This window comes from Staurois parvus, unplaced genomic scaffold (assembly GCF_062004578.1).
Source record: "Staurois parvus isolate SC_StPar_1 unplaced genomic scaffold, SC_StPar_1.0 ptg000017l, whole genome shotgun sequence".
In the NCBI taxonomy this organism is placed as follows: Eukaryota; Metazoa; Chordata; class Amphibia; order Anura; family Ranidae; genus Staurois; species Staurois parvus.
Genome location: NW_028317813.1, coordinates 5155156 through 5272008, shown reverse-complemented (window position 1 = coordinate 5272008; position 116853 = coordinate 5155156). Strand labels below are relative to the sequence as shown.

The 116853-nt window shown below is 40.3% G+C and overlaps 1 protein-coding gene across 2 annotated transcripts; it reads right to left on the bottom strand.

The window, feature by feature from the left end:
• Window positions 1-9361: 9361 nt before the first annotated feature.
• Window positions 9362-116542, bottom strand: ACVRL1 (activin A receptor like type 1). 2 transcript variants are annotated; one of them, XM_089679157.1, is made up of 10 exons: window positions 116307-116542; window positions 71208-71316; window positions 66578-66808; window positions 65012-65211; window positions 60702-60798; window positions 54734-54880; window positions 42306-42581; window positions 40213-40410; window positions 27023-27153; window positions 9362-21548 (listed from the first exon to the last, which is right to left on the bottom strand). In XM_089679157.1, exons 2-10 carry the CDS (start codon window positions 71260-71262, stop codon window positions 21414-21416), a joined length of 1470 nt encoding a protein of 489 aa, XP_089535283.1. In that variant the 5' UTR covers window positions 71263-71316; window positions 116307-116542; the 3' UTR covers window positions 9362-21413. The 2 variants fall into 2 exon arrangements, with proteins under 2 accessions (XP_089535283.1, XP_089535292.1); XM_089679166.1 differs by having other exon boundaries at window positions 71208-71313.
• Between the last annotated feature and the right edge of the window lie 311 nt (window positions 116543-116853).

Genomic DNA, 116853 nt, shown 5'->3' with positions numbered 1-116853 from the left:
CAAGGATACAGGGAGGGGAAGAGCCAGGCTGTGTTTGCACAACAGGGACCACCCACCTCTGGAGGGGTGACACCACATGTTCCTGCACCGGGTGACCCCAACCCTAGGGACGCCCCTGCTTTATTTTACTTTTCAATAGAGCAGGAAAGGGTTAAAACCCTGCCTTTTTTTTTCTTGCTGTGGGTATACCATTGGGGAAATTTCACTTCCTGTTCCAGACACACAACAGCAAGTTAGAGGAAATCTCCCAAAGTGGAGGAGATTCCTCTCCAATGATGGCCATGTAAAGACCTTATTAAAGGGGTTGTAAAGGCTCAGTGCTCGTTCACATATATGCGGATTGGATGGGGTTTGAACCGCATCCAAACAGCATGACATGCGAAAAAAACATTGCTTCCTATGGTACCTGTTCATATATGTCCAATGCATTTGCAGTGTGGTTTTGAAAAGAGTCATGTCCTATTTCTGAGCAGTGTGGTCCGGTTCAGGTGTGGATTACAGGCTATTGACTTCTATGGGAACTGTTTCTGAACCACATATGTGTGAACAGGATAATATCCGGAGCTAATCCTGTCCTGAACCTGATGTAAACCTGACATGAACCGCTAAACAACTACTGTATCAATGAGCTGTGAATCCTGAGCTTCAATCTGCACCGCACATGTGTGAATCAGCTCTCAGTGCCCATTCACATATATGCGGTTTGAACCACATCCAATCTGCATGACATGTGAAATACAATTGCTTCCCATGGTGCCTGTTCACATATGTCCAGTTCACTGGCGATGCAGATTCAGTGCAGTTTTAAAAAGAGTCATATCTGATTTCTGAGCAGTGGCTTCAGGTTCAGGTGCAGATTACAGGCTATTGACTTCTATGGGAACTGTTTCTAAACCATATATGTGTGAACAGGATAAAATCCTGAGCTAATCCTGTCCCAAACCTGATATAAACCTGGCGTGAACCTGTGAACAGCTACTGTATCAATTAGCTGTGAAATCCGCATTGCACCTGTTTGAATCAGCTCTCAAGGTTTCTTCTATGCATGAAGGTAAAAAACCATCTCTGTGCAGCAGCTCACCCAGCTAGTCATTCACAGCCTGTTAGCCAATGAGAAAAGAGGGGGGGGCTGAGCCACAGCTCCATGAGAATGGACACACGGAGCAGCGGGTGCCCCCATAGCAAGCTGCTTGCTGTGGGGGCACCCAACAGGAGGGAGGGGCCAGGAGAGCCTGTGGAGAACCCAAGAAGAGCAAGATCTGGGCTGCTCTGTGCAAAACCACTGCACATGGCAGGTAAGTATAGACATATTTGTTTTTTTTAGAAAAAAACATTTAAGCCTCTAGTATCACTTAACCACTTTTCCAACTGCGCTGTAGCCGAAAGATACCTACAGCTCATCTCTCCAGTTCTAGAAGGATGTACTCCCACATGCGCACATCCTGGGGCATGCATCGGGTGCACTGTGACCACTGTGTCCTTTGAACACAGCTAATCACAGATCTTGGTAAAGGGCCAATCACAGCAGCCCTTTACCATGCAATCACAGCTGTTCACATGTAAACAGGCTTGCCGGTTATTGGCATTTCTTTTCCTCACATGCTGTCTCTGTATAAGGAAAGGAGAGCCAATAACTGGCCAGTCTGATAGTACCTTATTTACACTGATAATCAGGGCAGTGATCATTGACAGTGCCCACCAGTTCACATCAGTGAAGAAGAAAAATGACTTATTTGCTAAATTTTATAACAGGAAGTAAGAAAACTTTTTTCCCCCAAAAAAGCTGAGTTTTTTTTATTTAGCAAAAAATAAAAACCCCAATGGTGATTAAATACCACCCAATGAAAGCTCTATTTTTGTAAACAACATGAAACAATCTTCATATGTGTACAGTGTTGCATGACCGCGCAATTGCTATTCAAAGAGCAACAGCTCTGAAAATTGGCCTGGAAAGGAAGGGGGTGAAAGTGCCCGGTATTTAAGTGATTAAGCAATTCTTCACAGAATTGGACAATAAGATGGAATCTATGAATTATTGAATAAAATCACATGCTACATCATTGATCTTGAACAATTATTTTGATCAACCTGGAAAATCTGATTGCAGACAAGTAGGATAATCAATATAACCTTTAAGTGTATGGTACAATCTTTCCAATCCGTCCAGCCCTAGTTTTCTCCCGGCCAGTATATTGATCAACAATAGGATTGACTATAAAATCGTTCCATGTATGGCCCCATTAACAAAGATTTGGTAACGTCTGAGAGCAATAGGAGGTATTTTTTATATTAAAAGAGAAGTGTAGTCAAAGCTTTTTTTGTTTTGGCTGTACTTATATGGATCACAGAAGTGCACTTTGTTCTGCCCTCCTGTGACTCGTTTTAAGCTGACAGTGGGCTTTTTGATGTCACAGAACCATTCCAAGTTCTCCTGACTATATGGCCTGGATCCCCCCAGATGCCTGGACCAGCAGCTGGCTCAGCCTGTGAGTGAGCCACCGAGAGCCTGAGCCACCCCCTCCATAGCCTGGCACTCCAGTGAGCGCTGGAAGGGCACAGCATAGAGCGCTGACTGACAGCCACCAGCTCTTTACAGCCTGAAGACTGAGAGCTAAGAGATCAGTGGTGCTTGATCCCTCAGTTCTCAGTCTAACCCTAGGTTCACACCTAAGCATTTTCTGCAGTGTTTTGAAAAAACGCAGTACAGACCATTTATCACGATTTCCTATGGGATATGTTCACACCTGTGCATTTTCACCCAGTGCGTTTTTTGGAAAGGGTCAGGAACTTTTTTTTTAATGCAAAAAGTTGCGTTTTTGGTTCTATGGACTTCAATGGAAATGCTGCAGAAAAGCATGTAGTGCATTTTTGATGCGTTTTGCATTTTAAATCTGCCTAACAACAAGAAAAAGAAAAAAAAAGAACCGCATCAAAAATGCGGCAAAAACACACCAAAAATTTAGGTGCAAAAATGCAATGCAAAACGCAATGCAGAAACTGCTCAAACGCAATCTGCATAGGTGTGAACCTAGCCTTAGAGCCAGCAGGGGACAGATGTGGCATCAGACCGAAGCTGCATCCACCTAGGTGAGCATAATTTATTTTTTTTTGCAGTTAAACCCATTCTTCTCTTTTAAGAATACATATTTGATTAGAATTTTAGTATTGCAAGATCTGTTGATTGCAAAGCAAACTTTTTTTTTTAATTGTAGTCTATTCCATTATGTTATGCATTTTAAAGGGATGGGGGTATAGAGCTTTCATTTGGTAGCTGATTTGAATACATATATTTTTTATCTTTTACTTATAGGAAGAAATATAGACTTTAAAAAATATTTTCCAGTGATCTGTAGTGTTATTGTTAAACAATGAGTACAACCCCCAAGTCTTCTGCATATGAGGAGAGCCTTTAGGAAATTGCAGTCTTTGTTATGCACTTTAGTTACTTTCATGTCCTTCTTCAGCCTCTAAAGTAGCAGCTCATCCCACTGTAATTTGCATTGCTTTAGAGAGCTTTGTCCACCCATGCATGTGAATTAGTGGATGTTTAATACACAAGCCTGTATAGCCTGTAAAACCATTCAGGTGAAGTCTGGTCAGCAGAAAAGGGTATTGTCCAGGTATTTCCAATTTTTGCCCATGAATTTCCACAATTGTCCATTTGTTGTCCATGTATTCTTTTGACTGCCCTATTTGTTGCTCATGTATTGTCACAGTTTGTTACTATAATGGCCAGTGAGTTACCCTCATTTTCCTAGAATATTCTGTGTTCTCTCCAGAAAGATTTCCACTTACGTTTGGTGAACACTGCCATTAAAACAGAAAGAAAGGATAAATCTCTCAAACAGAAACATGAACCTCAAGGAATTCTGGACAGATATTTTAGCATGTTGCCTAAAAAAAATATTCCCATCATAAGAGAATAGGAATTGCTGCAGAAAAACGTTCATTAGATTTCCTTGTTTTTAGATCACTCAGCATTTATGGACTGTAAGAATGAATTAATAACAAAGTTGAATATCTTCTCTGGAAAACGTGTGAATATTCACTTGATATATCCAATCACGTGAAAAGCAAATTCATGATAATTGTGAATACCCAATCATGAGCAGATTCTTTTCACCATTGTATAATTTAAGTGAATATTCACACAGTTTTCCAGATTCTTAATTTCTTCAGTAAATCAGCCACATAGTCTTAACTACCACATTGCTATCGTATTGCTTTTCTTTCCCATGACTTAAAGTGTTACTAAACCCAGGACCCTGCATTCATTATATCTGGTCTTCCGGTCTTCCACAGTACACAGAACATGGAAGTGCAATTATTTTAGTAAATATAAACTGCTAAATACCTTTTCTCATCAGCAGTTAGAGCAGTCTTGTGACTTCTATCAGTGTCCAGCCGAGCACTGGTTAAAGCTTGTAGGAGGAGTTTTCATTTTGCTCTAGGAGGATGCAGGAACCCTGTCCTCTGTCTGGACAGTGTGGATTGGCCCTGTGCTGATCACATGCACTCTCCCAAGAAAAAAAAAAAACTCTCTAGCAATGCACACCAAACTGAGCATGTGCAGAGTGACTCCACACAATATGTCTTATCAGGAGATAAGAGGGGGGCACTGGAAGAAGGGGAGGATCAGAGACAACAGGATCAAACAGCAATTTTACACAATGCAGAGGATTATCCTCTTAGGCTCCACAGTGAGTATAACCAGAATGATTTATGCAGACCAATTTTTCTGTTGTGGGTTAAGTAACTCTTTAATTTGCCATTGGACACCGTCCTGTTCCTTGTTGCCAGAGTGCAGGAACAAACCTATAATGGCATGCCCTGGAAAGTTACCTTTAGAAATTGCCAAGAAAAATATACATAGGAAGAGTGTTTTTCTGTCAAAAAGGTTTCCAACACTGAACTCAGAAACCAGTGTATCTACTTTATGAGTTATACTCCTAATCATGTTTCTCTTGGGTTTATGATGACACGTGTAATCATCATTAGACAGGCCTACTTTGTTCTACAAAGAATGTGATCCACATAGTGAGCAATAAAGACTGCATTCAGGGACTAGGATACCTGTTATCTGCTCCTAGGGGTAAACCTAAAGCTCAATTTTCACCTTACATTAGGTGGAATCATTTTTGGAACATCTAGCTTTTGTGAGGTATCTGCGCTTGTGGACACATCCTTAAACACAAACAACTGTATTGGCTGGCTGCTTGTAGCTATCCTTTGAGCCTGGGGGGATGATGCATTGCAGTCTCAACCAGCACCATATAATCATGGGAGACTGGTCTGTTGGTATGTTGAGTTGCACATAGACATGAGATGGTCACCTGGAAGTCCAGTCACCATTCTTTGGAGCAATCATAGCATAAACACACACATGCCTATTGGTCAAATGTACAGGGTCTATACTAAGGGGGCAACTTTGGTGCCTGACTTACCCTTGAAGAGCAGTAGTAATAGGCTTGGGAAATCCAACCCAGCCAATTTATTATTTCCCTTAGATCATCAGTCAGGGGGTGTCTGCAGAGTGCCCACAGACATAAAATAATTTTCCTAATCCAATCATAATAATCCACATTGCAACTTTACATTAGCTCTGTGTGTTTGTATTTGGTTATTGTCAAGCGTGTGAAGGTTCCATCATGCAGGGTGTATGGTCCTGAAGTATAATTAAATCAATTAATTCCATAATTAAAGGATAAGTTCACCTTTAAAAAAATAATAAATGCACATTTTTGCAAGTAAAAAAATGTATATTTATTTATTTATTCTTGGGACCCTGTAAAGCATTGCACTCATGATCAGCAGATCACAGATGCAATGTCAGGCTCCTGCAAACTGTTAGTACACTGACCTCTGATACCTCTGATACAGACAGCCAGTTACTGAAGTCCAGGAAGCTCAATGGAGTATGAGTGTGCTCACCAGTGCCCTCGCAGTTCATGGAGAACTACAAGCAGGGCCGTGAATAAGGGGTACCACAAGTCCTCCTGTATGGAGCCCAGGCCAGCAGGGGGGCCGAGGCAACTAGGTGAATGGGATGTGGCATTTGCTGGAACCGATCCCCTGTATGGTTCTCTCTGCAGCAGCTTAAAGCTGGCTTCTCCTTTCCCTCCCGCTGGCTTTCACCTGCTGTAGAGACAGCCATACAGGGGATCGATTCCAGCAATCCCCCCCCACCACACCCATCTTCCTTCCTGTGTACCATACATTTCCCCCTGCTTTCTAAGCCCCTCTGTGTGCCCCCCGACCACAGTTGTTTGCTTCCCTTCTCTCCTGCAAGCACACAATAGGATCCTTCAGGATGGAGAGTGGGGGAAGGTTCCTGTAAATATGTCACATTTGCCCGCCTTTTCCTTTCCTGAATGAACACAAAGAGTGAACAGTACCAATCACTCACTGTGTTCATTCATATCTAAAGCATTTTGGGGAGCAGGGCCCTGTCAGGTTGGCTGTATGGGGCCCTGTGGTTTCTAACCGCAGCCCTGACTACAGGCCATTAGCCACAATGGCTGACGTTACTTATAGGCATTCATTCACAGAACTCTGTAAATGAATGATGTGGCCATGTGGATGAAGCCCTGTACAACCGCGCTGTTTTCAAATTGTGACAGCCGGTGTGAATGAAGGGGGGATTGAACTTTTTGCTTACAATTTTGATAGTTATGTTGTATATCATCTGTATCTTCCCAATCTATTGGTTTTGACTTTATTTTCCACCTGCGTTGCGGGATTACTATGCAACTTAAGACTGCCCAACTGTATGGTTTTGGATATAAAATATTAATAAACACATTGAAACAGTAAAAAAGATAGATGCAAAGAAAACACCAAAGCACCATGCGGTTTTCATGAGGCCACATTTTAAACATAGGATCTTTTTCATGCAGGAGCAGCCCATTCAAACTGGATCATTGTGCACTTTCTGGGAACTCAGGTTCCAACTTCTCCCTGGCTGTGTAAACCATGTGTCTGTATAAGGAGACCATGTACTGTGACAGAAAGAATGGGCATGGGTAGTAAAACACAGTTGCTTTCAATTTGGTACAGTTATTTTTTTTATTCTTATTTTTTTATTATTCTTCCTGATATAACTGTATGTGTGTAGTGGTTGCTATCGATCTGTGATCTCTGTGTTTATAACTACTGAACTCTGAACACACAGTTCAGAGGACAGTATTTTGTAATGCAGAGCTCAGAGTTAAATAGGTTGTAGGGAACACTTCTCTGCCTTACAAACTTCTGAACTCTGCGTTACAACCTACTGAACTCTGCGTTACAAACTACTGAACTCTGCCTTACAAACTTCTGAACTATTTATTACAAACTACTGAACTCTGCATTACAAACTTCTGAACTATATATTACAAACTACTGAACTCTGCATTACAAACTTCTGAACTATATATTACAAAATACTGAACTCTGCGTTACAACCTACTGAATTCTGCATTACAAACTACTGAACTCTGCATTACAAACTTCTGAACTATATATTACAAACTACTGAACTCTGCATTACAAACTACTGAACTCTGCATTACAAACTTCTGAACTATATATTACAAACTACTGAACTCTGCATTACAAACTTCTGAACTATATATTACAAACTACTGAACTCTGCATTACAAACTTCTGAACTATATACTACAAACTACTGAACTCTGCATTACAAACTACTGAACTCTGCATTACAAACTTCTGAACTATATATTACAAACTACTGAACTCTGCATTACAAACTTCTGAACTATATATTACAAACTACTGAACTCTGCACTATAAACTACTGAACTCTGCATTACAAACTACTGAACTCTGCATTACAAACTTCTGAACTATATACTACAAACTACTGAACTCTGCATTACAAACTACTGAACTCTGCCTTACAAGCTTCTGAACTATATATTACAAACTACTGAACTCTGCCTTACAAGCTTCTGAACTATATATTACAAACTACTGAACTCTGCACTACAAACTACTGAACTCTGCACTACAAACTACTGAACTCTGCATTACAAACTTCTGAACTATATATTACAAACTACTGAACTCTGCATTACAAACTTCTGAACTATATATTACAAACTACTGAACTCTGCATTACAAACTACTGAACTCTGCGTTACAAACTACTAAACTCTGCATTACAAACTACTGAACTCTGCCTAAAAAACAACCGAAGTCTGCGCTACAAACTACTGAACTCTGCCTCACAAATTACTGAATTATACATTACAAACTACTGAGCTCTGTGTTACAAACTACTGAACTTTGCATAACAAACTACTGAACTCTGCATTACAAACTACTGAACTCTGCATTACAAACTACTGAACTCTGCCTCACAAATTACTGAATTATACATTACAAACTACTGAGCTCTGTGTTACAAACTACTGAACTCTGCATAACAAACTACTGAACTTTGCATAACAAACTACTGAACTCTGCATTACAAACTACTGAAATCTGCATTACAAACTACTGAACTTTTCTGTGTCTAAAAAGTGGCTATATTTGTCTAAAAAGTGGATGTTGTTTTTTCTTTTCTCCACACCAGAAACATTTTTATGTATCTGTATCACTAATGAAAAATATATTGTACAACATTGTTAGTAAAGTTGGCCATAGGCAGTTCGAATCTCAGCTGGTTCCACAGGGACCGGACAAAATTCAAACTATGTATGGGCAAGTTGAATTGTACACAAGCTGAAAGATCGATCATCTTGGGTGCAACCAGCCTGTCAGGTTTTGCATGCAATTATTGCTTATTATAGCCGCTAGCGTGTTCTCCCGGTGGGGATGGCTCCCCAACCCAAACCCCCCTCACTGGGACAACACAAGGATGCCGCAGGAGGGATTCATGGGGGAATCAAGCAATTTCTTTCCTGCAACCACAGAAAATTGCTCTATCTATATCCTGTCTTAGTCTTGGTTCACACTACTGCTACTTGAAAGATGCAGTGTACTTGAGTACTACTTTGAAGCAACTCTGCAGTAACTTTCAGGGAATGCCTGGGTAATCTTCCTGTAATGTCAGATCCAAATCACATCAATATAAATGAGGATCTGACTTGAAGGAGGTGACTTCTATTAAAGTATATGGACACAAGTTGGATAAAAGTTGCCTTGAAGTAGTACAGGAACCTTTTCTAAAGTCAGAGTGACTTCAGTAGTGCTAATTAAGACATATATCATTGACTAACATAGAATGTCATGCGACTTAGGGTCCCACAAGTAGGATTCCAAGTCAAGGCAGTGTGAACCAAGCCTTAGACATTCTTAAAATGTATTATTCATGCGCAAATTGATATTTTTGTACAAGAACAGAAACAGGAATATGTTTTGTTTATATCATTTTAATCAACGATTGACAAACCCAGCACTTTAACATCAGAAAACCACATTTGTAGAAACATTGTTGCAAGCCTGTTAACAAAGATATATAATAAATAATTTAAACAGTTTTATCACATTGTATACATTGGCTATTTGCTTATTTACACACTAAAACTAGAAATATACAATCTAGTAAAAAGTGCAGATGTCAACTCTGCTAAAGTTGTTCTTTATAGATTCATATGGGCTCAGGTGAAAGTGAATGTGAAGAATGCTGGTGCAGTTTTCGGGAGAACTCAGAACTCACAGTATACTGAGCAAATGATGAAACATTCACAAAGGAAATTTTTTTATACACAGACCACTATGTGTATGAGGCCTAATTAGAGTGGCGTGTGCCATTATTAGGAAGGGAACATGACTGATCAGGGAATTTCTCTATAGCACTTCATAAGTGAATGTAACTTTATATCAGGTGTGGTGGTCATTTTGTACCTAAAAGTCACCTAAAGTTTTAAATCCAAAAGCAAACATTTTTATATTACAGCTTACCAATTCTTAGATGTGATATCTGCATTAATTTTCTTTTTTTAGGCTTTCTTTCTTCTATTTTCATCTAGTGATCCAGCCAGTCAGTCTGTTGTTTTTCAAAAGAACAAGCTCTCCAGCAGAATGTATCAGTTACCAAGATGAGACAAGCCATTTAACACTAGCAGGGGTGCTTACAATAATCAGCTTTCACTGATTTATGTAAAACCTTTATTCTAAAAGAAAAAAAAACTATTTGCTGTAACTGCCTATAAAGTATTAGCTGGAGTTTGGCTTCAGTTTGTTAGTGGATTTAAATCTTCTAGTCAATCTAATACTCTTCTCCCTCTAGGCTGGCAATGCTGATGTCCAAAGGTGCCCCATGTACTCATTTATCCAGAGTGGGGGCACTCTAATACAGGAGGTGTGTTGCTCGTCAGATCACCAGGTGAAAACAGAGGGGAAACAAGCCTAAGAAAAGAAAACTTATTTTTCGTATTTGGTTTAATACCACTTTAATAATATTAGATGAGGCTCAGTTTCCAAAAGTACAGTATTGTATAGTGTTAGATTTTATTTGAGTACACAACACAATGGTGCTTTTTTCTAAGGCTGCATTCACACTTGTGCGACTTCAAAATCATGGGATTTTCATTGCGACTTTACAGTGTGACTTGATGCAACTTTGATGAGACTTTGGCTGTGATTGTTTGTGTGCTACAAAGTTGCACACAAGTCGCATGTATATCATTCAGGTGAGACTTTCATGTAACTTTAGAGGGTTTATATTGAAGTCTATGGCCCACAAGTCACATGAAAGTCAGACCAAAAAAAGTGCAGGAACTACTTTCAAGTTGTTGCGACTTGAAGTCACACAAATATGAACGGTATTCATTGGGATACATGGGGTGCGATTTGACATGCGACTTTGGACCAAAAAGTCACATGACAAATCGCACATGTGTGAATGGGCTCTCATAATGAATGTACACTAGTACAGGATACAAAAATAACATTCATCGTGGTTTCTGAATAAATTAGCAAATTACATTTAAACAACAAAAAAAAAAGCAATAAAGAAATAGTAAATTGACAATATCGGGAATAAAATATATTGCAGTTGATTTACTAAAACTGGAGAGTGCAAAAGCTGGTGCAGCTGGCATGGAAACCAATTGCCTGGCCATACATGGGTTGATTTTCAAACGATTTTTCGTTCAAAATCGGAATCAAGAATAATCAGCCGATTTTCGCTCTGTTATAGTAGGGCAATGGCACCGGCTGATTTTCGTGGTTCCTCCCCATTTCATTTATTGGGCATGCTGGACAATTCATGAAAAAAGACTGATTTTTTTTAAATCATTGATAGCACCATCGGATTACAGAACGAACAACGTTTTCAATTTTCGAACGAAAAATCATTCAGAATTCAATCCATGTATGGCCTGCTTAAGTGAACAAGCTGAAGTTAGAAGCTGATTGGCTACTATGCACAGCTGTACCAATTTTTGCACTTTCCAGTTTTAGTACATCAACCCCACAGTATAAATTATGTGCTAGGAGGCTGGTATTTAAAAATGTGTTTAGTGACATTCTTGACACATTTTTTTGATGAATATTTGTATATTTCACTTTCCGATTTGCAGAAATAATGAACTGTTCAGGTTATCCGAAAATAATAATGTACATTTATACCTGTGTATTGTAACTAAATATTATCCTTTTTTGTGAAAAAAGAAACAATTGTAGTTTGATCATAGAAATGTTCCAGCATGCTCATTAGGAAAGAACATATCCAGTATTTGATACAATTGCTGATAGCAGGGTTTGATTGGTCCCATTGCTAGGGAAAATATATTTACAAGCTTTTTGTCATCTGCACCTGTAATCATGGAAATGCAATATTATAGCTGACAAAATACTGGCTTTCAGTTTGTTTGCATGTAACGATCCAGTTGGGTTGTTAAAGGATCAGAGGTTTTTCAATAAAACTTGACTGTGTATTTGGTTCCCAGAAATACTTAGATGTAAAGAAATGTTTTAAAAACTTTTATATAACATGCTTACAAAAATAAAAAAAATGCTTATAATAAATTACAATGTATAAATCTATTATATAAATTAGTAAGACACTGTATTTAATGTAGCTCATAGCTCCATAACAGTCATGCCACGAAAGTGTTTGTTTCCGATCTGTAGTAAGCGACATGCCAGATGTTAAAGTGAATGAAAATCAAAACAAAGTGACTAAAAATTAAGTACTTCAAAGACAACTTCTATGACAGCTAAATGTTAATGTAAAATTGATTTATCTATCCATTTTATTCTCCATAGCCTGGAGCACGTTCACTTATCTGTCTGCATTTCAGTTACCAAAATCAAATTTGGGATACTACTAAATTGATATGGATTGCACCTTCAATACTAATGTGTGCCCCAACTCTACTTTAAAATGTGAGTGACCTTGTACAACATACTATTTGTAGAACAGAAACCTGCCTACATGTACTAAGATGTAAAATAATCAGCTGTAAATAGCATTCATATATATGTAAATAAATGCCTATAATTGTAATAAAACAGAGATACTTATCAAATGGTTAGCACTTCCACCTGGCAGTACTAGGGTCCTTGTTTCGAATCCCAGCCACGGCACCTCCTGCCTGGAGTTTGCATGTTCTCCCTGTGCCTGCATGGGTTTCCTCCGGGTACTCCGGTTTCCTCCCACACTCCAAAGACATGCTGGTAGGTGAATTGGATCCTGTCTAAATTGGCCCGAGTATGTGTATGTATAAATGTAAGCTAGGGACCTTAGATTGTACACCCCTTGAGGGTTAGGAACTGATGTTAATGTATAATATATATGTAAAGCGCAGCGTAAATTGATGGCGCTATATAAGTACCTGAAATAAATAAAATAAATTTGTATATGATGCACAAGTAATTGTTCTGTTATCTTAGGCCACAAAGTCAATGGGATTGTATGACTGTAAGTCCACTGTGTATTGGAAATACTGCTGCTGCGCCTTACTATTCTTGTATTTTGCAGAATTGAAGACATTACACAAAACTGAGCGTTCCCAAGCATGAGATATTTACTTTTGATGGTCCCCGTACTGCAGTGCTCAGCACGTTGCAGAACTACTGTTGTGGGAGGATATATTTACACTAGTGTGTGCAATCTAATGTCCATTTTGGAAAACTGAGCACCATAGCTTGCTAAGACCTTTCTTGTAGTGCAAGTGGCATTCAGAGTAGTGCAACAATCATGAGTGTGACACATATTTGAGTTATGTCTGGAAAACACTGCCCTAATTTACATTTAAAAGATGATGAGTTCTATGTGCATCTTTTAAAGTTCCAATAGACCTCCAGATACAGTACTGATCAGTCTAGGGGGGCTTAGCGATTGCTTGATTTGAGAATATTTGTAACTTACAATTTTTGTTTGCCTTGAAACTGGACCTGTGTAGGGGATCTGTCCAATCTTCTGATTCATTTTTCCCTAGATATTAACGCCTTCCCACCAGCTGCAAGCATGTAAGCGGCCTCTCGACGGGTGGGCCTTAATGCAGAGAGGCTGTGTATATGCGAACCCAAACAAAAACTGAACTTTTACGAGAGCAAGCACTGTACGCGCTCCCGGAATAGTTACACTGTTCAACAAATTTTTATTTTTTGCCAGTTTTGGAAACAAAAGGATCCATTTCTTAATGAATTTCACATTCTGAGTTCAAATATAACAATGAAATTTGTCAATTGGCTCTAGTTTTTCTGTAAACGGAAAGTTTTCTACTATAGGCGTAATGACTACATAATGCACAATAATTATATAGATAGATGTCTTTCCACAAATATAAAGCAAGTGATATTGACTACATAACAAAGCCTAAATGGCATAATATATTGCATAGGATTACCAAGAAAAATTATAGCCATAAGCTAAGTTGAATCATTTTAATACTTAGGATTCTCACTAGTTTTGTCTTCAGTTTGTGTCGGTTTTGCTTCTCTTGGCTTTTCTCTTGTATTCGAGGAAAGGGCTATCTCTTACAACTGCACGTGACTACACGCTTCAGGTTCTTCCTCACTTGACTCAACCACGAAGGATTCTGGTGCTTTAGGAATTGGTAGCCCCTCTCCATGAGGAACTGGACGTATTGCCGATGGAATATTTGGATAGTGCACAGATAACTTTTTCTTCTTATTTAGCCCTTTTACAATTGGAGGCACCATACAAAAGTAACAATTACTAACATGATCTGTTGGCTCTCTCCAAATCATTGGCACAGCGAAAGGCATAGATGCCTTTTTTCCATTCAACCATTGCTCCAGTGCCGTCCCACAAGAATTGCAGCATATATGTGGTGCCCAGCTCTTGTCCTGGTCTCCTATCTTGCAGCCAAAATACAAGTTGTAGGCTTTCTTAATCATTCCTGTTATCCTCCTTTTTTGTGAGATAAAAGTTATTTCACCGCAGATATAGCAGAAATTATCTGCTTTATTCACACAAGTTCGAGGCATTACTGAGTAGCCTATATAAGCATAAAACGAAATGTAAAGACGCTGTCCAACTCCAATCAGCTACAGATACTGCAGCTTTTATGCAGTGAAGTGATGCAATTAAAGGCTAATATTGCATCATCTCAGTATACATGCAATTTTCTATTGGTCACCAGTATCAATTGCGCAATATGCAGCTGAAGTTGCATCATAATTTTGAATGGCTTACGTCATTAGATGGGTGAATATATCATGGAAACTAGAGCCAATCAACATTTTTTAGGGTCATTTTCGTTTTCAGCACCCCAAAATTATGTAAGATTAGCTAATTTTATGCCCAAAACTTTTTACCTGTTGAACAGTGTTATCGGCGGCTAACGGAAAGCTCCCGATTGCTATGTGCAATCAGGAACTTTCTGATCATGTGACTGCTGTGAGCCTATCACAGTGGTCACATGTTCACAAACCCCACGCCACCGCCCAGCATCTAAAACCCCTTAAAGGACCAGGAGGCACCGGTAAAGAAGCAATTATAAGCAGCAGAAGAAATACATATATGGGCCAGTAATGCTATTAAGCAAACACAGGAAGTGTGCTAAAAAGCTAAAGCTGAATAAACCTCTTTGGTCAGGTTTGAACAACATTTGGTGCAGCTCTGCATAGAAACCAATCAGCTTCCAGGTTTTTTTTTCCAAGCTTAATTGAACAAGCTGAGGTTAGAAGTTGATTGGTTACCATGCACAGCTGTACCAGATTTTGCACTCTCCAGTGTTAGTAAGTCAACCCCAATGAGCATCCATACTTACTTATTTTCAGGCTGCTATGGTCCAGTCATGTGGCGCAGCTCCCCTGTGTCAGTCAGTGGCAGCTGCAGGGGAGAGGATGGAGTGCCAACAATAGATGAGCTATGATACACCTATAAGTGATGTTGCCACTCCAGGCATTGCTAGCTATTGTCAAGTATTCTCTTCTCTCCTTTGCAGCCAGCGCTGTCTAACACAGGGGTGACCAGACTGGAGTGGCCTGAAAATGGGTACTCATGCAGAGGGGACATTTTTAAGATTAGGTTTATCCTGGAATTCTACTATGGTTCTGATTCAGATAAGCCTTTCTTTCTGTATACATCTCAAGGTAAATGTTCAGTGCTGGCTAAAATGTACCTTATATGCATATTAATTAAAAGATCACTTATGCAGATGACTATTCAGCTGTTGAAAAACTCCAATCCAATTGGATTGCTAGATTTGCAACTCTAAATTACTGTCTACTGCTAGTCATAAAGCATAACTTATTGATTAGATATATGTGCACTGCAGGAACAGTACCTTATATGCATCCAAATTCCCAAAACGCTTAAGGTAGGAAAGTAGTTAGGAACAAATGGGTCCAGGAGGCGAAATCATTGATAACCCCAATTATCTTTTATCAATCTTAAATCTGACTGTATACTAGGCCTTTTCTTTTCAAATAATACATTATACTCTGCATAAAGTTGATTACCGTCCAATGTCAAATGAATGAATGGGTCCTGTCAAGTTCTAGACAAATAGACAAATTGCCCAAACATTTTAAGTGGCTCTTAAATAGGTTACAATGTCCCTGCTTTTGACAAATGTAGATAGCAGGGTAAAATAGCAAAGGGTGTTTATTTTCACTCAGGACACTCCTAAGCAGTTACTTGTCATCATCTGTGTCAGTGAACAACTCTTTTCAATAGCTGTATAAGCAGCACTAGTAGGTGTATATCTTTGAATAATTTATCTTCAGATATAGCCTTACTGAATATTGCAGAGAGTGATAGGCAAAGTGCAGTAGCACAGACAAACTCATTTGTTTATATGGGTTACTGCCTTTACATTTTATCATTGTCATTTGCACTGCTTTATTGAATAAGACCTATGATATAGACCAGGGTTTCTCAACCAGGGTTCCTCCAGAGGTTGCTTGGGGTTTCATGAGTAATGATCAATTTCTTCCTCTCAGATAAATTCCCACTGACACCATTGATCTTTTTAGCTAACTGTAGGGGGACAATTCCTCCCAATGACCACAAGTGTTGACCATCACACTAATGTATCATAAGTTATAGATATAGTAATTTTTAGCAGGGTTTTCCCTGAGACCGTAAAGGTGTTTCAATGATTCCTTTGCGCTGAAAAGGTTGAGAAATGGTGATATAGACAATGCTCATTTGTGAACAATCCTTCATATATTATATTGATGTATAAATAATGATGATTCATCAAATAAAAGTGCATGTTCAGGTAATACATGTGGTATCACCGGATGATGTTGAACAAAAACAGGAATTTTAATATTTTAAAGTGATTAAACAGACAAATAAAAAAAAATAATTTGTCAAATGGAAGTGGATGAACAAATTCAATTTCTACAGATTGATTTTTCTGATGATGCTCATCTATGAAAGATAATTTCTATGAAAATACATAGACAAAAATTAGACTCAAAATTGCACATTTCTTCATACAGCTATCTCATGCTTATAGGTAGCTTAAGACTGCATGTCTTCTGGGCAGGCAAACAGATTTAAAATATAGGGATCAATTCACTAAATCTTAACAATTGCTATTTGCCATAACAACTCTTGTTTTCTGCGGTGACAACCAAAGAGAGATGAAGATTTAGATTTATTTTAATTGTGAAACATAATGGTTTCAGCCAGTGAGGAATGCATGTTTGTAGCTATACTTTACTTTATACAGATCTTCACTGTTTCAATTAGGCATTCAATCTAAGATCCATTATTGGGTTATGCTGAAACAGTGCAATAGACCTATTCAAAACACAGAAGGCATTGTTCCATAACATAACCTACTTGCTTTGATCTTTCATTACAGATGTTGCATGAAAATGACTTTCAGATTGACATGTTTCCATAAAAAAAGAACTCTGCACAGTCTCCTGTTCCCCTGGCCAGCTGTGTTTCTTATAAAACCATGGCTAGCAGAAGTAGGAAATTATGCTTTTCTCAAGACGGTTGATTAGACTGTTAACAAAAGTATAATTTTCGAACTGACACTCATCTAGTTTTCTGGAAGGGGATTAAGTGAGTGTTTTTTGCTTAATTATAAATAAAAAATCTGTAATAATTATGCAATATGTAATTACACAACAATGTAACTGTAATATTTTGTAAATCTAGGTCACGCCTTGTACTTGCAAACCAACAGTTTGGTAGCATGTACATCCTTTGGAATTTATCTAGACCAGTGGTCTCCAAACTGTGGCCAGGAGGGGGGCAGATGCAGCCCCTTCCTTGCTTTTGTCTGGCCTTTGGAGCACTATTTCATCTACTGACACCAGCAATAGGGCTTAATTCCCCCAACTGACACCAATTAACTGCACAATTCCTCCCAATGACACCAATAATGGGGCATGATTCCCCAATGACAAAACGATGGGACACAGTTCCTCTCAATGACATCAACAATTGGGCCCAATAACATCAATGATGGGGCACAATTTCTCCCAATGACACCAATAATGGGGCACGATTCCTCATATTAGCACCAAAAATGGGGCATTATTTGTTCCCACGAATACGGGGACATTTTCTACTCCCAATGTAAACAATCCGGCCCCCCTAAAGTCTGAAGGACAATAAACTGACCCTTCGTATATAAAGTTTGGAGACCCCTAATCTAGACCAACTGTGATCAAGATTCAAGTAAGATACACAGGGGTTGATTTATAAAAGGTAAATAGGCTGTTCACTTTGCAAAGGAATGTTTTCCTTAATTTAGTGAATGTGGTGAAAATGCACTTTGCAAAGAATACCATATCACATGTAAGAAAAAAAAAAGTATTTTTACTTCCACATGCATGGGTGGTGGAAATCAGTAGAGCTTCCCCTCATTCACTAAGCTAAGGGAAAAATTACTTGCAAAGTGAACAGTCTATTTGTCTTTAGTAAATCAACATCATACCAACTGACGGCAGATATTGACATTTAATTTACTTATAAGAATACATGTGGTTAAAATATAAATGTTTCCTGGCTTTCAATATGGTACCAGAGCATAAAGGAATACATAACATATAGCTCTGCTGATTCTTAGCACTTGGCATACTGGAGAAATGAGCCACTGGTAGAAGAGAAATAATCCCCTTGATTTGCCCTTAGATATATTACGTGAACAAAAAAAAAGCTTTTCTTGCTTTATTAGGTTTACCTAATATAATTCTGCTTAGCCAAAGGAAAAAGTTACTACCACTTCAAGCATCTCATGTTTGAAACAACCAGCTATGGATACTATGGCCGCCAAAGGGGCCTGTCTCCCCTTCAACAACATCCTGTAATAAATAATGGAGGCTGCATATCTCTGAACTGTACGCTGAACAAACTTCAAGTGGTTGTAAAGGAAAAAACATTTTTTTAAAGAAATAACAAACATGAATATATTCATCTGCACTGTGCAATAGAATTGCACAGAGCAACCCCGAACTGCCTCTTCTCGGGTCCCCCAGCTGGCAGTCCTGGTTCCTCCTCTCTAGCTATTGCCCCCAATAGGAACTCACTTCCCATGGGGACCCTCGTGTGGGCACGCTCCTAAGCCCACAATGGGACTCTGCCCCACCCCCTGCTCCCTTGTCACTGACCTTGATTGACAGCAGTGGGAGCCAATGGCTCCCGCTGCCTCAGCAAAGCCTGTGAGACCAGGAAGTGAGAGTAGGGAAGAGCTGCAGACATGCACAGTGCAGAATGAGGGCTCAGGTAAGTATAAGGGGGGTGAGGGGGCCAATACTGATGCCTAAACATTTTTTACCTTTGTGCAAGCAATGCATTAAGGTAAATAAATGTTTAGGCTTTAAAACCAATTGTTCTGAGTCACTAATACATCCTTTCGATCTTCCTCCAAAGCCTCTCTGCAGGCTTAGATACCTCTATGACTATGCCCCGAGAATGCTTGAAACACATCAGGGGAGGAGTTGAGTCTGACAGAACATTTAAGTGACTTGGAGCACGAAAATCTGTTTAAAGCGGAGTTACACTCACGCTGTCAAACAGATTTTTAGCTGTAAAAACGTGGTAAAACATGGTAAATCGTGGCAAACCAGCATTTTTGGACTTTTTTTGACCGAAAAAGAAATTTTTTTTCGTCAAAAAAACCCTCAAAAAATGCAAACTTGAAAAAACGTGGCTAAACGCTAATAGAAAAACACTAAAAGACTCCTGAAAAACTTGTGTTTTTAAGGTGACTTTACACAGCTAACGTTACCAGCGTTATTAAAACGCCCCGTGTGCAATGTGAAATACATAAAAATAAATACAACCTGTATGTTGGAAATTATATACTCTTATCATTATTTATGTCTAGTACTTATAAGGTACATTCAATATATTTATACACCACGTGAATAAAGTGCCAGCTCAAGTGAAATGTAGTCCAAGAACCTGTTACATCTTAAAGCGGAGTTCCGCTCACTCTGTAAAAAAAATAAGTCAGCAGCTACAAAAACTGAAGCTGCTGAATTTTAAAAAACACACAGTTACCTATCCCTCGGTCCCACAGTGTGTCCCCTGCAGTTTGTTTTACCAGCCGTCTTCTCTTCCTGGGCGCCGGCATCTTCAATTTGGGCACCCGGTTGTGACAGCTTGCGGCTTCACAACCGGGTGCCCACTGCGTATGCGCAAGTAGCGCTGCGCTTCCTGAATGGTCCTGTAGTCTTCTGGGACCTGTCACATGTCCCAAAAGACTACGGGGAGGGAGGACACCTTCCACTTCCGATCGCCTAGGCAATCAGAGCTGAAGTGGGAGCAGGTACCTGTCAAACTCCCCCCCCCCACCACCAAAGGTGCCAATCCTTAATGGGGAGCGGGGGACCAGTCTTTAAAGAGGAACTTCCCTTTTGGGTGGAGATCCACTTTAACTTGGGCCTCGCCAGTGTGTGACCTACAATCCTTATTTGCTAACATATTTCTAGGTGTCTACAAAATTAGCTGGCATATGTCTTTTCTGGATAATGTTGTGACGATGGGGCCAGTTAATTTAAACTAGAGCAAATGAGCACAAAATATGTGTTTTTGACCACAGTGAACCATAAAGATTCCTACTTTTTTTTTTTTTTTTTTTTTAATAAAAGAAGACATGAGCCCTGATTGGATGCCACTTGTAACACCTGCACTTGTGTGCTTTCATTCATTTTCTTAATTTAATCAATCAATCCCAATGCTTACACTGACATGTATATACTCAATAAAGATGTGCAAAAAGTAAATGATATGCAAAGTGGAGGCAACCAAAATAATTTTTGAGTTGATTTGTCTCCACTGAACTAAGATCTGAGTGGTTGCATTCAGCAACATCTTTGTTGCTCTTTGTACTGACTTATGTCACATAAAACAGCCTTTCTGGTACAGAGGCATAACCAGTAAAAAACTTTATGAAAAATATTTACAAGCAAAGTATATCAAATGCAGTCTCTGACAGGCACGATATTCCTTCATATTTCTTTATAAAAAGCTTACATTTAACTATAAAACAAAAGGCATTGTCTGAATTAATTATACTGCTTACACCAACATTTACAGCTGCAGTACTGAATAAATAGCCTTTTATGGTTACGAGCTTTACTAGATATGTCTGGTAAATGTGAGGTAAATCTGATATTTTATATGAATTTTATCTTTGTACAACTCTCAGACACAGGTGCACATTAAACGCTCATGTACAATGGCAGAATTATGCAATATAAAGTTTAATTCCATTTGCACCTTTCTGACTTTTACTGCTATTATCATTTTTTTTTGTATAGTTATATAGTTTACAACCATTTTTCTAGCTGTTTTGGCAGTAAAGCTCAAGAGGTTTAATGTTAGGGCATATGTGCAGTGAGTAATAATGCTTTTTCTGACAAACGTAATGTATCTTTGCCAGTACTAGCACTGATGAAAAGCTGGTATACCTGTAATGCAAAAAACATTTTAGCTGGTTTCTTCATTTCTATTGTGGATTCTGGATTGTGGTTTCAGTCTTGTGTTTAAGATGTGCATACAAATGACTTTAACATTCCTGTTTTCTTTGTTCCAATGAATTTTTCAGGTTGTTTAATGTTTTCTTGATCCTCAGAGCTGTAAGTCTCGCTGATGGACTATGATACCAGCATTCCCTCGTGATCTTTGTAAGCGCTGATAACACCTAGTAGGAACAATTATATTAAAAAAAATTAATATTTTTTTGTTTTGAATCATGTAAGGAAGGTTTTTTTTTTTTTTTTGCTGTCTGTGTACCATAGGGAAATTTCCCTTCACTTGCTTACCAAGACCGGAAGTGAAAAGAAATCTCCCAATAAGTGGCAAACTCCCCTCTTAGACAAATGTGCCATGAACTGCTGAGCCTTTTGGAAGATATCTCCTTATGTCTTGTTGTGGAGACATCTCTAAAATGTTGGATTTACCCTCACTTTCAGTCTGTCCAACAGGGACAAAGACAGCAACATAAACTTGACACACCGTTGAACCCTCTGTTGGTCAACTTACTTGATATAAGGGACTTTAAGTGCAACCCCAATCCTACAGAAAGCTGACAATATGAAACAAGAGATGGTCAGAAGCTGCAAACATACTAAAGGAGTTGCTGGAACCTGGGCACATGATTCAGAAGTCAGACATAGCCTGGAAACACATTACATGTGCATTAGACTTCTACAGATCTTAACTATTGCAGGCACCTAGTCAATACTTTCACATTTTTACTTCTTAGGCCTGTTTCACATGGCGCTTCAGTTTGTATAAGAGCTTCGTACAGCAAGCGTTTTCAAAGTATTTGCAGAGCTTTTAGCAACCCTTGTTGAAGCTTTTAAAGTGCCCTTCAACTCCAGTTTGTAAATGTTGAACACAGATCCTAATGTGAGCGCGGATTGCCACTTAAAGCTTGTTTAAAGTGACAGTCAGCACCTCCACTAAGATCTGTAACATTTCCAAACAGGAGCTGAAGGATGCTTTATAGGCTTTGAGAAAGTTGCTCAAAGCTTGCCAAACACTTTGCAAAACCAAGCTGACGCCAGTATGAAACATACCTTTTTTTCACCCCTCTTAAAATTTACTTGTGCAAAAAAAAATTTTATTAAATTAAATTAAACATAAAAGCAGAAAAGAGGTGGGTAACACAGAAAAAGTAAGAATAATGAAAAATAAATAATGTGTTCTCTGGTAGATCTCTATTTTGGCAATTCAGCTAGCTGCATTGGGGCCCAAGGATATTAATATGTTTCTAGTACTTAGGAATATAAAATATGCTCAATAAAATTCATCAAAGTACCATGGCCGTATCTTGTACACTTAGGTCTTCTTCTCTCGCTGAAACCACCCTGCCCTGCAAAATCACCAGTCCTGGCTGCCATTTTTAAACAACGGATCCTGCACAGTGTCTCAGGAACCACTGTAGTACATTTGGCAAATACTGTTTTTAGGCTACTATTAAAAACACTATAACTTTATCGTTGTTACAATGTATTTAGAAAAGTGTAGGTCAAAAGGGTGCAATTGTGTTTATTCATTTTTAGATTTACTAAAACTGGTACATTCAGGATCTGGTTCAGCTGTGCATGATAACCAATCAGCTTCTGACTTCAGCTTGTTCACTTAAGCTTTGGCAATAAGACCTGGAAGCTGATTGGTTTCTGTTCAGAGCTGCACCAGATTTTGCACTATCCAGCTTTAGTAAATAACCCCCATAGTGTTGCTAAACTAAAAAAAAATGGACACCCTTCCTAATAATTACTATAATATGTCTGTCTGCCTTGTTTAACTTTAAATTCTTTATTTATAAATAAATTACTTCTGCAGCCTGGCAGTCACCAATAGTGTGGTGGCAACAATCTGCGGGCTCATAGAGCCTCTGCACTGTTGCCACCATACTGCGCATGTTCCCATTCTTCTATGTAAGTAATCTGTGTCTACGCACTGCTTACTATGAATGAAATCCCCTAACTGGCTATGTTGCTATGGTTGGGGGCAGGGCTAAGCCGAAGTCTGCCACATGTACTGTGATGTCACCTCAACTTTTTCAGGCCTTCCTCGCAAGCTGTCCAAAGTGGATCAGAGCTGTCAATCGATGATCTGATCTGCTCGAAGATGTTAGTGGGTAGATCAGATGCTTGAAAGACAGCTTCACTCTGCTTTGTACGGCCTGTGGGAGAGCCTGAAAAAGCAGAGGTAATGTCACAGGACACATAACCAGCTCTGGCTTAGCCATGTCCCAGCCCAGGTTGTGGGGGGAAAAAGAAAAAAAGTCATTTGACTCCCTTATTATACACAGGCTAAAAAGGTATTTATTACTAGGTTCCTAATGCATGTAAATCAGTGTCTGCTAGTGTCCCCTATCATTTACCATAGATGTGGTTGTACTATGAAGGTTTAGAACCACTTTAATGCTCAGCTCATGTATAATGCCAGAAATTATTTTTGTAGCCTCTAATCCTAAATGTTTTTAAAAAGCCTTTTTTTGCTTTATGCCAGAAACATAATTTTAGTGTCGTTTTAAATGGTGATTGATTTGGCGGCATGATACCTTTACCGTAGTGGCACACAAATGCAAAGCTTAATGACTCCTTTTAATAATTTATTTATAGCTACATTTTGGGATTTGAACTGATCAGGTCTCCCACCTGTTGCTTTTTAAGGTACATAGTAGTATGGGGTCCTGAACAGGGGTAGGGGCCCTGAACTAAAAACAGTTCAGGGGCCCAAAATACACTTGATGGCCCACTGCCAGTTTGCGCTAGTACATGTACAGTATAGCAGGTCTCCAGTGGTTACCACTTTAAGTCCATCTATCTAGTTAAGCAAAGTTCTCACAGCCTACTAAAAATGGTAAGAAATTGTTGTGTGGATGGATGCAGAGGCTGATCTACAAATTACAGTACAGAGTGTATACACTGATGGAAAGTCTCTGCACCACCTAGTGCACATATCAGGAACAGCAGTTCTTTTATATTTATCATGAAGAATTTGGACATAATCCCTGTCTAGCTTGTAAAGTAGGATGTGTTATACCTAATTCCATTCTACCTCCAGATAGCAGCAGACTCTGCCAGTAACAGTACAATCCATTTGTTTAATCACATACTGTAAGTGACATGGAAGACACATTAAACAAATGACAGAAATACCATAGCATTGTCTGAATGTCAGATCCTATTCATAGCTGAGCGTTTTGTAACATAAAACTCGAAGCTCCAAAATGTTCAACATCCCAAAGGCATGTATTTCAGTTGTGGCTGTTCACATATGACCACTCAGGCGCCTGTATCTCAATGCATTATACTCCAAAAGCTACAAGCTGTTTTTGCAGCAGATTTGGCAGTTTATGGCTCCATAGACTACGATGGGAATGAATTAAATGCGCAAATGGAGCATTTTCAATTTTTTTTCAGGCATTGTTCAACAAGTACAAATTGGTCTCCTCCACCTAGTGCTTATCATTGACTAAAGAAATCACCTGAAGTTTGAATACACATGTAAAACGCTTAAAACGCAGTACTAAAACAATCATATACATGTGCAAACAACTTCCAAAAATGTTCAAATATAAATCTGTTACAATGCTTTTTTTTTGCCAGGAGATCCTGTCAGTTATGACACCTCGTGTTGCAGGCTGACAATGCTAAGCCATTGCCTTTCAATTAGCAGCAGCATTGTCAGCCTGCCATTAATGCTCCTTCATTTGTGCATTGGGCTGCCAATCAATTCAACTGAAGGTGAGTATTACATGCTTACAACACTGCTTACTAATTAGGAGGCAGCGGGTTTGCATTGTCCTGCAACAGGAGGTGCCATTACTAAAAGGATCTCCCGGTAAAAAAAACAAACATTGTAACAGATTCACAAAACAATCATTGTATTAAGAAAACAGTATACAGTGAGGCATGACCCAAGCATACTGAAAAATACATTTTGGTTTTGCATACACTTTTACATATATACACATACTTATACACAATAGAATGGCATAAAGGAGATATTTTGGGTGCATAAAAAAAACTATTTTCATGTCAGCTCTAAGACCGAGAGTTTAGCAGTAACATGACCACGGATCACTCAATTCTTGGTCTGCTCAGAGCAATGACTGTCCTTCATAGCTCTCCACTCTGCTCCTCCTGCATTCATTGGATCACTGAGCAGAAGAGGGGGTGGGAGCAGCTAGCTTCAGACAGCCAGAGTCAGCTGTCAGTCAAGCAGCTGGGTGGATCCTGACAATATGATCAGGATCCTTCCAGAGCCTGAAACGGCTCTGTAACAAGCTGATAGCAGACAATAGTCCGCTATAAGCTGACTCTGGGTAACAGGAGTGCAAAAGTAAGTGCACCTCTGTGACTCACAAGTGCAGTATGGTCATACTTCTCTTTTAAAGAGACCCAGTCATCAACCTAAGTAAACTACAAGTAAAAGCACAGAAAAAAAAATTAAATGCTTACTTGCAGTGTTTTTCCATTTAAAAGATATATTTTATATTCACTTGCAATGAGCCTTTGAACTTTCTAGAACATTTGACTACTCTAGTAAAAGTCAGTTTCCTAGCTCAGCCCCCTCCTTACTTGCCCTGTCTTCTTCTGGGAGTATGCAGTTATTCTCTATTCTCTAGTTGGACAAGATAGAGATCATGACATCACCTTTCCATCACTCCACCATGTCCAAGCAGAAAATACCTAGTGTTCTTTATATGTAATCTGTTTTTTTAAGTTTGAACATTTTTCACACGAAAAAGAAAAAATACAATAAATGGCAAATATACACATGCCATCATCATCAGAGCAAAAGAGATAGAAAGATAATATTGGTAAATATAGTAGAAAAAAATAAAACATCCCAAAGGAGTAAAGAGAGTACACAGAGCAATCTCAGACACCTGCCTTGTGTTCTTTAAAAAAAAAAGAGGCATTTAGTGAATGGCGGTAGTGCTAAGTGAGCTGTAGTCACTTTACAAAAGGGAAGCTGCTCAGCACAGGACCTGTTAGACTATGGCGATCACTGCTGTGGCAGCAACTACTACATTGATTGTCACATTCCACAGCAGTACCTCAGGCATTAGACAAGCATACTTAAATTGGTCCAAACTGGGCCAATGTAACTATGAAATAAAGATCTTACCTAGCCTTCAGCTTTAAATTAAAACATACAAAATGAGCTGTGTAATACAGCATCTTATCGTCTTCATCAAAAGCAATCAGGCATCATCAGACCCCCAAATGAAGCATATTACACGATTGCTAAAGAAGATCTGTGTCCTAATGCAGAATAAAACTGTTTAGGCCTCGTTCACACCATATGTGCAGAAAAACGGATGGAAACTGACGTGCAGATTTCACTTGCAGAGGCATCAGTTTCCATCAGTTTTAATGCACGCTGCAATGAGTTTTATACCCATTGCAGATTCCTGCGCAGATACTAGTGTTGTGGTGTGAAGAGGACACATAGAGAACAATTCATTCAGTTGTGCAGAAACACTGATGGCTCTGCACCATGGTGTGAAAGGGCCTTCAACATGGTGCAAATCTATTGTTAGTGGAACACTAGCATCCACCCAATACTAAACTTTCACTTTGGACCCATCCTTACCAATCCAACATTTATGGGAACCACTTTATTATATACTTTATAACTTCTACTTACTTTATCTAAACACCATGTGTTAGGAATATTTGGTCTCTGTTGATCAACACAGACAACTTTCTTCATGTCCTCAAAACTAGGATCATGTGGAACAACATCATAGAAGGGAGGCCTGTAGTCTTCTACCATACCTAGAGAAAGAAAAAAAAAATGTCAGCATTTTTCTGTGTGCATTGACAGGAAAGATGAAGAACTAGTTGACATTACTTTTTACAACATATACATAAGTAGATATATCATATTCAAACTTCAGAAAGTACAATTAAAATGCTTAGTGTGAATTTCACAATATCATTAGGTTATTCAATTTTTTTTTCCAAAAGGTTATTCAATTTTTACTGTTCTGAGTTTTATTAAAGTTTTTTCAGTAAAACAATAGAGGCGTGACAAATGGAGCATATGGTAGAAAGTTGACATGAGCAGTGTAACAAGATAAAGACATGGGAAAACCCAAGGGGAGTTGCTTGAGAGGTCTGAAAAATAGTGCATAAATTAGAGATATTTTCATATAAAGAAAATGTTGTCCTAAATCTGCATTTTATGAAGGGAGAAAGGGGGAATTCAAGATGGTGACGGATTGGGTTGGAGAGATTTGTGATCTGGTGGGGGGTTTTCTTTTGCTCTTAGAGCCTCCTTATGAGCAATCAGGTAGTGGCTCATCTAGGTATAAAAAGGATTTATGTTCCCCCTAGAGTCAGGGTTCAGTCATAAGCAGGTTGCATTGATTTTGATAGCGGAACAGTAGCCAGGAATACCATATAATATGGAATTCATCATCTTGACCAAGTAGAAATTTGGTCAGCTTATGCAGTTTTTAATACAGAAACAAAACAAATGGTAAAACAAAATATTACTCTTGCTATAGCTACTTTCCAGATCTATAAAAACATGCACACTGTTTAGTCTTCCTTTACCCCCTAGCCTCATCCCATACTTACAATTTGCTCTGCTCTAGATTATAGTAAATACAAACTCCCAAATTAGAAGTCATATGCCATGTGTGCCTGTGGCACATTGCCAATCACCTGCTAAGTTTATAAATGTCTATCTGGCACAAGTTAAAACGAAAGTGACCCTTGCAGACATTCATAATTTAGACAGGCTAGTCCTGCAGTCTGTTAACACAACTGACGAGGAATGCAGGACTGTAATGTTATATATGTGTTTAAAGACACCCGTCTATAATATGGAAGTCAATGAAGAACACTGACAAGCTCAGAAAATGGTCTTCTTATCATGATTCCTGTATTCAGGAGGCATGTCATCTACATCTATATAATATAAATCACTGGTACACAGGCTACAAATTTTGCACAATATATATTTGACATAATAGTGGTGTATCTTTAAAAGTAGGACTTCAAAATACAAACGTATGGGAGCGACTACTGTTGATTTTCTTATAAAGGGTATCTGCCAGAACACTTTCATCTCAGTTTAGAAATTTCTTTGTCTGTCCCATGAGAAGATGAGAAGAGAGCAGCACTTACAGAATTACTGAAAGCCTCTAGATCTCATGAATTCGTTTTTTTATCCCATGAGTTGATATTTTTATCTCCACCTGCTGCTCTTAATATGAAAAGGTTAATGAGAATCTCTCTAGGGTGGAAAAATAGAGGCACGCCTAGTAACACAGCAAAGGGGCACCACATTCTGTGATACATTCATGCTGCTTTTAATAGACACCCAACAGAACCTCTCAATTATTGTTAGACAGATATTACCCTAAAATAACAATAATATTTGCCAATCTTTGTAAATTTACAACATGTTTTTATGGTAAGGCAGGCCATACATTATGCAATTTTTTTTTGCTTGATTCCTCCAGTCAGTGTTGATGTGCGAATCCCTCCAACTGCTTCTAACAGTGGAAGGTTTCCCAGCTGTCAGAATACAATGATCACTGCTGGAGGCTACAGCTGTTGGCAATGATCGAACGAAAAAAAAACTTCATTACACCCAGTCTATCCATAGATACACCGAAATTCAATACATCTCTGGCTGGCTCAAATGTTACACAATAAGTGTACTTTTACACAAAGTACACTTATGCTTTTTGACCCCCCCCCCCACATTGTTCTTGCTAGTTAGGTATGCACACAGGTAGGGCGAGAATATGTATATGAATGTGAGTTAGGGACCTTAGATTGTACGCCCCTTGAGGGTTAGGGACTGATGTGAATGTACAATATATATGTAAATCGCTGTGTAAATTGTCGGCGATATATAAGTACCGGTACCTGAAATAAATACCGGTGCACCTTGATAGTGATGTGCGGCTTACATTTATTTGCTAAATTTATAAGGCATCATGCACGCAGGGTGTTTGAATTTCTCCACTGAACACCTTTTACTCCTGGCAGGAAAAAGAAGCCTAAAGCTGCATATTGTGCATGTGTTTAGGTACATCAAGCATTTGAGCATTTATGGATTCCATTGGCCAGAATATTCATTTATAATTTTTTTCCTTTTGGCTGAAAAATCCAAATACTTGCCAAATTTGGAGTTTTTCTATTGACTTACTAAAGGTACTGTAAATAAGCTGTTCATTTTGCAAGAGAATTTCCTCTTAGCTTAGTAAATGACATGGAGCTCCACTGACATCCATTATCCAATCATGTGCAAGCAAATATACCAGTTTTATGTTATATTACATAGAATAAGTATTCTTTGCAAAGTGATGTTTTACCAAATCCACTAAACTATGGGAAAATTGACTTGCAAAGGGAACAACGTATTTGCCTTTAGTAAATCAACCCAACAGTGCCTGGTATTTTCTTACTCGCCCTTCCACAAACTACTTTGTTCGCTGCCTGATATTGTGCTGTCAAATTAAGCCCCTGACAATCTACTGAGCTGAAGATGCAAATAAAAGATGACTTGGAGTAGGTACTGATCAAATAGGCTCACTCTGTAATCTTGTTCAGATAATCTAACAGGAATGTAATTAGTGTTAAAAGGCATATCAATGTACATTAAAGTTTTAAAGACCCCATCCTATGCATGGTATATATATTATATATATATATATACTGTTTATACAGATTGATGAAAAAATAACAAAGCTCCATATATTACCTTAGCTGTCCTTAGTTGAACTGCTGAATATATTGCTTGATATACAGTAAGATAATAGATGGAGAACACAAATTTGTACAGTATTTAACGGGCAATTATGGAAAAATTTTAAAATGCTTCAAACTAAATGAATCTAACTTAATAATGAAATAATGACTTATATGTATATTTATTACAAATACTCAATCTTTTTTTTTTTTTAAGTTTCAGTCTTTTGACAAGGCAAATTAAAATGAGGATCAGGCACATGGGCTTTTTGACTGGCCTTTTGTGCCCTTTTGTACCCCTTTGCTGCTCATGGTCAGACAATAAAGTTTTCAACAAGCAGGCTGACTTTCTACCAGGGCCTTATATTTAGTGGAAATGCGGTGGAACACAGCACCTCCAGCACTGAATTTAAGTAGACAAGTGATGCTGGGGGGTCTATTGATGCTAGCTGCTGAGGGATCTAGACTGCTGGAGGTGATCTATTTTTTCGGGGGGTTTCTATTGTTGCTGGGGAGGTCTATTGTTGCTGGTGGGGGATCTACTTTTGCTGGGGGTGGGTCCTATGTTGCTGGGGATCAATCATCACTGGGAGGGATCTATTGTTATAGGAGGGCTCTATTGTTTCTGGCTGCTGATGCTGGCTGTTGGGAGTCTGTTGTTGCTGGTGTGGATCTGTTGACGCTGGGAGGTCAATTGTTGCTGGGGGGAGGGGGGACTGTTGTTGCTGGGGAGGTCTATTGTTGCTGGCTGTTGGGGGATCTATTATTGCTCGTGGGAATCTATGTTGATGAAGGGGGGGTCTATTGTTGCTAGCTACAGGGGATCTGTTTTATTGCCTTTCTTGTCATTATTAACAAATTATACAAAATGATACTTGGTTCTGTATTCTCTAAAAGGGATGGTACTGGGAGTTATGGGGTGGAACCAAGGAATGGTGCTTTGAGGTAGGCTGGGGCAGAGACAAGGGGTGACTCAGAAGGGTTCCAATACCTATTCTCTGAGAAAAAAGTCATGCTTTCTACTATATTGTAGTTAACAAGGGGCAAAGTAATACCCAATACAGAGGTAAGAGCTGCAGTTTTTTATAGTATATGTAACAACAACAAAATACAATAACATTTTTTAATTAACTACCCTTTTCCTAAAAAAAACTGTTTGGTGAGACAGTCATCATAAGATAGGTGTGTTGTAGATTTTGTAAATTTTGTACAGGTGACTGTAGCTGTTTCAGGGCACTTGTAACAACACAGTACAGTTTTTTGGGGTGGGTTTTTTGCACTTAAAGTTAATTTTATTAAAAGATTTTTAGATATCTACTCCCTTTTATCCAGGGGCGGACTGACCATTTGGAAACTCGGGCACTGCCCGAGGGCCCGGGGTCAGTAGGGGGCCTCATGAGATGCCCCTGGTACCTTTTTCATAGGCTTTTTTGAATTTGGGCAAGGACACAGGGGCCCCATGATCCCCTTTTGCCTGGGGGCCCCATGAGTTGTCAGTCCGCCCCTGCTTTTATCTATTTCAAGTGGAATTACTGCTTGGATCAGAAGTAGGGGGTAGATCTTCTGAAAGCTTGGAAAAAAAGTAAACTGCAACTGGAAGGTCCACTTTCTTTACAGCTCCCCAACCTCTAAATACAAATAGGTTAAATAAATAAATAAATAAAGTTTAACCAAAAACAGAAAAAAAAGGTTTACCTCGGCCCATCAGCACGCCTCCAGGAAGACTTGGGTATTATTAATAAGCAAAATACCCTCTACGCAATGAGCAACAAAAAACAATAAAAGCGCATGTTTATAGGTTGCAGCCTGCACTGATCCTACACCTACACCTACACCTATAATTTATATTTTAATAGTGCTGTGCAGCCACACAAAATACTTGAAACAAGTTTTAGGCTTGGTTAACACCTATGCAGTTTGCATTTGATCCGTTTCTGAAGTGCTTCTTGCGTTTTTTGTACATGTGTTTTTGATGAGTTTGTGCTGCATTTTTGATGTGTTTTGGTTTTTTAATTTTCTTGTTGCTATGCAGATTAAAACACATAAAAAACACAGCAAAAACGCACTACATGCTTTTCTGCAGCATTTCCATTGAAGTCTATAGAACCCAAAATGCAACATTTTGCATTTAAAAAAGTCCCTGACCCTTTCCAAAAGACACATTGGGTGAAAACGAGAAAATGTGAACGTGTCCCATAGGAAATCATGTTAAATGGACTGTAGTGCGTTTCTGCAAAACACTGCAGAAAATGCTTAGGTATGAACCTAGGGTTTGTGAGTGGATTATTATCACATTGATGTGAGTGATATTGTGTATATTTTCCAGCACACTGGTTATTTTTCTTTTTACTTTTACACAAATTGTTTTTGGGGTGTATACCTATTTTATGTGGCTGCAAGGCACTATTTGAATATAAAATATAGATCTAGGTCAGTGTTTCTCAACTAAGGCTCCTCCAGAGGTTGCTAGGAGTTCCTTGAGCATTGAGCAATATCCGCCTCTCAGATAGGTTCCTGCTGACACCATTGATATTTTTAGCTATCTATAAGGGGGTAATTCTTCTCAATGACCACAAGTGTAAGGAACATTCTTCCCACTGACCATCACACAAATGTATCAAGAGCTGTAGATACAGTAATTTTTAGCAAGGGTTCCCTGAGACCAAAATGTAATTTCAAGGGTTCTTCTGTGTTGAAAAGGCTTAGAAAGACTGATCTAGTTACTTGAAATACCACGAGAATGCACTCTTGCAATAAGTTAGAGAGCATTCTCACAGTATTTCAAGTTTCCAGTTTCCCAAGAGGCAGTGGTGAAGCATGGTGACGTCATCTACACTGCCTGGAAGTCTCAGAATGTAGGTATATTTATTATTTATATTTATTTATTTATTTTATTGGTAAAACCTTATTTTTATATGGCTTTTTTAAGCCATTTGTATTTAAGGATTTGTGGTGTTGTAAGTGTTATGGATACTACATATTTGATGAAACATCTGCTTTAAAAGAGTGCAATACGTGAAGTATATTTTGTAGAATCTCTTTAGGCATCTGTAACCATGGCACGCTATAGCACATTTTATCAGAATCTCTGTTTTTATGTGTGCTTTTGTTTCCACCTTTATTACGCTATCCCATGTAGACAATTTTTATTCTGCTGAAAAATATTTACTGCCAATCAAATTTCTTCACTGATGGTTGGCAACCAATGCAGACAAAATAACATGTTCACCCAGTAACCACAAATGTTATTGATTGTCTGTAATCTTGATGATTGTAATGCATTTCCTCTACAGAAGCATTTTTGCTGTGGTGAGTGTGTGTTTTTCGAAATACTTGGCTCAGGTCTTTTCCTTCTGCTATTAACGCCCACTGCACATTGTAGATTTGTTATTGCTGGAGGAATTCTGTGGGTGAAAGTCAGACTCCATATCAACGCTTTGACTGCACAGCAAACTTGAAATGAAGTCAATGTCAAAACTAAACCCCTGGAAGGTGCTATTTTCCACTTCACCAAATGCATTCAGTGCTGCGGTGGCACTCTTTTGTGGTGGAAATGGTCCTGTAATTCAGATTTATGGCAAGAGGCTGCAGAAAGCATGGCTGCATTCCAAGTTTCCCTCTGATGCTGCTAGTTTTCTAATCAGTGTTGAATAAACAGAGTGCTGATTGAATGTAATGGCTGCTTTAATCATGGACCTGGGTGCTGACACCAGATTACAGTGTTTATAATTTACAGCTAATCCTTTGTGGAAAACAAAACCAGTTGAAATCAAAGGGCTGATTAGCAGGCCTGCAGTGTCCGTTTTGTTCCAGCGCAAGTGGCAAGTTCTGCCCTGTCAGATTATTTACCTAAGCAATTAATCGTCATGTGCAATGAGAACTTATTCACTCCCATGGATGTGTAAAACAGATATACAGGTCTGTGCAAGCTGTCACATATCTCAAACAATGGATTAGTGGCACAGATGAGAACGGTTTACAAGATGTCGCAGCTTTGCTGTTAATACCCTATTAACACATTACTATTAGAGATGAGCGAACTTATTCAGGAATCTGGATTAATGCGAATGTTGCTGATTTGCACAATCCAAACTGATCTGATGGTCAAATACAGCTAGCCATTTCTGATATTCTAAAGGAAATAGACTGTACACTCTGCAAGTGCAATTGCACTCAATTTCCTTATTTATTTATTTCAGGTACTTATATAGCGCCGTCAATTTACACAGAGCTTTACATATATATATATATTGTACATTCACATCATAGTAAAGGTAATGTGTTGAAGCTTCACTTTGTAAAGAATACACAATCAGGTGTAAGTAAAAAAACAAAACCCAAACAAACATTTTTGCTTGCACATGATGGATGATGGAAATCAGAAGAGCTTTACCACATTTACTAAGCTCTGGGAAAAATGAATGCAAAGTGCCCATTTGACTTTAGTAAATCAACCTCTTTTTTTTGGTTTATTTGGTCTTTGTAATTCAGTGCAGCTAAAACTTAAAGCTGAACTGCATGCAAAAAAAAAAAGACATTTAAAGTGTAAATAAATAGCAATTAAAAATATAATATGCTAGATTGTAAGCTCCAAGGAGCAGGGCCCGCCTTTCCCTCTTGTATTGAACTGTTTTGTTGCTGTATTGTCTCCTGTTATATTATAAAGCGCTGAGCAAACTGTTGGTGCTATATAAATCCTGAATAATAATAATACAATGGCATACAATTGCTACACAAGCCATATTGTAATTGAATGTTATTAAATAGAATTTTTCAATCTGCAGCCACTGTAGTTTTCTGTAAAATTGAATACACTATAGCAACCTGGAGGCGTTCCGTACATGGTTGGTATACAGAGCACCCCCAGAAATGTCATTTCCTGCTTGTGTGATTGGCTCAGTGAATTCTCAGAAGTCTACACCAACATACAAGTGAGATTTTAGGCATCCACTGCAGCAAAAATTTCATTCTTAAAGAGATACTTCCAAAGGGTTAATCAGGGATTGTGTGGATTCCCTCATCCACACAATTTGTTTGAATGAAGGAATGCTCCCTACTGTGCTATTGTATTCTGGCAGCAGGGACTCCTCTGCTGCCAGAATACACTGATCAGTGCTGCAGCTAATGAAATGTATGTGCTAAATAAATGAAAAAAATGGCCAACATCCCCATTTAAGAGAGGCTGATCATTAGATCAACTTCTCTTGAGGGAGAACGGCCATAGATAGATTGAAATTTGGGCATAGATAGATTGAAAAAGATTGATAAAGACAAAAATTTTCAATCCACCCATGGCCAACTTAATGGATCAAAGTTACAGTTTTCTCTATGAGCCAAGCTTTTTTTCCCTGCTTGTTATCTTTTTAGACACTGGTCCCCTCATTGCCCCCATGAGTTCTCTGAAGCTTATGAGAGAGAACCTGGCCACTTGAAGTGTCACCTTCACCAATAGGAGGTTTCCAACTCAAACAGGAACAGGCGCGCACATGCCAGCCAATGCTGCACAATAAACCAAAGAATATATATGTGGCGGAACTGTTCCACCTGGGCTTCCTCGTGCGGAGCAGTGCGTCTCAGCCAATGGTCCCCTTGTCCTGCAAGTTTTCCAGTGCTCTGTTAAGGCAGGTATTAAAGCTCAAAACCAATCCTTCCCCCAAACCACGAGTCGGAACTTAAACACAGTTCAGTATATACAGCACATCCTGGCAGTAATCCCCGCCCCTTCAGTCCCACCAGACAGCCTGGCACCGGGTTTTCCCCACCCACAACAAAACCCTACAACCCAACAATACAGTATGAACTCTATTAGAAGTGAAAGACTACAAGGTCACATTTCCCTAAACAAACAGTGTAGAATTTCTGTGAAGCATAAACAGCTTTACAAAGGGGATAAAACCAGCGGTCTGATCCCACACAACTTCCAAAGTTGTTGGGTAAGCTCGGCCGTGAACTGCGTGCCTTGGTCGGTCAGGATCTCCCGAGAAAATCCTACCCGAGTAAAGATCTGCAGCAGGGCTTGAGCAACTGTTTCTGCCTGCACATCTCTCAGCGCTACGGCCTCCGGGTACCGGTGGCGTAGTCGACAATGGTCAAGATATAATTCTTGCCTGTGGGACTAGGCCATTTCAGGGGTCCCACTAGGTCCACGACGATATGACTGAAAGGTTCCCCGACTATGGGTAGGGGCCTTAGAGTGGCCCTGGGCCTGTCTCCCTGCTTCTCTACCTTCTGGCAGACCTCAAAAGACCGACAGTAGTCCCGAACGTCCCCGATACTCTCGGCCAGAAGAAACTCTGGGTTAAGTGATGCAGGGTCCGTCGCTTGCCCAAATGCCCAGCAAGGGGAATATCATGCGCAATCTGGAGGAGATCTTGTCGATACTTCCTTGGTACTACCATCTGCCGGAGAGGTATTTGGGCGGCACCCACCCCTGCTCCCCTGTGGACCCTGTACAACTTGCCCTGGTCCCACTCATACCTCACATCTCCCAATCCCCCAGGATCACTTCCAGCCCTCCGTCTATAGGGGTCTAAGGTCCGGTCACTGGCTGTTTCTTTAGCGAATTCAGCGGGGGAATCCCAGGTCAGGGCAGGGACAAGCTCAGCAGGGGGGGTATTTGACTCTTACTGGAACCTCGGCAGGTGGAGCGGCAGCATGCTCTCTAGCTTGGTGGCGAGTGGTGACTGGATGAGTTTCAGCAGGGGTCTCGGTGCCAAAAGTTGAGACCAGGACTCCCAGATCATTTCCAAGGAGAACCTCAGCTGGCAAGTTCTGCATTACTCTAATTTCAACATCCCTGGCCCCGGCCCCCCAGTGCAGATGAACCCTTGCGGTAGGAATCCGGTAGACATGGCCTCCCGCTACCCGTACGGCCACAGACCGCCTGGTCTTGGCCCAGTCTGGTACCAGTTGGGGTTGGACTAGGGTGAGTGTGGCCCCAATGTCCCGTAATCCTTGGTCCCGATGGCAGTTAACATGAACAGCCTGTTGGTGTTGTCAGCGATTGTCCAGGGTGGCAGCCTGGAGAGGGTTAGCCTCATGAAAGACCCCGATGTCCTCATCCTCAGTGGTAAAATTCCTCCATGAAGAGGCAGTGTCACTCGGGTGGTCATGTAGGGAATAGGCAGAGGCTCGGCCATAGGGAGTGGTGGGTCGGTTGGCTGCTCTGGGGCCTTGGTGGATTCCGGGGGCAATAAATGCGGATGTGCCCTGTTTGGTTGCAGCCATAACAGCGTGGGCCAAACCGCTTTGGGTCAGAAGGTGTGGGTAGTCTGAGGCATTCTCGGGTGACCGGAGTGGGCACCACTGGTTGTGGACAAGTGCAGGGGGAATGGTGGGCTCGGTTAGCTTCCTGTTATCCAGGTACTCATCTGCCCAGCGACTAGCATCGGCTAAAGTTAGGGGGTGTTTGTCCCGGACCCAATGTCTAACATCCCCTGGAAGTCCATTGTAAAACTGCCCCAGTAAAAGCAGTTGTAACAGTTCCTCTAGCTTGGTGATCTGACACCCTTGGACCCAGCTGCGGGCAGCGTTTTGTAACTGATGTCCCCATTCAGTGAAGGTGTCCTGGGGTTTCTTCTTGAGTGACCGGAACTTTAAGTGGTACGCCTCTGGGGTGAGAGCATAGCGGGCCAGCAAGTGTTCCTTAACAAAATCATAATCCAAGCAGTAGCTGTCGAGTACAGTCCTGAATGTGTATGCAGCCCGACCGGTTAGCTTGCTGCTCAAAATGGGGATCAAAACCAATCCTTCCCCCAAACCACGAGTCGGAACTTCGTGTAGGGTGAAAATGACTCCTTCTTTATTAAACACAGTTCAGTATATACAGCATATCCTGGCAGTAATCCCCGCCCCCTTCAGTCCCACCAGACAGCCGGGCACCGGATTTTCCCCACCCACAACAAAGCCCTACAACCCAACAATACAGTATGAACTCTATTAGAAGTGAAAGACTACAAGATCACATTTCCCTAAACAAACAGTGTAGAATGTCTGTGAAGCATAAACAGCTTTACAAAGGGGATAAAACCAGAACAGAAAGGGCAAAATGTTATCACAAAGGGACGGTTCATCAACATATATATATACACACAGTCAGGTCAACAAGTGGGAGGCACATATGCAAACTGTTGTAATTCCTACACCGTTCACCTGATTTGTTTGTTTAATTTCAAATCCATTGTAGTGGTGTATAGAGCCAAAAATGTTAGAATTGTGTCGATGCCCCAATATTTATGGACCTGACTGTATATATATATATATATATATATATATATATATATATATATATATATGTATATATATATACATACACACATACACAGTGAAGGAAATAGGTATTTGATCCCCTGCTGATTTTGAATGTTTGCCCACTCACAAAGAAATGATCAGTCTAAATATTGAATGATAGGTATATGGTAACACAGAGACAGAGTAGCAACAAAAATTCAAAAGAAATGCATGTCTAACAAATGATGCACTGATTTGCATGTTCATGAGGGAAATAAGTATTTGATCCCCTTCACAAAACATGACTTAGTACTTGGTGGCAAATCCCTTGTTACCAATCACAGAGGTCCTACGTTTCCTATAGTTGGCCACCAGGTTTGCACACATCTCAGGAAGGATTTCAGCCCACTCCTCTTGGCAGATCCTCTCCAAGCCAAGTTTGGCAACTCAAACTTTCAGCTCCCTCCACAGATTTTCAATCGGATTAAGGTCTGGAGACTAGCTAGGCCACTCCAGGACCTTAATGTGCTTCTTCTTGAGCCACTCCTTTGTTGCCTTGGCCGTGTGTTTTGGGTTATTGTCATGCTGGAACACCCATCTACGACCCATTTTCAAACACCTGGCTGAGGGAAGAGGTTCTCACCCAGAATTTGACAGTACACTGCCCCATCTGTCATCCCTTTGATGCGGTGCAGGTGTCCTGTCCCCTTAGCAGAAAAACACTCCCATAGCAGAATGTTTCCACCACCAGTTGGGATGGTGTTCTTGGGGTCATAGGCAGCATTACTCCTCCTGCAAACACGGCGAGTTCAGTTGATGCCAAAGAGCTCGATTTTGGACTCATCTGACCACAACACTTTCAACCAGTCCTCCTCTGCATCATTCAGATGTTCAGTGGTAAACTCCAGACGGGCCTGGACATGTGTTTTCTTGAGCACAGGGACCTTGCAGGCACTGCAGGATTTCAATCCTTGTCGGCGTAGTGTGTTACCAATTGTTTTCTTGGTGACTGTGGTCCCATCATTGACAAGATCCTCACGTGTAGTTCTGGGATGATTCCTTACTGTTCTCATGATTATTGACACTCCCTCCGCGAGGTGATATCTTGCATGGTGCACAAGACCTAGGGAGACTGACACTTGTTTTGTGTTTCTTCCATTTGTGAATGATTGCACCAACTGTTGTCATCTTCTCACCAAGCTGCTTGGCGATAGTTTGGTAGCCCAGTCCAGCCTTGTGTAGGTCTACAATCTTGTCCCTGACATCCTTGGACAGCTCTTTGGTCTTTGCCATGGTGGAGAGTTTGAAATCTGATTGTTTGTTTGCTCTTGTGGACAGGTGTCTTTTATACAGGTAACAAAATGAGATTAGCAGCACTCCCTTTAAGAGACTGCTTCTAATCTCAGCTTGTTACCTGTATGAAAGACACCTGGTAGCCAGAAATCCTGCTTAATGATAGCTTTACACATAGAGACTGCCATGCCTATATAAGCCCCAAAACAATAGGAAACCTTGTATGCTTTGTCAAAACTCAGTTACAAGTTCTACAGATGAAGTTTCTAATTTCTTCCATATTGGTGAATGAACTAAAGCCCTGCACACATTAGCAAAATATCAGCCAAAATCAACCGATACAGTAGATACTGGCAGACATTCAGCCTGTGCTTACAGGTCCGTGTTTGACAGAAGCTGATCTCACAACCGGCTTCTGTCAAACAAACATGCTGGAAAACCAGTAGCCCATCGGCATCCGATCAGTGCTCTCAGCCAATGGCGGTGTGTTCTTGCATAGGGGCAGTCCCCCTGTCAGCATACAATAGCTCAGTGGGAGATTGCTGTGCTAACATCTCATCATTAGTACACAAACGTACCATGTGTACCAGTCTTAATACTCACCATTTATAATGGTCCTCCTGCAAATTTCCCACACAACCAATCCATAGGCCCACACATCTGTCTGTTTATAAGATTCAAATGAGTCTGTTCGAATGGTCTCATCGAGGACCTCTGGAGCCATGTAACGTTTGGTACCAACTCTAGGGTTATTACCAATGTCAAGATAATCACTATTCTGAGAGTGTATCACTGCAAGACCTGTAAATAAAAAGTAATTTTTTTTAACTTGTATTTTGTAATTTAATAGAGTAAAGAGAAAATGTACAAATATTTACATGCTTAAAATATTGAACTATTTTACAAAAGAATAAAGAAACAAAGATAACAAGTAACATGTACATACCAAATCATAATAATAACCACTTAAGCTCCAGAAGATTTTACCCCCTTTATGACCAGGCCATTTTTTTCTATTCGGCAATAGGCTACTTTAACTGGCAATTGTGCAATCATGCAACACTGTACTCAAATAAAATTTATATAATTTTTTCAAACAAATATAGCTTTCTTTGGGTGTTATTTGATCACCACTGGGTTTTTTTAAATCTTTTATTATATAAATGAAAAAAGAAGCAGGTGCAGCGCTCACAACAGGAAAGCCATTCTGTGTCAAAACTGGAGTCCATCAGCGGGTGCTCTGGCTCGGAACGGTCCTCCCCATTGTACAGAATAGAAAGAAAGAGAAAAGCCAACAACTCCTGAATCCATATAAACTGTTTTATTTTTTACACTGTAAAAAAAGCAAGTGTGTTTCAGCAGATACTCTTGATCACTCCACTGCAGCAGTGCTGTGGTCAAGGCTATCTGCTGAAATGCATTTGATTTTCATGTAAGAAATAAAGCAGTTTTATATAGATTCAGGATTTACCAGCTCTTCTCTTCTTTTCTTTTCATAGACGAAAATAGACCAAATATTTTGAAAATGTATTCTGCTACATGTCTTTGGTACAAAAAAATCCCAATAAGTGTATATTCACTGGTTTTCCTGAAAGTTATAGCATCTACAAACGATGGTATATATACCGTCTTTTTTGTTTATACTAGTAATGGCGGCAATCAGCAGTTTATAGTGGGACTGTGATAGTGCAGGGGGCAATATGACACTAATTGACGCTAGGAGGGAACTGACTAAATGACATTGACATCTCCAGTGACACTAATACAGTGATCAGTGCTAATAATATACACTGTACTAATGACATTGGCTGGAAATGGGGTTAACATTTAGGGGCATTCAAAGGGTTAACTGTGTGCCTAACAATGTGTACTTTGCTTACAGTGTGCTGTTCTCACTAAGCAATGTGCTGGTCTTTACTCCCTGCTTTGCAGGGAGAAAAAAAATGGCACATCAGTGCTGTCCGTAGAAAGCCCTAAATCATTGGCCCGGACCCACTGATCGGTATGTGCTGGAGCGAATGGTAGCACAGCCAGGCTGGTGTGCGCTCCCCCTACCCGGATGAGCTGAATCATGTACGTGTAGGTGATTCAGCACAGTGGGGCCATTCTGCCGCAGTATATCTGCAGTGGTCACCAACTGGTTAAAGATGACTGCATATAATACAGAAATACAACATCAGTACACATATTAACATAATTTTGAACGCTGTTTTCAATCTTTTTAAATATACAGCATTCATTATTAAATACTTGATTTGCCCATTTAGGCACTTCCTCCTATGAAATGACAATACTTCCCTAAATGTGCTTCCATGTTGCCACCCTGTATTTCACATCCCTGGTGGAGAATACAGGTAGCTGTATTGACATGTATCGCACAGGCACTATCCTCCATTGTCTCTTCTAATTTTCAATTGTAGTTTATTTAAGTTTGAAAATAACAGTACAAAATTGGCGCATTGTCTCTTCTAGGAAGCTCATCCACAGCAATGCTATGCAGTCTATGATGGAGGAAGAGCTTCTAGATAGGAAGTGGCTGAAAGGATGGAGGAAATCAGCAGTACTGAGATGCAAAAAAACTAACAAAAATGCACACATACACTACCATATATATAAACTAAAACTGGAGAGATAATAGATTCCTTTAATTTTAATAATCTGTAAAATGACCTTTTGCTACCTGTGCAGATACTCACCCAAGTCTGCAATGCAGCATTGTTTGTTGGCTTTCACCAAGATATTTCTGCTCTTCAGATCTCTGTGTGCAATAGCGGGTTTTCCTTGAGTGCCAAATATTTCCACATGAAGGTGCACCAGCCCACAAATGATTGACACTGCAAGTTGTAAACAACCTTCAGGGTCAACAGTGTTCCTCTGAAGGTAGTCATATAGTGATCCATTGTCATGGTAATGAGTGATCAGCCAAAGTTGGGTGCTGGAGTTTCGAGATGTCATGTCTGATGCAATGAATCCTGAAAGTGAAAAACGATATGTTTTATAAAGTCATGAAAATAAAGTCTGTTTCCAAAAAAAGCATATATCATGTCCTTACTGAAAAGTTTGCTCAGACATGCACAAGCTACTTTTATGTATTATTATTATACAGGATTTATATAGCAGCAACAGTTTGCTCATCACTTTACAATATAATAGAAAACAAAGCCCTATAAATATTATTTATACATACGGCAGTTCATAAGCAATCAAGTACTCTGCACAATAGCACTAAAGTGTTTATTAAAATGAGCTTTTCATTTCAGTCTGCAGTCAGTTTTTTTTCTTTCTACTGTAGAAAGGGTATTGCTATCTTGAAACTGTGGCAACTGCATCAATAATGGGGGATCTCTGTACTCTTTGTCATTTTCCAGTGGATGTAATGGGCTCACTGGTTTTTGCAGCAGTATTTCTTGTTTTACAACTCTGAGACTGAACACTTATAAAAGGCAGTTTTTCCAGCTTCCAGCAAGCACAATAGACGTTTTTGAAGCTGCTCTTAGAGGCATCTGGCGTTTTGTTTTTCTCACTCTAAACACCCCTGCTTGTTAGTAAATGTGTTAATGTACACATAGGCATTTGGAGGAGTTTAGAGTGAAAAAAAAAAAAAAGAAACCACTTCCAGCATGTCCAGGAGCAGCAGCATTGTGAAAGAAAAAACATTTGATGCATATAAACGCGGGTTAATGTGTCTAAATGTGTGTTAACGCTAGGCACCTTTGGCTTTTGAGCGTTAATTCATTTTACTACCCAGAATAAAATATTATTCTGGCCAACAAAATGAATGAATAACCGAGCGCTTGATGCGCCTAAACGCACTACACTGGTTTGCATGCACCAAGCGTTTTTTCTGGAAATACACTGCTGCCAGAAGGAAAGGCGAGATAGCAAAAATGTCCAGTGTGCATGAGGCCTTAGAACTCAGACAAATGGAACCTAATAGCCTGACCTGCCTGTCTTTGCAGAACAAAGAATCTGCAATTACATTTGCCAAAATCCCTACTATAGGCTCAATGAACAGAGCAGGATAAAGATCCTTATTTGCAAAAGCAATTTTCAGATGAATCCACCAAGATTTGAAAAGAACTAAAAATAAGCATCCTTATCCTTGTGTTGGATCTTTGTGAATTGAGCCTATCTGTATTGTTTATTAATATTTGAACGGATTGTCTATACAAATACAAAAACATTGTCAAGATTTTTTTTTTTTTGAATGGCTGAACTGGATGGACTTTTGTCTTTTCTCAGCCAGACTAACTATGTAACTACGTGAGTTAATAATGATAAGAAACATGTTTGATTCAGTCAAATCAATATTTAATGCGATTCTAAAGGTTCATTTTTTATTTTTTGGAAAATAACAAACATGTTTCTACTTACCTGCTGTGTACAGTGGTTTTGCACAGAGCAGCCTGGCCCCTCCCTCCTGTCAGGGGCCCCCACAGCAAGCAGCTTGCTATAGGGGCACCCACTGTTTCGTGTGTCCATGCACACACATAGCTACAGCTTAACCACACCCGTCACTCTCTTCATTGGCTGACTGGCTATGATCAACAGCAGTGGAAGCCAATGACTCCCACTTACTGTCTTAGCCAATGAGGAGGAAGAGACCCAGGACAGCCGAGGCTGTTGTTGACATGGATGGATCGTGATGAGGCTCAGGTAAGTATTGAGGGGGCTGGGGGCACTACTGCACATTGAAGATTTTTTTACCTTCATCCATAGAATGCATGAAGTTAAAAAACCTTGAGTCTTTACAACCACTTAAAAATGTTTCCACAGCTCTTAACACCTGTCTAGGCTCATACCCCCAAACCTGACAGTGAAAATACTTTCATGTGAGAGCTATATAGAGGTCGGTACAGGATGACAAAGAGAGTATTTAACAGATCAGTGAGAAGGGCAGGAAGGGCGGTTGCCCTGGGCGCGGTTGGGGATTTGGAGAGCTGTGCTAAAAGGGGTGATTTAGAGGGGGGTTTGTACTAGGAGGGTGGATGTGTGTTAGGAAGAGGGATTGGGGGGGTGGGAATTTGTGCTTCTAGAGACGACTGGGGGTATTTGTTCTAGGAGGGGAAATTGGGGGAGGATTAGTGCTAGGAAAGGGGATTTGTGCCGGGAGGGGGGGATTTGGGGAGAGTAAAGGATTTATGCTTAGAGGGGAATTTTGAGGGGTAGAGTATTTGTGCTAGAGGGGAGATTTAAGGAGGGAGCAAATCTGAGCTGGAAGGGATTTGTACAGGAAGAGGGTAAATGTTTTGTTTAGGGAGAATATTGACTTGCAAAGGGAATTGTTGCTTAGTGTGTAAGTGTGAAGATTAATGCTTGAATTTGTTTGGGGGGCGTGGTGGGGCAAGGGAGGGGATTTTTTCTGACACACAATGCTCATACATTTGGGGGGGCACCATTTGGCATCTTTGCCCTCGGTGCTAGATGACCTTGTCCCGGCACTGGCTCCATGTAATATGTATATGGCATGATTGAGCATCTCTGTTTTCTGCTGATTCATCTGTCACATGTCTATTTTATATAGCAAAAGTTATGCCACAACTAAACATTACCTTATATTTTAAGCAGATATGACTTAAAATAAATAGTTTGAAGTGGTATTATATGTTGCTCCTATTTGGGAAGGCACCATGGGCAGAAGATATCAATATATATAAAAAAAATCTTCATAATCTATAACCACTTTGGGAACACAGTATTTTTTTACTGTCAATGGTGCATCAAATTCATCACTAATAATTCTTTTTTTATTCTATAAGATCTGAATAGGTTTTTTTCAAGACATTTAGAGATTTCAAGCCATAGGAAAATCATATAAATATCTTTTTTACATTCATTTGCATATTTATTGAAAATATAAAATCTTGATTTCCTTACAACTAACTTTTCAAAATTAGTACACACAATATTTTTCAATATTAATTCAACAATTTTTCTATTTTTCAAAAATGTTAAAGATACATAACAAATGTATCATATTACATCCTTACAATACCTTAATTGGTATACAGTAGGTATATTATTGAATCTGCTATATTACAGAAAGCAAAAAAGTAAATAATGCCATCCTATGATACATGTTTTCATCTGGCAATTGAAGATGCTGTAACTTGGGGTTAGTAGTAGACATCAATATATTAAATTGTTACTAAACCCACAACAGTTAAATCAGTCTGTATATGCAATAAAGCATGCTTGTTATACTCACTGTGGAACCTAAGGGGTTATTTGTCTGCATTGTGTAAAAAGAATGTTTCATTCTGTCTTCAGTGATCCTTCCCTTCTTCTACTGTTCCCTATCCATCTGCTGATAGAACAGAGCCTTGGGGGCAAGCTGTACATGTGCAGTTTGGTGTGTATTGCTAGAGAGTTTTTATTCTTGGGAGAGTGCATGTGATCAGCACAGGGCCAATAAGCACTTTCCAGACAGAGGGTCAGGAATTATGCAGCCTCATAGGACAATCAAGGGAGAATGAAAACTGCTCCTACAAGATTAACCTGCTCTGCTCTCTGGACACTGATATAAGTCACAAGACTGCTCTAACTTCTATTGAGAAAAGGTAGTTAACAGTTTATATTTACCAAAATAATTGCATTTCCAGGTAGTATGTACTGTGGGAGACCAGATTTAGTGAATGCAGGGTCCTGGGTTTAGTAACACTTTAATATAACGTGACCAGGGGTCATTGATGCCAAGATGCTCAGACCAAGTTTAGCACTCAGCATGAGTCAGATAGTTTAACAATAACTTCATGACTAATTTGCATGCCTAAATAATTTTTGTACATATTTTTAAGGATGTATACGTTTTTATTTGCCACACTGTTATTTGAAAAAAAACCCTATTTTTATTATAGGCTTACAAATGTATACTTTGCAGCCCATAAAAAAAATATATTTTAAATTAATGTATTTTTTTTTTTCATAATGCCACTGTATCTCACAATAGAACAATTAAATAGGAAGCAAATTTGCCTCGATTCAGATAGCAAACGGTTTTCAAATGTTCCTCAAAGTTTAAAGCTCAGGAACTTTGCTGCAAACTCTATTTGAAGTCTTTGAGAGGTAAATTGTGTTATTTAATTTTTGGCAATTTATAGGGCTATTGTCAATAATGCCAAAATAAAATAAATATTTAAAAATACAAAACTGTCAGCTCTCCCCAAAAGCTCCAAACCTTACATACATACATAGTTGCTGTGAGCCCACCCTTCAGGGGCTTGAATATCCATTTCTTCAAATTGTTGGTTCTTGTGACTCAGATGACTAGTGGCAAAGGCATTATTCGTTTTTTTCTGGGGGATTTAAATTGTTGGCCTATGTGCCTCAGCTGACCAGCAGCAAATGGATTTTAGTTTTTTTCTTATTTGTTGTGGTGAAACTATACAGTTTTTGGTCAAAGAATGCTGGCATTCACCGCAAACCCATGGTTCCTCATCCCTACTTTCAAATAGATGGCACCACAGATTAGCACTGCAGCCAGAAGGTGGCAGTGTTTATCTGTAAGCTGAAGGCTTTTATTTGTATTTATGGAACCTTCAGCCTGCACGTGATCATATGTCAGCGCTAACCTCGTGACCACATGATCAGGAACCATTCTGATTGGTTCTCAAACATTAGTGAGAAGAGCTGGAATTGAGAGCAAACAGTCCTGCAATGTGGCAGCTGATGTTTTTCAAAGGGAAGAGTGTATATTAAAGTGGTTGTTAAGGTTCCGATTTTATTTTTAACCACTTGAGCTTCGGAAGATTTAACCCCCTTCATTACTGCACCATTATTTGCTATACCACACTGCAGTACTTTACCTGGTAAGTGTACGATCAGGCAACGCTGTACCCAAACAAAATGTATATTTTTTTTTCACACAAATAGAGATTTCTTTTGGTAGTATTTGATCACCACTGGATTTTAAATGTTTTGCAATATAAACATAAAAAATAAAAATTTGGGAAAAAAAATTATTTTTACTTTCTATTATAAAACTTATCCAATAAAATTTTTAAAACATCTAATTTCTTCATAAATTTTGTCAAAATGTATTCTGCTACATGTCTTTGATATAAAAAAAAATACCAATAAGTGTATATTGATTGGTTTGTGGGAAAATTATAGCACCTACAAACTATGGTATATATACTGTAAATTTTCTTTTTCTTTTCGTTTTTTTTTATACTGCTAATGGCAGTGATCAGAAACTTATAATAGGACTGCGATACTGTGGTGGGCAATCTGACACTAACTGACACTGGGGAGAACTGACTAACTGCCACTGACATCACCAGTGACATTAATACAGTGATCAGTGATATAATACACTGTCAAGTGTTAGTGTGGGTTTTCTGTACAGACAAACCAAGATATGTTTACACTGTGTAATGTTTCTAAGTGCATAAAAAATAAGCAACTAAATTTAAACAGTCTCTAAGATATTAGCCTATACAGTATTAAAAAATAACCCAATGTTCTTTATTCCAGTTTTTTATATTTTGTTAACAAAAACTTTTTAAATTAAGAAAAACCTTAGCCAAAACCTAAAAGCTAATGTATGGATGATTCATACTGTTGTAGCAGGCCTTTTAATTTTCACTTTATTATGAGGAATCATGGTTGTCTTAAATAAAGGTCCTTTAAGATGTGACCTAATAGTCACATCTTAAAAAAATTACTGTAAACCATTTTATAAAAATAATGTAATAATAAGATGGTTTTAAAAATAAGGTAATTGATGAAAAAAAGTATGGGAAGCATTGCATTTATTAACTTGTGGAACCTCTTGTTACTGGGTACAAGTTAAGTCAATAATTTTCTGTAGCTAATAATCAGCCCTTTGCAACAGTTATGAGGTATTGTAGCCCATTTCTAAAAAAACACACTTTTTCAATATACACTCACTGGCCAGTTTATTAGATACACCTGTTCAATTGCTTGGTAACACAAATTGCTAATTCGCCAATCACATGGCAGTAATTCAATGCATTTAGGCATCTAGATGTGGTGAAGATGACTTGCTGAAGTTCAAACCGAGCATCAGAATGGGGAAGAAAAGGGATTTAAGTGGCATGGTTGTTGGTGCCAGACAGGCTTGTCTGAGTATTTAAAAACTGCTCATCTACTGGGATTTTAATGTACAACTATCTCTAGGGTTTACAAAGAATTATTATTATTACCGTATTTGCCGGCGTATAAGACGACTGGGCGTATAAGACGACCCCCTACTTTTCCTGCTAAAATGTAGTGTTTGGGCTATACTCGCCGTATAAGACTACCCCTCTTCCAATGCACACCAGTGGGAGCAATAGTGCCCCAGCATCGGTGTCAGTGGGAGGAATAGTGCCCAATCATTGGTGTCAGTGGGAGGAATAGTGCCCCATCATTGGTATTAGTGGCAGGAATAGTGCCCCATCATTAGTATCAGTGGGGGGATTAGGTGCCCCATCATTGGTATCAGTGGGAGGAATAGTGCCCCATCATTGGTATCAGTGGGAGGAATAGTGCCCCATCATTAGTATCACTGGGGGGAATAGTGCCCCATCATTGGTGTCAGTGGGAGGAATAGTGCCCCATCATTGGTATCAGTGGCAGGAATAGTGCCCCATCATTAGTATCAGTGGGGGGAATAGTGCCCCATCATTGGTGTCAGTGGGAGGAACAGTGTCCCATCATTGGTGTCAGTGGGGGGAATAGTGCCCCATCATTGGTGTCAGTGGGAGGAATGGTGTCCCATCATTGGTGTCAGTGGGGGGTGGAATAGTGCCCCATCATTGGTGTCAGTGGGGGGTGGAATAGTGCCCCATCATTGGTGTCAGTGGGGGGGGGGAATAGTGCCCCATTGTTGGTGTCAGTGGGGGGAGGAATAGTCCCCCATCATTGGTGTCAGTGGGAGGAATAGTGCTCCATCATTGGTATCAGTGGGGAGGAATAGTGCCCCATCATTGGTGTCAGTGGGGAGGAATAGTGCCCCATCATTGGTGTCAGTGGGGAGGAATAGTGCCCCATCATTGGTGTCAGTGGGAGGAATAGTGCCCCATCATTGGTATCAGTGATGGAGCACTATTCCTCCCACTGACACCAATGACACTTGCTGACCCTGTTCTAGTATGGTGCTGCTGCAGCCAGCATATGTGGTTGCAGCAGCATCTCTACGCGGCACACTTACCTGCTGCTCCTGCACTCGATTTTCATGGGGCTGCTCGGCTCCGCCCCCTCGCCGGTGATTGGCCGCCTGTGTGCCTTTCCTGAGCTACAGTTCTGGCGGCCAATCACCGGTGAGGAGGCGGAGCCGAGCAGCCGCACGAACATCCAGTGGCCGAACTGAAGGAGCAGCCGCGCTTCCTGGACCGGATCGTCGTGGGACCGGAGCCAGGTAAGAGACAGCAGCCCCTGCCCACCCCTGTACTTAGTGTCCCTTCCGTTGGAAGGGGGGGGGGCGGCGGCGGCACCGCGCCGCCCCCCTAAAAAGTGTCAGTATGCCGTATTCTGGCGTATAAGACGACCCCCGACTTTTGAGAAGATTTTCAAGAGTCAAAAAGTCGTCTTATACGCCGGCAAATACGGTATATAGGATTTAAATAGTGCCAACAGTTTGCTCAGCACTTTACAATATGACGGGAGACAATACAGCAACAATACAGTTCAATACAAGAGGGTTAGGAGTGCCTTGCTCCTTGGAGCTTACAATCTAAGAGGGCGGGGCGAGTGGTACAAAAGGTAATAACTGTGGGGGATGGACTGGAAGGAGGAATAGAAGATTCCATTATTAGCATGGGCAGGATAGGCTTCTCTGAAGAGATAGGTTTTCAGAGATCGCCTAAAAGTGAGCAGAGTAGGCGATAGTATGATAAATTGGGTTAGAGAGTTCCAGAGGATGGGGGAAGCTCTTGAGAAGTCCTGGAGACAAGCATGGGAGGAGGAGACAAGGGAGCTAGAGAGCAGGAGGTCGTGCGAGGAGCGGAGAGTCCATTTTGGGTGATATTTGGAGACAAGATTGGTGATCTAATTTGGGGCAGAATTAAAAATGGCTTTATATGTTATTGGTAATGTTTTGAATTTTATCCATTGGGCAATGGGAAGCCAGTGGAGGGATTGGTAGAAAGGGGTGGCAGATATGGAACGGTTAGTAAGGTGGATGAGTCTGGCAGCAGCATTCAGGATAGACTAAAGTGGGGATAGCCTGCGATGAGGTAGGCCAATGAGGAGGGAGTTACAACAGTCAAGGTAAGAGATAACAAGGGAGTGAATAAGTTGCTTAGTGGTTTCAGAGGTTAAGAATGGGCGTATCTTGGAGATGTTGTGGAGGTGAAGTCTACAAGATTTGGACAGTGATTGGATTTGGGGCTACAATGGTCCAAAAAAAGAGAAAATATCCAGTGAGCAGCAGTTGTGTGGATGCAAATGCCTTGTTGATTTCAGAAGAGAATGGGCAGACTGGTTGCTGCAACATTCAGATGGTAGGGTCAGAATTTGGTGTAAACAACATGAAAGCAAAAATTATCCTGCCTTGTATCAACGGTTCAGGCTGGTGGTGGTGTAATGGTGTGAGCAGGGGCAAACTGACTATTTGGAAACTCGGGCACTGCCCGAGGGCCCGGGTCAGTAGGGGGCCCCATGAGATACCCCTGGTACCTTTTTCATAGGCTTTTTTGAGTTTGGGCAAGGACTCAGGGGCCCCATGATCCCTTATTGCCCGGGGGCCCCATGAGTTGTCAGTCTGCCCCTGGGTGTGAGGGAGATTTTCTTGGCACTAGCAAGGTGTACCTAATAAAGTGGCTGGTGAGTGTATATTTGGACTGTTTTGCTGCAATGTTCTGCTTCCGATAATGCTACAATATTTGAAAAGAGTTGATGTAAAAATTCATGCACCATACCTGGATCCATGATCATTCTAATACACAGAATTTCTTCTGTTTCAGAAGCTTTGTTATTGAATTAGACTAGAGCTATGGATCATTAAACCTATATGCTAATTGGAGATTTAACCACTTTAATTTCAGTGTGCTGCAAATAAGCTTACTCCCAACAATTGGTTAAAAATCCAATAGCAAAGCTATTGAATCACCCGTGTAGAAAATCCTGTGGATGATAGTCATGTTGTATTTTTAATTTTTTTTGCTTTACATCACACACAGATGGCCCTGATAGTCTGTTTTAGATTATCCTATGTGAGGCATTGGCTGTAAGGATTGGGGTATGTGCAGGGGCGGACTGATAACTCATGGTGCCCCCGGGCAATAGGGGATCATGGGGCCCCTGTGTCCTTGCCCAAACTCAAAAAAGCCTATGAAAAAGGTACCAGGGGCATCTCATGGGGCCCCCTACTGACCCTGGGCCCTCGGGCAGTGCCCGAGTTTCCAAATGGTCAGTCCGCCCCTGGGTATGTGTCGCTTAGGTTTCATACACAGGATAAGGGGCTCAAGGGTTTGTGTCTCTGACTTTATTAAAGTTCTCAGATTTTAAAGTGGAATTAAGCTCTGCTGACAGTCAGAATTTTCATGACAGAAGAGATTCTATTGGTTTCTTCTGTCATAAATCCCTCTCCCTGCCTGTCAGCAATAAAGTTCTCTGCTGCATGAGCAGCTTAGAGTACATTTATCCTGCCTATCTTTGCCGTGATGAAGTAACTCCTGTACACATGCATGGGAATGACATAATCGCGGCCCAGCCATTCAAGCAGGGAAATGGAGCGCAGCCAGAAGGAAGACCAGGAGAAGACGGAAGTGCTAACAACGCAGCACTGGAGAGCTCCGTTTGACAGGTAAGTCTGTCATAATGTGCTAGTATGCTGTGCACACTAGCACATTATGGCATAAACCTCCTGGGGGCCCATTTAAAAAAAAAAAAAAAGCTATAGCGAAGTTTAATTCTGAAGTTCTGGTGTGGGTCTGAGGCCTGGAGGCCTTGTAGAGGTAAAGCTTTAATTCACCGACCAGATAGACACATTATCATCGTTATTTGAGAAAAAAAGATTCTTTCCATGGTTAAATCCCAGGAGCATAACTTTTGTTTATACTTTTCTTATGGTAGACTCGCAAACACAGATGTGATAAAGCAAAAGAGATGCATGTCAATTCTTGGCAGACAATCAAGGATTCCTTGCTACATATCTTTGGATTTTACATAGTGCCTTGGGAAATTTTTAATAAGAAACTCACTCCTAGGGGAAATAACGACATTGCTTAAATTGCATCATTTGAACGTATTATCCTGCCTATGGATGGATTTAAAAATCCTTATGGAACCTTCTCCAGTGTTATGAACCTCCATTACTCTTCTGCAGATCTTTGGAACTACTAAGGTATGTGTACCCCTAGGAATGGCCCTGACAAGCTGAAGGGGTGCTTCTACTCTTTAGAGTGACTTCATAATACTTCAAATATCTTTAGAGATTTAAAAAATATTACATTATGGTAAAATAATATTAACAAATCTTAGTTTGAAAAGCCTTACAGAATTTTTACCGAACAGGTAGCATTAGGGGTTCTAGAAATAAAGGGGTACAATCTGACTTAAACCAAGTTGTAGTTGGTAAACATTGGCTTTAATATAGGGTATATACACTTACTGACCACTTTATTAGGTACACCTGTTCAACTGCTTGGTAACACAAATTGCTAATCAGCCAATCAAATGGCAGCAACTCAATGCATTTAGGCATGTAGACATGGTGAAGACGACTTGCTGAAATTCAAACCGAGCATTAGAATGGGGAAGAAAGGGGATTTAAGTGACTTTGAACATGGCATGGCTGTTGGTGCAAGACGGGCTGGTCTGAGTATTTAAAAAACTGCTCATCTACTGGGATTTTCTTGCACAACCATCAGTAGCATTTACAGAGAATAGTCCAAAAAAAAGAAAATACTCAGTGAGCGGCAGTTGTGTGGATGAAAATGCCTTGTTGATGTCAGAGATCAGAGGAGAATGGGCAGACTGGTTGCTGCAACATTCAGATGGTAGAGTTAGACTTTGACATAAACAACATGAAAGTATGGATCTATCCTGCATTGTATCAATAGATCAGGCTGGTGGTGTAATGGTGTGAGGGAGATTTTGTTGGCACTAGCAAGTTGTACCTAATAAAGTGGTCGGTGAGTATACCTGAGAAACACTGATCAGACCATATTGCACCTTAACATAGTTCTGTTGTGAAAAAAGTAAAATTAAAATTGTGTAACATCTTACTTCTTTAAACAGCAGGTCAAGCCACATTTGAATTGACCAAAACACTCAACTCATTCAGTGGATTACCAATTGCTATTTTTCATATGTCATTCTTCCAAAGGTTATTAGTTTTTTTTCATCAATTAACCTGATTTATTTGAAAATATTTGTTCAGTTAAAAATACAACAAAATTGAGTGTTTGTGATAAATGTTTTATTGTATTAAGGCTTAGATTATAATTTTATATAGTTTTATTTAAAAGATTTAGTTAAAGTGTTCCTAAACCCACAACAGTTAAATCAGGCTGTATATGCAGTAAAGCATGCTTGTTATACTCACTGTGGAACCTAAGAGGTTAATCCTCTGCATTGTCTAAAAAGGCAGTTTGATCCTTTCTTCTCTGTTACTCCCCTTTTTTAAGCAACCACCTCTTATCTCCTGATAAGACAGATTAAACCATTGGCATGTTGCACATGCTCAGTTTGGTGTGTATTGCTAGAGAGGGTTCTTTTTTTCCTTGGGAGAGTGCATGTGATCAGCACAAGGCCAATCAGCACTATCCAGACAGAGGACAGGAGTTCTGCATCCTTCTAGAGCAGAAAGAAAACTCCTCCTACAAGCTTTAGCTAGAGCTTGGCTGAACACTGAATCCACAAGACTGCTCTAACTTCTGATGAGAAAAGGTATTTAGCAGTTTGTATTTACTAAAATAATTGCATTTCCATGTTCTGTGTACTGTGGGAGACCAGATAGAGTGAATGCAGGTTCCGGGGTTTAGTAATACTTTTATAAAAGAGTAGAGAACGTTTACTTAGGTAATAATTTTTTACTGCTTTAGTAAATCCTCTCATCTCATTCAAATACCTAGAAAATTCCTTAGGATTTACAAATATTTTCTTGAAAATGATGTGTGATTAGTGGGTGGAAAGCAGCAAATGAGTAAAAAAATAAAATACAACTGTACATTACCCAAGATATTTTCATGACGTAGTAAGACTGTGTTGTAAATTTCTGTTTCTCTGAACCATGACTGTTCATCTCGAGAAGAGAATATCTTTACGGCCACGTTTTCCCCCTGCCATGTGCCTCTCCATACTTCCCCATATCGCCCCTTACCTGAGAAATTGAATAATTAAACATTCTGTTACATTTGCTGATATTGTGCATCAAGATACATTTGTTTTCAAATGTTGCCAAGATATCAAATATAATGGCTAACCGACATTCACCTGAAATATTGTAATACATAAAAAAAGAGAAAATACAGTTATACAGAACTCTTCCCTTGTTACCACATATTCAACTAGCTTCTAACATTTGATGTCTGATAACTTGATCATACTAAAAAGATGATTACTTGTAGAAAAATGTATTTAAAAAAAATAAAGAGCTTATATTCATTGCAAGTAGTACAAGAATCATACCATATATGGGGCCATCAAGAAAAGATAAAAACTATTGAATAATATATTTACAGATTCTTAACACACCTGTTCACTTCTTGCGGTTTTGTGAGTGTTCTGTTTGCTGAGATATCCAGTCAATTTGTTTTTAATTTCTAGGTAGGATGAGTAAAAATTAAAATATCTGCCATGTTTATTGCCATCTGTTTTCCTGTCACATTATTTGACAGTGGTGCCAAGAACTGCACAGTTTTAGATCTGGGTCCCTCTCTATAAAGCTCACCACATATGTTACAATCTGATTGTGCAATCTTCTATAGATCAGCCAACAACTATGTAGTGCAAGGGCCTGCATGATTGGATACACATTGATCGCATTGATACTCTGGTTTTGGTAAATCTAAAGTTGATTGTACAAGGATTGTGTGGACAACTTGTAAGGCGTATGATGATCCTAAGGGCTCAGCGTGTGAAACAATAATGTAAACCAGTGTTTCTCAACCTTTCTTCAGTCAAGGCACCCTTTAAATTTATGGACAGTCTTGAGGCACCCTATTCTAAAATGTGAAAAACTATTCTAATAGTTTTATATAACGCAGCAATATCCACACACATAGGGCACCCAACATTAGAGGTGATTCATTCTTTCAAAAAAACAAAACTTTTGCACACTGGTACTGACTAGTATTCCAGTGTTTCTCTTCTCCCTCAGTTTTTCTTCATCACTGAGCTAATGTGACCCCAACATTGATGGAGAGGGGCAGGGAAGGGTCAAACTAAGATGCTGTGCAGGCAGCTGGCAGCTAGAAGGTGGTAATGGTGCACAATGAAAATCTCTGGCTTTGTGTAACTAAAAGGCAGGCTTCTTCCACCCACTGGCTTGTATACAAGTTTTGGGCAATTTTTAGACATTTTGTTAAGGCACCCCTGAAGAACCCTCAAGGGGGGTGCCTGGGCACCCTAGTTGAGAAGGCTGATGTAAACATTCACTGCTATAGTATTTTAGGATTAACATTTAAAGTAAATGTTAGGATTGGGTAATGCTTGTTTCACATGGACTTCAGCTGGTATAAGAGCAGTGTGAACAACAAACTTTGACAAAACATTTGCAGAACTCTCAGCAAGCTTTGTTGAAGCTTTTAAAGTACCATTCAACTCCAGCTTGTAGTTGTTGAACACAGATCCTAATGTGAGTGTAGTTTGCCAATTTAACAAGCTGCTAGCACACTTTAGCAGTCTTTCAAAAAGTGCTGAAGCCTGCTAGCAGCTTGCTTAGAGTCGCAATCAACACTTCAATTAAAATATGTGTAAATATTGACAAACTGGAGCTGATTGGCACTTTAAAAGCTTTAATTAAGTATGCTGAAAGCTCTGAAAATGCTTTGCAAAAGCTTGCTGTTCACACTTCTTTTCTACAAGCAGAAGCCTGTAATAAATAGGCCTTAAGGTTAAGCTGAAGTTTCACATGGGCTTCAGGAAAAGGTGTTAGATGATATGTTTTCTACTTTTAGGAACACTCACAGAATCCCTCCCCTTGTTTCTATCATTGTGTTAAAGCAGTACACACAGGAGTACATTGAGTTTGTATACATCAGCTTGTGACAAAAACATAGTTTCTTGCACCATTTACCAAGTGTTGCCTGCCATTAATGCTTGGCAAATGCTCCAATGGCATTGTACTGGAACACCATACAAATGCCCATGTGTACTTGTAAAGCTTTGGAGAAAGCAAACACAAAATATAAAAGCATGCCCTAATGCTGCCAGCCTGAGTCCTCACTGGCATGTGTTTTAATCGATTGCCTTCATGGGCCTCAACACACAAGCATCATGTCCACCCAGCATTCATCATTTTAAATCTCATCAGTTTACCATTGATCTCTCTTCTGACTGAATTTATGGAGGCTGTGTGAAGGAGTTGTTGGACAGAACTGTTGCTGCAATGTCAGTGAGAATGCATGATGTGTTTCAAGGTATTCTGTTCAATTAAAAAAACACTCTGCCTCGCAGTTTAGAGCTAAAAGACTTCCAGTTTGTGTATTATGGCATGCTGCTAATGCCTCTTTATTCATGACCCTAGACTGACGTCTTCTTAGACATTATACAAATCTTCCTATTCAATTTTCTTTGGATTTACCTTCAACTATGTAGCACAAGGGCCTGCCTGACTGCATACAAATTGAAAGTGTTTAGGTTTGACCTCATATTATATAACTTTGGTAAATCTAAAAGAAAATTGAACAGGAAAATTGTATAATGTGCAGCCAGCCTTAGGTAAGACATTTTATGTTAATGTGTATTGTAGCCTATAGCTGTCACTGACCTATCAGAACAGTATAAAAAAAGCGGAAAAGTAAATAGTCGCTATGGTCAAAATACATTTCCCTATACATCAGATTTCCCAGGGAATAGTAATATTTTTGGCATGCGCTGCTGTCTTCTTCTTTCATCATCTCTTATCATGGATACATTCATACAAGACTTATCTAGGTCTGCAGAATATATCTGTCATCCTTAATCCAGTTTTCTCCCAGCTCTCATCAAAATAATATACAGTATATCCTTTCAGTAAATCCTATCTGCTGTACAGAATATATGCAGACAGAGAATCACTTGATTCTACCCTAGGTGACAGGGTGACCCTGATAATAATTATACAAATTATACGCAAAATCAAACCGCTCTTGTTAATGGTTATCTTACTTTTCAAACTGGGAAGATTAAAAAAGAGTTAACTACACTAAGGGATCATTCACATCAAAATGTATGCGGTAATGTGCACTGCATTGTTGTGTGCTAAAATGCATTTTACACATATCATGTAACATTTTTGAGAGACTGTTTTTGAAGGTGTCTTTAACCACTAGCCTACAGGGCACTTATACCCCCTTCCTGCCCAGGCCAATTTCCAGCTTTCAGCGCTGTTGCACTTTGAATGACAATTGCGCGGCCATGCAACATTGTACCCATATGAAATTTTTATCATTTTTTGTTACAAATAGAGCTTTATTTTGGTGGTATTTAAGCACCTCTGAGTTTTTTATTTTTTCTTAAACAAACCAAAAACCACTGAAAATTTTGGAAAAAAAAGTTTTTTCTTAGATTTTGTTATAAAATTTTGTAAATAAGTGATTTTTCTCCTTCACTGATGTGCGCTAATGAGCCTGCACTGATAGGCTGAACTGAACTGATAGGCTGAACAGTGGCACTGACTGGCACTGTTAGGTGGCACTGACTGGCACTGTTAGGTGGCACTGATAGGCGGCACTGACTGGCACTGTTAGGTGGCACTGACTGGCACTGTTAGGTGGCACTGATAGGCGGCACTGACTGGCACTGATAGGTGGCACTGATGCACACTGATAGGCGGCACTGACTGGCACTGATAGGCGGCACTGACTAGCACTGATAGGTGGCACTGATTGGCAGCACTGATAGGTGGCACTGACTGGCATTGATAGGTGGCACTGACTGGCACTGATGGGTGACACTGAAAGGCAGCTCAGATGGGCACTGATATGTGGCACTGATGGGCACTGAAATGTACCACTGATGGGCACTGGCAGGTAGCATGGATGATCACTGACAGCTGGCTCTGATGGACACTGACAGGTGGCACAGCTGGGGCTACACAGATTATCAGGGCACACTGATCTTCAGTGCCCTGATTATCTGTGTACATGTCCCCTCTGAGGAATGCCGATTACCGTCTCTCCTCTCCTCACGAGCTGTCAGCGTGACAGCTTGTGAGGAGAGAAACGCCGATAACCGGCATTTCCCTGTTTACATGTGATCAGCTGTGATTGGACACAGCTGATCACATGACTGAGCTAACATCTTTGGCTCTTTCCGTTGACTGGTGATCCGCTGTGTCCGAGGGACACAGCGCGCTGCCGATCGCCGCGCTACGCGCTCCCGGAGCCGCGCACGCGCTATTAGAGTGGGAGGACGTCCTATGACGTCCTCCCAGAACGAGAGAACCGCCTTGCATCTGTCATTTTACTATATGGCAGGCAGGAGGCGGTTAATGGCAAATGCAGACCAATGCACCCAAAACACAGCATGTAAGACTTTTTGCAACGCATTGATGGAAACACACACTAACAACTTGGTCAAGTTTACACAATTTTTCTGTGTTGGCAAAATGCCGGAGAATGTATTACAACTGCTTTGGTTTGAATTAACACTGAGGTCACTCCTAATTTATCCATGATCTTCAAATACAGCTACTTACTACACTAGTTATTGTAGAATGAGCTGTCCAAATGCACTTGTATTTCCTGAAGACACCACATCGCCCATTACAACTGTCATGCAACTGTTCATCTCACTGAAAAGAGTATTATTATCAGAGACTCTGTGTAACATGGGTGCTTTAGTTCTTTCATTCAGACCTATTTTTTTCTTATTCTCATACAATCTAACCATTAAATATTAATATTTACCTGGCATGCAATAAAATGAATAGTAAACACAATATAAATTAAAAAAATACATCTGTGTAGCCAAATGTAGGTTGGGATAGTACAGATTCTTAAAAGGTGGTCTACATAAATCTCAATGCTCAATACCCTAATCATTTTTGGTGTGTCATTTTTATATATATAATTTACTGAAGTTTGGTAATGCTAAATGGAAACTAATATTGTGGATTTTTGGTGTTTAAAAGGCTTTCTTGATGAGATGAGTTTATATTACCTTACCATCTTACCAAACGTTCAGTGTCTACTACTCCTCTCTGCCAGTCCCTACACTGGCTTCCACTCACCCAACAAATTAAATTCAAAATACTAAAAACTTACAAAGCCATCCACAACTTGGCCCCCAGCTACATCACTAACCTCGTCCCAAATTACCAATCAAATCATTCTCTTTATTCCTCCCAAGACCTCCTGCTCTCTAGCTCCCTTATCACCTCATCCCATGCTCACCTCCAGGAGTTTTCCCACGTCTCTCCCATCCTATAGAATTCCCTACCCCATACTGTCTGACTGTCTCCTACTCTGACTACTTTTAGACGATCCCTGAAAACCCATCTCTTCAGAGAAAACTATCCTGTATCCAACTAATAACTGTACTTTTTTCTCCATCAACTCATCTCACATAGTTATTACCCTTTTAGACTGTAATCTCTGATTCCTCCTGTATTGAATTGTATTTGTAATTGTCTGCCTTCCTGTTGTAAAGAGCTGCGCAAACTGTTGGTGCAATATAAATCCTGTATAATCATAATAATTAATATAATTCATATTTTTAATTATTAATAATAATAATACTGATAATAATTATATATTATTTATATATGGCCCATTGTTTCAAGGTGATTTAATGATTTAGATACATTATTTTGGTTTATGGGAATGCTGCAATATCAATACAATATAGGTGCTGAGAAGGATCTTTCTGTTTATTAGCAGCAACTTTTATTATAATTTTATCATGTTACTGTATATAGATTGTCAGAGCAGAATATTTTTGATTAGCAGTATCTGATGCTTTCCACTTTAATTTTTTTGCAAGTTTATTTTTCTTACCTACACATTCCACGAGTGTCACCTGTCGAGCCACAGTTCTCTGTACAAGGAATGGAAGACCAGAGCCACTACCAGTAGTGCAGTCATCTAGGAGATCCTGACAAAATTGCATATCCATTAATTAGTATTAAATAAATACGTTGAAAAAGAAATACAGCATACTTCATTAATTTACAGTCTCCTGAATGTTGTGCATGTAAATCTACTCTTTCTTCAACACCTACTGTATACCCCAACAATCTGGCATGCTGTATTCAGTTCCTATTACTTCCCACTCTCTTTACCTCACCAAAAATAGCCAGAGAGACTACCAAAAACATTGGGGAAAATTTACTAAAACTGGAGTACTAAGAATCCGATGCAGCTGTGCACGATAGCCAATCAGCTTCTAAATTCAGCTTGTTCAATTACGCCTTCTTAATAAAACCTGGAAGCTGACTGGTTTCTATGCAGAGCTGCACCAGATTTTGCATGCTCCAGTTTTAGTAAATAACCCCCATTGTGTCCAATAGGGAGCTACAAAGAGCAAGAAGAGGCAGACTGCAACTTGATCATAAGAGAGTATATTCAATTGTAAACAGGCCCTCATTTATATCCATAGTTGCTACAACTGTGGAAAAATGTATCCTCAATTTTCACAGCAAAAGCACTGAAGCCATAAAAGTCAGTTCCCTCAGCTTCCCCTGCTGTCCCCTTCCAGAGCACCTGCTGTGTGGTTATGTAGAGGATTAGACAGGGGCGGACTGACAACTCATGGGGCCCCTGGGCAATAGGGGATCATGGGGCCCGTGTGTCCTTGCCCAAACTCAAAAAAGCCTATGAAAAAAGGTACCAGGGGCATCTCATGGGGCCCCCTACTGACCCCAGGCCTTCGGGCAGTGCCCGAGTTTCCAAATGGTCAGTCCGCCCCTGGATTAGTATACTGGAAGGCCACCAAGTCCCTGCTGGGAGCCGGCCTCGATGAAAGTGTAAATATTACAGAAAGTATAACTATACAGTACTTAGGGCTAGTTCACACCACAATTCCCATTTTCAGTGTTTCCACATCATATTTACACATGGATTTAATATGTTTGTAAGGCATTTGTAATGCATTCCAGTGCGGTTTTTATTCTCTTTAAAAAACTTTCATTTTAAAGGAGTATGCTAACATGTATTTTGTATGTATTTTTGTATGTATTTTGTATGTATTTCAGAGTGCTAAGGATGTCTGCCTTTGCAAGCACAATCATGGTGCTATATTATAATAGTGAAGTTTGGCACTAATTTCCTCAGTGTTAGTAGACTGACAAAAGTGATATGTTGATTCTATAAACCCAACTCCATGCAAAAAACAATGTGTAAATTATTGACATGAAAAAAAATTAAATAAATCAACTGAAAAATAGTGTAAAAAATAAATAAAAGATGTTAAATAAAGAAGTGTAGCTGCCCCTTTAGGAATACAAAAGTGCTCTTTCATGTAAAAAAATCATTAGAAAGTATAGGGCTCATACTCAAACATAAATAATGTCTTTGTGAATAAATTCCTATAAATATGCTAAGAAATCTCCATAAATAAAATTAAAAGGATGGTCAAATGGGCCTGGTATCCCAGAATCTCCAGTTCACTGCTCACAACTATCTTCTATGCATAGAGGTCTTCATAATACCAAACAGCTTTCTCTCGATGCAGAAACATAAAAAGTAATCACTCATAGTATAGTATTTATTAAAAAACAAAATGCCAGGTTTAAAGGTAAGAAAGGCACTTACTGTACATCCTAAGGTGCCCAATATGTGGGCAGCAATACACTCAGCGGGTGTGAACTGCCACTCCACTTCCTGGAACTCAGCATGTGTTCCAATAAATGGAACCGGAAGGGATGACACTATTAGATCCGATAGGATGGAATTACCAACTGCCTCTACATGTTTTGCCGATTGGCGTCTTCGGGAAGCTCTGGCATTTTGCTATGAGCGATTACTTTTTATGATCCATATTTCTTCATCGAAAGAAAGCTGTTTGGTACTAGGAAGACTTCAAATGCATGGGAGATAGTTGTGAGCAGTAAGCTGGATTAAAGATTCTGGGATACCAGGTGTCACGGATCCCCCACACGCACACGCCTACAGCGACTAGCTAACTGAGGCGCGCATGTGCGGCCGTGACTGGGGGTATGCGGGAATAAAGGAGACTTTATATATAAAACCATATATAAGATCAGCCGTGATATCCTTCCACAGCCCGCACTACCTCTGGCCACCACTGGAGGGAGACTCCACTCCAATCCAGCTGGTCGACCCCACACTGGCAGATGCAAATCTTATATACAATCTGGTGCACTGACTAGGGTTGAGGACCTGCTTAGTAATTACACACCCTTCTAGGATCCCTCCAGCTACCCTACAGCTTGAACCCCGGTGTTAATCACTCTTCCACTGTCCAAACACCCCCCCACACCAGAAACAACACAAAAGGTAGCCTGCCACCACCCAACAGTTTATCCGCAGAACAGTCTGCTGGGACACCCCACACACACAGATCTCCATCTGGCCGATCTGTTACCTTTTACATTCTGCACGCAATCTGCCCACACACAGAGCAATTGCATACAGATTGGCAATGAGCTTGACCGAGCGTTTAAAGGCACTAACATACAATACAATCTAATCTGATCCAATCTAATCTCTCCGAAGATATGAGCACATGCTTAAATACACAGAAGTCACTAATTAATTTTAAGATTTAATTTCCCGAAAGTGGGCAGTGCATAAAATATGTACAAAATATAAAAAGTTACAGAAATACAAAAAATACAAGAAGACACACAAATGACTATTCACTATAAAATAAAAGGGAATAAAAGACAGAATAAAACTTTACCAGAATTTACCCTGCGACTGGAGCAAGGCAGAAAAGTCAGCAATCCGTTGGTCGATCAACCAGCTCCATATGAATCGCAAATGTCCCAATGCCCGGGTACCCCATTTATGGGGATATGGACATAGGTGGGACATTAGTCTTTGGCCAATTGACCATGAGGGGGTGTTCCTGTACCTGCCCACAGGATGTTCTGGGTGCTGACCTGCCCAAGGTCAATCGGACTAAGAGAGGCTTGAAACACCAAGTCGGGGATTAGATTTCCGACACCAGCGCATCGGTCCGATCGCGACAGTACAAAACACCATTCGACTGTCGCAATCCAGCGCCACCTAGCCATTTCCTGCATTTTCCTGGCCTTCTTGGTTTTTATGTGCCGATGTAGCCTACAGAGTGCCCAAACAGAAGCGAGTATGTTCATCTCTCTGCAACTAATATTTTAGCTTTTATGAGAGATTAAACATACCCCTTTGATGTATGTAGACACTTTTAGCTCCCCAGGCAGATCAAGCCCCCCTGCTGTCATGAAGCCAAAATGTTTCCAGCCACTTCCTTTAAACCGGTTTCACCAGAAGGTGACAAAACCTTATTTAGCACTGTAGGCGTCACATCCAGGAAGCCCGGCTTTTCGGGTGCTAATTGATGAGCCTCTGTGTCTGAGTACATTTCCCCCAATGACAAGAACTGAATATTTATTTAATGACAAAGACTCAAACTACATCTAAGCTACTCAAATCTGTACATTTATGTCATCTGTACGTTACATCATGTCACATGTACGTAACACCAGGCGCATTTGATCTTCCTTTTAATTAAGGTGGTCATGATCTGTGGTGAGTGCATTTGATTGGCACAAGTGGTGAAGCACTATTTAAGAAGATTTCTTGGCACAGAAAAAGCTAATTTTTCTACTGTTTGGTGTGGTACTTTGTCACATTAATATTTATAGGAATTTATTCACAAAGAAATTATTTATGGTTGAGTGTGAGTGCCATACTTTCTAATAATCATGGTGCTAGCAGTTGCTTTTTTTGTGTACCAGTAAACGTACCAGAATGCACGTAGCTGTACGTTTTTGAATGCACTGGAACTGAAAGTGGTGCGAACAAGGGTGATCGGAACACTGAATTTATTTGTATGCATTCAGGATGGGTTTTAAAGAATGTACCTGAAAGATTCTGGCACGAACAAGTCCTTTAAGTGAAATACACGTCTTGAAACTTAACTTATATTTACACTGCAATTTTGAAAACAAAATTTTGCCTGGAGTTCTTTAAATAGCCAAATGTTGCATTCAATATGGCTAACACAGCTAAATCTGTATGTTTTTATGTAACAGCTTAGTTTTTTTCTTAATGTTATAGTACTGCCATACAAATTATTGAAACCATGCTCTGATAAAATAGTTCTACACAAAATTATCTTTACCATTGGTCAGATGACTCACCCCTAAAGTGCTGTCACCAACAGTTGATGCATTTGCAATGTCAGCATTTCCAAAGTCGATGAGTCTGGCCAAAGGTTTTTTCCTGCTTTTTCTCCTCAGTTTCCAAAATAAGAACGTGAATAGTATGGCAAGGATCAGAAAAAGGACTACTGGGAGGACAGTTACAAGGACAAGACCTACTGGTTCTTCTACTTTCTCTTCTAGGTAAAAGGAAAAAAAATACCATTAGGTGTGAACTGAGACTAAGTTCAAGTTGCATAGTTGAACCTTTATTCAAATTAACATGCCATTCTCTCCTTGAACTAGAATAGGTTGATGTTCTTTACATTCATGTGAAGGACTAAAGCTGGCCATACATGCAGGGACCAGCCAAATTTCAGTCCATGTATGGGCTAGATAAATGTACACATGACAATCTATCAATTGACCAGCCTGTTGGGTTTTTTCAAAACGGTTAGCTCTATCAGCTAAAGCAGGCAGCACTGTTCATTCTGCCAGCTGGAAGACTCATCACCAGCACAATACAATAGCTCAGTGGAAGTGATTCCCCCATCCACATAGAATGCGTGGATGGGGAAATCAGTTAATTTTTTTTTTGTTCAACCTGTTGTATGAAATCATGTATAGCCAGCATAAGGAGAGCTTTAAACAGATATTTCCCACCCATAACCTAGATTACACATCTGCCTGTTTTCATAAAAAGTGTCACACTCCAGAAACAATCAAGACTTTTTTCAAAACTTTTTCTCTTCAGTTTGCCTGAAGGAGCAGAAGCCCATCTATTTCAGAATTTATCCAACACTATCTTGAGAAGAGGAGATTAAGGGAGGATATGATCAACATTTATAAATACATAAGTGGTCCATATAGTGAACTTTGTGTAGATTCATTCACTTTAAGGTCATCACAGAGGACAATGCGTTATGTCTTGTAACTATGTAACCATGTCATGCTTTGCAGACACTGACATGGAATCCTGTGGCCTACACGACTACCCTAGACTTTGCAATAATTGCAGGCTATGCTCAGATATGTTGCTTCACTTTTGATACTACCTCTTATATAACCTATGCCCATGCCATTAAAAATACTTAATAATAATACTGCTATATTGGCATGGACATGTGCTGTTATGCCAGATTTTACTTACAGGGGTGACACCAATGGGATTCAACAACAGTGGCATACTTCTACTAAAAGTAACCAACCTCTATGAATAGAAAGCAATAATATACATAATTTAATTAAGGAACCCAAAGCCAAACACACGTATATCCGAAAACAAATGATTGTTCAACATGAAAGTGAATGAAGACTGCATAGTTACCAAGTATCAACATTTCAGTCCCCATTCACTTCTGAAACTCACTCAGGCAGACCCAAAACCCTGACACTGCCCCTCAGATAGTAAGCATTGCATGCCCCATAGCTTCCAGCATTTTCAGGATCATGGTGAACTGTTCCTGACTGTCTAGCTTAGGTCAATTACACAGAGTGCACATTATCAAAATGTGGAAATGTTAAACCCAACACCAGTGTGGTAAGTGATAAAAGGTGTTACTTTACTTATAGTGTAGATGGTGATATCAGCATTACAGAAATCTGAGTAACAGCATCTTGCTTCTGACACTCTAGTCCTGCTGTTGCACTGTTCTGTTATGTCGATATTAAAACAGCCACGGACCCTGAAGACTTCATTATTTTCACGCAGTTGCTCTGTCACAAAACATGTCTTCCCAGTACAGGTATCTCCTGAGCAGTGTTCTCCATGACAAGTACAGTTGTAGTAAGTGATATCTGTAAGAAGATAAACAGTTTTTAAGTGCATTAGAGATAAAGATGCCAAACCATTTTATAAACTCTGATTTCTTCACCATATGCAACATTAAAGTTTTTTTTATGTATAACTGTTCTAGTAGATCATCACATAATTAATAAGAGCATTAAAATGATACAAATTATGTTATATTTCTCATTCATTATAGCTGGCTCCACCATTCTTAACATTTTGCAGTCCTAGAATAACATTTTCTCTAATCCACCTCTTGCATATCAAATGGAAATGGCTCGCTCCGACCTGTGCTCCTGACATTGTCCATTCACACACAGCCCTGCCCCTGCTCTCTCCATATTGTCTCACTGGCTATGAGTGATAACTGCATGAGACAATGGCTACCACTGCTGTGTGAGCCAATGAGGAGTAAAAGAGTCAGGAGAGCTGTGGCTCTCATGCACAATACTGAATCTAGATGGGGCTCACGTAAGTATAAGGAGGGGCTGAGGGGGGAGCTACACCCATAAGATTTTTTATCCTAATGCAAAGAATACATTAAGGTAGAAAATCCTTCCAATATTGCATTTATTCCATTCTACACTATCTTTGTTATTGTGAAGAGGAAAGGAAGATATTAATGTGTGTGAACCACTTCAGTATATGGGGCAAGCTGCAAGATTAAAGTTGAATTTCAGGCAAACAGGTAAATATACAAATGAAATACATACTATATACAGGAGTTCTTTTACCTGCCAAAGGATTTGTATTTCTGTTGATCCAGTTCTGAGATTTACACAGTGCTACCACAAATCACAAACCTACCTGGACGGTGAGGTCATGAGAAACAACTTCTGCTGTTAAAGTAGACCTCCACCCAAAAGGGGAAGTTCCTGTCAGGGCAGGAGCTGAGGAACAGACAGGCAGGCCTAAACAATGTAACGCACTGGCTGACGACAACCACCACCCACAGACCGAAGTCCCTCAGGGCGCGGAGTCTAAGTCTCAGGCTGCCCTTCACCAGGGCCCCTGATGCTGGGGATGGACTTGATGCAGCCAGGAACCAGGTCGCGGCCCCCGAGACACCTCAGTTGCGGTAATGGCCGCCGCCAATAGCGTGTAGCTGGTGGAAAAGACAATAGAGTAGTCAGGCAGGCCAGGTCAACAACAACGGGACAAAACGGTACAGGACAGCAGACGAGAATCACAGGTCACGAGCCGGGTTCAGCAACAGAGGGTCAGATCAAAGGAGAACGCAAAGAATAGTCGAGTCACAAGCCGAGTCAGATTCCAGGAGAGTCACGAGAGTCAGAACAGAGTAATAGCGACACAAAGACACAAGACACAAGTGCAAAGAGCATGTGCGGACCACAGGCTTATATGTCATCAGCCACACCCCTCTGGGGGATGGACCTCAGAGACCTGAAGGCATAAAGGATTCCCACCATGCTCAGCAGAAATCCAAGATGGATGCTAGCACATGGAGTAACATAACCTCTGGGAAAAGGTAGGACCTTGACAGTTCCACTGTAAGGAATGGGCCCTTATCCCTGTTAACAATTGGCACCTTTGGGGAGCGGGGGGGGGAGAGCAGGTACCCGAAATTGACAGGTACCTGCTCCCACTTCCGCTGCGATCGCCTAGGTGATTGGAGGCGGAAGCTGTCTCCCTCCCCATAGTCTTCTGGGACACATGACAGGTCCCAGAAGACTACGGGACTGTCACGGTATAGGGGCCCTGCCAATTATTAATTTGGCTTAATCCTCTTATTAATTCCTTGTACCAAACGTCCCCAGCCTCAATTACTGTATGTCCTCCGTGTCCTCCTGCCAAATGGCCCAAATTCAATTACTGTAGTTTCCTCCTCCCTGCCAGCTTGCTACATGTCCCCAAATTGCATTAACCAATTTCCCCCACCAGGTCCTTTTGATGTCCCCAGAGGCCCAGTGTCATCCTGGCCCCCCTCGCTGTGTCCCCTGTCTCCAAACCTGTTTTTCTCCCTGTTGCCAATTGACCCCCCTCCACCTCTCATCCTGCCGTGCAGGACGAGAGGTGCGGCTTTCACCACCCCTGCCACTATCTTCTCCTCCTCCAGCATGGCCAGAGAGGAGAAGGTAGCGACGTTCACTCCTCTCCGCGGAGAGATGCGAACCTCCCGCAGGGATGTTCCGGGCTGCGGCGTCACACTGACGCCACCCCAGCCCTGTCATCTGCAGCGCGGGCACGGGAAGTACCCGCGCTTGCGGATGTCCCTGGACAAAGGTCGCGCTCACGAGAAGCGTGGCCCGTGTCCAGGGGGTGTCCTGCATCAGCTTAGGAAGCTGATGCCGGGTGCTCCGGTCATCTTCTCCACTGCACAGTCACCAAGGGAGCCCAGCTGCAGCGGGACCCTCATGGCTAGACTCCGCTCAGACCCCAGCTAAGAAGGGGGACTGCACCCAAGCCTGCCAGTTGCCTGAGACCCTAGTCCAGGGAATTGCCTGCCAGTTGCCTGAGACCCCAGTCCAGGGGGAATTGCCTGCCAGTTGCCTGAGACCCCAATCCAACAGGAGAGACCACCCGCCTATTCCAGACCCCAACAGGTACCTGTGTCTTACTTTCTATCCCTGGGAGACCAGGCACCCTCTCGGATCCGTGGGCATATGCATTTCCCTGTTTTACTTTAACTGTTCCCGTGTTGACCCCCCTACTCCCCTTGTTGGATTACAATCTGCTACAGAGACTTTTTCTTTGCCCCCCGTACTGGACTACAAGTGTTTTAGCCCCTCCTGGCTGTTCCCCTACCGGCGAGTTTTACCCTCCCTGTGAACCCCCTATTAAGTGACTGTCATCTTTTTGTCTCAATAAAGCTTTGTGCGTTTGCCATCTACTCTGTGTGTTCTGTCCTGCCTACCCTCCGTCACAGGGACCATTCACAAAGCACAGCACTACTTGCGCATGCGCAGTGAGCACCTGGCTGTGAATCTACAAGCTGTCACAGCCGGGTGCCCACACTAAAGATGCCGGCTCCGAGATCATAAAGCGGCTGGTGAAACAGACTTCTGTGGGGGGGGGGGGGACACACAGCGGGATCGAGAGACAGGTGTTGGTTATTTAAATGTCAGCAGCTACAGTTTTTGTAGCTGTTGACTTAAATTTTTTTCCCTTTTCTCTGGAACTCTGCTTTAAGTAACGCTTACAGGCCTTGTCTCACCCCCAGCTTGTGACTGCCTCCCATCCCTTCCCCTGTCTGCACCCACACTCCAACCCATGGCCCTGCAGTGAGATCATGCAAGCAGACTTGTGGAAAGGGCTGTGTGGGCAGCACACAGGCTGGATGCTTGCTACCTGTGCATTATTGCTGTGCTTGTGAACTCCTAGGTGAGTTGTGTGGGTGCCAGTGGCAGATTTACAGCCTGCAGCTGACTGAGTTAGCTCAGGTGCTGACTGCTTGCTAACCAATGCTCTGCATGAGGCTCGTGGCTTTGACATCAGGTCAATGATGTCCCAGAGATCCTGTACACAGCTGTGTTGTGGGGAATCCCCTGCCCATAGCTGATTGGCCCAGCACAGATAGCTGCCTCCCAGGTTCAACTTGAACATGGTTTTGTACGAAACCTGGAGACAAACCCAGTCTTATCCCTATTCAGCAACAAAAAAAAGACAAAAGTGACTGGTGCCCAACCTTTTTTTCTCCCCACCATACAGCATGAACCAGACCCTGAAATGTAAAAGTTAACCTGACATACTATTTAGGGGGTCATTCTACATCACCTCAAGAGCAGGAGTGCTATATAAATACTGAGCTGCATTCATTCCATTTTTCACCCTGACAAGTCCTGGCAGTACATGATCAGGTGTCTCTCGACCTGTCATTCCCAGGAAGACCTCTGCCCATCTATGCTTAGCTTTAATTAAAATGTCAAGTTGAGGGTGAGCAAAAGGGGGAAGCAAATACCTTGATATTCTGCTGCATTTAGCATATGGACAACTCATTGCAATGGCTGAACATTAGAAGCAAACAAAATTTTACTGAGCAGTTATGAAAAACCGGATCCTCAGAAAGTAAGTATTTTTATGAACAAACCATAAGCTGAACTCTGGATAAATCAAATAATGTTAAAATATAATATGTTTGTGTATTCTTACGTCAATGTTGGCATGCTTTGTGTATTTCTTCCAGATCTGTGGAGTATTCTAGCCTAAAACTTTGCCCCTGTACAGGAGCTTCCTGTATTAAGACCAGTCAGTGCTGCTCTCTCTCCTTGTGCAGGGTGACTGGTCTTGTCTCTGCCGATCATATTGTTTTTTGCAGGCAGTCTGTAATGGACGGACCTTTTGAGTCCCTCCACAGCTCTGCATATGCGCAGGATATGTATAGCACAGCAGGGATGTCATTACTACTTTTATAAGGTAATAAATGAAATTCAGCATTAATTTGCTTACCTGTTGCAGATGTGACAATTGAGAGTGAAAATATCCAAAGGCTTTTTTGCAGCATTTTCTCTTCAAAATGTTTCAACCAGTTCAGCAGTTGTCATGAGCCTTTTTTCTGCTGGAGGAAAAAACATCAGTTTTAAACATCTTTTGAAATTATTGTTCTGTTTGGGGCAGGATACACCTAAGCTGTGCTTTCTTCCTTTAATTAGTCCCTTACCCTTCCCATGTTCTTTGGTCTGTTAGGTGTCCTGTTAGGTAGATCACTGCTAAGGCTCCATGCACACTGGGCATTATAATAAAGCTGGTAATGTTAGCTGTGTAAAATCACGTCAAAAACAGTGTTTTTGTGTTAGCGTTTAGCAGCATTTTGCCACTTTTATTGTGTTTTTTTTGCATTTTTTTGTGTTTTTTATAGGGTTTTTTTACCAAAAAAAAAGTTTTTGGGTTAAAAAAAGTCCAAAAACGCTGGTTTGTCACGATTTACCAGGTTTTTCAGCGTTAGAGTATTTTTACAGCTCAAAAAAACTCCTCTAGAAACCCACAAGTCCTGAGGTTTTTTCCAGCCAAAAAACGCCCCTGCCAAAAAACGCTGATTACAGTCTATGTGTGCATGGACACATAGGATAACATGCTGGGGAGTTTACTGGCTGTAGAAAAAAATGTAAAAAGTGAAAAACAGCAGCTGTAAAAATGTCCAGTGTGCATGAGAACTTAATAGCAGAAAATCTCTTTGATCATATAATCTCTCCATTGGAAACAATACATCATTGTTTCTAGTTTGGGAGTGTAAATAGCTTTTGTAGTTCTGGCAAATTTGTAATGATTAAAAAATATATTATTAGCTGAAATTTACTTTAAAGTGTGGCCTTATTAGGTCAATGATGTCACAAACATCCCCACCCGATTATGTACATCAGCTATGGGTCAGGGAATTCCATGCCCCCAGCTCACTGACCTAGGTATGGCAGCTGACTTCAAGGTTCAGACCAGATCCTGAACCCATTCAGAACAAACGCTAGCTCATCCTTGTAAAAAATAGGAAGTGCAGCGCTGATAAATAGTCATAAAATATATGAATACTGATTCATCCAATGTAGGAAATAAATTATAAATAACAAATTCATAAGATTGATGAAAAGTTCATATAACGTAAATAAATGATCCTCTTTGCAGCAAACAGGCTTGTGACTGGAATCAACAGTAAAATTGCGCACTCACCAGAAGCGCATAGGTAATGCACATAATAAATATAACCACCAAGGATCTTTTAGGTAGGCGGGATGTGTCAGGTATATGGTGAGCTTCCTTCTGTGGATCTGTCATCAAGTCTTGGGATATTAAGGAAATCTGCTAGGTCCAGAGGTCTTCTTTAGGATGGATGGGTGCTCAGCCTGGGTACAGGGCTCCCTTCCTCTGGGTATTCAATTCGATGGGGGTCATCTGAAAGCTTAATAGCTCCACAAAGGAGTCATAAAACAGGTGCCCATAGTGTAGTATTTCAAAATGGTTTTTATTATTAAAAGGGGACCTCTGGACCTAGCAGATTTCCTTAATATCCCAAGACTTGATGACCGATCCACAGAAGGAAGCTCACCATATACCTGACACATTCCGCCTACCTAAAAGATCTATATATACCTAGAAGGTTATATTTATTATGCACATTACCTATGCGCTTCCGGTGAGTGCGCAATTTTACTGTTGATTCCAGTCACAAGCCTGTTTGAAATCTGCTGCAAAGAGGATCATTTATTTACGTTATATGAACTTTTCATCAATCTTATGAATTTGTTATTTATATTTTTTTTCCTACATTAGATGAATCCGTATTCATATATTTTATGACTATTTATCAGCCCTGCACTTCCTATTTTTTACAGTCGTTTGAAGGTTTAGTTTGGTTACCATTTAGTGTTAAAGCTGCTATTTTAGAGCGCTCACTTTGCTGTATTTTATACAAAGCTCATCCTTGTTCATGGCTTAACATTTTTTGACTTTGAGGGGTTTAATAATAGATTTGTGAGCTGGATTAAGGAAAATTGAGTTATCAAGGACATTTTTATTTTTGTTATTTGTTTTATGTTTTTAATCACTTGTCTACAGGACACTTACACCCCCTTCCTGCCCAGGCCAATTTTCAGCTTTCAGTGCTGTCGCACTTTGAATGACAATTGCGCGGTCATGCAACACTGTACCCATATGAAATGTTTATAATTTTTTTGGGACAGATAGAGCTTTCTTTTGGGGGTATTTAATCACCAGTGGGTTTTTTATTTTTTGCTAAACGAACCAAAAACTACTGAAATTTTTGAAAAAAAAAAGTTTTTTCTTAGTTTTTGTTATAAAATTGTGTAAATAAGTGATTTTTCTCCTTCACTGATGTGCGCTAATGAGGCTGCAGTGATGGGCACTGATAGGTGGCACTTATGGGCACTGATGAGGAGGCACTAGTAGGTGGCACTGATGGGCATTGACAGGCATCACTGATGGGCACTGAAAGGCAGCACTCATATGGCACTGATAGGCGGCACTGACTGGCACTGTTAGGTGGTACCGACTGGCACTGATAGGCAGCACTGATGTGCACTGATAGGCGGCACTGACTGGCACTGATAGGTGGCACTGATTGACAGCACTGATAGGTGGCACTGAAAGATGACACTGAAAGGCAGCTCAGATGGGCACCGATATGTGGCATTGATGTGCACTGGTAGGCACTGATATGTGGCATTGATGAGGCACTGATGGGCACTGGCAGGTAGCATTGATGAGCACTGACAACTGGCATTGATGGACACTGACAGGTGGCACTGCTGGGGCTACACTGATCATCAGCGCACACTGATCATCAGTGCCCTGATGATCAGTATACATATCCCCTCTGAGGAATGCCAGTTACCGGCTCTCCTTTCCTCACGAGCTGTCAGCGTGACAGCTCGAGAGGAGAGAAATGCTGATAACCGGCATTTCCCTATTTACATGCAATCAGCTGTGATTGGAAATAGCTGATCACATGACTGAGCCGACATCTTCGGCTCTTTCCGTTGATCAGTGATCCACTGTGTCTGAGGGACACAGCGCACCACCAATCGCCGTGCTGCGTGCTCCTAGAGCCGCGCACACGTGGTTAGAGTGGGAGGACGTCATAGGACGTCCTCCCAGAATGAGAGAACCACCTTGCGCCTGTCATTTCCTTATATGGCGGGCGGCGGTTAAATTGTAACATTTTATATATTTTTTTGTTTCATTATCCACTGCATATACAATCTTTTGTTTATAAGCAAACATTTTTCTGTATGACAAAGGGTTCCCAGAGCACTATGGGTTATCTAAAAACACAGCACAGCAGCTTGCTTTGGAGCTCTGCTGGTCAGATGAAAATTCAGACACAAGTAAAGGATGTATTACTGTTATGATTACTCACTCAAGTATTGTAAGCAAATGGGGTTCTTAAAGCACATAAGAATTCTGAAATGTATTAATGCTAATTATGTGAAAAACAGTAGCGTTCTATCTTCTGGCTGGATAAAAGACTATGGGGTTGATTTACTAAAGGCACAAAGATTGTGCACTTTGCAAGTGCAATTGCACTCACTTAGTGAATGTGGTGAAGCTTCACTTTGTAAAGAATACCCAATCAGGTGCAAGGAAAATAAAAAAAACAGCATTTTTGCTTGCACATGATTGGATGATGGAAATCAGGAGAGCTTCGCTACATTCAGCTCTGGAGAAAATGAGTGCAACTGCCCTTGCAAAGTGCACTGTCTTTTTGCCTTTAGTAAATCAACCCCTAATATTAAAGTGTATCTAAACCTAAAAATAAAAATGTAATATTGCAGTTTACCAGTCGTTAGAAGTGGTGGTTGCATCAGTTTTCTTTTTTTAAGGTTAAGAATATGTTCAACAAGTTCAGAAAATACCTCATGGTCTTGCCAGAAATGCACTGTGCTTGTCATTTCTTTTTAGCTGAAAATAAACCGAAAACATCTGTATCTTTTGTTTAAACTGCTAGTCCCATCAATCCACTATGTAATGGAGATGAGCAAGGGCAGACATGTTTGAGGCCCAGCCTGTGGGACAACCATGGCTCCTCCATAGATACAATGGAGAAATGAGAGTTGGCACAGGAACAGGAAGTGTTTCATTCCAGGATTGCTTGCCATACTTTTACTATTTTCTATAATGATAATAATAAAGAAGTGAAACAATATAAATTATAATGTAAAAAAAGAGAAACAAACATTAAAAATTGTAATGTTCCTCCACATTGGCGGTCAGTGGATTAGTGCTTGCTCCCTTTGTTAGTCAAAAGTTGCCAGTTGCATTGATGGTCAGTATATTGCCCTCTACAATGGTGGTCAGTGGAGAAGGGCCTCTTAGATTGGTGGCCAGTGTGGGAAGGACCCTCTTACATTGGTGCACAGTCAGAATGATCCCCTTAAACTGGTAATCAGTGGGAGTAGGATCCCTCTTACACTGGTAGTTAATGGGAGAAGTGCCCCATTACACCTTTGGCATTGGAGGTCTGTGGGAAGAATGCGCCTTACAGTATTGGTGATTGGAAAGACTTTTTTACAGTATTGATCATTGGAAAGACTTTTTTACAGTATTGGTCATTGGAAAGACTCTTTTACAGTATTGGTCATTGGGAAGAATGCCCCTTACAGACAGCTAAAAAGGTCATTGGTGTGAGTGTGTACTTATTTGAGAGATAAAAACTGGTCATCGTTCAAGGAACCCCTGGCAACCACTCAAAGAACCCTAATTGAGATAGGTTGTACTAAGGCAGTGTTTCTCAACTCCAGTCCTCATGGACCCCCAACAGGTCATGTTTTCAGGATTTCCCTCAGATGAAACAGCTGTGGTAATTACTAAGGCAGTGAAACTGATCAAATCACCTGTGCAAAATAATGGAAATCCTGAAAACATGACCTGTTGGGGGTCCATGAGGACTGGTGTTGAGAAACACTGTACTAAGGGGAGTATTTATAGATGTTTTCAATAAAGATTCACACACTTTTCCAGTTGAATCTAATTAGAAAAATGTGCTAATCTTGAGTAAGAGCTGTGTGAAAACATTCATAAACAGACTTCTAAAAATCTGTACTAAAAAGCTGGTGACCTTTAACAACATTCCTGTAATTGAGTGCAATTACTGGAAGTGTATTAACAATTTTGTTTGTACTATTTCTAAAATGAACCTAAATGTTTTGTATTATTTTGTGTAGGGAGCGCCACCATTCATGGCCTTGGCTGTCAATCATCGGGTCCCAGCCGGTGATTCCCCACTGACACCCCGCGATCTCAAAAGTATTACCAACGGGGGAGAGACCTGTATGTAAACAATACAGATATCTAACCCTTTAATTGCCCCACATGTTAACCCCTTCCTGCCCAGTGCCAGTAGTACTTTTTATTAGCACTGATCACTGAATTGGTGTCACTGGGAATGTCAGTGACACGAAGTCAGTTCCCACTAGTGTCAGAATGCCCACTGCAGTCCCGCTCTAAGTCACTGATCACCGCCATTACTAGTAAAAAAAATGTTTAAAAAAATCCCAGTATATGTACCTGATAGAAAATAGCAGGATAGGTTACTCAGGAGGAGAGTGTAGTGTAGCTCCAGGGCACATGGGACCATGGGCACAGGCTTCAGGAGCTGTTGTCACCAGACAAGCACCATGTTCCAACCACCTCTCTATGCAGAGAGGTGGCAGGCGGAGCACAGATGAGATCACTCCACAGCCGGAACTAGAGGAACAGGTTTGGAAAATGTGGCCACCTGCTCCTTCCACCCCCGACTCCAGCCTGCTTCTATTTAAAAATAATCCCAACTGCTTCCAGACTCTGCTGGATAAGTGGCTGCTGGTGCTGCATCAAGCTGTCAAGGGGTTCTTTCCTACACTTGCCAAGCCAACACTAACCTGCTTGAAAAGGACTGATTTTTACTGACATAACATTTCTCTAACAGATTTACTGACAGCTATTAAAAAGAACCACTGATTTTTACAAAATGGACAGTAAATTTACTGACAGTTGGCAGCCCAGCTGTATTCTGACTTTTTTTTTGTAAACTTGACACTTTAGATGGCATGCCCATGTGCAAGTCACCCAGATCCTATTCAAACTATAGGTATGCCCTTCAGTTTAGCTCACTGAAGGATTATCACATGTATGTCCACTGAAGTTGAGCAAAACATACTGTAGCATTTACTTTGTGTAAGTAATTAAGTGACTAATTGCTGCATTCTAGGAGGCACAGGCAATCCTATCAACTTTTTCAGAATTTGCTAAAGCCACTGGATTTATATAGATACATACGTTTAATTGCATCCTTAATGAAAAAAAAATTTACTTTTTTCTTTAGGAGGATGTCAAAAAAGCTACAGTTTTATATCTGTACCTTCTGTTTTGATTTCTATTAAAACAAAAAAAAAGAATTGCTATAGATCAGGGGTGTCAAACTCAATATTATCGAGGGCCACATCAGCATTATGGTTGCCCTCAAAGGGTCAGTTGTATCTGTAAGACTAGATGTCCAGAGCCCCTGTCCTCCTAACATCAGATGTCAAGATCCCCCCACTTTCTTAAGTAACCACTTGCCCTCCAGAGGATTTACCCCCTTTCCTGACCAGAACATTTTTGGCGATACGGCTTTGCATTACCTTAACTGACAATTGCGCTTTCATGCAACACATGTACAACTAGAGCTTTCTTTTGGTGATATTTGATCACCTCTGTGCTATAAAGAAAAAAGGCTGACAATTTTGAAAAGAAAACAATATTTTTGACTTTTTGCTATAAATATATCTAGTAAAGAAATGTAACAAATCAAATTTCATCATAAATTTAGGCCAAAATGTATTCTGCTACATGTTTTTGCTAAAAAAAAAAAACCAATACGTGTAAATTAATTGGTTTATGTTAAGGTTATAACCTGTACAAATGGCGGTATATATACTGGAATTTTAATTTTTTTTATACTAGTAATGGGGGGCGATCAGCAACTTATAGTGGGACTGCAGCAGCCATTCTGACACTAGGGGAGAACTGACTAACTGTCACTGACATCCCATTGACACTAATACAGTAATAGAAAGCACTGACACTTTCCCAATGACACTGGACAGGAAGTGGTTAACATCTGTTGCTATTAACGGGTTAACTGTGTGCTGTTCTGCTGTGTGTGTTTTACTAGGTGTCGGTGGGGAATCTCCAGCTGCGAACCGATCATCGACATCTGTAGCTGCCAATGGTGGTGTGGGTAGGGCGGCATTTGCGCGCACATCCCCTACCTGGATGTGCGAAATCACGTATATATACACGTGATTTTGCGCAGCCCTGCCGCTCTGTAGCAGTAGTTCTGGGCGGTCAGAAAGCAGGTAAAGAGTCTCTCACCCTCTCTTACATCACAGTGCACCCCCTTTACATTGTGCTGCTGCAGAGTATGAGCTGACAGTGAAGCACAATTGCAGGGTTTGGAGGAGGACCAGAGGAGGGCTGAAGTCAGGGGAGGTGGAGATGAGGGGTTGCTGTGGCTGCACAGAGAGGCACAGGATCTGTAGGAGGAGTGCTGCTTCTGACTGATGAGACGGACGAGGGGCTTCAGAGTCTAGCCTATCTGCGGCTGAATGGCAAACTGCAGGATTTGGCAAAGGAATTATGTCCTCCTCTCTGCTGCCGACTGCTGACATAAAGTGGGGTCGTAGATGAGGGGGCGCTGCAGCTGCAGGAGAGGTGTGAGGGCCACATCAAATGGCCTGGAGGGCAGGATTCGGCCCGAGGGCCTTGTATTTGACACATGTGCTATAGACCTAACCCCGCTCAAATTGGACTCGGACTCCTACAGAAAACACAAAGCAGCTGAGCACATTGAGCTTTCTCATTTTAACTAGAAAATACTTATCTGTAAAGAAGTGTATTCAAGGATTCATTTGAACAGGTTCATGCTACATCGTGTAGTTTATGTTGTGCAACTAACAGCAGCAATGCCCCCAGAACACTGGAGCTACTTTTCTATTGCATGAACAGACATAAGCCATCTTATGACCACTAGGGATGAGCTCAGGCATGGTTGGATCCTAGTCTGAACTTGCATGATTTATACAGCCAGAAATCTGTCACTGCACACTGTCAATCATAAGTGGCCCGGGCATTCCCCACCCCATGGACGCACATATACAAGGGGCACTTAACGTCCAGCTTTTGTCGAACAGCATGTTGTAAAATGGCATACGATCAGCACTCGCAGGGGTGTGTTCTGGCAGGGACTGGGGGGACAATAGCTCGGTGGGGAGATCGCTGTACTAACTTCAGATAATTAGTACAGCAAGCTCCTCATTTTTTTTTTCGTTCACCCTCTGGGTTGAATGAAAAAAAAATAAACTACTTGTGTGTACCAGGCTTTAGATTTGCCCATCCCTACTGAGCAGTGGTCACATTACACAGTACAGTCTGATTACCTCCTGGCCCTTAGCCTGTGATTGGATAATTAAGCAACAGCAGAAGAATTATGTGGTCTTCTCTCTTATCTTTTTTTCTGCCTGCACATTCTCTCAGTATTCTACAGTACATTGAATAAGAAAAAGCTCATCTACTTGTTCTATGTAAAATACATGTAATCATTTGGTTGGAGTCTATTATTCCATGTGCCCAGAGTTCAGTTTTGAGCCATCCAAACATGGAAAATAGTTTTAATGGAATTGTCAGAAGATCTCCAAAGTACAGGTTGTGCTTCAATAAATGTGTAATTTAATCGTTTTTTTTTTAATGAAGGAAACACAGATTTTAGAGAAGTGGCTCTTTGTTTCCAGCCAGTCGGAGAGTACAGGAGCAGGACAGGAAGGAAAGCAGGAAGCACTTTCAGTTGTCTGCCTATGCAATATAATTATTGTATTCAGGATCAGGATATTCTTTCCCTTTAGGGGATTTTACAAATTCTCCTATGCCTTTTTTAAGGGTCATTATTTTAGTTAACAAACAGAGCACTGATAAGAATCGAGCTAAAGGGCGCTGTCTCAAATAGGTTTTTATCAGCATAACAAAGTTGTTACATATCACTATCAAAATGATTGTAGTGATCCACGGCATCCAGTATTATGGACTTTCAGGTAGACCTGAAGTGAAGATCTATGGGCCAGATTTTAACAGTAGTGTGCTTGCTTTGTGCCCTTGTTCTATCTTCATAGAAGCCTAAGCCCAGTGTAATGACCATAAAGCAAACCTGTAACACATCAATCACGATCAGCAGTTCCAAAACACTGCACAAATTAGTTTTACTTTTTAAATTGAATTTGTAAACCATGACATGTCTAAGGACATTTTTGAACCACTTGAAGGCCAAGCCTTTTCTGACACTTTTTGTTTACATGTAAAGATCAGTATTTTTTGCTGGAAAATTACTTAGAACCCCCAAACGTTATATATTTTTTTAAAGCTGAGCCCCTAGAGAATAAAATGGCGAATGTTGCAATTTTTGTGTCACGTGGTATTTGCGCAGCAGTTTTTCAAACACAATTTTTTGGGAAAAAATAAACTTTTTTGAATTTTAATGCACAAAAACACAATGTAATACCCAATTGTTTGATAAAATTTAAAATATGATGTTTCGCCAAGTAGTTATCAAACATGTCACCCTTTAAAATTGCACAGGCCTGCACATACTGCAACAACATACATTAGCTGTGTCAACATCTACCAGCAATCCAGATTTCCTGCAATATACAGTCAGGTCCATAAATATTGGGACATCGACACAATTCTAAAATGTTTGGCTCTATATACCACCACAATGGATTTGAAATGAAACAAACAAGATGTGCTTTAACTGCAGACTGTCAGCTTTAATTTGAGGGTATTTACATCCAAATCAGGTGAACGGTGTAGGAATTACAACAGTTTGCATATGTGCCTCCCACTTATTAAGGGACCAAAAGTAATGGGACAATTGGCTTCTCAGCCGTTCCATGGCCAGATGTGTGTTATTTCCTCATTATCCCAATTACAATGAGCAGATAAAAGGTCCAAAGTTCATTTCAAGTGTGCTATTTGCATTTGTAATCTGTTGCTGTCAACTCTCAAGATGAGATCCAAAGAGCTGTCACTATCAGTGAAGCAAGCCATCATTAGGCTGAAAAAACAAAACAAACCCATCAGAGAGATAGCAAAAACATTAGGCGTGGCCAAAACAACTGTTTGGAACATTCTTAAAAAGAAGGAACGCACCGGTGAGCTCAGCAACACCAAAAGACCCGGAAGACCACGGAAAACAACTGTGGTGGATGACCGAAGAATTCTTTCCCTGGTGAAGAAAACACCCTTCACAACAGTTGGCCAGATCAAGAACACTCTCCAGGAGGTAGGTGAATGTGTGTCAAAGTCAACAATCAAGAGAAGACTTCACCAGAGTGAATACAGAGGGTTCACCACAAGATGTAAACCATTGGTGAGCCTCAAAAACAGGAAGGCCAGATTGGAGTTTGCCAAACGACATCTAAAAAAGCCTTCAAAGTTCTGGAACAACATCCTATGGACAGATGAGACCAAGATCAACTTGTACCAGAGTGATGGGAAGAGAAGAGTATGGAGAAGGAAAGGAATTGCTCATGATCCTAAGCATACTACCTCATCAGTGAAGCATGGTGGTGGTAGTGTCATGGCGTGGGCATGTATGGCTGCCAATGGAACTGGTTCTCTTGTATTTATTGATGATGTGACTGCTGACAAAAGCAGCAGGATGAATTCTGAAGTGTTTCAGGCAATATTATCTGCTCATATTCAGCCAAATGCTTCAGAACTCATTGGACGCCGCTTCACAGTGCAGATGGACAATGACCCAAAGCATACTGCAAAAGCAACCAAAGAGTTTTTTAAGGGAAAGAAGTGGAATGTTATGCAATGGCCAAGTCAATCACCTGACCTGAATCCGATTGAGAATGCATTTCACTTGCTGAAGACAAAACTGAAGGGAAAATACCCCAGGAACAAGCAGGAACTGAAGACAGTTGCAGTAGAGGCCTGGCAGAGCATCACCAGGGATGAAACCCAGCGTCTGGTGATGTCTATGCGTTCCAGACTTCAGGCTGTCATTGACTGCAAAGGATTTGCAACCAAGTATTAAAAAGTGAAAGTTTGATTTATGATTATTATTCTGTCCCATTACTTTTGGTTCCTTAATAAGTGGGAGGCACATATGCAAACTGTTGTAATTCCTACACCGCTCACCTGATTTGGATGTAAATACCCTCAAATTAAAGCTGACAGTCTGCAGTTAAAGCACATCTTGTTCGTTTCATTTCAAATCCATTGTGGTGGTGTATAGAGCCAAAAATGTTAGAATTGTGTCAATGTCCCAATATTTATGGACCTGACTGTATAAGCCTGCACACCTCCCCCTTAGTCCTTCCACCAATTACTGACCATAAATCCAGCACAAAGCCTAGCAATAATAAGATCACATCTCAGGAGACTCTAAAAGTCAGCAGGAGTGAAAAACTTCCTCAGTGCTAAGCTGCAAGATGAATACCGTATATACAGGGAGTTTTGGGGGGAAGCTGTGTGGGCCCATTGGGTCACCAGGGGGGTGGTGATAGTTATGCACCTGGCAGGAAGCTGAGGAATCCCTACTACCTGAGCCTGTCCAGAAACCCAAAGAGCTATGAAAAATGTAGTTAAAGGAGCCCACACCTGCATCTCAGCATTGGGAGTAAATTGGCACTCTAGTTCAGCATAATACCAGCTATTATGGCAAATAGTGCATGTACTGTAATTTACTGAATTTAGCCTGTAATCTGAAAAATGTAAATGAAAAAAAAATTGGAGCATTTAATGATGTGGTTGTGTAAACAGGTACCACCATGTCATGGTTCCTTATTACGGTTTACTTTCCAAGACTATATGGCTCCATGTGGACAGTTGTCTGAATAAACATGAAAATTAAGCTTCCCTTTTAGATGCCTTGTCTGTAAAACTTGCTTGGATCTTGGTTTCATTTGCCCTGTCAGTTCCTTATTACAAAGGACAAGTTATTTAACCTTTGCTCCTGGCACCAATCAATACATGATGCAACACTAATTGAAAGGTTCTGTTAACATCACAATCCAGTTGACAGCAGACATAATTAAAAATGGCTGTGTTAAATAATTAGGTGAGCTGTGAGACTTATAATAGGGTCATAGAAACAAGCTGTTCTTCAATGGATCCTCTTATATGTGGTAGTCAGAAGATAATGTAAGACATCCCTGGTTGACCAATCATAAGGACAACCAATTCCTATTTAGTTGTACTGCGAAATCTTGACCACACATGGTCTTTTAAAAGCCATAATACTATAAAAATATGTATATATGTTAGGAGGGTTTTAAGACAAATATTTAAATATCCATTAAGGAGTTGCCTGCAGGGCCCTTTCTCCCTGTGATTGGTGAAGTTTTCTAGCTAGGAGAAAGCACATGTGGAGCATAGAATCAATGCTGAAAATGAATACTTGGAGGTTACTGGGAATTGTAATGGCAGCGCAGACTCTGGACTGTGTCCTACATCTCCTGGGAGTTTGACATTATTGGCCGTGTTCCATCCATCGTGGGGCTTTTGAGTATCCCACCCTAACAAAGTTGAGATGAGGAAGAAGATTTTTTTGGTCCAATGTGATAAGTAAGCAGTCCAAGAGTATACTCTACACTGACATCAACTGTGATTGTAATGCCTAAAACATGAAATTTAAAAAATGTTATCTTTACTGCTGAAAAGACAGTTTCCAGTAATATTAGTTAATTTTGGTAATGTTGCTAACCTGAATATAGTCATTTTATTCCCCCATGAGGCCCTCAGAGGGAGCATGATGAGTGGTTGTTTATTGTCCATGAAGACAAGGGTTAAACCTTAAAAGTCCCAGTGAGGTTCTATCCATGACAGTAGAAATCTTTGAGGTGGGTCCTGGAATATGTGGTGCTCATTTGCTTTGCTACTGTACAGTTGATGCTAGTGAAAATCAACTTGAGTTTTCTACAAAATCTTGTTCTGCCTTAATCGGTTTGATTTAAGGACTCTGCTTCTCAGTTGTCTGCTCAACCTGGGACTGAACAAGGGAGCTTTAATACTACCCTTGCCCTACATAATCATACTAATATATAAAATGTATTACTATTAAAGCAATACCTCCCTCCAATAACTGAACACATATCCACTAATTAGAATAACAATTTATTATTGTTTAACAATTTATCATTACAATGAATCTAAAATCAATCAGACGACCTATTATCTACTAAAAAAATTATATATCTGTTGTCTATACTTATGCATAATGTTAGTCATTTTACAAATGCAGTTTTCTTTTCACACTTATTCCTATACGTCTACTAGTTTCAGTTAACAATAAATACATTGTAATACTGGTCGCAAATGTTGTAAAATTAATTTGGTAGATAAATGGTGGGCATTAGGTCTGATGTTTAAACCCTTCGCAGGGACATGAAGCTCCCTATGCACTGTTGTTGTGCTAATCTGAAGTTCACACGAAGTTTGGAGGTCTTTAGCTACTGACTTTGTAGACAGTTGGCAACTTCTGTGCACTGTGCGCTTCAGCATGTGCTGACCCCGCTCTGTCATTTTATGTGGCCTACCACTTTGTGGCTGAGTAGCTATTTTTCCCAGTTGCTTCCACTTTGTTATAATACCACTAACAGTTTACCGTGGAATATTTAGTAGCAAGGAATCTTCACGGATGGACATATTGCACAGGTGGCAACCTATCACGGTACCACGCTTGAATTCACTGAGCTCCTGAGAGTGACCCATTCTTTCACAAATGCTTGTAGAAGCAGTCTGCATGCCTAGGTGCTTGATTTTATACACGTGTGGCTATGGAGGTGTTTGCAACACCTGAATCCTTTGATTTGGAGGGGTGTCCTAATACTTTTGGCAATATAGTGTATGTTTGTTTGGATTTCCTCTGGGTGCTCTGGTTTCCTCTTAAGACCAAGCTGGTGAACAAGCTTCCTCCTATAACAGGCCCTAGTGTTTATAATCTAGTAGAAATATTTGATTTTCAGATCCTTTGGGGTCAGGGAGCAATATAAATGATGTACTCTGTAAAGTGCTAAAATATATTTTGAAACAGCTAAATACAGGAAATTAATAATATTTGAACAGATAAAACTATGCAGTAATTTTTTTTTAAACTTTCCAGATAAAGATAACAAATATAACGTACTAGAAAAAGAATTTGGCTTCCAAAACCATTAGAAAAAAAAATAGTGAGATCTGAAACAATGTCAGAAGTATCCATTTTAAAGAACGGTTATGAAGACTCTATCAAACTGTATGACTACACATGGATAAACACTAATATCTGATCTAGGAGATCCATAAAAGAATAAAAGTAAATTTTTCTTGGATAACAGAACACCTTGGATAGTTTCTTATAAGTGACCATTTGCTCATACATCTTTGACAACTGCTAATTGAATAACCTTTATTCTCCCATTATATCAGATTTTCCCCAGTGTACATATTAGTTTTAAATATCGAAAACTAATTTGTATCAGAGATGTATTGTGTATCAGAGACACCACCCCTACTGTACATTTAGACATGGTAATGTTGCTGCATTGTAAAATCATTAAGCACAGTAGTCAGCAGTCATGCTATCTCTATACAAATACAGAATGGCTGCAGAATACTTGGAAAAATATGGGCAATAATTGCCTAATTATGCCAGTTTGTATATGGGCAATCTAGGTGCTGACCTAGTGTTATACTGTATTGTGTTTCTGAAATGTACTATTACTGAAAAGAAATTCATCTTGCAAAGTGAACATGTTCCACGTCTTCATTTAATCAACGCTATTGTGTTTGGCAAGGAGGTGTTTCTTCCTCATCAAAGAACAAATGTTACCACCCACACACACTACATTGTACCCTTTCCCGAAAACGGATGGCCTGTACCTGGAACTGACACAGGGCCAAGCAGAGTTCGGTTGGCCCCTTGTCAGTTCCAGGAACAGGTCATCAGTTTTCATTTACACACTACATTATACCCTTTCCTGAAAACTGAAAAGTGGCACTAGAAAAGGAAAAATTAACTCCTAATAAAGGGGAATAATGGTAAAACGTCTCTTTATGTATTAATAGATTATACCAAATTAGCTTTGTATAAATGTTAAAATTAATATTTTACCTCCTTAATATTTTACCTATACTTCTTCAGAGGTGAAAACTATCCCAAAGAAATCTATCTTGTTTAATACTATAATAACTTATTTTTAACAATCTTTTTTAATGAAAAATTATTAACAATTTACATAATATTAAACTGTAACCCATATTTTTTTTCTCTTGGGCATTAGGCTAGAAAAGTCCTCAAGATGGAATAATTTGGCTGATTTACTAAGGGAGTTGAGAATTTTCAATAAATTGCCTGAATATTCACTTAAATTATCCAATCATGAAAAAAAATTCCTATTTACTTTGAACACCTAGTCATGTGCCGATGAAAAAGTAAACAGGAATGAGCTGTCCATTAGACTGGATAATTGCAGTAAATATTTTCACAATTTATTTTGTGAATATTCTCAATTTTTTTCAACTTTAGTGTTTTGTCAATATTTTTTAATCTTTTGAATTTCCCTTTAAATTTTATTGGCAAAGTTTGGGCAAGATTTATATTAAAACTGGGCAAAGTAAGATAGAAAGCAATTTCTTACAGGTAGACTTCGATTGTATAGTGTATAGACTGTTCCAGTTTATAAAGACTTTCTAGGTTTTTTGGCCACTGAAAATGTTGCTAATTTATTTCAGCATAAACCAAGCATAATTTATTATTTTCAATGACTAAACCCTAAGGCCCCTTTCAGATGGGGCGGACCCACCAAACAGATATGTTTGCTCAGTGGAGGATCTCTCCGCTGATCCGCACTGAGCAAGAGGATGACAAGTCTGTGTCTGCTCCACTGCTGCAGAGTAGACACATACACAGCCTGCTTTTTCCTATGGGGTGGTCGGATGGAAAGGGACTGCCTGTCCATTTCCACCCGACTGTTATCCGATCCACCGGATTGGGGAATGGATCCCCATTCATATGTTTTTGGCGTACAGGATCGGATCGGATGTCCACCGGTCCATGGAAGTCTATATATGGTCTGATTGGTTCTGCCTGAAAAACTGACAGGAGGACTTGATCGGACCGTAAGTGTGAAAGGGGCCTTAGAGTGGAACTTCAGCTACATTTTTATGGCATATGTCAGGTTAATATCACATGCCTGACAAAGGGGTCCTGCGCGGCTCCGAAATGTTGCACTTTCTTTTGTGATGTGATCTTTTTGCAATAAAAACCTTTTTTGGACCATATTGGAGACCCATGGTGTGCTGGCGAATATGTACATTTGCTTATGATATTTCCAGTCCCAGCTGGTAGTCGCTACAGCACCCTCCATTGATGAGCCATACTCCCAGGAATGTGTGCAAGGGAAATATAGTTAAAGGTTAATATCATAGCTTGTTTTTCCAATCAGAAGATTTTCCCTGCCCATTTCCATACAGGAAGTGACTAGAAATCTCTACCTAATCTAGCCATAGATGGATCGAAATTCAGCTGGTTCAGTTCAGATGGATTTGATCCATCTATGGCTGTACCTGCTTGAGACAGGTTGATCTAGTTGATTGACTTCTGTCAAACTGAACAGCTGGAAAATGTCAACAGTATTCTAATGCCAGAGGAGTCCTCACTTTCAGAATACAATAGCATAGCAGGAAGGATTCCTCCATTAACCTTGCTTGTGTAGATGGGGGTATTTGATTTTCAATCAGCCTACCAGATGATCAGAAATCTAAATCGATACATGTATGACCAGTCTTAAGCTGGCTGAATTTCATCTATGGCAGTGTTCCTGTTCATGAGAAGTCGATCCATGAGTGGACTTCTCATGAACCAACTTCTAACCCTTTCCCATCCAATATAAAACAAATATCACTTTTCGATCCAATATAAAACAAAAACTTGACTGCATTCTGGTAGCTCCTATAGTTTATCCAGCACAAAACTGTTGAAGCCATATCATTCACACCTCCATCAGCAGAAACTGACTAGCACAGGAAAGATAAAATAGCTTCAAACAGAAATGAAGCATGCTAACATACTGTTATCACAATACACTGTCATCAAGCAGAACTCACTCAGCCAGACATGTTGTTTATAATGTAGTGTCTGCTCATGCTCCTTATCAATACTATCTACAGACAAACACAACAAGTCTACATGAATGCTTTGATAAAACAAAAAATGTAGTATTTGTTCACTTAAAAAGAATCTGTAAGAATGTAACCACAGACACACCCAATTTTGATCAAAACATTATCTGAAAATTAAAGAATGGAGTGACTTCGGAATTCTTAGGTGAATAATTTCTAAGTATTGTTTAAACCATTTAGAAAAAAAAAAGTCTGCATGTCCATGGTTTCCTGACATTGAATTGAGGCACCCGGCTGTCTCTGGGGAAACAAGTTCAGGAATCAAGATTGTTTAGATGTTGGCAGTGATGGAGAATTGCAGTCACGCACTCTGAACTACTCTGAATCTGACCACAAGTAGGAAGATAAGTTTTAACTCTGTAATTTCATTTGTCATAAGCTTTTCAGAAATATTAAGGGCACCCACAGAACAATTATCATATAGTTAGCTGTCCAGAACAATATTGTCAGTAAGTTTAAAGAGGTCCACCCTTTAAAAAAAAAAAAAGTTTAAAGAGGTCCTATTTATGGTAGGCATGAATTGCGCCCAAGAGTGACTGCATGCTGTATTGATCGCTCTAACCCCAGATCAGCAGTTTCCCATGCACACATTTAAGTCAGCTTTATCTAAATGTAAAATGTATATAACTGATTAAAAACAGAGATAGGGAGTAATGAGTTCAGAGCTGTAATATTTGTGTTATTCCCACAATCCTGGCTCAGTTAAAGAGTATCAGCGCTGCTCAGATTGTTCTTGTAACAAGCTGTGTTATTCCTAACTACTGGCTACAGGCCCATCCACAGCATATCTCCCATGTGATGAATTAAATATGGGATGTCTGTTATGTGGAAAAACTCACATAGCTCTTACATACCAAAACATAGGTCATTAAACAAGTCTGGCTCCATAGGATGGGCTGCTATGTTAAACTTGAGTCCTTTGGGTCTCTGTTCACTTCTGTAACAGCACATGTGCTTCAGAAATTATGAACTATGTGCTTATTCTAGATGTATTTGCCACAGTCTGCTAGTATAGGAACACAGGCTAAACAGTTATATTGAATAAAATATGTATATCTTAGAACATATCCTGCCTTTATAGGTCATGTTCACATTAATGACTACATACAGTAAGCCACTTTCCATGCATACAGCATTTTACGGTTTTAACAACTTTGTACATAGATTCAAAGAGATGGGAAGATGGTGAGGTGTAATGCAAATTAATTTTATTATGGATTTTTTAAATGTATTATTGATACAAATTATATACTGTACTGTATAACATGAGCGAGTAGTATAGATAATACAGTACTTTTAGTCAAGGCAGTGCGAGTGAGCTGGAAGAGTCTGAATGGAAGAGCATGCTGGAAAGAACAGCAGAGGAGACATAAAGATGCTCTGACTTTTTGATGCGTGGATTGGAAGGTAGCATATTGGAGGTGACAGATCTTTGGGAGGAATGCACTCAGAGAGATGTTGTGCTGTATAGTTATAGCTAGTACAGGAACACTGGCTAAACAGTATATTGAATAAAATATGTATATCTTGTAACATATCTTGACTTTATAGGTCATGTTCATATTAATGACTACATACAGTAAGCCACTTTCCAAGCATACAGCAGAGTTAAGTTGAACAACTTGGTACATAGGTTCGAAGAGATGGGAAGATGGAGAGATGTAACTCATTAATTTTATTATTGATTTTTTAAAATGTAATAATGATATAAATTACACACTTTATAGAGGGGCGGACTGACCATTTGGAAACTCGGGCACTGCCCGAGGCCCGGGGTCAGTAGGGGGCCCCATGAGATGCCCCTGGTACCTTTTTCATAGGCTTTTTTGATTTTGGGCAAGGACACAGGGGCCCCATGATCCCCTATTGCCCGGGGGCCCCATGAGTTCTCAGTCTGCCCCTGACTGTATAACATGAGTGAATAGTATAGATAATACAGTTCTTTTAGTTGGGACAGTGTGAGTGAGCTGGGAGCATGCTGGAAGAACAGCAGAGGAGACACAAAGATGCTCTGACTTGTTGATGCCTGGATTGGAAAGCAGCATATTGGAGGTGATGGATCATTGGGAGGAATACACTCAGAGAGGTGTTGTTCTGTATAAACGTTTTAAACCAGAGTGTAAGAAATATTTTTGCTGATTTGTGACTAAAAGTACTTCAAATAGGCCTAACTATACACATAACATTCACTAGTAAATCAAGTTAGATAGGAATGTATAAATGGACAAGTTATAGTGACAAAAAGTGAAAGGTTGGAGAATGTTTACAAACTTAGTATATAACCCTATCTATGGATCAAGGCACCACATCCCTTTAAAAATTCAATACAAAATAAATCCCTAACAGAAAAATCTGCATGGGACTTTAATAGTACCACTTCAACACATTTCATTTGTATAAACGAGCACAAAGTTTATTATACAAAATGTAAAAAAGGTTTGCTGATTAAAACCATATTTACATGCGCATGTTCTCTTATACACCATTCTCACTCCTAAACTAGACCCCTGTACATAGTATAAAGATAAAAAAAATTACATATATATGGGTTCATCACATTCTTTAACGTGTTTCACAGTTCAACACCTACTTCTTCAAGAAAAGTACAGAAGCTTATTCATATCCCATTGTAACATGTGCATAAGTTAAAAACAAAACACAAGGAGAAGCGCTCCCATGACTGGATGGAGCTCGGTAATAAAGGTTTAATCAAAGAGGGAGAGAAGTGCTCCTCATCTGTATGGTGTCCCTTAGCTCTTCATCGTCATCCCCAGCCTCCTCATTAGTGTGGACCAGTAAAAACACTGCTACAGATAAAGCCCAAAGCTATTTATTCCAAACTGTACACAACTTTTCAAGTTTGTTGTTTCTCATCAACACATTGTGAGTAAACCAAGGCATCCACGGATAATAGCTAGGAGACAAACACAAAATTATAACCAGACAAGTTATGGTGAGGTAGGCTGAAGTCCACTGCTAAACAAGTATGAAGTTCAACACAGCCTTAAACCTTATGGTACTGTATTTGCATATCCCACATTCATCACACATCCAGAAATAAAGGATTGTTACTCATTTTAAGATAGTAAGCAGAGGCATGCAAATCATTCCTTTATACCTGAGCAAACCTGGATGAAGACAGCCATATACTGTATAGCAAGATTGTCACAAAATGTATCAGAAAAGCATATATCTGTATTCACTTATCCTGCTAGGGGTATCTGCTGAGGTTGCGAGGAGCACATAAACAACCAAATTGTTGTTCAGTCATGCTTAAAAATCATGACTGAGAATTCATCATCTAATGCGATGTTCCTCAACTGGCAGTCCTGGAGACATATACAATCTTCCATTGTGCTACCTTGGTGGTCTTCAATATCTCACCTAAAAAAGTCAACTATTCTGCACTGTACAGACTAACAGGTGTTACCACTGCAGCATCTAATTCTATCTTTTGGTTTACAGGGTTGTAGTGAAAACCAGTAGGCAACCAGTGGCAATCTTGCCAATAACAAAGAAGAAACAATACTCTTTCCTGAACTGATGAGCATCATTAGAAATTATATTATCCATAGCCTTGAGTTTTGGGCTCTACTTGAAGCATTCAAAATGTGGTTGCCCACCATTGAGCTAATGTTTGTTGGTTATGAACATTGCCGCTAAGCTTTATTATGTAGTATATGTGTCACCTACAATCTGCCTGTTGGAATAGCTGGATTTATGTAATTGGGTGCAAGAAACTATATTTGATCAGTATTTTGGATAGCACATTTTACCGTATTCATAACTAAGTTTCCCTATACCCTCTCTAACATAGAAAACATTTCGCTCCATCCAAGCCTGTAGCAAAACAAAAGCCTGTTCAGATTAATTAGTTATTGCCCATTCCTACATGCTAATGATCTTAGATCTCTGCAATTTTTTATAAGAAAATCAGACAAACGATCGTCTGGTTTTCCTCAATGTTTCACAGCAGGTCGAAACCGAGAATGGTACTACTCATACTAAAATTCTCATATGACAAAGGTTTTTTTTTTGTTGTTTATGGTTTCTAATCATGCGCAGACTTTTGTATCTTATTTTTCTTGTAACAAAACCGTCCGAAAATAGTACACATTAAATGAAAACCATTAGATCTTTTCACATACGATAAAAATTTGGGAGTTTGTCCAAGCAGACATTTTAATTTGGAAAGTCTGAATCAGATGTCAAAAGTTGTGTACACACTATATGAAAATCGAACGATCGTGCCTCATATGGAATTTTTCTTCCGATTTTCTCATAGTGTATACCATACTTTACATATAAGTACATCTAAAGTACTAACTAAAGGTTTACTGATGCGTTTTCTGGGGTGAACTTATTCTGACCCTTGTTCCAGTAGTTCCATCTACACTAGAAACTATCCAGGTCTACGTCTTGTTTTTCTTTATTGCTATTGAATAAAATTCTTCAAATTAACTTTCTTTTTAGTGAACCTGAGCTGCCTTATTAGAACACAGTATTTCCCTAAGGCACAGCCACATGGCATCTGTTAGCACATTATAAATAAACAACTATTGTTATATATATATTAGAATTGCAGGAAATGCTATTTCCATAGAGTCTAGTGTTCTGAAGCAGTCAAAGCACTGTGACGCCAGCAGCAAATATGACATTCCACAAGGTATTTTTTTATACTGATAGCATCATTGGTCTGGCTAAACACATGAAAAGTGGCAGCATGACAGAACGTTGGGTTGTACCACTATGTCTGCTGCTAAACTGTAACAGAGTTAGTTATGAGTGATTAAAATTGATTCTATCTATTGGCTTTTAGGTGGAGTGAGTTGTTTGGAGATGTAAAAGGTCCTGCTTGTTTTTAACCTGTTGCTAAGATGGAATACTCTAGTACTATTGAAAATATTTGTTGTTTTACAGAATTAGAAAAACTGTTTTTGCTGTCCTTCAGAATGTTGGCAATGGGTTAAAAAAACATGATATGGTCCAGTGTCTGTTTTTGTTGATCAGCCATCTAATCTCAGAATAAATCTTCACCACCTTTAATTATACCTATGGTATGTGTAGTCTAAGCACTATCGTACAGTCACCCAGTGGCCTATTTTGGATCTGCCTGTTCAGTTGCTTTTCAGCTATATAGCATTTGCCTGCATTTAGTATACATTATGACAGTGCCGGTCAACGTGAAAATTCTAGAGGGCATTAAATGCGGTCCCTGACTTTTCCAAGGAGCCGCACAATAATAGCACATTTTGTTCATTTAAAACGGAGCTCCACCCAAAAGTAGACGTTCTACTTTAAGGACTGCTCCCCCGCTCCCCATTAAGGATTGGCACCTTTGGGGGGCGGGGGATACCCAAATTTGACAGGTACCCGCTCCCACTTCCGGTCCGATCGCCTAGGCGACTGGAAGGTGTCCTCCCTCCCTCCCTCCCTGTAGTCTTCTGGGACACATAACAGGTCCCAGAAGACTACAGGACCATTAATGAAGAGCAGCGCTACTCGCACATGTGCAGTGGGTACCTGCTGTGAAGCCGCAAGTTGTCACAGCCGGGTGCCCACACTGAAGATGCCGGCGCTTGGAACACAGGACAGTGGGTTAAACGGGCTGTGGGGGACACACCGCGGGATCGAGAGACAGGTAAGTGGCTGTTTTTTAACAATCAGCAGCTACAGTTTTTGTAGCTGCTGACTTATTTTTTTACAATGTGAGTGGAACTCCGCTTTAAGTACACAGTGTCATTAGGCAGCCGTTTTGTGATATAACAGACTTCAACACCCAAAAATTTTTAGTCCTGCTGTTTTTTTACACACACTGAAGAGAAAGTGTGAGTAAAATATGCCCCATCATTGGTGTCAAGGGGAGTAATAGTAATTCCCAGAATTGGTGTCAGGGTCTGCAATCAAAATCTCCTGTACTGATGTCAGTGACTGCAAAACAACCCCATGCATTGTCAGTGGCCACAAATATAACCCCTGGCATTGGAGGCAGTGACTGCAATAATTGACCCCAGCATTGGTGCCTGTGATTGCAATAACAACCACCAGTATTGGTGTCCATCAGTGCAATAATAACCCCCAGTATAGATGCCAATAACTGCAATAACCACCAGCATTGGTATCGGTAGCTGCAATAATAAAATCCAGCAACAGTGCCTGTGATTGCAATAATGACCTCCAGTACTGGTGCCAGTGACCACAATAAAAATCATCAGTACTGGTGCTAGGAACTGCTATAATTCTCAGCATTGGTAATAGTTGCTTCAATAATAAGCTCTAGCATTGGTGCCAGTGATGGCAATAATAACCGTTATTATTACAGCCTATGATGGCAATAATAAACCCCAGCATTAGTGTCACCCCACTTAATTGGTGGTCAGTGTAAATGATGTTAACCCACTTTAACAGTCTCTCTCCATTGATAGTACATGACAGTACTGGTATTCCCCCAGCTTTGGTGGTGACAATGGGAATGTTGTTAAGCCCCCTTAGCTGCCTCTGCATTGATGGTCAGGGGAAGTTCTGTCTCTGTTAACCCCCCTTAACCCCCTCTCTGCTTTGGTGCTCATGGGTGTTCAGTGGCAATGCTGTTAATTCCCCATAGCCATTCCCTGCATTGATGGTCAATGACAGTGCTGTTAAATACCCCTTAATACCATATCTGCATTGGTGGTCAGTGGCAATGCTGTTAGCTCCATCTCTGTATTGATGGTAGGTAGCAGTGCTGTTAATCCCTCTCTCTGCATTGGTGTTCAATGGCAATGCTGTTAATCGCCTTCAAATCTCTCCCTGCATTGATGATCAGTGGTAGTGATTAACATTTAACAGTGGTTTACTGCCCCTTAATCCTCTCCTCTTTATAGGTGGACCTTGGCAATGCTTTTGGCCCCCTCAGTGTTTACACACTAGATCACCTGCTCCAGCTCTGGTCTCTCCTTGATGGTCTTGGGCCAGGACTATGCTTCTAATGTTAGTGGTACATCACAGCTTGACAGTACTGGGTTAATTTGAGCATGGAAACACAGGGAGTGGGCCCAACATGCAGTGGGCCAAATGGAACCTGCAGACTACATGTTGGGCATCAGGGCATTAAGGTCTCTACTTCCCATGATTCTAATCATGTGGGAGACCGATACAGGCACAGTTTCATTTTACTAACTTGAAATATACAGCTCTCGTAACCACGAGCCTTGTGGATTAAGGCTGTCCTCCAGCCTTTCCTTCAGTCTTCCACAGTTGTACAGGCTCTTCTCCTTTACTGAAATTGCTTACTCTGGTTTCACTGCACACTGTAAGCTTCTCACATTGTACATGGGAAACTGCAACTGTCTGATTAGCTGGTGGGAAGGCATCCAGATTCCCATGTAGCACTTTCCAGTCTTACTATCCCCTTGGTCTTCCAGTTCTTTGAATTATGGAAACTCAGCATCACATGTGGGTATTACTTAGGGCAGTCTGCCTAGGAACCCTCCTCTACACTGATATCCACGTATCAAGGCATTTTGATAGTTGTATAATTCCTACCAAGCATCAGACCACTGCCTGCTCTGCTTGCATCAGGACTTAACAGCAGTACTAAAGCAGAATGCTGTGATGTTTTCAGAAAGATACTGTATCTAGGTACTGTGCCCTGCTGGCCCTTCCCACCTGCTGTGATCTGTCTGTATTGCATAGAGAAGCACAGAGATCCAGTGATGACATCACTAGGTCTAAAGTAGGTGTTTAATGAAAACGAAAAAGTTTTATTCAAAAATGTCATTAGCATATTGATGATGGGAAAGGAGGAGCCAGAAAAAGCAAAATATAAGTAGATTAAACATCAAATTTGTTGTGCAATGTTGTTGCACTGTGCACTATAACCAAAAATAAAAGCAAATATTCATACATTCTCCTTAGGAGTTGCTGGATTTTGGGTCCCTCTATAGTCCTGCACACCCAGGCAACATGCATTTTCCCCACTCAGACTTCCAGGAGACAATGACCAGTCCTTAAGCTTTTTTTGGATTTTTTTGAGGGTATAAACTCGGATGGGGTAGGGGGTGTATTGGATACCCAACGGTAATGGCAACCAAGGACAATCTTCGTCTCTTTAACAGAAAAAAATAATAGATCCTTCTTCTTGGAGAGCTAGCCAGCATCTCCCGTTGTACCACCCCAGACCCTAGATACTCCATATCCAGCTGTTCTTGGGGAATCCCTGGGCAGGGGATCCAGTGCCTGTCACTTTAAGAAAAGACATTCCCAGGTAGTAGCTAATCCATTTTCTCACCAGAGTGCTCCTTCAGAGTCAGAGGGCCCTGTTTGTTAGAGCTTACAATCTATGGAGATAAATCCACAACCAATAATGAGTACAAGTAGTATGTTAAAGTGTGCAAAGATATGTAATGAGTTTCACAAAATCTGTGCAGTGTGACATCCTATTAGGCTATTGGTCCTGCACGTGGTCCTGCGGACTGACAACTCATGGGGCCCCCGGGCAATAGGAGATCATGGGGCCCCTGTGTCCTTGCCCAGACTCAAAAAAGCCTATGAAAAAGGTACCAGGGGCATCTCATGGGGCCCCCTACTGACCCCGGGCCCTTGGGCAGTGCCCGAGTTTCCAAATGGTCAGTCCATCCCTGGGACTCCTACACTGTAGGTGATGACATCATTATTTTGATGGAATCTTTAAGCCATAAAATGCTTGGATATGTACACCTCTGTTACAGGGTTAAGTTTTTGCCAGAAATGCATGCTTTCCTTTACACGTTTCATACCTTCAATCACTCGCATTCTCTGCCCCAGGCGATCACACATTGTAACTGTTTCATAAGGAAAGAAAGGAGGGGGAGTTTCCAATAAAACATTGCAGTCTATAGAGAGACACTAGATACTGACCATGATAATCTGAACTAGAATGTGATCAGAATTCATGCAGCCTATTCATTTAGGCTGGCCATACATTATACAATTGTCTTGTACAATTTCCCTTAGATTTACCAAAACCATATAATATGAGGTCAAACCTAAACACTTTAAATCTTTAGTCAATCAGGCAGGCCCTTGCACTACATAGTTGAAGGCAAATCTAAAGAAAACTGAAAAACACAATTATATATATTCTCCTAGATTGTAAACTCGAAAGAGCAGGGCCCTTGACCCCCTCGTGTATTGTATTGTTACTGTATTGTCTCATGTTCTGTGCCCCACTATAATGTACAGCGCTGAGCAAACCTTTTAGCGCTATATAAATACTGTATAATAATAATATATATATATTTATTATATGTGTGTATGTATGGCCAGCTTTAGTCTTTTCGGCTTTTACAAATTACTTCAGCAAATTCACTTTTTTGCTGTTTTTTTAATGCCAGTACTATACTTTTTTTGGGCTCTAATATACTGTTGTCATTACTGATAGGCAATGACTTTTTTGGAAAGGGTTAAAACAATTCTTATCCTTTTTGTTAGTTCTTAAAATGGAACTACACTGCATGTGTACAAACCAAAAAAAAAACAGCTATTTAATTCATTTTTAATATTCAAAGCAAACTCCCCCATCCATCCATGTTTCCATGCTTTATATTCCTGGAGACATCACTTTTATAAACACATTCCTAGCATTTCTGGCCGTGTCCATCTGGAGTAAGGGCAAATGATTCATGTAGCATTTACTTCCTGGAATCCATCTGCCCTTAGCTGAGGCATGCAGGCAAGCATATGTGCTGAGCAGGGGCGGACTGACAACTCATGGGGCCCCCGGGCAATAGGAGATCATGGGGCCCCTGGGACCTTGCCCAAACTCAAAAAAGCCTATGAAAAAAGGTACCGGGGGCATCTCATGGGGCCCCCTACTGACCCCGGGCCCTCGGGCAGTGCCCGAGTTTCCAAATGGTCAGTCTGCCCCTGGTGCTGAGTAAATCTTTCCTCCTCTCCTGAAGTCTCCTGGGATGTATCATTTGCCTAGGCATGGAAACCAGGAAGTAATTGGAAATTTTTTTTTAAAACTTTAAAATAAGTAAATATTATACACCTTCCTGTCTATTTACTAATGCTACCAGCATAAGAATTAAAATAGTCAATGCTGATTGAAAGAGTTTAGTTCCGCTTTAACTTGACTACTCCCAACTTATTTATTAAGAATATTAGCTTTTTAATTTGCCTGCCATTTTACTGCTCTGTGTTACTAATGTGATTTTCACATCGAAATCAGTTTATTAAAGTATAACTAAAGGCAGTTTCAGTTTTGGATAGAGTGAAGATGGATTAGAACACCTGTGAGGTTTTTTACTAATGTCTGTGTCCCTGTTAGGGATATTCTCCCTTTCTATTTGTCCGCTTTACTATCATCAGCAAGAGCGAAAGAAAAAAAATAATCCAAAATTTTGGGCTGTAACTAGAACAGAAATAGAGGGGAAATCTTCCAGTGGGGACACTAGGTCTGGTGACCATAGTAACAACAAAGGATCCCCTGGATTTAACCACTTGCCCTCCAGAGGATTTACCCCCTTCCTGACCAGGCCATTTTTTGCGATACAGCGCTGTGTTACTTTAACTGACAATTGCGCGGTCATGCAACGTTACACTCAAATCAAATTTATGTCCTTTTTTCCCCACAAATAGAGCTTTCTTTCGATGGTATTTGATCACCTGTGTTGTTTTTATTTTTTGCGCTATTAAAAAAAAACAAAACAAAAAGACTGCCAATTTTGAAAAAAAAAAACAATATTTGTGACTTTTTGCTATTAAACATATCCAGTAAAAAAATTAAAAAAAAAATCAAATTTCAACATAAATTTAGGCCTAAATTTATTCTGCTACATGTCTTTGCTAAAAAAAATCCCAATACATGTAAATTAATTGGTTCACATGAAAGTTTACAGATCGTGGTATACAGTGGGGATCGAAAGTTTGGGCACCCCAGCTAAAAATTGGTATTAATGTGCATAAAGAAGCCAAGGAAAGATGGAAAAATCTCCAAAAGGCATCAAATTACAGATTAGACATTCTTATAATATGTCAACAAAAGTTAGATTTTACTTCCATCATTTACACTTTCAAAATAACAGAAAACAAAAAAATGGCATCTGCAAAAGTTTGGGCACCCTGCAGAGTTAATATCTTGTACTGCCCCCTTTGGCAAGTATCACAACTTGTAAACGCTTTTTGTAGCCAGCCAAGAGTCTTTCAATTCTTGTTTGAGGTATCTTTGCCCATTCTTCCTTACAAAAGTCTTCCAGTTCTTTGAGATTTCTGGGCTGTCTGTCATGCACTGCTCTTTTAAGGTCTATCCATAGATTTTCAATTATGTTGAGGTCAGGAGATTGTGAAGGCCATGGCAAAACCTTCAGTTTACGCCTCTTGATGTAATCCCCCATGGATTTCGAGGTGTGTTTAGGATCATTATCCATTTGTAGAAGCCATCCTCTCTTTAACTTCAGTTTTTTCACAGATGGCATCAAGTTACCATCCAAAATTTGCTGAAATTTTATTGAATCCATTTTTCCTTCTACTCGTGAGATGTTCCCTGTGCCACTGGCTACAACACAACCCCAAAGCATGATTGATCCAACCCCATGCTTAACAGTTGGACAGAGGTTCTTTTCATTCAATTTTGTGCCCCTTCTTCTCCAAATGTACCTTTGCTCATTCCGGCCAAAAAGTTCAATTTTAACCTCATCGGTCCACAGAACTTGTTTCCAAAATGCATCAGGCTTGTCTATATGTTCATTTGCTAAGTTAAAACGATGATTTTTGTGGTGAGGACGTAGAAGAGGTTTTCTTCTGATGACTCTTCCATGAAGACCATATTTGTACAAGTATCTCTTTATAGTGGAATAGTGTACCACAACTCCAGTGTCTGCCAGATCTTTCTGGAGGGATCGTGCAGTCAAACGTGGGTTTTGAATTGTTTTTCTCACAATCCTGCGAGCTGTTCTGTCTGATATTTTTCTTGGTCTTCCAGATCTTGTTTTAACTTCCACTGTTCCTGATGACTGCCATTTCTTAATTACATTCTGAACAGAGGATATTGACATCTGAAAATGCTTTGCTATCTTCTTATAGCCTTCTCCAGCTTTGTGAGCGTCAACTATTTTCAGTTTCAGTTTTCTAGACAACTGCTTAGAAGAACCCATGGTGCTGATTGTTGGGGCAAGGTCAGATGAGTCTGGGCATTTAAAACCTTTGAGCTTGACATCACCTGGTCTTCCCAGACGATGATTGAGAACAATCCATGACACTGGCAGGTCTCAGCTTTGCAAAGGGGGCAGTGCATGCTATAAATTCTGCAGAGTGCCCAAACTTTTGCAGACGCCATTTTTTTGTTTTCTGTTATTTTGAAAGTGTAAATGATGGAAATAAAATCTAACTTTTGTTGACATATTATAAGAATGTCTAATCTGTAATTTGATGCCTTTTGGAGATTTTTCCATCTTTCCTTGGCTTCTTTATGCACATTAATACCAATTTTTAGCTGGGGTGCCCAAACTTTCGATCCCCACTGTATATACTGGAATTTTTTTTTTTTAATACTAGTAATGGTGGTGATTAGCGACTTATAGCGGGACTGCGGCGGACATTCTGACACTAGGGGGAACTGACTTCCCCAGTGACAGCAATACAGTGATCAGTGCTAATAAAAAGCACTGACACTGTACTAATGACACTGGGCAGAAAGGGGTTAACATCTAGGGAGATCAAAGGGTTAATTGTGTGCTGTTTTACTGTGTGCTGGGTGTGTTTCACTGCAAGCACACTGCTTTGAATGGCTGTGCTACGCAGGAGCTGACGGGAGAGATCTGTATTGTTTACATACAGGTCTCTCCCCTGTTAGAAATCCTTGGAGATCGCAGAGTGCCAGCAGGGAATCACCGGCCGGGACACGGTGATTGACAGTCGAGGCAGCAAAAGGTGGAGCGGGTAGGGTGCGCGCCCCCTACACAGAACTGCAAAATCATATTTATAGATATATACACATATATATATATATATATATATACATACATACATACACATATACATACTGTATATACACACGTGCCGCCCTATAGCAGTATTTCTGCTATAGGGCAGCGTGGAATCAGTTAAAGGACTTATTCTCATTTCCTGTTTGGTTATGAGACAGGAAGTGAAAGGAAATCTCCCCAATGGGACATAGAGGGCAAAAAAAAAATTGACAAGGGGTTGTACCCCTCCAATGCCTTTTGGTCTACATTAAGTAACAACCAATTTCTAAACTAGTAAAGATAACTTTTAATGCCTCAACTTTCAGCACAAGTATAATCCATTATTTCCCAAGCATATGATCTGGGACAGCTATCTCTCTTCTGTAATAATGAAATATTTTCATTTTCCATGTCCAACAAACTGAATAGCTAATTATTTAATTCATTCAACAGGAACTATTGCGGTTGCAATAGTCACTTTGGAATTAGCAATAAAAGCTTGGGAACCTTAGAATCATCTTGTGCTAGTCTGGTTGATTTTTAAACAGTTTTTTTTTTTTAAAGTATGTTCTAGCATTCAAGTATGGTCTAACATTTCACCTGATGGTCAAAATGGATCTTTTTTACTTCTAACAATAAATTTTTTTACTAATTCTGGGTTTTTTTGGAAGCTCATCCTCTTGAAGCACCCAGGGCTAAAGGTGTATGGGCTTGTATCAGCATAATGTTGAGCTGGCACATTAGCTCAATATCTTGGTATGTTGGCCTGGGTTGGAATTTCTTGAAAGGGGCTACACTGTTATAAAAAATAAATAACTAGGATTTTACTGATACCTGTATTTTACTGGTTAGTATTATTTATTTATTATTTATTTCAGGTACTTATATAGCGCCGTCAATTTACACAGTGCTTTACATATATATTGTACATTCACATCAGTCCCTAACACTTAAGAGACGTACAATCTAAGGTCCCTAACTCACATTCATGCATACACATACTAGGGACAATTTAGACAGGTGCCAATTAACCTCCCAGCATGTCTTTGGAGTGTGGGAGGAAACCCACACAGGCACAGGGAGAACATGCAAACTCCAGGCAGGTGATGCTGTGGTTGGGATTCGTACTAATGACCCCAGTGCTGGAAGTGCTAACCACTTAGCCACTGTGCTGCCCCTATTATGTAGTATGAGTACTGTACTCAAGTACTCACCGATTTCTTCGTTTGCGGTGCGATTTGAGCCCATACAAAATGAATGGGCTCAAATCTCACTGCAAAGAATAGCATGTGATTTTAACAGGAATGCGGCGTGACTCCTGTTCAAACTGCATGTGGTTTCCCTTACTGCTCCTGTGTGAACTGAGGCCTAAGTCACTATGACAAGTCTGGGTTCACACAAGAGAAGTGCAGGAAACCGCATGTGTTTCGGATGGGAATAGCACCTCATTCCTGTTTAAATTGCATACTATTCTTTGCAGTGCACTTTGAGCCCATTCAAAGGGATTGGTTTTAGGTATCGTAGCATTTTTCAGGAGTACAAGTGCAAATGCTTGGTAACGGCACCAGTTCAACCCTAATAATAACTCTTGCTATTCTAGTCTAGATGTAAAAATCACTGCAGATACTGCATATTACCAAGGACAAGTGAAAATAAACCAAAATTACAGGGTTTTGGTCTTTAACCACTTGCCAAACGGCCAGCAGTAATTATACTGCTGGCAAGCAGCTTCAACAGGCACTGCGACGTACCCATACATCACCATGCTCATGTGCACCGGACACAGCGGATTGTGATGTTCAGTATCGGGTTGCTGTGATCAGCCCAGGTACCACGTGATCACTGTGCGATGTCACCTAGGAAACAATAGTTATGAATGGAATCCATTCATGACATCATTGCTTACTACTGTGTGCAATCTGTGTTTGGTCACCAGTGATTACATGGTACCTGGGTTAATCACAACACCCTGTACCATGTGATTAGCTGTGGCCTATCACAGCATCACAATAGTAAATAACGAGTCATGAATGACAGCCATTCATGACAGTTGAAATTATTTCTGTTACAGTAATCATCACTGTAACAAGCCATCATAGTGTAAAAATGTTTATTATCACCCCCCAGAGTAGTACAGTGTCATTATGGTGATACTAAACTACTCTGATGATAGTATGTAAAAAAAAAAAAAAGTAAAAAAATTGAACAAGTTATTTTAATTTTTTTTTTTTACATACTGACAATAGTCAGTATCGCTGATCATTGCCACACCAGTCATATGATGACTCTGTATTGCACTGGTGACGTGTGAAAAGTAACTGTGTGATTTTATTTAATTTCTTCATTTTCTGAAAAATTGTGACAAAAATTTAAATGTAAAAAACTTGCCATGTCTCTTACTAAATACCTTGGACTGTCTACTTTCCAAATTTGGGGGTGTTTGTACTGTCCTGGCAAGAAATGAGATAAAAAGTCAGTCCGTCAGGATTTATCAATTTTCCAATATTTATTCCATAGTTTGTAGACTCTAACTTCCACACAGTATAAATATTATTCACCGATTTTCGGTTATTTTTGCAAAGAAATGTAGCAGACTACATTTTGGCTTATATTTACGAAGAAAGATTATTTGTTTGCAAAATTTTATAACAGAAACTAAGAAACATTTTTTTTATTTTTCGGTATTTTCTAATTTATATACTAATGAGTTGAAAAACCCAGTAGTAGGTAAATACTACCAAAAAAAAGCTCTAAATGCGTGAGTGAAAAAATTATATACATTTAATTTGGGTACAGTTTTGCACGACCAAGCAATTGCCAGTTAAAGTAGTTCAGTGCTAAGTAGCAAAAAAAAAAAAATTCACTGGTCATTAAGAGCGTAAAACCTGTCAGAGGTCAAGTGGTTAATAAATAAATAAAGTTAATAAATAAATCACAAATAGTGTATTTAATGAGTCATAACATCTTCAATCCAAAACCAGCACAATTCTCATTTAAGCGGGTTATAAACATAGAATAGTCGGACATGCAACAGATGTACAGATATAGACAGGAAATCATGGTGACTACAAAACACACTCCCTTCCTTGGAGCCAGCAGGCCTGCCATGTTTATGTATCAGTATTGGACTGAATTTAGCCACAAAATCTAGGCAGGTACACTGGCCTGAGAAGAATAATTTAAGATGTAAAAGTCGGTGCAGGAATTGACATTGCTTGTGTCGTTCTTCGACAAGAAGTGTTTCGATATGGGGGCGGACTGACCATTCGAGCACTCGGGCACTGCCCGAGGGCCCGGGGTCAGAAGGGGGCCCCATAAAACGCCCCTGGTACCTTTTTATAGGCTTTTTTTGGGTGTGTTTTGAGTGTGGGCAAGGACACAAGGGCCCCATGATGCCCAATTGCCCGGGGGCCTTATGAGTTGTCAGTCCGCCCCTGGTTTCCATGCTTTATTTTGGAGAGAACTCACTTTGAAAATCACTGTCCTGATGTTTTTACCTGTTTACCTTTGCAGATTATGTTTTTCAATTTAATTTCTTTATTATTTTTACAATTCCAGTCTGTCTCCTGGATTCCACTATTCATTTTGACTGGGACAATCTCTGCTCATTTTTTTAATCTTGATTTGATGATGCTTGCTGTAACCTATGCCCGTTTGGTATGCTCTTGCCTGTTGATTTGGTCTTCTCCACATATTAGCATGTGTCACGATTGCGGCGTCAGACCCCAGACCTTCTCACCCAAACTCGTGACCGAAGGGTTAGCCGATCTAAAACCGTGATGTGACATGCGTAACAATGCCACACGCAGCTGCACCCTGCACAACGATTTTCCAGCTAATGGACCACAATCAATGTACCAGCAGCCTGAATCGATTGTTACTGGGCCAGGTTAATTACGCAATTAACCCTTCACACTGCCACCACCTCCTTTTTGTACAGAGAAAGAGGAAACTCAGCGTTATCAGCTATAACACTATAATGATTGAGATAATCGTCTGTATAAAACGGTACGCAGGCCGGTTATACAGAGGTTTAAACAAACACAGTAGCGTTCTCTTTAGAGGCAGGAATTCGTAAATTGCATTAAAGCACTATAGAAACAGTTCAACACTTTCAGAAGGAAAGATTTATTACTAAAAGGTCAAACGGGTACAATAAAAATATTTACAGTAAAAGATGTACCTAAGATATATATATACATATACAAAGAACCATAGCACAGCAAAGAGATATCACAGAGAGGTGAAAGGGTTAAAGTACTTGCCAAAGTCCTGGGTTAGCAGATCCAAGTTTCAGAGCAGAAGGGTGCTTTGATCTCCCTATGTTACGATGGTCAATGGGAGAATTCTTCAACCTCTTACTCTTAGGCCTGACAGTCTGTTTTGTAGTCCCCAGCAGGGGATGGTTCTGCAGCCAAGGACCAATCTCCGCTTATTGAGTGGAGATATGGGTGGATGCCTCAACTAGAGCAAAAATCTCCCATAACTCATATTTTGGCCTATAACTTTCCATCTGCACAAGTGACATTCCACCCGCGGGTAGATTATTATGCAGACAAGTCTGAGGATTGATTAGATATGAATTATGAAAGTGTACATTGCATGGTTCACGAGATCTATTTTTCTGCTTTCCTGTGTGTCCGAGACAAGGCGAGTGACCCATCAAACTATTCGCCTGCTCATCGTCCATCTGACGATATGTCCAGTTTTTATATAAGTCTCTCATATTCCAAGATATAAGACATAGGGGAAAAAGGGATTTAACAGAGGTTATCTGATTCTGTCACCTACGCTGAGTAAGGTTTTATTAGGTTGGAATCTCTCTCAACTCCTGAGAAAGCTTGCCTTATCTCTCACGAGGTGTTACAATTTGCAGGTTCTGTGGACAGAGAGGCTCCGACTCCCTTGGGGGCTTTTATAGCTCCTATGACCCTCCTAACTCACACACATACTGGCCACATGTCGCTGGGCCTCTTAGGAAGGAAGGGAGAAGAATGAGGGAGAACATGGAGATTCTTAACAAAATGGCGGACTGCGTCAGTCTCTGGTGCGCACGTTTGCGACAGCATGTACTTGAGGGTTTCAAATTGGGAGTATCACACAGCAAACCCCACAATCTAGTTACAAGTATTTCTTAAGGAACTGAAGACACCCATTGGTGCTGAGAGTCTACTCAACTCCAAAAGCAAATTATAAAAAAACACAGATTCCTGCACCCCCAGAAGTGGTGTGGGTGCAGGAATCTTCCCTGCTGCGCTATCGTATTTTGTCAGTGGAGGCTCCACCCATTAGGATACACAGATCAGCGCTGCAGCAATTGGTTTTCCAGCAAGACTACTCGACAGAAGACAGTTATTAGGCGGTATTTGACCTATGCAATTTGGGTCATAAAAGGAGGTGAGAATATATATGTATGTCTCTGGTGGAGAAGCACCTATAGGAATACATGTGGATATAAGCAATAAAGAGCACCTGTTTGGGAACAAATTATAAACGCACGGATCAAGCACACATTATGGACTTTTAAGTTGTATTCACCATTGTTGCATAATCACATGGTTTGGATGCTTTAATTCATATATGAGGTTATAACGATATATGTGCGGCACTATTTTATGATATATAGTTATTAGACCAGCTCCTGTTGAACAGAGAGGGCTACAAACAGATCAAAATTTGGCCAGTACCCAGCTATAGTATACCCAGCTATAGTATCTTTTTATTGAAACATTTCCCAAGGATTCTCAGTAAATTGTTGTGATCCAAAAGGAAAATACAGTCATGGCCGAAATTGTTGGCACCCTTGATATTTCTCCAGGAAATCATGTATTTCTCACGAAACGTATTGCATTAACACATGTTTTGCTATACACATGTTTATTCCCTTTGTGTGTATTGGGACAAAACAAAAAAAGGGAGGAAAGAAAGCAAATTCGACATAATGTCACACAAACCTCCAAAAATGGGCTGGACAAAAGTATTGGCACCCTTTCACAACTGCGGATAAATAAAAATGTTACAAGCATGTGATGCTCCTGTAAACTCACCTGGGGCAAGTAACAGGTGTGGGCAATATAGAAATCACACCTGAAAGCAGATAAAAAGGAGAGACGTTCACTTAACCTTTGCATTGTGTGTCTGTCTGTGCCACACTAAGCATGGACAACAGAAAGAGGAGACGAGAACTGTCTGAGGACCTGAGAACCAAAATTGTGGCAAAATATCAACAATCTCAAGGTTACAAGTCCATCTCCAGAGAACTAGATTTGCCTTTGTCCACAGTGCGCAACATTATCAAGAAGTTTGCAACCCATGGCACTGTAGCTAATCTCCCTGGTCGTGGACGGATGAGGAAAATTGATGAAAGATTGCAACGCAGAATAGTCCGGATGGTGGATAAGCAGCCCCAAACATGTTCCAAAGACATTCAAGCTGTCCTGCAGGCTCAGGGAGCATCAGTGTCAGCGCGAACTATCCGTCGACATTTAAATGAAATGAAACGCTATGGCAGGAGACCCAGGAGGACCCCACTGCTGACACAGAGACATAAAAAAGCAAGACTACAGTTTGCCAAAATGTACTTGAGTAAGCCAAAAGCCTTCTGGGAAAACGTCTTGTGGACAGATGAGACCAAGATAGAGCTTTTCGGTAAAGCACATCATTCTACTGTTTACCGAAAACGGAATGAGGCCTACAAAGAACAAAACACAGTACCTACGGTAAAATATGGTGGAGGTTCAATGATGTTTTGGGGTTGTTTTGCTGCCTCTGGCACTGGGTGCCTTGACTGTGTGCAAGGCATCATGAAATCTGAGGATTACCAAAGGATTTTGGGTCGCACTGTAGGGCCCAGTGTCAGAAAGCTGGGTTTGCGTCCAAGATCCTGGGTCTTCCAGCAGGACAATGACCCCAAACATACGTCAAAAAGCACTCAGAAATGGATGGCAAAGAAGCGCTGGAGAGTTCTGAAGTGGCCAGCAATGAGCCCAGATCTAAATCCCATTGAACACCTGTGGAGAGATCTTAAAATTGCTGTTGGGAAAAGGTGTCCTTCCAATAAGAGAGACCTGGAGCTGTTTGCAAAGGAAGAGTGGTCCAAAATTCCGGGTGAGAGGTGTCAGAAGCTTATTGATGGTTATAGGAAGCGACTGATTTCAGTTATGTTTTCCAAAGGGTGTGCAACCAAATATTAAGTTAAGGGTGCCAATACTTTTGTCCAGCCCATTTTTGGGGTTTTGTGTGACATTATGTCATATTTGCTTTTCTGCCTCTGTTTTATATTTGTTCCAATACATACAAAGGGAATAAACATGTGTATAGCAAAACATGTGTTAATGCAATACCTTTTTTGTGTGAAATACTTGATTTTCAGGAAAAATATCAAGGGTGCCAACAATTTCGGCCATGACTGTATATATTAATTTTATATTTAAACACAAGGAATAAAAATAAAATACTTAGGGCAAATATAAGCCATGTGATACCATATGTCCATTAAAGAAATTTTATCTTTATGAAGATATCATGAAAAATATTAATAATATTGGTGTTCTTTTAAACTGGGTTAAGCTAGTCATAAACTAGTAGACCTTTGAAAATATGGTCATACAAACATTTGTTCGATCATTCGTATGAAGATTCTCATCAGTGCATGCAATGACATGATGAACGTCATGATTTTGCAGTGAATGGACTTTCCTGAATGAAAGTTTAATTTACTGTTCCCTCCTGCCTAAAATGAAAAATTTCAAACAAAATTCTACTAATATATGGCCAGCTTTAGTGACTAATCTTAACCACTTCCCGTCCAGCCCATGTATATAAACAGACGGACGGAAGCAGTGCAGGAGCGGGTTGCCGTTCATAAACGGTGCCCTCCATTTTGCACTGTGCACACTCCCTGGGAGCACGCAGCACCGCTATCCAGTGCTTGCTGTGTCCGGATCGCTGTACAGAGGTCCCGATCATGTGATCACTGATTGGCCAATCAGTGATCACAGGAACAGTAGTAAGCAAGAGGTCTCTTCTGACATCATTGCTTACCACGTGTGAAATTTGTGAATGATCACAGAGGTCACATGGTACAAGGTTATTCACAACAGTCTTGTACCATGTGACAAGCTGTGACCAATCACAGCTCACACAGTATTTCACAGTATTTCTCAATGGCTGTGTCACAATATAGGTGCTCTGCCAGGACCCAATTATTAATTTCTCCCTTAATCCCATACCTAATCCCTAGTGCCCAGATGAAGTACATCCTTGATTAATTCCTTACATTCTTGCGCCAAATGTTCCCAACCTCAATCAATGCATTTCCTCCTCCACTGTCATCTTGCCAAATGTTCCCAAATTCAAATTAATGTACTTCCTCCACTGTCATCCTGTTTTTGTCCCCAAAATCCAATTAATGCCTTTCCTCCACTGTCATCCTGTTTCATGTTCCCAAATCTAATTATTGCCTTTCCTCCCTGTCACCCTGCTAAGTGGCCCCCCTCCACCACTCGACCTGCCTCACAGGACAAGAGGTGTGGCTTCTGTCTCCCCTGCCACTATCTACTCCTCCTCCGGCGAGGCCAGAGAGGAAAAGATAGAGAGGTTCACACCTCTCTGGGGAGAGGTGCGAGCCTCCTGAGGGGATGCTCTGGACCCTGGCGTCAGACAGACGCCACCCGGTCCTGACATCCGCAGTGAGGGCACGACGAGTTTCCGCAAGCAGATGCCACTGGACAAAGGTCACGGTCACGAGAGCGCAACCCGTGTCCAGGGGGGCGTCCTTCATTGCCGCGCAACGAGGCACGCCGCCCACGACCCGCCCCTGGTTACCAGGATGACCAGGAAGCGTCCCGCACCGGCTTAAGAGGCCGGTGCTGGGCTCTCCCCAATCATCTTCTCCGCTGCGCAGCCACAGTGGGAGCCCAACTGCGGCAGGACCCTCGTGGCGAACTCTGCCAAGACCCCCAAGGATACGGGGGAGACCGCACGCTAGCCTGCCTGAGCCCCAGCAAAGGGGGGAGACCGCACACGCCAGCCTGCCTGAGACCCCCAGCCAAAGGGGGGTGAGATTGCACATGCCAGCCTGCCTGAGATCCCAAGCCAAAGGGGGGAGACCGCACACGCCAGCTTGCCTGAGGCCCCAGCAAGGGGGAGACCACACGCTAGCCCTGCCCGAATCCCAGCCAAGGGGGAGAATACACGCTAACTCTGCCTGAGACCCCAGTCAAGGAGGAGATCGCACGTTCGTCCTGCCTGAGACCCCAGCCACGGGGGGAGACCACACACCCACGCTGCCAGAGGACCAGCTGAGGGAGAGACCACACGCACACTCCAGATTCCAGCAGGTACCTGTGTCACACTATCTTGTTCCCTGGGAGACCGGGCACCCTGTTGGATCCATGAGTACCTACTCCCCCTGTTTTGCCTGAACTGTTCTTCAACTGCTCCTCTACCTCACTGTGGGATTATAACTGCTGCAGAGACTTTAACTTTGCCCCTGGGGCTGGACTACAAGTGCTTTTTGCCCTCTCCTTACTATTCCCCTAATGGCAAGGTCACCCCCCTTGCAATCCCCCCCTATTGAGTGGCTGACATTTTGCCTCAATAAAGGTTTGTTTGTTTGCTATCCGCCTTGTGTGTTCTGTCCTGCATACCCTCCATCACAGGCTGCAAGAATGCAGCCAGAGAGAAGGAGAAATTATTGCTTTTACAGCCTTTATGGGTATAAAAGCAATCATTGTGAAAAAAAACCCAAATAATAATATAAAAAAATAAAATAAAAATGTAAACTTTTTTTTAAAAAAAATTATAATTTTTGGTTATAAACTAATTTGGGTTATTTTTTACTAAAAAAATAACTGAATAAATTGTGGCCAAAATTTATGAAGAAAGATTATTTCTTTGCAAAATTTTATAAGAAAAACACTTTTTTTCAAAATGTTTGGACTTTTTCATTTATATAGCAAAAAAAAATAAAAATCCCAGTGGTTAATAAATACCACCAAAATAAAGTTTTATCTGTCTCAAAAAAATGTTAAAAAATTCATATGGGTACAGTGTTGCATGACCGTGCAATTGTCATTCAAAGTGTGATAGCGCTGAAAGCTGAAAATTGGCCTGAACAGGAAGGGGGTAAAAGTGTCTGGAATTGAAGTGGTTAAACAATTCCTTTAGCCTTTTGTACATACAGGTAATGTGTGTACACACAGGTAACACTTCACCTGTGCTACATCTGACAAGCAATTAAAGGGAAAGGGAACCCTCACACAACAGAGTCTGAATTAATTTAAAACTATATATACACCTTATACATCCACGTCAAATAACATGAAAATACTTTTGCATTCTATACCAATAGTGCTCAAATAATCTTCATTTAAATACACACCACCCTTATTTGTGATACACTACAGCACCATAATCTAACACCATAATCTCATATATTAAAGTGCAATACTCAAAGTGTTACAATAATTAGCCATACAATATACAATACAATAAAGCGCAGTACAAAGTGCCACTAATATGATGATGTCTTCAGGAGGTCTGGAGGCGTTCACTTCCTGAAGACATCATCCAACGCATGTTGGGGGTGGCACTGCAGGAAGTGACGTCACCCTGCCCACTACACCCAGAAGTGACGAGGTACACCCAGAATAGCTGGGAGGGGAGGTTGAGCTTGCACTGTGGATGGTGGAGCCAGCTTGTGATATTATGTGGTTTGTCCTAGGTTCATGGCATAATGCACCTTACAATGTGATGTGTGTATATATATAAACTATGGGCTTTTTAATGGTGTGATTATAAAAAAGGTTTTACACTATATGAAGGTTTTCATTCCTGTGGTTTATGGTGTATATACTGAGAGGAAAAAGAGGCACAATTCCTGAATGGTTGGTGTTTACGCTGAGAGGAAAAAGAAGCATAATCCCTGCACTTCTTATTAGTGACACTTTGTATTGCACTTTGCACTTTGTATTGTATAATGTATGACTAATTATTGTAACACTGTGAATATTTCAATTGAATATATGAGAATATGCTGATATAATGAATCACAAATAAGCGCTGTGTATTTAAAGGAAGATTAAATCATTTGAAAGCAATAGAAAGGTTTTTCCAAGTGTCTGTCTGTACCCACAACGTGGCAAGAATGAAGAATGACCACTTACTTTTGGCATTGATTTTTGAAAAGCAAATAGGCTGCTCATCTGCTATCTGCAAGAAGCCCCCACAAAGTCCCACTGTTCAAAAAAAGACGTGCTGAAGAGGTTACAATATGCCAAAGAGCACATTGACTGGCCTAAAGAGAAATGGCGCAACATTTTGTGGACTGATGAAAGTAAGATTGTTCTTTTTGGGTCTAGTAGCCGGAGTCAGTTTGTCACACAATCCCCAAACACTGAATTCAAGCCAAAGTACACTGTGAAGATAGTGAAGCATGGTTGCGCAAGCATCATGATATGGGGATGTTTCTCATACTACGGTGTTGGGCCTATTTATTGCATACTAGGGATCATGGATCAGTTTGAATACATCAGAATACTTGAAGAGGTCATGCTGCCTTATGCTGAAGAGGAAATGCCCTTGAAATGGGTGTTCCAACAAGACAACGACCCCAAACACACCAGTAAACATTCAACATCTTGGTTCCAGACCAACAAGATTGACGTTATGGAGTGGCCAGCCCAATCCCCGGATCTTAATCCAATAGAAAACTTGTGGGGTGACATCAAAAATGCAGTTTCTGAGGCAAAACCAAGAAATAGGGAAGAACTGTGGAATGTAGTCCAATCATCCTGGGCTGGAATACCTGTTCACAGGTACCAGAAGTTGGTTGACTCTATGCAACACAGATGTACAGAAGTTCTCAGAAACAGTGCTTATACAACTAAATATTCATTAAGTGATTCAAAGGAAAGCAAAATCTTCAAAGATTTTTCAGTTTATATAGTGAATGCTTGAGTTTATAAAGAAGAATACAAACACTGCTATTTTTTTGAACAGTCTAATATTCACTTTTCTTCAATTTTGTTTAGAGGAACAACACAAATTTGATATATTTTTCTTCATGTTTTGATTTGGAATAGAATGTGTAGTGTTCCCAATGCATTTGTGTGTATGGAAATAAAAGCTATTAGAAGGATTTTGAGCTTTATTCACTTTTTTCAACACACTGCCATTATTTTGAACACAACATTACTAGCTTGGGGTGACAGGCAAAAAAAACCACAATGCATGTTAATGAGCTGCGTATATGCATTGAATGGCAATGCAATGCATGTATGTGATTTTGCATGCATTACTGTGAGCTATGTTACCCAAAGGAAGTACAGGCATATTTTTTGTTGTGTTTGGGCTCATTAAGTGGGAAAAAGTGAATGGCCTGCTTTATTGCAAAGCACACCAACACAAAAAAAAAAGAAGAAAAAGAAGAAAAGCATAGTAACACCCTATTGGTGTTAATTACACCTTCTGTCATTAGCTGCTTTTGATTAAGTAAATAGATCCTTAAAACTTTTGAGGATCTTGCACTAAAGTGAATCATATGGATTTAAAAATGAAAAGGAATAATGCTCGAGAAGATAGAAGTATAAATTGTTATTGTTGCAGAAGTTCTATGGTCACTCAGAGGATGGGCTTGCTATGAATAAATGGCAAACTTATGGGAGCTTGATTAGAGAATGCACCAGTGGTGGTCAACTTTCTTGCTATGAGGGGCCTCAAGTGTGGCCCCCAACACCACCAAAAGGGCGCACATAAAATCCAGTGAATATTCATTATCAGAGACAGCTGATGTACAACAGGATATAGTCAAAGACTATGGGAATGATACAGGAGATGGTCAGAGATTGGAGACATGATAAAACAGACGGTCATTGATTGCAAATATAAAAAAAAAGATGGTCAGTGATTGCAGACATGATACAAGAGATGGTCAGTGATTGCAGACATGATACAAGAGATGGTCAGTGATTGCAGACATGATACAAGAGATGGTCAGAGATTGAGGACATGTTGCAAGAGATGGTCAGACACTGTGGATATAATGTAGGAGATGGTCAGACACTGTGGATAGAATGTAGGAGATGGTCAGACACTGTGGACATAATGTAGGAGATGGTCAGAAACTGTGGATATAATGTAGGAGATGGTCAGAGACTGTGGCTATAATGTAGGAGATGGTCAGAGACTGTGGATATAATGTAGGAGATGGTCAGAGACCGTGGACATGCTGCAGTAGACAGTCAAAGATTGTGAACATCTTATAGGAATTTGTGGAAACTGGGGACATGATTCAGGAGATAGTCACAGACTTTTGCCTATATTAAGTACCCTTTGGAAACTGTAAATGTGGGTATAAGATCTATTGTTTCTGACAAAACCTTATAACAGTATTGCAAATTTACTTTCCATTAACAACCAGGCATACCCCCTGGACCTGCATAAAGCACCCTAAGGGGTAAAGAGGTAAGGGGTTTACATTCAGTGGCAGCTATAAATTCCAACCACAATGTTGTGACATTACCAACAGCAGTTTTTCTTCATACATCACACAGTTATATTTGTGCCGTTATATATAAATCCTGTAAATGTGTTAGTCTGCAATGTGCAGGTATGTATAATGTAATAAGTATGTAAAACATAGTTGAATCTGACAGATTGTATAAAAGTAGAGGATCTCCACCTGTGACTTCACAGTCATACTTATTTACAATGAAGCTAAAAGTTATAGTAAAAACCTAGCTAATGATTTTGTTTTCTAATTAAAATTTTAAAATTATGTTGCTCTGCTATAGCAAACTAACACAAGCTGGTTTCTGGACTATTAATGGTACACCAACTGGTAACTGAGCAACACCAATATATTTTATTTATTTCAGGTACTTATATAGCGCCATCAATTTATGCAGCGCTTTACATATATATTGTACATTCACATCAGTCCCTAATCCTCAAGGGGTGTACAATCTAAGGTCCCTAACTCACATTTATACATACACATACTAGGGCCAATTTAGACAGGATCCAATTAACCTACCAGCATGTCTTTGGAGTTTGGGAGGAAACCGGAGTACCCAGACGAAACCCGCGCAGGCACAAGGAGAACATGCAAACTCCAGACAGGTGAATGGGATTTGAACTGATGACTCTGTACTGCCAGGTGGAAATGCTAACCATTTAGCCACTGTGCAGCCAATATAAGAAACATATATTTACCCACACTTTATTGTTAAATCCCACTGTACTATCACATATTGTTAATGGTTTATTTTTTAGGTTACCATTTTAAAATTATGTTGATTTGTGATAGCAAACTAACAAGCTGATTTCTGGACTATGAATGGTACAGAAACTGGTAACTGAGCAACACCAATATAAGGAACATATATTGACCTGCACGTGTTCGCTTTTAATTTTTTTATTAAGTCCCACTGTAATATCACATATTGTTACAAACATTCATGTACTACAAAACGTATCGCAGCTGACAGTTTAGGTGGGAGGTCAGAGGGCTTGTAATGGGTGACCATTGACATAGACCAACAACTAAGTGCAAACTGCTCTCCACTACGGATGTCCAGAAATTGATAAAAGCAGTTGTCAGCTACACTGAAAAAGATGTTCCAATTATAAAAAAAAAAGTTGTATTACTATAATATTCTAATTCCATATTCAAACCAGTTTACTGCTTTGAAGCTTTGCATAAATAAAAGGAAAATACACAATAGAATAGGAGTATTAATAAGATCTCCAGCCACGCAGCCAGCAGATAGTTCCAGGCGGTGTGTTATCATGTCTGTCTAATCACTCCCCACATTGAAATCAAGGCGAGACTGAATTTAGAAGACAGCTGTCTTCTGTACAGTCTAGAGCAGAAAGGCAGAAGGTTCTACAGAATGTAAAGAAAGAATGTATCTTATATCAACGTTACCTGCACAGAGCTTCAGGTGAGAAGGGAGTAGCTGGGACTGAGAGGCAGATCATTAAAACGCCTTATTCATCCATTCAGGAGTTTTTCTCCTTAGCTTTCGTCTAGGACTCTCCTTACATCAGCCTCCTCTTCCAGCTGGAAGTTTCTTTCAGTGCCTGCTTATGGTTTTGATTATAACTATGTACACCCGCGTCATGGCTTTTTAATGTCTTTAGTTTCCTCTCTCTAAAAACAGTCTTTTTTTTTCTGGCTACCAATCCCAGTACTTCCTGTTGGTCTTTTTTTTTTTTTTGTTAAATACAGGATGCAACACATGACACAGTTCCCTTTTCAGAAATCCAGCCACTGATGTGAAAGCTCAAAGTAAATGGATTAATGAAAAGTGACAGAGGTCCTGAAGCTGCCATTTATCCCCACAATGCTCAGTTTCAAGAGAGATCTGCATTACAAGTGGCATGCATGCGGCTTTGGTTAGCTTACTCTGAGATTTAACATATTTCAGGAGTTCACCAAAGGCTTTTTACAACACGGATGAGATGTATCACTC

Excerpts from the sequence above, each read along its gene's own strand:
- ACVRL1 (XM_089679157.1), bottom strand. The coding sequence starts at position 71,262 with ATGCTGCAAAAAAGCCTTTGGATATTTTCACTCTCAATTGTCACATCT. Across the intron at positions 66,809-71,207 it reads AATTGTCACATCTGCAACAG|ATATCACTTACTACAACTGT; the intron begins GTAAGCAAATTA and ends ATCTTCTTACAG. Across the intron at positions 21,549-27,022 it reads ACACATGGTGTTTAGATAAA|GTGTTATCAGCGCTTACAAA; the intron begins GTAAGTAGAAGT and ends TGTTCCTACTAG.